The sequence below is a fragment of the Corvus moneduloides genome, chromosome 4 (assembly GCF_009650955.1).
Source record: "Corvus moneduloides isolate bCorMon1 chromosome 4, bCorMon1.pri, whole genome shotgun sequence".
Lineage (NCBI taxonomy): Eukaryota > Metazoa > Chordata > Aves > Passeriformes > Corvidae > Corvus > Corvus moneduloides.
The window spans coordinates 71467436-71586643 of NC_045479.1; the positions used below are offsets into that span (position 1 = coordinate 71467436).

Consider the following 119208-nt stretch of genomic DNA (forward strand, 5'->3'; position numbering starts at 1 on the left):
AAGTTCCTTCCAACCCAAACCATTCTGTGATCCTGTAACTTCATGTCATTGTGGTGTTTCAAACAGGAGCTGAAAGGCTCAGAACTCTCTGGGGCAGAATGAAGTGAAACAAGCCAAGACAAAGGGGTTTATTTCTCATCAATGCACCTTTCAATTGTGCTGTTCCCAACTTTCTCTGTACTGTCTGAAATATACTGATCCCTTTCGTAATCCAAGCCTTGGAAAAGTCAGTAACCTCTACTCCTGTAGTAGCTTCCTGCACCTGCCCCTACAGGTAATAAAGGATTACACGGATGAGAACTGCAGTGTTTATGAAACTTTGTTTTTTCTGCTCAGCAAGCAGCTCATTTATTCTTAAAATGAAAGGAGTGGCTGTGTTAGGGGGGAAAAAAAAAAAAGGGAAGAAAAACAACATAATGAAAAGGAAGAACACACCCATATGGAAAAAAATGGCCAAAGACAAAGCAGGCTTATTGCAAATGCTGTGCAAATGCTGTCAATGACAAAAACAAACTACTAATTAACCAGAAGAAAAACTTCAAGGTTCTCATTCCTGTGTACACTCAGAATCTGTCCACACTTCCACAGAAGTCTCATGCTGCTCTTATGATTGTTGTGGTAAGTTTTCATATCAAGCAGAACAATAAACATACTTCTAGTTAGGCCTGCCACTGTAAATATTTTAACTGTGTCTGTGCAGACCCACAGGTGGCAATTGGGAGCAGTGTTTTTTGACAAAGCAGTTCAATTCCTGCAGTTCCTAAAGCACGTGTAAACACCACCCAGGATCCCTGCTTATGTAAGGAATGCAAATTTGGGGCTTTGACAGATCTACAACCCAACAGGCTTGTATTAAACATACCCCCACGTTCCTCTGGATTTTATTCTGCGCAGTTACTACAGCACTTGAACATCAGCAAGAGATTTGGGCTTTTTTAATGGTAAGAAACATCTGCTTAAGTACAGCAAATTGTTTCTGGATTTGTCTAGGATTAAAAAATTGAGTAAACACTGACTACTGTACAAGCTGTCTTGGCTGCAGTTCCAAGCTTTATAGGAAACTTACTTCGCAACAGGTGACCCTGTTCAAGATGAGGAAGATTTCACTAAAATGCTCCCAAGTCTGGAGCACATCTGATACAAGGAAAGGCCAAGGGAGTTGGGGTTGATCAGCCTGGAGAAGGCTCCAGGGAGACCACAGAGCCCCTTCCAGGGCCTAAAGGGGCTCCAAGAGAACTGGAGAGGGACCTTGGACAAGGGCCTGGGGTGACAGGACAAGGGGGAACGGCTTCACACTGCAGAGGGCAGGGTTAGATTTGGTATTAGGGAGAAATTCTTTCTAGGGAGGGTGGTAAGGCATCTCATCTGGCTACTGATGAAAACCTGCGGGGACTGATGTTTTCAGAACACAGCATATGAAGTTATTCCTTAGTAAATACCTTTCTGCCAGCTAAGACCAGTCACTTCCTGCAATCACTCACCTCTATTTGGGCTTCAAAAAGGATTTGCTCTAATACATTAAATATTGAGAATGTACTGTGTACAATTTAATATAACTTAACAGGACAGCAGACACCTTACCTTGGACAACAGCCTGACTGCACCTGACTAAAGAGTGGTCACAGCTGGGACAGTAACTCTGCCATAGTAATTAAGAACAGGTACAGATTAGTCACAGTGAACTACATCCAACCTTACAGCACTTATAGGAAAAGATCCTAATATAAAAACCTTGTCAGGCAGGGTCTGATAATGATTTAAAGTTACTTTACTTTCCCATCTCATTCATTAATATTAAAGGCAGTTCAAGTTAGGGAGGTGTCTTTATGCTGAGGCATTGCAGATTTGTAATTCCAGCATATCCCTCATCTTCACACCTTTTATTAGTCAGGTAACTCCTTCCCCCTGCAGCTCCCCAGTCATTTCAGCTCCTGGGAATGTCCACTACAAACTACAATGATCCAGACAGACTAAAAGTCTCTGTCTGTGACTTTGTTAGAGCCAAAAAAACCTGCAAATGCGTAATTATGGTCCTACACCTTTCTGCAGGAACAGCAGCAGCATGCAACCAGCTGACCAAGGTGAGGATTACTGTTTACTGCATGCCCAGACACAGTGAGGTTCAGGCAGAGTAAATCACAGAGTGCCACCCAAACCAGCTGGGAAGCAGCAGGAGGGTCTGTGGAGCTCTCCATCTTCTCTGTCTGTCTCGAGGAGCGTGGTTGTTCCCAAAATTTCAGGTATCCTCACAGAGCCAGCCCATAACGCTACTCCAACTTTTTGCTACCTCCCTCCCCAGGCACTCACCCCCTCTCCCACCTCCTCTCTCACTTGCCAGTCTCGTTCCCTGCCCACTCACACTTTCCCTTACTCACTCCATAACCCACCCATTTACACATTCCTCATTCATCTCCCCGTTCACTCACACAACCTGCGCCTCAAACACCTCCAATCCACTCAGGGAGAGGAACTTTGCCTCCCAAGACCCACCTGTCCACATCTCTCTCATCAACATTCCCACGCCCTGCATCCAGCTTCCCAGAGTTTGAGGGAAGATGGCTTACTGCTCCGTGCTTCGCGTGTCCATGAAGCTCCATAAATCAATCCCTCCACTCACATCACTGCTAACCTTCTCCTGCCATCCTTTCTGGATGAGCCAAACGCTTTCTTTGGACAGAGTGGGGATGGATGGTGGGATAAGGACTGGGCACTGCTGGCCCTGCCTCTGCCATGTCCATGCACGCTGTGCCTCCACAGCAGGCACCCAGCACACCCCCACCCTGCAAAAACCCCATTCCTGGAGGCTTCCAAGCCAACCCTCTCAACCTCTGGGATACTCTGGAAAGAAAAACAGAGGTAATGCTTCAGGAACGAGTCGAGGACTGGGGTAAAGGTGCTGGATCATGACCAGAGGGCAGCTCTGAAGGGACTGGCTGAAGCCAGCGTGGCCGTGTGCCAGCTCACACCAACCACCCTGTCTTTCTCTCATGGGGTTGACTGCAAAAAAAAGTCCATCTGTCCTTTTTATAGACACTGAATGTTTTTCTTTAAGGAAGGGATACTGATCTAGCTCTTAGTGGTCAAGAACAAAGGAAAACTTTTGAGACAACCCTCGTCAGGCACCCGAAGCTTCTGGTAGCGAAGAGCAAGCCCTGAGGAAGAAACAGCAAGTAAGCAAACCCCAAATTCCACAGAAACAAGTACAACTATAAAAAGAAACAATAGTTATGAAGAACTTGAATGGAAAGCTGGGATGGGGGGTTGGGGAAGACTCCAGTAACTACACTGCAACTTCCACTAATTCTGTCACTAACAGAAAACTAATTTTTTTGGTTTCCCTGCAATGCCCTCTGCAGACTTGCCTGCACACATAGCTTTCCCAGATTAAATGCCACAATGGAGTTAAAAATCACTTAAATTTTATCTCCTCCATACAAAAACATTTTCATTTCCAATTCAAATTGGCCTTTTCAGGTAATTTTCAACAATTTCTCAAATGACTCCAGAACAGACCACTCTTATACTGTAATAAAATATGTGTCTGATAAATTATACTATTAGCAGTTAAATTTAAAACCTATCTTCAATCAGTAGAATTTTCCCAAATCCTGAAAAACTGAACATGCAGCACTTAAGGTAAGTGATACATTTAATATTCAAGAGCACATAATATTATTCCACTCATATTTATGGGCTGTTAACACCAGAGAGAATTACTGAAAGATGAGAACGTAGACTTGAAATAATACGAAATATTACAAAAGAAACGGAAAAATTTAGGGCACATATTAGGCAAAGAAAAATCCTGCCATCAAACTTCGTGGGAAAGATTCCAGAGGATCAAAGTGGAAGGCTAAGTTCTTAGAGTATCTCTATCCATAAAGTGCAGGGAGATAAAAAAAAAAAGCAAAACCCAACAAAACAACCACCCAAAACCACGCAGCAGGAAACATGTACTGGCAAGACGACGGCCTGGATGATCTAATGCACCTTCCATCTCTAACATCTCTGATTCTGTAATTCCATAGAAGCTCTTAGCACAGGGCTGGCCAACTTCTGCAGCAATTCAATCATCTGATTGGTGTGTGATAATCACAGTGCTCCGTTAAAAGGAGGCCCTTGTAGCTGGATGTTGTAGCTACTCCCCATCAAAGCCGTGCCAGTAGGGATGTGACTGGCAGGGGCTCAGTAATGACAGGGTTGTGGGGAGCTCTCCTAAACAGGCACAACAGAATTTATGTCATTAAAGAGAAAATCATCATCTTCCTTGCAAAACGCCTGGGGTCAGCTTTTGACAGTGGATTTGATAATGCCGAGTTCAACTGTGTCAACATTTATGTATGCAAATAACTCCGCTCCTACGTGCGAGCGAGCCTTAGTGTGGCTGGATCTATATTAAACAGCATTTTTAACTATTTACTCTTGATTTGTGCACTGAGAAAATCTTCCCTTAGGGTAAAATACCAGCTTGTTTCTCAGATCATGTGCTTTGTTTGCTATTTTCAAGTTGTTAGGTAAGCACACATGCAGGAAGAAGACAGCGCAGAAGGACATACGGTACGAGCTCACCTCTGGTGTTTTAAAGAAGGTAGTAGGAGAAAAATGGATTATAGCAACAGCACTAAGATTCAATCAGGAGAATTGAGAGAAAAATGCAGAAGAAGAGAAAAAACTCCAAAGCAGAAGAGCAGAAAGCAGAGGCATGTAGAAAGATAATCCCTCCCGACACGCAGAACTGTGCTGTGCCTGCTGGAAGCTGACTGCCCCAACTATTGCTGCCCCAAAACCTCCTGCAGAGAGATGAGCCCAGGGGTATTTTGCCTTTTTTTTTTTTTTTTTTTTTACCCTGGCCAGTAGAAATTCTACCCCAGCTCTGATTACAACAGGATGTGATTTGTGGAGTAACAGACGATGGGAAGTTTTGAGAAAAGTGTGAACAGAAGAACAATTTGTGACACTGTTTGAAAAAATGCCAGTTTGATAAACGCCATGAGCCTATCAAGGCTATCTATAAAGTTTATTTCTATATATTTATTTATAACAGTAAGATTTAAGGTTGAGATTGGATATTGGGAAGAAATTCTTCCCTGTGAGGGTGAGGATCCTGGCACAGGTTGCCCAGAGAAGCTGTGGCTGCTCCTGGATCCCTGGAAGTGTCCAAGGCCAGGCTGGACAAGGCTTGGAGCAACCTGGGAGAGGGGGAGGTGTCCCTGCCCATGGCAGGGGTGTTGGAATTCGGTATCTTTAAGGTTCCTTTCAATCCAAACCATCTTTTGATTCTATGATCAATAACCAGAAATTTTAGCAAGGGATGGACTCCTCTCTGTCACTATACAGTATTATTATCCCTTTTCTTAGGTACTTCTGCTCTGAACAGATGCTTAAGCTAAAGGCAGACACCTAAAATCCAGACGCCAAAGGAACACAGGAAACAGTGTTCAACAGATTGCTTGTTTTGGAGAACAAGGTTAAATCAGCTCTACTTCGAGCTCCAGTGTGATGAACAGACAAGAGAGGTGAGGTTTCCTGAACACTCTGATAAACTTCATGCAGGTGCCACTGTAAGGGACAGTGTCACCTCTTCCTTTGCTTCTGCCCATGAATTCCTCCCACCTCCCCATCAGCACCAGCAGCCCTGCAGCCACGCCATGGCACGGAGCAGCTCGAACTTCCCTAGAGAAAAGAAACGCAGAAGAAAAATCTCTTTATCAACTCAGCAAATGGAGCTGTTCAGGTTGGTGCACTCCGAGGCCACGTGGCCATCAGGGATGGCCATGGAAAGGAGATGAGCTTGAAACCACATGTGAAACCTGCAGAGCAGGTACCCTCTGCTCACACTGACACACCAACAGCAGAACAACATCCAACCACCACTGCAACCCAAAGCCATGTCCACAGAGGACAATACTGTCCCCTTTAAACAGTATCCCGGCGGTCAAGAGCTCACCTGGGAGGCTGGGCACTTCTCCCAGGGCTGAGCATTTTGCCCCCTGCAGATCCCACCTCCTGCAAAGTCCCTGAACCAGCAGGCTTCAAGCAGAGCTTGGGCTGAGGCTGCCTTCTGCCCTCCCACTGGAGCCGGGCCAGCTCACAGAGGAATTCAAAACTCACAAAGCCATAAAGAGAAAGCCCTGCAGGGCAAGTATGACTCCATGAGAAAGAGACTCCCAGGAGTAGGGGCAGAGCCCTAGATTCTGGTCCCTTCTCCAGGAATTGCTCATGCCTACTGCACTGAAGATTAGATAAAATGTATACATAGCTCCTTTTATGCTAAAGCTTCAAAAATACATCCTATGAGCTATGTAAACACACCTAAGAGCCAGTGAGAGCTCTGCCCTAACAGGAGAATGGCATATTCCTACCTGTATTTTTGGAAATATTTTTATACTTGGTGGATAAAAGTAAATCAAAGAGCAAAGCTGAGATCTTCCCAGTTATGACTCACTTCTGCCAACCTCATGTTTTGGCAATAAAACTGCATATACAGTCTCACCTGAGCCTGTAATAACAGGTCATATAGGGAATTTCTGTAGCCACTTGGGTTCTTAAAGGTAAAATTCAGGAGCCCCAACTTTGGTGAGAAGTGAAAACTGCCTGTCAGTGTCCGTTTGCTGCACCAGGGAATGCCCAAAGTCCCAGCAGGGCATGGCAGCACTGCCTGGAGGTGGCCCAGTTTGGCAGCAGACACAAATCCAGTTCTGGATGCCCCATCCCTGGTAATGTTCCAGGGCAGACTGGACAGGGCTTCAAGCAACCTGGTCCAGTGGAAATTTTCCCTGCCCATGGCAGGGGGTTGGAATTGGATGGTTTTTAAGGTCTCTTCCAACCCAAACCATCCTGTGATTTTATGATGCGGGAAGGAAGTGAGGGGATGAGACACCAGAGATCATCACACACAACTCTACTCTGAAAATGCACCCATAGAAGTGGCTTCCATTCATACCTCATGCTTCTGGAAAACATGCACTTTTATTTGCCTCAATTACCTATTTTGGTTTAGATGTTGGTGTTACCATTCCAGTGGAGTGATGGAATAGGAAGACTCCTCACTCCTCTTTTCCAGGTCCAATTTTGAGCTCACTGTTTCCTATGCAAACTTTAGCTGCAAACTAAAGCTAAACGTAGCTGCCACGGGCCATAAAAAACCCTTGAAAATTTACAAAACAAACAACAGCCTGTGAACTTCCACATGGGAATCCCTCAGATATCAGTACAAATCAACACTATCAAAACACTACCCAGACCTAAAACATCAAGCACTGTGTTGGTACAAGACATCACACTACACACCTGTGCATCCAAGTTTGGACTCTGTTAAAGTGTTTTCCTTACATGCAATTTATGGCTTGTGTTTCAAAAGCTACTATTTATGATGAAGGCTTTTTTTTTGGTTAATTTTTGTTAGTTTGCCTGGTATTTTAAAAAATCCAGACTTTCATTAACTACTGCAATAAGCAATACTTTGCTTCTGAGACAAAGTGCTGTTCCACCCGCCTCCACGTGCTGCTTTTTGGCTCAAGGTAATAACCAAAGGCATGGAAAAACATCACCTTTGCAACATATAATTTAGATTCTTTCAATCATATTAGGTGACATTTTAAAAGCTGCCAATAAAAGTAGATACTGCTTGCATGACCAACTCTGCAAATTCTGTGATTCTATGACACTATGTAAAAAAATCACGTTTAAAATATTTTTTTTCCAATTATTCTGGGTGCAAACCATCCCTGTGCACCGCATCAGAGGTAAAAGCCAGTTTCCCAAAACAGGTGATTTTCAAGAGCAGTTTTGCTGTCCCACAGGTGGGTACACAGCAGTGAGCTCAAGATCTAAGACTCCTTCTCCTCAAACAGGGCCTGCTTGGGATTTTTAAGTAAATGGAACTGCTCCACTGTGATCCTGGGGAAATTCGATCCACTGCTTCAATACAGGTTTAACAGTTAACAATTCAGTGGCAATAAAAATCTGCAACTTCCTTTCTTTTCATCTGAAGTGATAAGAAAACAATGATTTTTTTTTTTTTCTTTTGGAAAAAAAAAAATCCCTCCTGAGAACATTCTGATAAGGTTACAGTTAAATAAATGATTTTCAGGAGATACGCAATTAATCCACAAAAATATTTGGCAAAAATCTATCTTTGAATATCTAATTCATGTAACGTTCTCATTTATTTGTTTAATTCAAGTAAAATATTTTCCTCCACCCTTTCCTTTTCATAGGCTTTTCACACCCACATAACAACCAAGTGACTCTTCCCTGACCCGGCCTCCCACGCCTTTTGGTACAACTGCTCCCCGCTCTTGAGCTCTTCTCCCAAGATCCAGAAGAAGCACTTAAGGAAGGGAGAGGAAACCCAGCACAATGCTGAACCTTCCTTTTTCTTTTCTTTCTTTCTTTTTTTTTTTATTAAACCACTGGGTTTATTTGCTGTTCCGCAGGGATGTGTGGTGCACGGACTGCCTCCTCTGTAGCTGTTTTGGAAAAAAGGGAAAAAAAATCCCTGAGTGCCTTCTACAAGTGCCAACATAAGTGGGTTTGGGAAAGCAAGGTGTCTTGGTGTCCCCATCCAGGGAAATAACAGCAGCAGTGAATCTCTCCCTTCGTGGAGAACCTGCAATTCCTACAGCTGCTGTTCGGAGAAGACATGTCACAGAGCAAGATAAATTCAATAATCACTATTCTGCTTTTCCCATTTTCTAATAATCTCAGCATTCCCAACAGTGCTCTGGAAATCCAAGAGCTCCAGTATCCCGTATCAGCATCCTCTCTAAATGGAAAACACAGCGATAATGCTGGTAAAGCAACGAAGGAAAGTTAAATATCACTGCCCTCATTTCAGCGACAACTAAAAAAAAACAACTTGCCCAAAAAGCTCCCCCCTCCAAAGAATTCCTCCCAAATACAGTGACAGTCGACAGCAGATTCATGGAGCACAACTTCCAGACCCAGCTCTGTCAGCCAATGTGATTCCTTTCAGCCAATAGTATGTTAATGATTTGGGGTTTTTTGAGAAACCACTAATTGATATCTTTTTTTCTTGGCATTTTTCAGAGCCACTTGAAAATAACATCGTTTCTATTCTAGGCATATTTTAGGGAAAGTATCATTAGATTTAATTCCAGGGATGAACATCTGATTTTCATGTGAAATTCTGGAAGACCAGAGCCTTGTTCATTAGTGTAACAGGGAAATTACAGCTTAGCCATGACTCTGGGATGATGTGATCCCAAAGCTGGAGCTCTGGCCCATTCCCTTTGCTCAGTACCAATGTCAGCAGAGGTTTGTAGGTGAAAGGTGGGAGGGAAAAGCAGTTTCAAACTGTTTCTGTCACCCTGATCAAAAAAGTTTCCCCCTCATTCACAGACTCCTAACCTGTGGCAGGGCAGACAGTGCTTTCTGTAAAAGCTCCAGCAAAAAAAAAAAAAATGAAAGCACCTCTTCAAAGAGCTGCTGACTTTCTCTCAATCACTTTTAGCAAGATACCATCTCAGCACTGAAAATAAGCACATAAACTTACCAATGCACTATCGGGAGAAGCATCAGAAATAAAGTTCAGGTGTTACTCAGCCCGTCAGCACCTCAGCTCCTCCCTGGCACCAAGTAAATCCCACAGCAGCAGGTACCAGAACTGCCTCTCCTCTGCTGCTCACACCCGAATGCTCACAGCTGGGCTCTGAATCTGCCACCAACAAAAGAAACCACAGGAAGACTGCTTCCCTAATGCTTCAGAACTGAGTCAGTGGGTCAACAATTCCTTCGGTTTAGGAGCCAGACCAATTCCCTTAAACACCCCCTTTTTTTTTCTGACGGAGAAGCCAACTGTCTCCTGCCAGTGGCAGCCCATTTGCTTCCAGAACAGAACCAAACCACTCCAAACCACCACCTCGTTTTGGCACAGGCATCCGTCCTGACGCAACTCCATTTTGTCTCCCACGTCTGGGAAAAGCCATGAGAAAATACTTACAATTAAAAAGGCAGCCGGGAGGGAAACTGCTCCGTGTGCACCTTGCACAGGCTGTGCCGGCTCGCAGCCCACGCTCCCATCTCCCATGCCTGGGATGGAGTGGCACGAAGGAGAGCACTCCACGTGACCCCAGACCTGTTGCCTGCGTGCCTCGTTCCGTGCAAGCACAGAATATCCCGGGTGTGCATTTCAGGAGCACTGCTTGAACAAAGAGAAAGCTCCGGAGCTGCTATCCCTCTTCCCCATCCATGACTCAAAACGTCTGGTTGAAAACTGGTTTCGTAATAACCCTTTAGTACCACCTACTCACATCACAGAGCGATTCTTGCAGCAAATGTACAGGAAATCACTAACGAGTGCCAATGGAGCTACTATTCCAAGAACCAGCTCTTTCGGTTATTCCTTCATCACTTGGAAACCAAGATGCTTTTACTTTCCCTATTGCACAGAGTGCAATTTTTTTTTAAGATGAGCCTTTAACTATGATCCTGTAAAATACTTTGTTGATAAATCACCAGCTGAAAACTTGCCCACTGTATTTAAAAAAAAAAAAAAGAAGAAGAAAAAAGAGAGACAGTAAGAATTTCACAATAGTCATTCCAGAAAATACAGTAACTCCTTTCTGGAAATAACTCACTGGACGAATCAAGCGGAGAGAATTAATTTTTGGACACAGTTTGCATCCTGCAGAGAACACAAAGGTGGTGTCGTCAGCCACGTGCCTTTGTGACCACCAACAGCAGACCCCTGACTCACCCAACCACAAGATGAGTCGCTATGAATGGTTTCCTCTTCTTCCACGCTCCCCCGGAGTGCTCTGTGCCACCGGCATATCCTGCGCCTAATCCCGATTTTGATGGAAATTCCAAAACTCATCTGGGAAGGCTGTGGCCACGAGCTAACGACGTGGCCATCTGCTCCCTCCTGCTTTGAGTCACCTGTCAGCAATACAAAAGGAAATTACTCAGCAGCAAGCACGTGGAAGCCTCTGCTACAGCCTCTGGCGTGCCCCTTACGGGAATACAACATTCTGGAGCACTCGGATCACCCTGAAAGGAAAGTGTTACGTCCTGTAGCACTCCCATTCAAAAAAGTGAAATTTGGTTTAAAATAAAGATAGAGATGAATGCCAGGAGTGCAGGGAGAGCACGTTTCAGCTGGGTTCTCAGTGCCAGCATCACTGAGGCTGCCATGGAAGGGGGGACAAAAATAAAAGAAGACATTTCACAAACACGAGACCTTCACTGTGCGTGACAAGAAAAATAATTAAAACAACTGAGAGAACTAATCTATGGCTGCTTAGGAAGTTAACTCTTCGAAGGAAGTGATTAAGAGAACAAAAGCAAAGTGTTATGTTTATCAAACAAGTGAACTTAACCCATGGAGAGGGCTTACTCCTGCGAGTAAAGGCGGAGTACTCCCACAGCCCTCCCTGCAGGCATCAGTTCACACCAGGCTGGGATCTTAGTGAATATTAAAAAATAATTATTTCAAAGAAATAAATCTTATTAGAAATACGAAGCACAGCTTTGCCAAAACACCAAATACTAGCAGAAAGGCAGCCACAATGTCCTGTGGCTCTCTACAAAATTCCCTTGATCTAATGCCTATTCAGGACAAAATTCACAAGTATTTTCCTGGGAAGACCTGATTAACCACTTACAACATTCACAAATTCAGTCCCAGCCACAGACATTTTTTGTTTCATCACACATTACGCAGCACACGAATTCAGCCCTCTGAAACGAGGCTCCCAACTTCTCCCCAAAAGAACAACCCACAAATACAAGACAGTTACTACAAACGCTGCTTTGAATCTTCAGGAATTTCACAAAAATTAATTAAGACTAAAGATCTAATTGTCTAACCTGCTTCTGCATGCAGAAAGAGCCAGACCTGGTGCCTCTATAGGGGGGGAGGGAAGCGTTTCTTGTTCCTGTTTCGTACTTGACTTTTTTCCTGCGCAGGAGATGATCTAATTATCCAACGTGTCAGTATATTGCTTCACCCTTCCTCGTGTGTCTCCTTACATTAACATATTTTAACAATTCAGCTCATTAGGAAGGAGGCGAGGAACAAAATGGCAAATTATCCTTAAAAATCAATCACAAAGGCAGAAGCCTTTCCATGTTTTGTCCTGTATCTCTCCAAAACTCTACCGGAGCACACAACCAACAATGCTGAATGTAAACAGGTCACAAATCTCCCCCAAATCCCACATCCTCACGCTGCTCAGATGGAAGCGTACCTGTTGAAGACAGGAGCCTGATGGGTGAGCTGTGCAAGGGAGTAATTTTGGGTCCTGCCCAATTAGAAGGGAAAGAAACTCCCAAATGCCAGCCCCTTATTGTTCCCAACCGTGCTGATGCTCAGCTGCAGGCACTGTGGCTGCGAGGGGGCTGGTGGATCTCATGTATAATAATTGGGGATGGGTGATGAAAGCGAGCCATCAAACCACATAAGGCTGCTACCCATCGCCTTGAAATGGATCTGAAAAACCCTGAAATCCAAATATAACATGGACAGCACCTGCATTTGCATATGTAGGATGCCAGCCGAAGTTTCCGAGCCTTTTTATCGAATGCCTTTTTTTACAGCCAAGAGCCATTCAACACCCAGCCCTGTCTGCAGACGTGGATTTGAGACATGATCTTGTGTTTTAAACCTTCCCCTGAGCTCCTACAAGAGGTTTAGCCTGAGCAGAGTCCCCATGGCACACAGTAAAACCACGGGATCTCAGGAAACATTTCTTCAGCAAGTTTTGTGTATAATAGCAGTGTCTATATATAAACGTGTTTACGGCTATTCCCGAAGAAGAGCCTGTTCTGAAGCAGCTCCTTTATTGTGATCGAACACGCTGGATTCATTCCCAGTTTTAAGCCTTATATAAGGCCTTCAAGGAAACAGAAACTTATTTTGTACAAAATCATGCCAGTATAGTAGTAGGTGCAACGGAATTATTCTGTTACACATTAAGTTTTACTAATAAAAGACCTGCCTTGCCGTCATAAAGTCAAATGCTGCTTCCCACTAGTACAAACAAATATTTCCTGCCAGGTACGTCCACTCTGACTAATAAATAACACAGCTTTCTGAACCGTGGGCTGCAGCATAAACCTGTTAGATTATCCCTGTGGCCTGTTACGAGGGAGCACAGCTCAGCATGCTTACAGGGATGGCTCACTCCAAAAACCCTCAAGGATGCAGCGCAGGTCAGGCCATCCCAGGTTTCATTCCCACATCACCATGCAGGCTTCTGGCACTGCTCCAGCAGAGTCTACAGTTCCCAGGACCACCAGGGAGTCAAATCACTCCAAATTCAAATTGTCATTAGGACCAAAAAGCTGGGTATGTGACCAGGTCTTAAAACTCAAGCTCTTGTACTCATAATAAAACCACTAAATTGGTAATTAGCATCAGAAGCTTTAAAATGAAAAATACCACCAAAACCCAACAAACCAACAAAAAAAAACCCACTTGACAGAAATGACAGGTTATGATTAACATCTTATGGTGGTCTCCATGCTGTGTTGCTGCAGAGGAATCTGCCTGGGCAGAACACAGCCATGCCTTACGTGGCCTGGGAGGACAGCGCAGCTCCGAGTGGTACAGGCAGCACAGACACAGCCAGTGAGACAAAACCACCCACCTCAGTGTCATTTAGGTGTCTACATCCAAATAAATGAATCAGTCTACACTGGATTAGCACATGCACTTTGCACAGCACTTCATCGATAGCACCAAGGCTTTTTTCCCTGCGGCCATGTCCCATTTTGTGTTATCACGCAGAGGCAGCTCAAGGACTAAACCAGATCAAAACTAAACCTCCTCTTGCTTAAGATTAAATTATTACAGGACTGACCTTGCAGATACCTTGGCTCAGCCTTTCAGAGGGGTTCACAAGCCAGCACTAAGGTTCAGCACAAAGCACAACACTAACATTTTCTTTGGGAAGGAGACGCTACTCACTCTTCTGCATCCTCCCATTGCAAAGTCTCTTCCCCGGGACGTGGGAGACTCGTAGTCTGTTTTTCCCTCCTATGCCCACAGCCTGGCACTGTGCTGTAATTCCGATACTACACATTTATGAGCTCAGTAGTGACCTCTCACCCCTCCTTCTGAAACACACCACTGCTCCCAAATCACATAAAAGATTTAGAAAGAGACAATATGCAAGCACAGCTTGACCCTTACCCTACAGAGAAAAGGACTGCTCTGGACATTTGGAAGTCTACATTTTGATTTCTCTTCTTAATTCTCTTTCTGTTTAAGCAGACCCCAAGTCAGGACACCATTTAATATTGCCACACCCTTTTCTTCCCACTTCACTTGCTGGCAAGTCTTAGATGCTTAACTCTTCTTATTCACTCTACAGGCATCTGCTGTATTATTTTATGTCTGCAATTCCAGGGTTGGCTGTTTATTAGATTTCATTTCATGGGCCTGCACACAACCCATGTTCACAAATACATTCTGGAGCTGTAGAAGCTGACAGGAATGGCTGAATTCTGACCCTGGCATGGAAAGGATGACGTGAGGGGTAGGCGAGGCAGGACGGAATTGCTCTCCTGACTTACTCTGGTAGCTACAACAGATGGATCACATAACCCAATGCAAACAGCGAGCAAGTTTCTTGGTAATGAGAGAAAAGGACACGATGACCTCTAGGTAAAAATCCTGGGAACAGCAAGCACATATAAACATCAACCTGAGCAACTTTAATTCTGTGCCAGAGCCTGAACTGAAGATAACAGCAAAGACAAACACCCAAGACAGATTTAATTCAGGCTGTAATTCACTGCATGAACATGCCAAATTGTGGTACAAACCTCATGCCTTTTAACACTCCTCATTGTAAGGCCTATTCTTATCTTGGTGATGAATGTAGGATTTTAGAAAGATTTTTTTTTTTTTTTGAGCCGTTTGCAATTTTGGTGCTCCCTGCTTTAGCTGGGAGGAAGCTGGAAGTACTTCAGGTTATGAGCTGGGGTGCAATATGTCCTAGTACTGATCTACAAACACAGGGCATCTCATGACAGAGCGCTGATAATGAATTGTTGCATGGATACAGACAAGCGCATTACTGTTACCCCCCTCTCCCCTCCTCCCCAGAAAAGCGTGTTTTAATTTAAGATTTATTTTGTTTTGCAAAGTTGATTCAGCTCCTCCAATGGGAGACAACAGCAGCATGAACTGTTTTCTTGGTATGAAGGTACAGATCTCTTAGCATATGCTTTAAATAACAGACTAAAAACTCCCTGTTCCTTCTTCTGATTAAGAAATCCTTGAACAGCTCAGTTCCCCAACATGCAGAAAACCCAACAGGGCAGCAAGGGCCATGAACACTCATTTTCTGCCCCAAACACGGGAACACTTCAGAAATAACGAGCATTTGGAGGAGGGTGGATTTTTGGGGGGGATTTCCTTTATTTTGAGTGCTCCAAGCTCATACCACTAGATGGCACGTTTGAAACTCCTGGCATCTCAGTGAAATCACAAGTCTCTGCTCGGCATCGCACCATGTTTATCCTCTCCTGGGATGGAAAAGTACAGGTAAAATGATACCTCAGGAGCCAAAGAACCGGGACAGGCGGACAATGGCACGGAAAAATGCGCCTGCATGCAAAGGCAGCGTCTGCCAGCGAGCTGAGGGAGGGACTGCTGTGCAGAGCTGAGCTCCAGCACTTCCAGCTCTCATCTTGCTGTGGCCTTGGTAAATCTCTTCATGTCTTGGGAGAGTATCTGAATGTGTGTGCCAGAGGGAGCTGAGACAAGCGGAATATGGCAAAGGAAGGTGAGAGTTGAGCCTTTGGATTCACAACACCACGTTCCACTGTGAGCTGAGCAATGCTCTGCTCTCTGCATGTCCCTGAGAGCTCAACAGACCAAAAACCATCCACAGCCTCTCCAACACATCACTAGCCTGAACTGACAGGAGAGAGACATTCAGGGCACCACCAAACAACAGGGGAAGATGTAGCCAACTCACAGCATCCCATGCAAGACGTGACTTTTCCAGAAGTGTCAAGCACTTCCCGCCCCACAGACCACCACAACAGATAAGCAAACACACGGCAGCCCACGACACTGAGTCACAGCCTCATGGGCAAGTCACCTCTTGTGCAGGACACGTTTTGGAGTGTACCTGGATGTGCCCCAGTGTACTGGCCTTGGCAGGGATGCTAGAGCCTGGCAGCACCACTTCCTTAAGGCTTCTGGCTCGTTCTTGCTGCCAGTTCCTTAATTTAACTCAACCCACTTAGAAAGTGCATTAGCACAAGCATGTACCAACATTCCAACCAAGCAAGTAACATTCCCTCAAAGAAGAACAAGTCGGTTCAGCGCCACTGTAACGATCGCGGGCACTCGGAGCTGGTACTTGTCATGGCATTGCACCCCACATTCCCTCCATGGGCAACTTCAATAGACGGGGATTAACAATCTACTATGAGCACTTCAACATCTGACTCAGTCCTTGGAATGGGCACTCGTGTCAATGGAAAAAAAAAACCTGTCAATTTGAGCTGGAGAAGGAGAGAGATGTTGTTGATAGACCCCCAAGGGCACTGGCAGAGAGTGCTTCTTCTCTGGGTGGAAGAAGAAATACCATCTTCCTTCTTCCAAGAAAGAACAGCTCAGGCCCAGAACTGCAGCAAAAAAAAAAAAAAAATTCCTTATGTAGGATTTAGCTCTGCCCTCACCATCATCATCCTCAATGAAGGACTAAAATACACTCCCGAGGCAGCACAAGAAAGCTCTGCTGTAGCACCATCCATCCTACCCGGGTCTTTGGGAATTCTGCTCTTTCCTGATCCATCAGTTTGGCACTATTTTGTGTATTTACATGCTCCTGTTTACACAGTATGGACCCGCTGGGAAAATACTCCTCAAAACACACCAGAGTACATTTTTGTGCTGATGTCTGCAGGCTCTGCCAGCAAGTCTGTAGACATCAACATGTGGCTGTAGCATCCTGCTGAAATATTCCAGCAGTGCCTCTAATTTCAATGGACAAACAACTCGAGAGAATTCAATTTCAAACATAATGATGCAGTAATCTCATCTTAATCTTTCCAGTCCCCTTGGGCCTGCACTTTGGATGCAGCTCTGTCCCTCTAATCATCCCTCTCTCTCTAATGGTGGATGATGCTGAACCTCTTCCAAACAGGAATATACCATGATGTGTCTTGACTGCTTTTAAATGAAAACCACAAGTACTCCAACAGACAGGTAAATTCCTCAGTGTAACTACAAACCCCACTGCAAACTTTTGTGGGGGAAAAAAATGGTGGATCATCTATAAATGAAAAACCTTGGAATGCTGGTTCAGATTTTCCTCCTAAGGCAATGAAACACTCAGTACACTGCATCCCAACTGAAAGTGAGGAAAATACTTCAGGAGTGGGATTATTCTCACTTCTATTTAAATACCTGCAGCACAGATGTTGATATCTGGGTTAGTCACAGGGAACTCCTTTAAAGTCAGCGCAAAGAAACTGTCACTTGCATGACATTATTCAGCTGACTTATTCCAAGCAGTTACTTGGGATGTTTTCCCTCTCAGAAGGGAAGCCAGGAACGTCACAGCCCTGTCAGATGAGTTACAGTGACACCAATTCTCAAATGCTGCTTTAAGCTACTGTAAAAAAATGGGAACTTTTAGATAATGACTTGTGGCATAAACTTTTATGTACTTATTTAAGTGGAAAACCACAAGGAAGAATGGTGCCCCTTACGAGTTTTTATTCCAAGAATCTTCTTCCTCAAATTTGCAAACTAAATTTTGCAGTGCTGGCGCAGTGCACAGAGATGGACAAAGAACTTTGGGCAATGTGAAAGTAACTGATCCATTTCCCTCTTCAAAGAATTAATTTGAAAGCAAACACAGTAACCTAAAGAGCAGACAGTGGATTTCATCACGCAATACCCTTTTACGTTAATAAAAGGATGTTTATGAGGAAGGAGGAGTAATCTTATGGTTAAGGGCAAGATGTTCAAAGTGCACTGCTAGCCCTGGACTGCATTTTTCACCACTCAGTCTCCACCTCAGTGTCACACACATTATGTTTATTGCCTCAGATTTACATTTTTGGAGAGGACACAGTCAGGGAAGGAGGTCTTGGGAGGAAGATGAGGCTGTTTTTTCTCTAGCACAGTATCAAGAGCTGAGCCCCCCTTGTATGGAAAAGCTGACTGAGAAGAGGATGGGTCTCACGGACAGTCACAAGGACATGGCTATTAATGAGCAGAGCTGAAACTCATGACTTTGCTCTGACCTCTGCAGCATGGCTGCATTTGATATATCTTATCTGGAAACTCCCTGGCCACTCAGCCTTGTTCTCAGCGTAAGGAGAATGAGCACCAGCATTTCCTTAGCCTCTCTGCCCTTGCTGCTCTCCTCCTCAGCAGACAACCACATGTATATAAACAGCTTTCTGAAGAAACTGGAGAGACCGCAGGGGTCACTTCTGCGGAAGCGACGCGAGCTCGCAGCGCTTGAGCGCGTGTCCCGGGGAGGTGGCACCGGCCTGGCCATGCCCTCTGCGCTCTGTCCGAGCTCCCCGTGCCAGGACTGACCTCTGAGGCACCCCACTCACTGGGAACGCAGCAGACAGTTGTGTCATTTCTGAGCTCTCTCCTGCTGGTGCAGAATCAGAAATTCTGCATTCTGTGTAAGTAACTGAGACAATCACAGAATGGTTTGGGTTGGAAGGGACCTTAAAGCTCACCTCATTCAAACCCCCTGCCACGGGCAGGGACACCTTCCACTATCCCAGGTTGATCCAATCCTTGTCCAACCTTACTTTGAACATTTCCAGGGATGGGGCAGCCACAGCTTCTCTGGGCAACCTGTGCCAGGGCCTCACCAGCCTAATAGTAAAGAATTTCTTCCTAATATCTAATTTAACCCTGCCCTCTTGTCAGTTTAAAGCCAACCCCCCTTTCAATACCTGCCCTTGTCAGAAGTCTCTCTCCAGCTTTTCAGTTCTCTTTTTACTTATCTCCTATCCAGAAAAACAGACCCACTCCACTCTCACCAACCCTCGTAACTGAACTACTGTATTACGGTAGATTACCAGCTTCTTCTGGAAAACCTGCCTGCCTGCCAGGGAGAGTCAACATCCTCGGTCAAAGAGCATCCAACAATTAATAAACTTCATTTAGCTGCTACCAAATGATGTCACCAAGAGCAAAGTACAACAACAGAAGTGACAGCCAGGCGGGACATGAGCTTTTCCCAAGTATTGTTCAGGCATCAGCCGAACAAACCCCTCATTGTTGGTGTGCCTGTGGAAGCGGATGGCACACACACAGCTACCTACGTGTCTCCCAACACATACTGGGAGATGCTTGGGCAAATTTATCACTGGGAGAGAACATCACCTCCAACAGACTGCAAGCTGAATCATGTAAATTTGGGTAAAGAGAATCCCATTAAAGAAGCAAAATTAACACTAAGTGTATCAGATGAAAGACTTCACTTCTAAAGCCAGCGCCTGAGCGCAAATTCAAGCTACTTCGAAGATATTCAGGTCATTCAGACAATTATTTTAAAATGGCAGAGAAAGACAGCCTGATGATCCATGTATGGCAACAGGAGCCAGAAGCTCTGAATCATTCATAACAACACTTAGCAGCTCTATCATCTGCAGATCTCAAAGCCACTCCACAAAATGGATATGAATCGCTGGCACCCAGCTGTGGCTCCTCTGCAGTGGGTTGGCATCGCAGGGCTGCACTGGGAGGCCTGGAGAGCACCAGGGTGCTTTCCAAACAGCAGGCAGTAATTACAGCTCTGTCCCTGTTTATCCACCTACCTACCTGCAATTCTCATTTAGCATTCTGACAGCTGACAGCTATGGCTATACCCAATCTCTTTCCACAGGAACCCCAGAGAAAGAGAAGTCGTCATTTAATTCTGTGAAATTTCTGACAATCTCCCTTTAGGATTAAAAAAAAAACAAACCACACTTGTTTTTTGTTCCCACCCTAAACAGCTGCATGGATTCAGTGGATTCCTCAGCACCTGTTCTATCTGAGAATGATCTTTCATGCTATCTTTGTATTGATGAGCAACAAAGAGCTGAGCCAAACCCGCCTCTCCCATCCCTACCACGTGTTACCACATGTTTTTCCTCAATTACATTGATAGCCTGAAACCTTTCCATTTACTTTGCAAAAATCAGGAGGCTAATGCATGGAGAAAGTAAGTGGAGTGCTGAAATAACAGGATGACTCTCCAAGATAAAAGCAGGCTCCACATCACCTGAGTCCTGGCCTCCCACCTGATCCAGTCAGGGCTGCTACACCCAGTTTGAACATTTACTTTGAGGTTGTGTAAGACTCCTATAAACTGTGCCCCAACATCCCTCTGTTAATGGCAACAGCTGTTTCCCTGGGCAGAAGTGGAGGTCTGAAAGGGTACTTGCCTTTTAACTGAAGAACATTTCGTTAACAACACTGCACTGCCATTACCCATCACAATTTCAGTGGCTCTGTTACAGGTTAGAAACAGGTTCCTGCTTCCACACTGCCTTTATCCACCCTGTTCCTGCTCCATCTGTGTGCCAAATAACAGGGCCATCAGCTGCTGCAATCTCCTGTCCATGGAAGATCTGAAATACAGCACGCTGGAACCTTAAGCAGATGTAAAGCACACCGTCCTGCAGATGAAACTCTATGATAGGACACATTTCCAAGAGCAAGAGATGCAATTAAATGGAAAAAAGAAAGAAAAAAGCTGCTACCAAAACCCTGTGAATTTCTGCTGGCTATGAAAGACTCAAGACACCACAAGTCTCTTCTGCACTGTTCGTCCCTCAATCAGTTTTCCTACACATTAGAGGCCCAACTTAAACCAACAGCTGAGAATATTATTTAATGAAACCTTCATTCTACAGCCCAATTTTACTCACTACTACTACAATTAGTGTAGGATTAAAACTTACATTCTCTCAGATGCTCCCTTTTACCTCTAAAACCCTGGCAACTAAGTCATAATTCAGTTTTAGATACTCTCTTTCTTTCCTTTCCAGTGATGGGTTGATGGGAAGAGAAGCAAAATTCCTCTGCAGGTTGAGCCTGAATTAGGAGAGACAAAGATTTTACTAGAATTGGGAAATGACTGAGGTTGCACAGGAAAACATGGACTAAACCCACTGGGATGAGATTTTTATCATGTAAATCCGCTTTGGGGAGCAGGGTCCTGATTTTTATATAAAGCTTTGTGTCACACCTTCTGGGAGCTTTCTGTAACATAGAAGTTGCCTCGTAAATGTGTTTGAGGTACTTCTCCCACCACTGCAAACATCATATAATGGAACTACAGGAACTTCAAAGGAAGTGGCTGCTCAGGGCAAAGCTGAAAACATTTATTGTCACCCAGACACGTTTTTATCAACTTGCTCAGGCACAGTCACTTGTGATACACCTTCCCCAGACGTGCCTTCAAAGAGAAGCGAAGCTGCTTCCCCTCAACACTAAGCTCCAGAGAAAGTAATTTCCTGGTCAAGCCCAGCTCGTGCCAAAATATGCCTTGGACGAGCTATAGTGCCAAGCAGTGCCAAGACCTGCAGCTCACAGCAAGGACTGATTTTAACAAGCACAGCTTCCTGCTTTTCAAAGGGGCTTATCTGAACTCCTCTTCTTCCAAATGTGCTGGATATTTCTAAGATTTGTCATATAATTCCTTCCCTCAGTACATGTACCCATGTCCCTCCACTGGCCTCAGCTGGTACCCAGGAATTAACTCTCTCCTTAGCTCCATCAGTTACCAAAAAAACCCAGCCTTCCACTTCTTTCCAGGTCCAACATTTGTGTCACATTATTTCCACTTCAAGCATCATTTAAAATCAGCAATGGTCACTGGTCTTCACTGGGAATACTCAAGACTCTGAAGTCAATCCCCTATGTCTAATTATGAAGTCAGGAAATCCCATTTTTTAAAAGACCTATCAAATTTTGATAATTATTTTATTGTTGTTCTTTCAGCTCACAGAGGAATTTCAGAAGTAACTGTTATTAAAAATAAAGGCCTCGGTGCACAAGATCCTAATTTCATGTGGATTACTGATAGGCATAAAGCACTTTGCTAGATAAGGACCTATCAGGAGATCTCCAGTTCTTCTAGAAATTCCAGTGCAGCTCAGTATGAAACACAGCTCTGCTGAAACAGGGGAACTCACGTGTCCTGCTGCCATTCACACTCTCCCAATTCTGCACCAACTCCACCTCTGTTTGCAGCCATCCCACTGCACAAATCCTGCACCAGAGCAGGGTCCAAGCCTGGATTAAAGATAAAGACAGGGCAATGGGTCCCAATACTGACATCACTTACAGGTTAGTTAAACACATATTTGGTAATTGTTGAAAATCAGTACAGGGATGATCAGTTAGAGTAAGTTCGTTATTGCTATGTCTGATCTTCTCTTTATCCTCTTTGCCTGCATCTCCCAAAACCACCTGCTTTTTGGAAATTATTTTTTTCCACAGCATTGACCAGTGGCCTTTATTCTGCCAGGTATTTTTTCACTACAAAGACTAAATAATCACAACTACTTCTAAAATTTCATTTGCAGCAACATTACCAGGTAAATTCCAGAGAAAGCTTATCCTACTCTGAGTAGGAGGTTGGACTGGAGACCTCATGAAGTCCCTTCCAACTTAAATTATTCTGTGATCCCATGATGTGAGTATCATGTTATAAAAATCCATGCAGGCTTGTTCATGTTTTTTGAGTCTCGTGGAGAAAAAAACAAAATAAAACAAAACCCATCTCCGCTGCCAAAAGGTAGGGAATTGGGTGGCAGCAAAAAAAAAAAAAAAGGACCTACCAACTTTCACTTCTACTGGTAATGCTTCAAACTTGTCTATACTTCTCCAAAATTATTTTCATCCTGGGATTCGAAAATTCCCTACGCCCGACTTCCATTTCGTAACACCATGCTCACATGTCTATAAGCAAATTCACTCTGGCACAGTCAGTGATACCTTATTTATTTCCCTGTGAGTTCCTCTTTGGAAAAAGCAAGGATATGGAGCAACCAGACGAGTACGACTGAAGAAAGGTCACCAAAAGAGACAGTATGTCCTCATTTACTATCCACAGTTGAGGGTCTGAGGGAAAATTTGACTGTGTACTTCCACCCAACCATGCTGCCCTCAGGACATCGTTCTATTCCCCAGAGTTTGAGGGCAGACTTTGGGTCAGCCCTAATTCTGTTCTCACCCAACTTCAGCTCAGCCTCCCTTGAGCCTCCCCCAGCCCACGCACGTACACGTAACACGTTAAAGGTCACAGCATTGCACACGTGAACAAATCTGCTTTATGTCTTCTAAAACCTTGAGAACTTAATCCTTTGACAACCAGTCCCCTTTCACGTCTTCCTCTGCAAGAAATGACATGGATCTGGAGCTCTGGGGCTAAATTTTAGTCGAGCCCAGGGATTTCACTCCCAGTACAGCGAGCGTGCATTGGCCATCGCATCCCGAACTCTCCACCAGTGCTTTGGTAGGTGTTGGCTGCTCTCCATGGCAAGTAAAGGTTAAGGTTACAGAAGGTCTCTCCCAGGTTTCAACATGCAAGCAGCCAAGAACGAAGATTTAGGACTTGGTGTGCAAGTGAAAAGGAAAGGATCATCAGCAGAATTTAGGGGACAAAGGTACTGCGCTCTGCAAGAAGGATGAAATTTCACTCTGGAAAGACTGACAACAAAATGCATTTTGTGTAATCTCTTTCCTTTGCAGAGTCAGTGTAATCCAGATTATTCTACAGCTATAACAGGACCTTTGAGCAGTATTCCACACGAGAAACTTCCAACTGGGCTCAGGTAGGAGCTTCAAATTTAAAAATTGTCAATACATTTGTCAGCCAAACTGTGGAAGTCAAATGCATGAGTAACTACAAGATTATACAAATTCCCCATACTAAAAGCCCCCTGGATGCTCTTTTCATCATAAAAAAGGATTAGTAGCATATAAACAATTTATGTAAGCAGACTTGAACGATTTTATTATGATGTGCTATTTAGCATTTGCAGAGGCTCCAATTATAAAACTTTTACTTAATTTTCCACAAGTCACCCAGTGAAATAGCATGTTTTGATTTACTTAACAGCAAGAACTCTTGGTACGAGACTGTTTTACTAAATGTGGTCATGCAGCCCTATCATCACATTGCTGCTGGATGCAAGTTCTGTACAGAAAAAGGAAATTTTGCTCACTGAACATTAAGCAATTGTTCAATCTCACCCAGCTCTGAAGAAGCTCATACAGTGACCGCAGTGATACTGAAGATCTGTCTCTCAAAACAATCCAGCCATGTTTGGATCACAAGTGATACTGAATAAACAGCTTAATGCTATCTCAAAAGAAAAGGCGAACTTCTGGACCATGAAGCAGGAGAAAGGAACTCTGATACAATACAGCACAGTCAACTCTCAAATATGCCTGATAACAGGAAGCTGGAGTAACCTAGTTAATGAAAAACCATCAATAACAATACTATTCTTTGCAAAGGCAGCTCCTGGCATCTTTGGGCGGTTTTATTGCCTTGGCCATGGCATTTCCGAGAGGCACAGATCCAGCCTGGATCCCAGAGCTACGTGGCCCTGTCACTCTAACGCAGCACCTGAGCCTCGAGGGCTTGCACGCAGCAGTTGGTGTCTTTGCACAAAGCCTGCACCACCAGAGTCCAGAGTCAACACGGCTGCTCTGGTGTTTGGCCACCCCAAGGTCTGCACACAAGACATCACCGACCTGACTGCGCACCCCAGAGCGTTCCAGCTCTAACAGCAGAGAACTATGGGCATCCTGGGGGCTGGGGTTGTTCCTGCAGTCCATCAGCTTTAGATCTTCTTCAGAGAGACAAGCAAGAAGCCACCTTCATCCTTGGGAGAGCGATGTCCTCCCCAGAGTGCAGGTCCCAGCACACAGCTCCATCAGGACAAAATATGTAACCACACGTGCCCCAGGCAAACTGCAGCCCCAAAACAACCAAAGCACTCATGCCCATTCTCCTGAAGGGGCAACACAGGTGGAATTTACACCAATTTCCATTTTTTCCATGACCAACAACTTGCACAACACGAGCAGCAAATCCCAGGCTGTTGACAAAGGTGGACTATACAACAACACAGTGATACTCTGGAGGGTGGAAAGTCAGTAAACAAAACAAAAATAAAATGCAGATGGTATGTAGCTAAAACAAACTGTATGGTTCGCTGCATACCTAGCAGGCCAAGAAGGAAGGGAAATTCCTTCTCAGCGTTTATGTGAACAATGAGTTTCCCTGAAAACTCCAGGAGGTCGTTCCCAGCATCTCCACTGGCACCATTACTAGGAAAAGCAAATGCTGGAAAGGTTGTTTCAGTTCATTACTGACCTCAGCTGAAGTCTGAGGACCAGTGAACTCCAGTGTGAATCAATGTGACCTCTTGCTTCAGAGTGTTATTGTTGTTACAGCGTGTACAGCACACAGTGCTGCTTTTTAAAGAAAATACAGCCGTGGCTGTGCCACCACACTCAAATCCACATTCCAGCAGTCACATAGGTCTGATCAAACCCTGTTCCATGTGCTGCTGCCCAGTCCCATGCTTAGGATACAGCCAAATTCTCCTCCATTTTAAGACAAATCATGAAAACAACGTAACGGGTGACTGTAGGTAAGGGGTAAACCCTTGAAAGGAGCAACCCAGATATTCCACATAAAATCAGCAAGATCTGTAGCCATCCTTATCAGACTTGTGTATAAAATCCACATTTTGGGCTATGTCTGTCTCTCTATTTGTTAGCAAGCTTTGGACAACTGAGCATGGAAATACAAATGAATGGGCCTCTGAAATTCTTCAGTAAAATATGCTCAAAAATCCATCAAGATACCCTTTAAATCTTCTCCAAGCAGTAAGATGGCACCAATGTATCTGATGGCTATTTTCAAAAGAACTGCGGCTCCTCTGCTGCATTGTTTCTATTGCATGAAAATGTCAGAAATGGTTGAAATGTGAAAAATAGGAAAGCCTCATCAATTCAGACCAAACCGCAAACCACTTTGTAAGATCATGGAATTCTACAAGTGAAGAGACAAATGAACAAACATGCACACCAATAAAACTGCACAAGAAGAAACATGCCAGCTTCTATTTATTTTCATTTGCTCTGTTCTGCAGATTAGGAAAAAAAGGGCTGTAGCAGTGAAGTGTTGCTGAAGCTGGAGGTAAATTTTGGAAGTTTTCGTTAGAGAATGCAAAATCATTTTCTTTTTCAACATGGCTTCAATTCAAGGCAGGGATGTGAATGGAAAAAGTTACGAAAGCGTTTCAGAACCTCAAAATAAGGAAGACTGGAACAAGCACAAAGTCATCTATGGATAATGCTCTACAAATATGAATTCCTACGCTCAGTTTTTTTGGTCACATATTGATGTGTGCTGTGGTTAAGCAGAGGGTTGAAAGAAAGGACAAAGAAGAGGCAGGTTCTTCAGTTGCCATGTAGGTGCAAACTCATTGCAAAGTTTTGGTTCTAAAAGCCAGTTAAAAACACTGGCACAAATTATTATGGAAGTTTCCATCTCTTGTTTTCATAGGGGCTTAGAATCACTGAAGAATTTCTGAACCTGTGAACAACTCCATCTATTACCCTCATTTTACTGACAACAGGAACACCAAGTCCGTGTCCCAGGCATGACCCAGCAAGCCAGGGAGTGGAAAACTCTGCTCCTCTCATGTCCATTTTTCAGCATAAATGAGGAAAACCTTTCCTCCCTTAACAACTTGGGAATCAATGGCAAAAATACAAATATGTTAAAACCAATTCATTGATTTACCACTTTAAACCCCAGCTGAAATAGAGCAAGAAGAAACAGTATCACCTTGCTTACCTCCTGTACACTGCATTTCTACTTAGTCAGCTTCTTACATGCAGTAAATGTATGTTAGCACATTCACAGCTTTTGAGCAAAGAGGCTGAAATCCAAACTTCCAATAGCTGAGTTATTTTTTAAGTCTGGAGAAATACATATTAAAAAGAATTTTTAAAGAACTACATGCAGTTAATCATTGAACACAACTGCCACAACAGCAAATCCATTTGTGAGAATTTTGTTATCTTGGCTTGGTCACTGAAGGTGTCAGGATGGAAGGGACTTCAAGATCATCTAGTTCCAACCTCCCTGCCATGTATTACTGCACAATTTTAATTTAAATAAAATCTTATTTAGCTGATGGTAATGACTACCCTTCATGTAAACTCTTCTTGCTCCTCAACAAACCTAATTTTAGGCTCTAATCAGCTTGCAACTCAACAGAAGCAATCAGAGTACTAGCATGAGCTGCTACAGGAATAGAGTTTAACCATCAATTGTAACTTATCGTGTCTTCTTTGTCAAACCTTTACCGTCACTTGGAAGAGCTCCTGACTGTAGCAATTCTTGATTCTTACAGATTATACTGAGACAACAACAATAATGGATTCATTCAGTTTCCTTCATATAAGGAAAGAGAATGATTAAGGTTGGAAAAGCCCTCTAAGATCATTAAGTCAACCATTAACCCAGCACTGCCAGGTCCACCAGTAAACCATGTCCCTAAGCACCACATCTACCAGTAGGTATTATTAATCCTAATTTTCCAGATAGGAAACTGCAACACAGAAGAATGCAATCACATGCCCAAGATCTCAGGCAGAGAACTCTAATTTTAACCTTTAACTTAAGGGTCCTGATGTACATTTTCCCTGCTCAATACAGTTGGCTGCTGTTCTTCCAACTCCTTGGACTGACAAACACAGATTTCACCGAGCACTTCAGAAAATCTACATTTTCAGAGACAAACTGACCTGTACTGCAACCGTGAAAATTAACGCAAACATCAGAAGCCACGCTTACACATATCATTAAGCACTTGGCAATATTTTTTTAAAACGAGGGCACATAACCAGAGGGTCCTTCTCTTTTTGAACTTGTCGTCTTGCCCTTTCCCATACAGCCACCACTTCCCCTCGCACACACGCTCACAATCATCATGTTTGTTGGTGCTACACAAGCAAGAAGACCCAAGACTTTCCAGGATTAATGTTCAGGGAAATGTTTCATGTGAAGAACACAGAAATACACCCAGTAATATATCTGGAATAGCTCCAGAAGTGGCTATCTGAGGTAATATTAGCAGAATTGAAAGGATTTCCGTTTGTCCTTCCTTCCTTCCCCCATTAAAAAACCTTGCAAAGGCGTTAAGGAGCACAAAATTACCCGGCGATATTTAAGAGGCTTTTCTGCCAGTGCTGCTTCAGCCACCAGCCAAACCAAACTTTTCTTTGGTCGTTAACATACCTCTGGTCTCATAACTCTAACAACCTGCACTTGCAGCCAGGGACCAGGAACACTTCCCTTGCCTCGGGAGAGCGATCCTCTAGGAATTTAAACGCTGCCAGTCCCGCGTTTTCAGTTCGAAGCGAATTCACAAGAAAGTATCAGGAAGTTCTACACTTCTGAAACGACTTTCTAAAAATATCCTACCCCGCCAGAGCAAACAGCAACGAGAACTTGCTCATCAGTTTACAGTAATGTATTTTCCCTAACACGAAAGTGCTGGCAACACCAACAGCACAGAGAGATGTTCACCGTGGTAGATGTGGATGAATAAAACAAAAACCCACTACAGACTAAATTTTGGCTGTTGATGTCTGCTGGAAGCTGCTTTGCAACCTCCAGTGGAGAGAGCTGGGATTTCCACCTGTAAAACATGGATCTGAGTCTAAACCCTCCCGTTTCTTTACTCAAAAAAGCCATAAAACTTACTGGAAAAGGAGCTCGCTGAGATTGACAGAATATGCCCAGGCAGCTGTATCCACATATTTAAAGCAGTTAAAATAACAGATAATCATAAAGATATAAATAACTTTTCTGGTAAAATTAAAGCACTATTAAAAGGAAAGAGACACACGAAGAATTACCTCTGCTCTTGCTGACAGACAAGCAGTCAGAACAAGACAGGCTGCACGCTTCGAGCCGCTAATAAAAAGAGGAGCAAGCGAATGAACAGCTTTCGGATGAATCCAAATAGTTTTTGTTTCTCTGCTGCAGTTTCACCACTCCCACAGGGTAATTTCTACGTTTGCTTTATAACGAAAGCACAGTACAGGTCAGAATAAGAAAGGGAGGAGACCAAAAAACTCCGCTTTATTAGTCAAAGTTTGTCATTCTTGCTGTCTTCTTTTCAAATGGGGGGAAAGCAGGGCTGGTGTGACCAAAGGGGATTTAGAGGGGGTGTTCTGCTTATGCTTAATAAACCAGAAGCTGGGCTCGTCTGCATTTTACATGATCTGATTTGTAAAAGCAGGAAGTAAGAAAACCTTTCAAGTACATGATTTATGGAAAGATTATCACATGACTAAAAAGCACAGAACAAGAAGGACCAAATTCGGCTTTCACTTACAGAAATGTGGGTCTGTTCTAACTCTGTCGCCTTTGGCAGATTTATCACGTTCAAAACGAGATAAAATATTTGGTCTCTGTGAGAACATAAAGCCATTCTAAAATCAGATTTCAAACAGCATAATTGTTTCAGGTCTGCTCGGTGAGGAACTTCTGTCTGCACAAAAACCACATGAACTATTCGGAGGGTATTTTCAAATATATTTCTGCCATCTCTACCACTCTGCCTCCAAATAATCCAACTCATACTGGTGTGCTACACACTCTTGCACACCCCATGAATGTTTCAAAATCTACTCGAAAATATTAAAAGGCAGGACAGCCCACAAGTGCACTGGAAATTCTCTCTTGCATTTCATAAAGGAAGTTAAAGGGTTCACTCACTTTATTATCTGGGGACAAAATATTAGGATGATTTTATGATGTAGCATCCAGCAAGGTATGGAAATTTTTGTACCAATGACAATTAAGAAACAGTAACGATCTGGTTTTTTGCTCTGCTGCCAGCAATTAAGTCTACATTTCCACGAAAAGCTGGTAAATTATACAAGCTACAAACCCCTTTCTTTTCCTCTATCTCACACACGGATTTCTATACTAAAAGGGGAAAGTGTTAGAGGTGAAAGAATAAGTAAAGAGGAATGTTTACCAGGATGCCACTTGAGTGCTGAGGAAAAACAGAGAGTAACAAAGGGCTAAGAACTAAAAGCAAACACTGTGAGACAGTGAAACAGAGCTCTCCCAGCAGAGGCATTTTTTTTCAGTGATGGCCTCACAGCTCTGCTGTCCCCTGAGCAGCTCACTCAGATGGCAAAAGGTTAAAAGCACTGAGGAAAACCTGAATCATCTGACCCAAAAGTGGAAAAAAAGGAGAGAGAAAAAAGACACTGTGGTACGAGCTCAGTTTTAATGCGATGCCCTCTTTTAAATACTGAAGGACTCTACTCCCTTTTGACAAACAATTGGTGAAACACAGACTTTATGTGTGCAGACAACAAAACCATAATGGCAATTCATCTTCTTAGGGGTCAGAAACCTCAACTCTATTTCACACACTGTAGCAACAAAATATGAATCAACTGGGTGAATTTTATACATGGGGTTAGTGATACAGTCCAGTGTTTCAGTACAATGTGATTTTATTGCTGTGTTTAAAAATGACACACAGATTCACTGAAGACAGATTTTTCTGTGCTGTCTGAAGAGACATGGCACATGTCTCATGTAAAGAGCTGAGCAATAATGTAGGTGGTTGAAAATACAACTGGTACTCCCTAAAGTGTTTTTTCATAGTCTTTAAACACCAGATCCTCAGGTATTTTCCTGTACATCACAACAGCCAGATCTGTCTCCAGCATGTGGGGCAGCAACCCCAAGAAAGATTCCAAACAAGATAGGAAGATTTCCTTTTTTTGAAGTAACTGTTTATCATCCTGTCCAGGAAGTGGTTCTTTTTCAGAAATCCTGAATAAAAATGAGTGCTGATGATAAACCTGTCTTCTCTGGAGTCACTCCAGCACCCCTAACCATCTGCAGTGAATAGGATACAGCACTCATGTACACAAAACACCTTCTGGGAGACTCTACACCCATACAACAGTGACTAGATTACTGGTGTGGATCAAGATTGGGTTTATCTTACTCAGCTACAGGTGCCAAAAAATTACAGGCTTACTTTAAACTACATCCTTGAGCAGCTGTCAGAGAGAGGCAACTGCCGGTGGTGAATCTTGTTAAATTCCTTAGAAATAAAAATTTACATGAGCATCAGAGAGAGAAACAGCTTTGCAGGTCAGCATGACAGGGAAGCAGACTTCTGAATTCCCTCAGGCAAAAGATACTTTCTCCAATTGGAACATAGAGTTTCCCAAAAAGAAATCTTAGCATGACAAAATCTCAAACCTGTTGCTCTCAGCTTCTTGCTAATTAACTCAGAAATTACTGGCAGATTGGAGATGAAGGAAGGTAATGGAATCACAAACTCACAGAGATGGAACAAGTCAGGAACTAGACAGAAAAGGAGTAAAAAAAGTACAGAACACCTTTTAAACACTGTGTTTCACAAAACTTTGCCAGAATTAAACTAGAGAAAAAAAAACAAAACCAAAAAAGTGACAGGATTGCTGCTGGAATCCTGAATTCCACTCTTCTACAATCATCATCTTATAAATCAAAACCTTTTAGAAAAGATAATGAAGATCTGAATGATCTAAACCCAATAAATTTCAAAAACATGACGTTCTTCATTGAGAGTGAAGACAACTCTGTGCTGGTTTGAGTTATACAAGAATTAGAACCATCCAGGGACCTACAAAGGATTGTGAATATCATGTATCTGATGCTGCCAACCCATCTTTGTATCACAAGTAAGTAATGGCAGAAATCTTTCAACTGCTACATTTGAATTCCATCACTCATTTCCTCTGGGTCCCCACCAAAAACTGCGGAAAAAAAAGCAAGTTTCAAAAATTCCTTCTAGATTGATAGCACACAGGAATAGGAAAAATAAATGCATGCCTGTCTACCAGTTCATTCAACACAGGAGGGATTAGTCACTTTTCTGAGCACAATATTAGGATGTTTGTTGACTCGGCCAGTCAAAGAGCAGCACTTCAGAATGGAGCCATCGAACTCATTTCCTGGTGAAAAAGTCAGAATCCAATGAGAGATTTCTCAGAGTGAGGGTTAAACACCGGAACAGAGGAGAAGAAACTGGGACTTGGAAAGTGCCTGTGGCTCGAGGTTTAATGGTCATGTAGTTCCTTCCGAGGAAAGGGAGGGTTCCTGCATGACACAGCCAGCAAACCATGCGGGAGTCACATCCTGCTGCAGGGTGGCAGCTCCAGACACTTGACCTGGGAGGACAGCTTTATGCACACAAATGTTGGCATAAGGAATGCAAAGCGTGGGGAAAGGCATTCATTTCAGGAAGGCATTAGGAGAATATTGCTCTTGCTGTGAGAGTTGTGTCTGGAAGCCCAACACGGCTCCCAAGGGATGAGCAGAGTGGGGTTTTGCCACCTTTTCAATCCCAGGGACACTGCTCATCCTCGTATCCCTGGGGCTGTCCAGGAGGAAGGCAGAGCTGAGCAGCATCACCCAGGATGAGCACACTCACACGAACCCTCTCTCAGGCCCTGGATGACTCCCACAGGAGCAATGAACTAAAGGGAACCTGTGTCCACTCTCCATGCTGAGGATGATTCCCTGCCCCTCCTGGGCACCCAGGCAAACCTGAGCTGCCACACTGCCCCATCACCTCTGTCCACCCTGTCCCCCCTGGCACTCAAAGGGACACTGCAAACTAAATCAGCTTCAGAAGCCTTTTCTGTGCACAGTAATAATACTGGTCTAATTTATACATCCATTAGACTGTCTTCAAACGAATCCGAGGACAGGTTTGACTCATTTAGCAAAATCTGACTCACGCTTCTTGGGTATGGAAAAAAACAGTTTGCAGAGTTGACTCCTGCAGGCTCTGAACTCCTGAATCTCAGTGTAGTTTTACTTAACAACAGCCACATTATGAGACCTCAATTTCCCAGTGCACCTTGAGCACTGGAGCAGAGTACAGGGAGAACACAGAAAGCACAAAGGGAGTTAAAAGAGTCACTGTTTGCTAAGGCAGGAGCTCATGGCACACACACTTTTTTGGGGAAGAAGATGAATATATTTTTTTTACAAGAGGCATGTTTCATTTCAGTAGATACTTTTCAAACCCAAAGCCAGACTAAGAAATCAAGTCAATATCCGATGTTTGCTTAACCAGCTTAGCCTCTGAATACAAAGGCCACACTTTCCTACTACGAAAGTTTTCTAAGATTAAACCTCCTTTGATTTCTGAGGAACTACTTATGTGTTGTGTCCCTGGATGGGATCCTATGAAGTTAACACTCCATGTACACAAGAACCACCAAACCTATTCAAACTGATCACACAACAGGAGAGTTTTCCTATTCATTTTGGTTTTACTGTTGCTCTTGGTTATCATCTGGGTTCTCCTCCAATGGGATTTACACACTCACCTTTCACACAGCGACTGTACAAATACCGGAGCTCCAACAGCCAACAACAAAATCCAAACATATTAAGTCTTTTGTACTTTCAAATATATCCTTCCCTGGTGGATGGCATTTCATTTAAGAGAGGCTCAGCAAAATTGTACAGATGATTATTTATGTCTGTGTAAACATCAGATCCATTCTAAGGAATACTCAAAGGCCACAACAACATGAGCTGTTTCGGAGAATCCAGGTCACATTCATGTTTCCTCTGAAAGCAGCAACAACTTAAGCAAAGACCAGTTTTACTTGACATTATTTTCAGAGAACTGCTAATTTGTGATTCACTGTAAACTCAGAGGCTCAAAATGCTTCATAATCTAAAGAACCTTCCATTGAGGCAGATTCATTTATTGAAGAGAACCAAGAGAGAAAATACACTCACGATCAGCCTGATCTGTCTCAAGTGCTGGATGGATGTTCTGCTGTGCCAATGGGTTTGCGGGGTTTTACAGCAGATGCTGAAGAAGTCCAGAAAATGCCAACATCATTCAACATTCAACTTCGGGAATGCAAGTTGGCTTCCTCCCAGCACTTCCATGACCCAAAGGCCAGAGTCCCATGACTCCTGACAGAGCACCAGGCATGGCTGTGCAGATGGAGTGCAGCCACACACTGTCCTCCAGACCCAAAGGCTTCTGCTGCTTCTCCCAGGTTGTGTTTCCCCACTGATTGCTCTTACTCTGCCCTACCAAAAGAGGTGGGAGGAAGATCCAGGTCCTACATGGTGTGGATTTCCATTCTAAGAAAGAACAGTGGCCAGCAGTTTGATCAGAAATAGTTGTCATGCAAGAGTTGTGGATGGGGAGTGTAAGGTCGCTGCCAGCCAACTCACCTACCTGAATGTGTCATGCATCAGGCAATCCCTCTACCAGCTAAACAACATCCTTCCAAGAGGATTTTCTTCCATAGAAACACCTCCTCTCTTCTCCCAGAATCATCTCTAGTAATTATTAAAATTAGTCAACCATTTCCCAAAGTCACAAGCTGCAGTCTAAAACCAGAGCTGCCCAAAAACCTCCCAAACACAACAAATTTGCACTGCAAAGCACCGATTGCGTGGAAATGTGCTGATTTCACCAAAAAGCTCTATAAAAGGCAACAAGATTGGCCGGCAGGCCAGTCTGTCCAGCTTCCTGCCAGGCTGCCTGCCAGCCCCAGGGTGGGTACTCCCAGCTCCCTAATTCAAAAAATATACATCAGCCATGAGAAGGCTTCCAAGGGATGCGGATTTTGCTTCCTGTAGTTCTCTGATTAAAATAAATGTTGCACAGGTATGTGTGTGTCAGGAAGGCAGGGATAGCTCTGCTACACACGGTAAGAATGGCTTCTCAACAACAGAAAAATTTAAGAAAAATTGTATTTTGAAAGACAGATGCCATTGCTAACAGCACAGGAGGGAAAGGATGAGACATCCCTGCATAAATCTGTGAGTGGGAAGACAATGGCAAAGAAATCCAAACAGCAAGACGATAAATCAGAGGTGGGGAATCCCTGTCTTATCCCTTCTGCAGCGTGCATGCAGCTATTGTATTTAATTAAAATAAATTACAGCTCGCTTGTGTACAGCCTGCAGGGCTTTTAACACCCCTGAACGGAAGCACAGGGATGAGCAGCCATCCTTCAGGAGTTCACTCTCCGTGTCTCCAGACGCAGAATGCAGATGCTCTGTCACAGCACAGTCGCAGCAAGGCTGACGGATCAAGGCAGAACAAAAAGCCCAAAGAGTTCTGCTTTTATACCATCCACTTCCTCAGCTCCGTCCCTGGGATCCTTGCCAGGATGCTGGTAATGTTTTAATGGAGAATGCAAAGCTGCCCAGCAGTGTGGCAGCTGCTTCTGAGCACACAGATTTCACTGGAGAGGGGTTTCTTCTAATGGCAGTGATTGAACTCCATAAACTAAATTTCTAGAACACTTGGCTGAGCAGGATCGATGCATTTTCCTGGTTAGCCACTGCATCCACACCCTCTAATTCCTGCTTGAATTCACTTCACGTATTTGCAGCAGCAGCAGCAGCACCTGAGGTCAAGAATGTCTCCCTGCACTGAGGTTCACACTCACTCTGCCCCAGTTTGGCACAGGAACATCAGTCCTGCACCTCTGAGGACCAGGAGGTAAGGAGAAGCACAGGTGCTGAAGCGCTGTGCCACACACCCAAGGATGCTGCAGAGAACACTGATACCCTGGCAGTGCTTTTGGGAGATGCAAACTGAGTTTCCAGCATCACCCAGGACAGCCACCCACACACGATGCTCCAGGCTCTGGCTGATTTCTGTGGAAGATCAGCCTGTGAAGGTCTCTTACACCAGGATGTTGGGAAACTCCAGGCTGCTGATTACAATGAGGAAGGAAACACCTCTTGGCAGACCATGGCCCTAAGAGAATTAGAGACACTATGTACCCAACAGGGCTCTGGATTTGGAGCTGCTCAGTGGATGCTCAGACATCAGGAAGGACCAGTTAAATCCTGCCATGAGCAGCTGCAGAATATCAGTCAACCCATAGCATTTAGAAAAAAAAAAGAAAAAGAAATTTCCATTTATTCTTGTCTTTAGGAGGGCATAAGTGAGGAGGAAATGGATTTAAAGTAAGCTTAGAGAAGTCCATGATAATACTAACTCAAGATTTTGAAGTGCTTTGCCATCAGCAAGTGAAACACACAGATCTCTGAGAGGAGAAACGAAGCAGGAAAATGCAAAGCAGCTTGTCCAAGCTTATGCAACAGATGAGAAGCACAAACAACACACAGATCTCCAGGCTCCATCTCTGTGTCCTACCATTCTTTCATTTTAAAAACCTAAATCCATTTTGCACTCCAACACTCCAACAAGGTCTTCCACATACATTTAAGTGTTAATTCTGGTCTGCGTAGATTTTTTTTTTTTCCTTGATGTGGTATCTCACCCATTATCTCCTCCTCTCTACACATACTATATAAAAGGATTTAGTATTTCAGAACCAAGGAAACAGGAAAAAAAAGAAAGTCCTAAATTTTTATCTAAAGGCAAATTCTTTTTCATATGGGCACAGTGAATTGAACTAGCACTCCTTCATCTTATGACGAGAGAAAACATTGCTTGGAAACTATGAAAATTGAAATTGCTAAGATGCTACTAAATAGATATATTTATGATGCCTCTATTTCCTGCATTAATGTAATGTATAATGCATTTTAAGTATTCTCTGTTCAGATGCAGATTTACTTCACTGCAGGCAGAGATGAGGCAATTACCCAAAACACTGACAAACCATCCTTTAGCCCCATGAAGTGCAGTGGGTAACACAGATCACTCCAGCACACAGCTCATGTGGCACAAGGACTACCCCTACAAAAGGCACATAAAAGGTTCTCAGTGACCACTGGTGGTGCCAGGGTTTTCTGTGTGAAGCCACCTCACCACAGAGGCAAGGCACAAAAAGGAAATCTAAGAACTCATCTTAGCAAGCTCCTCACTTTTTGCAGAGCACACATTAAACCCACAGGTACTTTCACATCTGACATAAATTAAAAGCCCTCTTTCAAAACCAAGTTGTGTTTTTATGTTTCTAAGTCTTCTAGAAGACAGCACTGTCAAATGGAGAGTTTCTCTTTGAATACCCACTGCCTGTGTGAATGGCTACTCCCCTCACTTCCAACAACACTGACCTCTTCAGGGTTTGTCTCCCTTACTGCCATCCAAGCCTGTGGACCTTCTCAGAAAAAAAGGGACACCTGAAGAGGGAAATAGCTTCCTCTTTACCCTTGCTGTCTGTAATTTTCTTTTCATACCCTCCTTCTCATTCAGAATAAAGGGGAATATGCTCCAAGACACCAACTTGCTCACAGATGAGCCAGGAGTGAGCTCCTCCTGAGGTCAGATATTGGGCTTTTACTGCTAAAGAGTACTGCTAAAATATTAATATTTATTGTTGTGCCTGAGATCTGAAGCAGTCCTGGTGCCCTCACTTCACAAGTGACAAACACGACTGACAAAGCCACTCTGTGGAAGGTACATGAGTTAGCAGAACGCTCCCTCAGCCAATAAAGGGCTTCTTATCATCTGGCCCTTTCTTAAGACCAGCCTCACACAACCAACCAACCATTTGAACAGGGCTATGACAGAAAACACTTCTACCAACCCTAGATGTGTCTGTGTGCATGGTACTACCAGTTTTTCTGTAAGACATAAACTGGAGTGAATACACTGACATGACACAACATATTCTTGCCTAGATCCTGCAGGGCAGATGGAATTTTGGAGTCCATCTTTTAAATGCAGAGGTTGTTCTCTATCGTGACTGTAACAGAAGTTATTTTGGATCATTTTAAAGGACATCTTTGAAAAAACTAAGGTTTATGCCTTGCAGTAAAAGCACCTGATTAAAATGCACAGCTTAAATGGAATTATCTCTGTTTGGCAGGTGAGGCCTGTAGGAATACAAGGTTCCCTTTTCCAAAACAAATGTAAGAGATTTAATCTAATTTAATACATTAATCTGCTCTAAACCTTGGGGTAACTGCAAAGCTTTACTTCCTGTTCTGAGGTAGGAAAGAGAATCAAGAATCCCAGATCCTAAAGCCTGATTATTTTAAGGAAATGCTCATGTGAAGAACTAACCCCAGAACTTACTGCTTCCCTCAGCATGAAACCTGAAGGACGATTCAAGCATCATAAAAAGGCTTGGATTTGAAAGGACTTTAAAGATCATCTCATTCCAACCTCCTGCCATGGGCTGGGACACGTTCCACTATCCCAGTTTGCTCCAAGCCCTGTCCAACCTGGCCTGGAACACTTCCAGACAGAGCAGCCACAGCTTCTCTGGGCAATCCTAGAGGTTGTAACCATATCTGATGTTCAACTTGGAAAACATCACAGGAAGAAAACAGCAGAAATGCACAAAGATACAAATTTTAAAATCAAGGGATGCCATTTCTCCTTGAATCCCTCTCTAACCTGCTCGTTTTTCACCTGGAACTCCAGATGTGCAGAGTTTTCACCAAAAACCCATCTCCTTTTTTCTTTGCTCGCATCATGTTCTAGATGAGCTACTTACTACACAGAACTCCTCATGGGCTCTTGGTTGAATTCCTTCCCTGCCTGCCCCCAGTAACTAAAGACCAATTTAAACAGCCTTTTCCAGGTGTCAGAAAGCCACAAGGGGTTACATAATGCATGACCACCCTCCAGAGATTGACAGATCAGGTATGAGAAGTCAACCACCCTCACACGCCTGGTAATTTATTAAATCAACCTCTACCCCAAGGACTGCACCATCCCCACCCTCATGTGCAAAGGGATGAGGAAATTAAGGAAGTCTTGGGTAATTTCATTGGTACTTTCATATGAATTTTGAGACAGACCTTTTCTAAAATGAGAAGTTGCATCACACCATGACAAATCTTTTATTCTGCATCTGGATCAGCATTTCTCAGTGTAATTTAGCACCTCTTAACAGAAAACTCATTGTGAATCCGCAAGGGATGAGCAGGGAGCACTGGACAAGTGAAGTTCACCAGAACAAATGTTGGCAAAATCATTATCACTTCCAGCACTGACCACATGTATTGCAGGGAAAAAAGTGACCAGGTTAAGGACTTTTCCATTTCTGTCTATGATCTCTCAGGGAATGTGCTAAGGAAACAATTGTCCTACTGAATCATTTCAAGAATTTTACAGCAAAGAGGATTTATTACCATAAAATAGGTCTTGGAAGCAAAGATACTTGAGGAGACTCATTAGCTATTAAATCATCGTGGAAAACATGATGCTGAAGGAATTGCAGATGCCTGACACATGTTCTACCACTTTTTTTTTTTTTTTAATATTGAGCATCTATAAAAAGCAGCTCTGCAGAATTACTTAGAACTTTTCCAACAGAAAAAATTTAAAAAGAGAGACATGGGTATAAATTAAAATGGCATTCATATAAGTAAAAAAAAAAATTACAACTATAACACCCTGCAAACACTGTTGGAAAAACTGGAGTCACCAATAATTTCAAAACCTATGCATTAAGAATATACTTCTCGCTTAGTAAACAAGCTGAGACACATTCTGCAGAGTTATAGAAATTTTAGAGTTGAGTCAACAATACATAGAAAACCTCACATCATCTTATAATGAGTCCACTTGTTAGCTGGTGTGAAACCAGATTCAGAATCACCTTAGGTTTTGTTATTACAATTGCAATGTAGATGTTGTTATCACACAGAACATGCTCTGTTCAAGACAGCTGGAAGCATCTCTCTTTAAAATTTGCCATTGTCTACTACAAGTGAATCAAAGAGATGGTCTATCAGGCTTGCTATGCAAAATACCACTGAAGAACATGCTGCTCTCTTGACCAAAATGGAAAAACTCTTGTGCTAAACCTTCCACTAGACCAGGCTGCTCCAAACCATGGAGCCACATCAAACCATGAACACTTACGGTACTCAAGTAAATGTTTTAAGTATATTCCAAAATACTCAGCCAATATACAGCAGCCTTAAAGTAAGGTCCAAGCTTTTCTTACACCAGCTGGTATTACAAACAATACTAACAAGTTTTGGAGGCCAAAATCTCTTTCCAGCCCTTCTTTCCTTCCAACCTCTCTTCTCTACATCCCTGGACCACCACAGCTGCAACAGCAATAATTAAGACACAACCCAACCTTGAATTCCTTTGTGCCTTGACACAGTGATGACAAAGGGAGAGAGAAGATCCACCTCGTGCCACTCACCCTGAGCCATGTGGCTCCAAACCAGGGAACCCAGGCAGTTCCACAAACTGCACTGACGGTCCAGGAAATGAGGAAAACTAATGGCCTTTTTAATTAAATGGATGTCTTATAGAACAGCTGACCAATAGTCTTATAAAATAGGAAAACAAGTATTCCTTTTGACTTACATTTTGTGTCATCCTGGTTCACTTGTGCAACTCAGCCACCGCTTCTTTTTCTGCAACACAACAAAGAAAACAAATTCTGTTTAAAAAAAAAAAGTATTTGCTTGAACTGACATTTCTCATCACATTGTTAAGTAATGCTTCAAGTTTACTGCTTGCTTTTAGTCAACACTGGAAAATATTTCCATCCTTCTTGTCTCTCTGATTTTGATTGCCAGAGTATTCCTGTTACATGAAACTGCTCTATAAAAATGAACCTTGGAGACTGCCAGGTGACTTGAGCATAACACTGAAGAACTAGAAATAAATTCCAAGACCTACTGCAGAGTTGACCAAAGAAATTCCTCGCATCCACAGAGAAAGTGAATAAACATTTTTAAAAATCATCTAATTGCTCAAAAATATCTTTTTAGATATGTCTTCTTAGATCTGTGAGTGTTCCTTGTTGGCCTCCAGCACCTAACTGAGAGAGGTGATGACCTGCCCTTGGTGTGGGATCATACCTGGGCAGCCCTGTGTTTCAGGCACTCTAAGTAACTTCTGCAGGAATTGAATATTGAAAGGGTTGTCCCTTATGTCCTGCTGTGTGCTTTGGATTCAAATACGTAGAAAAGGAGAAAGTATATCCATACCTTACTGGGAACTGAAGCAAAAGAAAAGCAAGCAACCAGAAAAACAAACAGAAAAATCTACTAAGCAGAGTTATGAGAGTATTGTCCTGAAAAAGAATGCTCTGATGCTACATTCTCTATTTAACCACATAATTAGTAAACTTCCAGAAGAAGTAGCAAAAAAAATTCCTCATTCCCTTACTAGGCTAAGTAGCGACCTGGAAGAACTTCTCAAACCTCCATGAAGAAAAACTGGTATGCTCCAGATAATGGAATAACTAAATAACTGGGGACAGAGTGGAAAATGAAGCACAGAGACATCTCATCGCTCAAGGTCAGGGCTGCTCTTGCTCTGCTGAAAATGGTAATTTGCAAGGAAAAAAAAGAAAAAAAAGAGTATTAAAAAAAAAAAAAAAAGAGAGAGATGGAAGGAGGAGGACACCAGCCAGAAAGAATCCTGACTCTGGCTATGGTTTGCAGCCAGGAAGGGATAACAAAGCAACAAGTAAATGCCGGCGTGGATTTGTCCAACAGCTTCCCTTCCCCTTCCAACAAGTTGGAAAGCCCCAGGATGCAGGAACAGTGCAGTGATCACCAGAGTCACCTGAGCATGGCGTTTTTCATGCCATGTCATTCTCCCAAATCAATAAAGGATCAGGGATTTGGATAGAAAGACACATCCAAAGAATAAACTTAACTGCTCACAAGTGATCACCCAAGTCTTAAGACATGGCATCCAACCTTCAGCACCAGCAGAACCCCAAAACATTCAGAAAGAAGCTGAGTATCTCATTAATTCATCAGACAACTACGCAGGAGAAGTGTTTTCTTAATCCTAAATTCTAAAATCACAACATGAAATAAATACATGTATCATTAGGGGGTATGAAATCATCAAACTCCTTTATAAGGGGCAGAGTTAAACTTCAAGCTATTTAATTTAGCAGAACAATACAGCTTTATGAAGTGTGTTTCTCACTAATGACCTGGACACTATTTTTGTTATTTCAGCCTCTAAAATGCACAGCCAATATTTGTGGCTTTTTAAAAAAATGGCATTTCTTTCTCAAAATGTTGTTGTGCAGGAAAAAAAAAACAATCAAGAAAAAAATTACACTCGGAATACAATCAAATATACAAAGGAAAACCACACAAGTACAGATTTCATCATACTCCTCCAGATTTTAAATAGATCAACATATTTTGGAGATGGGTGTGATTTTACACGAGCTGTGCCCCTTTAAAATTGGCAACTACATTTAATTCAGTGCTGCCTTATTCCAAGTCCCAAACTCCAGTTGAAAATAGATCTCACAATGGAATCCTACAGCTGAATATACTCTGGGAGAAAATTAATACTTTAATTTATTCCAAATTCATTTGCATGACAGTATATCATTAGTATATACAAAAAAAAAATGTATTATACCAACAGAGGAAAAATTCTGTGCAAACAGTGAAAGAAACTCACATCCCACCAGTGAGATGAGCTTGGAACTTAAAGCACAAAGCTGTTTTATTTCTCTGAGAAACAAACACACAAAAAAAAAAAAAAACCAGAAAGAGCTGTTAATAGTCCAGATTGTCATTTTTTAAAATACCATGTGACCTTAAAAAAAACCTATGAAGCTAAAATGATTTCTTGCATGCCAGGTATCTCCTAAATAGCTAAAAAGAGCCACATGGACAATCAAGTGCAGACTAAAAATAACTGATGTAACACAGCTCACGTACAAAGCAAAGTTTTCCTACCTCACTGATTAATAAGCTGAAGAGGAAAGAAAACTCTCACTTTGTAATTCCATCAACCTTGTCGTCCTGGAAACAATCCCTCTAACAAGAGAAGTCTTTAACTGCCAAAACATCTTCTGCTACTACTTTTCAGTTTTTTTCTTCCCTCACTTCCCTCTCTGCAGTGCTCTCAGTGTTTGATAAGCAGCCAGTACCAAACCTATCCCATCAAATGGCACAGAAATTGGATCTCCTGCTCTTAAAAGGAAATATGTAATTCCATTTGAGTATGCAGCACTTAGGGAACCCCAGGTGTGCACAAAGGCTATGGAACGGACCCTGTAATTTTGTTGTTGCTGTTGTTGTTAAAATATCTTACTAACTGAACCTTTCATTTTAGGAAATGGCCTCAAGTTGTGCCAGGGGAGGTTCAGATTAGATATTAGAAAGAATTTGTTCATGGAAAGGGTGGTCAAGCACTGGAACAGGCTGCCCAAGGCAGTGGTGGAGACACCATCCCTGGAAATGTTAAAAAAAAATATGGATAGAGCACTTGAGGACATGGTTTTGGTGGTGAACATGACGGTGCTGGTAAGTTGATGGTTGGATTTAAGTGACCTTTAAAGGTCTTCTCCAACCCAAACAACTCCATGATTCCATATAAATCAGCAAACCTACAGGGTGAACTCAGCCTTCCTTATTCACATGCCCAAGTACCTGGGGCAAGAATCCTTTCTCGACACTCAGTAGCTCTGTGGGAGTGCAACAAGGTCATAAACCACAAAAAAAAATTATCTTTTTTGGGTTTTATGGTTACTGTAAGTGTTTGGAAGGGAACAGAGCTTTCAAACCCAGGTCTTGGCAATTTGCGCCACATTGCTGCCCACAAACAAATTAAAAAAAACACTTCCATGTCCCAGTCCTGGAAACACTTGTGCCCTCCCTTTCTTAGTTTAGAATAGTTTTTGAAACAGGTCTGTGCTTTTACTAGAAATCTGAATTTTAACCTTTATATGAAATAAAAACTGGTTTTAGAAACCAGATTTGTCTAGGAAACACCAGGTTTGTTTTAGACCACAACTTCACTCTGCACATCTCTCCATACATTGCTCTTTTTGCCACACAGCCTGTTTGGGCACATACAGCAATTTGGCCTTACCTAAATCAGTCCAATCCACTGCAACAAATATACTTATTTAAACACCTGTAAATTCCTAATTTCTAAACTAACAGTGTTCAGAAAAATTTGGCATCTGAGTCTCTCAGTCAGCCTGCCTATACACACTGCCCACACCTGTTTTCTGGTAAAATGCCAGAGTCTGCACCGGTCTCAGATGGGAAAAATCACAATACACTGTCTTCAAATGAGACCTGTTAATTACCAAAATTATTCCCACAGCAAGTCCAAAGGGATTTTAGTTCCTTCAGAAGATCCATGATTTAACACAGTTACGCTCAGCAGTTTTACTCAGTGTAGTATCTCTGATTTATTATCTTCACTCTGGTAAGGAGACCTGCATTATCCCTTGACTTCCTCCAGTTTCCAGTGTATTTACAAGGTTTTTTACATGTTACTTGTCAATGCTGGTTATCCATCTTTCTGTCCCTTAGATTTTTATACAAACCCTATCTAACTGTTGTCCAGAGAGGCTGTGGCTGCCCCTGGATCCCTGGAGGTATCCAAGGCCAGGCTGGGTTGGGCTTGGAGCAACCTGAGATAGTGGAAGGCATCCCAGCCCATGGTAAGGAGGTGGATCAACATGGTCTTTAAAGTCTTTTCCAACCTAAACCATTCTGTGCTTCTAATGAGCTTTTACATTGATTTTAAATTGTATCCTTGTATTTACTTTTCAAATGACTTAAATTTAATATATCAACATGACACACACAACTTTGTTTTCCCTTTTCTCTTGCGATTTTATTCTAGACACTGTTAACCTTCGCCTCTGTATTTCTTTAAGTATTTTCTGGAGAGACCACAGATTCATGAAATGTTTGGGGTAGGAAGGGACGTTCAAGATCCTCTACCTCCTACCCCTGCCATGGGCAGGGACACTTTCCACTAGACGAGGACCTTCCCCTAGACCAGGTTATATGTTTAGCTGGCAAAATTAGCTGCAATGCCAATTAATCAGGATCTGGAGTAGCTACCAATAAACTACCACTAAGAGATCCAAAATCTCAACCTCACAGTCTTGAGCTGCCTCTGCAAAATGCCTCAGTCGGGGATTAAAATTTCTCATCTCCTCCACTACGGATCCAGTTCCCTCGGCAGCATTTTACTGCACAGGCTCAATAAACATTCCATGTGTCATCAAGCAGGCAGTGAACATCCACACAAGTCTGTCTTAAGACGTCAAAAAATCCAGGGATTTTCAGCATCCCATCCCTCACACCATGCATGAGAAAATTCAACGGCAGAGACAGAGAGGAGGAAGGTATTTGGAAACTTGGTACATATGAGCACATTAAGATTATGAAAACTGTGGTGCCTTACAGTAGCAGCACTGTTGCACATGTTACAAACATCGAATTTTGTCAAACTATTTCCAGTAAATGCATTTTTTTTTTCCCCACCTCAGCACTAGAAATTCCCAACGCATAGTATAAATCATTATATTCTGCACTTTCTAGCTCAAAAGAGGACCACGTTTTACCAGCCAGCCTTTAGGAGTGTTTAGACCCTCCCTCTCTGGTACAGAAGCACACTAATCTCAGGCTGGAAAAACATTTCTTATGCTGATTTTTTCCTTCTTATTTCAGGCAAAAATTCCAAACCATAGCGAAGCTTTTGCCTTCTGCTGCTGCTGAATACCAGTTGCTGCAAAAGTAAAACAGAAAAAGGCTGAAGTTATTTTAAAACAGCTACTTTTCTCTATTTAAGTGTTTAGTTTTCAGAAGTTGAGTATGTTATGGGTGGGAAATTAATGCCCAAAGTAATGCAACCACCAACACCCTTGAGTAGGGAAGGGGCAACAACTGAAGGAAAAAAACTTGCAGGATAATGTAAAAACATAATATGGAGGATAGAACAGCATTGTTAACTGGGGAATAAAACCCATAAAACAAACAGAACAAAACAACACCCTCTGACGATTCATTTTAGACTCAGGCAGTATTACTACAAAATACCTAATAAAGGTGACACAAAGAACTTCTAAACCGTTTATTAATTACTTGAGGCTGTTTTTCATTTTACTGCTTCACTGCAATTTCCATTAGCATGTGAAATGGTATCATTTTTTTCCAGAGAGATATTTCCAGTGAAGTCAGCACGGATTCAACAAGGCCAGGACCACCATATAAATAGAAATCAGAAAATAGTATTTCCATAAGAAACCGCTCAGATTTATTGGATTAACAGGCACTTACAAGTGACTCACGCTGACACAGCCTATAGTAATCCAATCTATGTGAGATAAGAATAAATTCAAAGGAAACCTTAAATTTAGAAAATCACCTCTGTGGCTGCTCACATAGTTGGCTTTATTACATGAAATCACATTAAGTGTTCTCTCCAAATGGGAGGACAAATAAATTAAAAGCTGAATTCTAGCAATTTTTTATTCCGTGAGTGCAGCATGCCCTTAACAGCAGCAGCTGCCACACCGATCATAATTAGAGCGGGATAAGAGAGTCCTGTGTGGAAGTGCCTTGTGGAACACAGCAGCTTTCCTGTCCTACAATCCCACAGGAATATGCTGGGCTAAAAGGAGTGGGAAGAAGAAAAGCTAGCAAGCCACCTCACCACCCTTGTCTCAGAAGAATTAAGGTAGATTGTTACATCCGCAGTGGCAACCACCATTTCCCTGCTGTACACTGGTTTTGGTTTCCATCTGGGATTTCTTGGGGAACTCTGACTTATCTCTGGGGGATGTTATCATGAACTAAATCCTAACAAACACTGAGGTGCTCTGGCTCAGCACACTGAAACATCAATGCTTTCCTGAAACCCTGAAGGATGCATTCACAGCTCTCACACCTCCTCTAAAACATGGCAGCAAGCAGGGAGCTGGGATGGAGCTTTATTTCTATAAATACTCCTCTGCGGCAATAAAAGAATTTTTACCTCTTGATATTGCCATGAATAGCAACAGTCTGAAAAAATGTATTATTAAGTATTACAGAGTCATAGAATGGCTTGGGTTGGAAGGGACTTTAAAGATTATCTAGTTCAGACCCCCTGCCATGGGCAGGGACACCTTCCACTATCCCAGGTTGCTCCAAGCCCTGTCCAACCTGGCCTTGGACACTTCCAGGGATCCAGGGGCAGCCACAGCTTCTCTGGGCACCCTGTGCCAGGGCCTCACCACCCTCACAGGGAAGAATTTCTTCCTAATATCCCATCTAAACCTGCCCTCTTTTCATATGAAAAGGAAAAAGCCAGCGTAAGGAAAGGTGACACTGGCTAGAGCAAGGGGTCATGCACTGAGGACCTGGACTTTTATCTTTATCACCAATTACTGTTAAGACAGAATTAAATACCACCTGTGTGTAAAGGTATTTGAAAGCCACGTATCTTCTGCCATCCATAAAGCAAAGACACTTCACTGTGTGCAGGGCTGTAAATCACTGAGTACACAAATTAAAACTCATTTTTAAGAACCAGCTGCACACTACTGAGGCCAACAAAATCTTATCAAATGCAGATTTCAAGGCTAAAGTAACTTATTTAGAGAACTGCTGTGCTGCTCTCACCTGTAGTACCCAGTTAAGTTAGATCAAGGACAACAGCACACACCAACTACACCATAAGCATGAGGCTTTTAATTTTTTATGCGCACTCTCCTTCAGGCATACACACCCACTCTCAGCAAATTCCCATTAATGGCCATTCTACAATCCTGAAAAGCAGTATGTTATAGCCTTGAGCTAACTAAATTAGAGTGAGCTATGCTGAAGCTGCAATCAGAGTGAAAACCTGAAGTATGACTTTCACCACAATAAAGATACTCCCTCAGAGAGCCACTTCACAGTGTAATATTTTCAAAAAACCTCACCATAGCCTGCACCTCCTGCGAACTTGGTCATGACACCCTGGGGCCTTGGCCAAGGACACTCAGAATAAAGATCAAAAATTAACCAGCAGTCAAAAAATGTTGATTATACACAAGATTTTTAATGTACTTCAACTGGGGATGCAGATTTTGGCTTGAAGGAGTGAAGAACAGATGAGAACTCAAATGGCAAAGTGCAAGGGGACAAGGCACAATTTGTTCTGACTGAAAGACAAGGTTAGAAATCTCATTTTCTGTCACAATTAATTGGGTTTTCAAAGCGAGACCTCCCAGCCCTTGTGCATTTTTCAGGTTTGATTTTCAGAGAAATTCTAGCCTTTACATTACAGTAAAACGCTGTAAAATTTTCAAATAGCTAGATTTTGTGCTAACCCTAATTCATAATCATTCTGGCCTTGCAACCGTGGTGTGAAATTCACTGAGCTAGACAGCTGGGAAGGGGGGGGTGTGAAGAGTGGGGGTGGTGTTGTGGTTTTTTATTATTATTGCACTTCTGGTGTTCAACCCTTCTACTCTATACGAAATCCATATTCAGAAGTCTGTAAGGATGAAGATGCTTTTACGTACAAGGATTTGGTCAGACTCTAAAAGCATCTGCACCTTCATTTGCAATGAATGAATCTCCCTTCAAGTTTACTTTGGTGACCAAAATGTGTGTTTCTAGCCTGTAGCCCTGACTTATGTAAAAAGTGGTGCTGCTCAAAAAATTGTTTTGTCCATGTAATGCTCTCCAAAATAATTTTTATCCCTTCAAAACCCTCTAGAAGACACCTACTGAGAAGTGCTTTCCAGTGAGACCTAAAGAAAACTGCCTGAGCTCACAGTACTGGAACAAAACTAAACCTCAAATAAAATTCTAGGAAAGAACCACCAGCTTTTCACGTAAACTTGTGGTGAGTTTTCACTGAAGCCCTCAACTCTGCCTACCCATGGCTAAATGTCATACTTCATTTCCTATCCTAAATCAGCCATAACAGCAAGATGGTTTTGCTCCGTCATTTTCAGACCTCATTAAAATCCAAAACTAAGCATAATTCTGGATAGTGGAACTTGGCTGTGGACTGGATAAAAAAATCCCCAACATTGAGACAATCTAAGAAATTTAGCCTCTTTTTTTCTTCCTAAATGGGCCTTGGGCGCAGCTCTTCACCAAAAACATGGTTTTATTTTTTCACATGCTCTTGATCTATGCTGGATCAACATCATGAGGTGTGCAAATTTTAAACAGAATTATTTAGGTTGGAAAACCCCTCTAAAATCACCAAGTCCAACCATTAACCCAGCACTGCCAAGGCCACCATTAACCCATGTCCCCAAGTGCCACATCTTTTAAATCCCTCCAGGGATAGCGACTCCACCACTGCCACTGGCAGCCTGTGCCAGGGCCTGGCAATCCTTTTGGTGAACAAGTTTTTACTAAAATCCAAATTGAACCTCTGCTGATGAAACTTGAGGCCACTTCCTCCTGTCCTATCACCGGGAAAAGACAAACACAACCCACCTACAACTGCTTTGTAAGACAAGTACATCAGAAAGTCAAACTCTGGATCAGTTTCTTATGCAACTATCAGTCAACTTTTAATTATTTCCCCCCACCAAAATCTTCTATTCTTAACAATTCTTTAAAGGCCACTACCCCCCACGCACGCCATGAACTATGAAAAGCAACACTGGGCTGTTTCATGGATCACCTCCCAAGGTATCATGCTCCAAAGCACACGACGTCATTGTATTTCTGCCTCTGTAATATTGTCTTTAGGCAGCTACAAGTTGTCTCAGTGAGAAAACACTATCTTGTGCATGTCCTATTAAGAGGGATTAATCTGTTCAACACCTGATGATTCACTCACCCACACATTAGAAGTCCACACAAAAATGACTCATTCTGTCTGTAAGAATATTCACCTGGGATACCCAAGTCCCCTCATCTTTTCCAGAGCTGGTAACAGCTTTTTCATGCAAAGGTGGTAGATGGCAGCTTCCCTATTAAAGCACAGGTGACATGAGGAGCAACAGACGTGGGACTGGGCCCTAGAAATTTTATAAACAATCCACATAATAAAAATACTTGAGAGTTAAGTTTTTAGATAACTGAAGCATTGGCAGAGGAAACAGTAACACTCCATAGCGAGACAGTGGTTGAAGGCAACAACTGATTTTAATCCTAACAAATCAACGTCACCCAGATGTGAAGGAATTCAGGCTACTCCTCCATGACTTGGACACTTTCTCCCAGAACAGGGCTCGGGAGCAGCCGTACTGAATCACCCTGGTAGGGATGGCCAGTGCAGGGCAAAACCACATGAAGGGCTTGGCTGATGACATCAGCTCAGTGTTCGTGCAACAAATCAAGCTGAGTTCTAGGCTAGAACTTCATGTCCAGTTCTGATACCCATGCTGCGGAGACGCCAAAGGACTGGCAAGTGTTCAGGGAAGAGCTCGGAAAACAGTGGGTCTGGCTGGGATACAGACTCCGTGATGCCAGGCCAAACCTCTCCTTCATTAGGGAGATGAGTCCCTGACCTTGTTTTCATAGGTACTTTGTGAATACAACAAATAACAAACAGCCCTGTGATCCTTGCAGAGAACGGCACAGCAAGATATTACAGCTGGAAGCCAAACAAGCTCGACGTTGAACTAACGTGTCACTTTCTAGCAACAGCACTGCTAAATATTTATCAGGACTTGGTGCTTTAGGATGGCAGAGCTTCTAACAGCACTCCTAGATGCTCTTCTGAGGAAGAATTCTCATCTTCTTTCACAGCAAACCAGAGAGGCTTGATAGAGAGACATGAATCTAGAAGTTCCATGGAATCACAGAATAGTTTGGGATGGACGGGACCTTAAAGACCATCCAGTTCCAACCCCCTGCCACAGGCAGGCACACCTTCCACTAGACCAGGTTGCTCTAAGCCCCACCCAACGTGATCCTGAAAAACTCCAGGGATGGGGCAGCCACAGCTTCTCTGGGCAACCTGCTCCAGTGCCTCACTACCCTCACAGCCAAGAATTTCTGCCTAATATCCAAACTAAATCTACTCTCTTTCAGCTTTAATCCGTTCCTCTTCTCCTAACGCTGCCTGCCTTTTATTAAAAACCAGATATGAAATCCCTGAGTTAGTACTGAAGTTAATTTTCATGTTTAATTTTGTTACTGCTATGTAATGCCTACTGCTTTATATTTGTCTCAAGATCAAATTGTGTTCCTTTGTCTGGAAATAAGCATTTCTAAGATAGTTTCTCCTTGGTAAAATTATCTGCAAAAATACAGGCATGGAAAATACCTGATTTACTATTTTTCTTGCACCTCATTACTTCAAGAAATAACACGGAAAACCAAGAGAGAAAAGCAAGAGAATATAGGACCTTAATTTAGAGGAGAAGTAAATGGTAACTCTGATTGTGTATTATTAGAATATGATGAGAATTTATGCAAGAGGACACTAGTTTAGCCAGAAAAGCACTTAACAGAAGTGACTAAAGACATGCTTGCTGCTTGCATGACACAGCTCCCACTTTCCAGCCCTTATATCATCCAAACACATTTTATTGCCACCCCTCCTGCAACTCCTGAACCTGAATTTTTGACTGAAGTTTAGACAGTACTTGGAGGCACCAAAGTGCACAGCACACCCAGTTCAGTAACCCAGGAGAAGATAAGACTTTTAAATGTACTTGTTCTTCCAACACCTTGAATTTTGAGAGGAAAGGGGAACGAAGAGAACAAACTGGCCAACACCACAAATGAGCCCTGAGAAATGAGAAACACAAAAATAAAGGAAGGAATATTGTTTCCTGACACAAGAAATGAAGTACACATATTCTGTACTCTTACTTACTTCTAATTCTGTATTAAAAAAAAAAAAAAAAAATTAAACCGAATAAGGAATAATTGACTCATTTTTAATCCTGAAAATTCCCAAATCAGTGGATTCCTGTGTCAGACTATCTGTGTCCTCAAGAAGATAATGGAATATGCCAATTTCTAACCCACTTAAGAATCAGGAAATTCACACAGCAGGTAACACTAACAAGCCACCATTTTCACTTTATACTGGGGGGGGGGGGGTGGAAATCAATCAAGCCCTCTCTATTGAATATAGTTAAGAGTTCTGAAAAGAGTGGATAAGATAAGCCACACTGCTCTAAAAGAAAAAAGCAGGTCAAGTCCTTCCCTGGCTTGCCCCACTAGAATTACAGACCTTGAACGTGGAGAAAACAAATAATAAACCTCTTGACAGCAGTAAGAAATCAGGGCAACCTCCTCCACACCGCCCTGTGCTGGGGGCTGCACACACAAACCACATCCTAAACAGCACCAGCTCTGCTCCTGATGCCACGAGGCAACAGCTCCTCACCTTCTCCTCACACTTCCACTGTATTGCAATTTAATATTCTGCAAAAGCAAATACACTGCGTTTGTGTAATAATTGCCATTCACTCCATGGGATGTGGAGTTTTAACTCCTTAAGGACGGAATCCTAGCAAAATCAACGTATTCCAGGAGCTTGGAACACTAGTATTTCTGGGGAATTTATCACTGAAGTATTTAGCACAGTGGTTTTAAATCTTCTAATTTTACGAGGAGATTCGAACTGCTCAGCATTTTTCTTAAAATTCTTGTTCCCAGAATTACCAAGTTACATAAGAATCTCAGATGCCAATAATGAAACTTTTTCTAGTCTCCAAGGTAGCACAGAAACGCCAGAAATTTGTCTGACATTCCTCCCTCTTCCAAAAAAAACCCAGCAAGCACGTAAAAAGAACTCAAAGTGTTATTTATGAAGTCTCATTAATTATCAATTATTGAAATACTAGTAGCCCAATTGTTCCTGAATACTTGGTCAGGAATGTTGTTGATAATTTCCATGATTTCCTGTCCGGTCTTCTTTATCCAGGGAAAGAAAGAGAAGAAAGAAAAAGAGAAGAAGAAGAAAGAAAAAGAAGAAAAAAGAAAAAGAAGAAGAAAAAAGAAAAAGAACTGGTTTGCATCACAGTTTTCCAGCCTTTTTTAGATTACAAGTACCTGATGTTTTTATTAAAATAAATATCTATGGCTTTAATAAAACACATGAATTAAACTAAGTTGTTTCCTCCCAGTATCACGGCATCAACCACTATGGGATCAGCATTTGGAATAAAATCAGCAGGAGCACTTCCCCATCAATGACAGCAACATACAGCTCTCTTAATTTATTTCTCATTATTATTCATCATTACTCTGGCTCAAAACAACTTTCAGGAGAGGAGTAGCTGGGAAACTTTGCATTTTTCCTTAGCAAATATCTATGTAAAACATAAAAATGCATCTAAACTATCTGTTCCCAATTAGGAAGCCTGTTTATATGGTCCACAAATTCTCCTAAAATACACAAGTAGATTTTAGAAGATTAACACACACATTAAGAAGTCCAAATCCTAGCTAACACTTAAATATCAGTGCCTTAAAGCTATTTTAAGTAAAGAGCAGCAGTAGAGACAAGTGTGAAACTATTGCTACAGGTCTGGAAGCTACCAAATATCTGGATTAGTCCCACGGAGCAGGGTAGCTGGATGTCCAATGCAGTATCCAAGCTTCTTGAGCTGCTTACAAAATTTCCCTTATGTCTTTATTTGCTACAGGTGGAGCACTGGCACCAAGTCACCTGTGCCTGCCCCTAGATCAGGACAAGAAATTGGAAAAATTTATTTTCTCTCCCTCTCAAACTCTTCATCCCTGTTTCAGACCCAAAGCCTCCAAAATGTTTTGCACAGGCATGTTGTAAAACTAACTTTAGGTGTTTAATAGAGTGAAAAAGGGAACCATTTTGGATCCCTCTGCAGAACGAAAGCCTCAAACTGCAGCTCTGTTCATTTGTATTTTAATCCAGTCCGTGTGCTGGTATTCCAGCAGCATATGGCAGTGTGTATTTCAGTTGGAAGAGCTTCAAGGAGGAGAAGCAGCATCATTCTAAAAAACTGCTTATATACCAAATCAAGTCTTTTTTTTTTTTCAAGTGAGTTTCACTTCAATCTTTAGGATGCTCATCCTCTTCTACCAACACAAAAACCCTCCACATCCAGCACCAAGTTTCCTTTGCCCAATTATCTTTAGACCGTTCTCTGCTTTTTATGGCAGAACACCAAGAAATAACAACTATGAAGGAAGCTTAAGTTCCCTCTTTAGAACCACGATGATAGAAAGAAGATAAGATCTTACTACTTGCTGTTTGGAATTATTCCAGCAATTAGGAGACTCTGGATAAATCTCATCTCACTTTAAAAAAAAGCAGACACCCAGGTGAGATTAATCTTAATCCAACAGGATTACATGGTGAAACCCTCAGTTCCAGGGGAACCAGGGCTCTGAAAACCTGCAGAAGAGATGGTATTTGCATTACAAATCTGAGCAGGAGTTACCGTAAACCAGTCACATGTTGTACCACTGCCAACACCTCAGCAGAGTTTGAAATCCCACATCAAGTGTCTAAAATAGACAACACCAGAAACATCATGCCTGAAGTAGCCTTAGGACCTTACAGAAGGTGAAAATAGACAACTTGAAGGAAACAAACGCTCTGAAGAAACACCAACCTGATTATTCACTGATTCCTGAGGAGTCCTGCCCACCCTTAAGGCAGTGCAGAGGTTTCTTCAGGCCTTGCTACCAACAAATCAGTGATTTCATCAAGATTTCTGCCTGTTCAAGGACTGTGGGGTCCTTTCCTTTAGAAGTGCTCAGCAACTGAACTACAAGGTACTATATCCCAAAGAAGCTGAATCATCCCCCTGCAAACTGGATGTGAACCCTTGTTTCAAACCAGTTATCCCAAGTACTCCGTACAGCCCCCATCTGTGGAGCAGACAACTCCTCCAGTGAGTATTCTCCCAAACCACAAGAATTTTGTGTTAATTTTCCTTAATTCTTGGCAGACATTAACCGAAAACACCCCTCATCCTCTCCGTCCTGACACCATTCCTGAACATTTGCATTCAATCCACACTTATTTGATGGGAAAAAACAAACACCAAGCTCTTGAAGCATCCTTCTGTCCTCCAAAAAAATATTGTCTTTACCCAAATTAACATAACAAGGGATCAGCAAATGCCACTGGTGAAGCAAGCACCTGCTCCAAGGTTTGGTGGGCAGAAGAGCTTTTCAAACCTGCTAGAAACTGAGATCAGCTACCACTCAGCTGGAAGAAACCCCAGCCCTACATTATGTAATCTACATAGTTTTTAGACCAGTCTGCATTCTTGCAGAGCCCAAAACTGAGGAAGCTACAGACAGAACAAAAGAGAACAGAAAAAGTTCATTAACCTCAGCCCAGAGGCTGCTGAAGAGTCTGTATTTGCACACTGAGGCAGGACTGCCCACTCACCCACACAAACCTTAGCACTGCAATCTCATAATATCAAGGGTAAAGCACCACAAAATTTCCAGCGAGTCAGATCAGTCCTTTATTTGGATGAACAGCCACTAACAACTAATATGCTAAAAGATCCTCTTCAGGGCTGGCTTTGGGTTTTTCTTTTCTTGGTAGTGTGTGAATAAGTGCAGACACAAACTCATCTTAAAAATTCAAAAACAGCTCAACTGGTGCTGCCACTGACCATATGGAACGAACAGAAAGTGGTAACACCCAAATACAATCTGACCTTTAAAGACAGATTCATCTCACCCAGTTTCTTCTGTTGAGTATGTTGGGGTTTTCCTCATTTCACAGAATCACAGAATGGTTTCAGTTGGAAGGGACCTTAAAGCCCATCCAGTTCCAACCCTCTGCCATGGGCAGGGACACCTTCCACTATCCCAGGTTCCATCCAACCAGGGATCCAGGAGTAGCCACAACTTCTCTGGGCAACCTGTGCCAGGGCCTCCTCACTCTCACAGGGAAGAATTTCTTCCCAATATCTAATCTAAACCTGCTCTCTTTCAGTTTGAAGCCATTCCCCCTTTTCCTGTCACCGTATGCTTTTGTAAATAGTCTCTGAAATGGAATTTATACTGCTGGAAATACAGTCTCTGAGTACATCTCCAAGTTGCAAACTTTTCACTTATTTATCTAAGAATGAGGAGAAACAGGTGAAATTATCAAGCTCCCAAGTCAAACCAAGCTGTTCCTTGCAATCAGCATAATTTTATTACATCCTTGTATTTGATTTAAAATTCCACTCTCATTTCATCCCTTTAGGTCACCCACCAAACTGTAACTTCTTTTCACCCAGAGAGACTCTGCAAGCCTTCTCCTTGCTTTTAATCAAGCATCAAATTGCTCTTTCTTAACCATCATAGTGACAGAAAAAACTTTCTAAATGGGAAAACATTCACCAGTTCAAAACACTGAAATAACAGGGTGGGATTTTATTCACTGAATTTCAAATGCCTGCACTCACTAGAGCTCAGGGAACGCGGACAGCAGCTCATCTGACCACACAGAGATGCTGGCAGGATAAATCAAACTGCTCATTCCACTTCACTGGCTGGGGCAGCATCCTCCAATTATTCCAGCAGGATGAGAACCACAACAAGGACAAATTTTCTGGTAAAAACTTTCTCATGTTGTTTTGTCTGACATGAGTATCTCAAAGTGCATGGACGCCCATGAAGCTCAAAACTTCTTCCTTCCAAAAAGAGCACATTAAGGGAGAAAAGACACAAACCCAAGTTCAGCAGGATAGAGAGACTTCCCAGTTCCAGACAATGCCCCATGCCTGGAAGTGTCCAAGGCCAGGCTTGGAGCAACCAGGTCTAGTGGAAAGTGGCCCCGCCTATGTCGGGCCTGGAACTGGATGGGCTTTAAGGTCCCTTCCAACCAAAACCACTCTGTGGGTCTGAAACTTCCCAGCCCCATGAAGGTACCCGACAGTTGTCAGCATCAAACATCACCTCTTGAAATTAAAGTGGCCAAACTGTAGGATTTTGGAGACAGATGAATTCTAGGTATAGTCACTGTGATGCAAACACTGCCTTTTTAAGACACCATTAATTAGCACTCCTTCAAACAACTCTGAAAACACAGCAGAGGCAAGACTTGACCCAGTCCTGACCTGTGTACAGGATCTTCACTGCTGAAGAGTGGCTGCATTACTGATTACAAAGCACTCAAGTTCAGTACTTGAAACAGTAGTTTTCTCTATTTTTAGCTGTGCAACTAAAAAAAAAAATCCCCACTTGAGCATGAGGGTTGGACCAGATGACCTTAGTCAGGTCCTCAATAACCTCAAGCATTCTGTCATGAAAAAACACGGAAACTACTTTAAAGAAAACTAAAATGAACAGGCAAAAAGGTGAAGCTATTAAGGAGGTGACAGCTTGCTAAAGACCCCATACTGCATACGGAAGAACAGAGTAAGTGCAACTTAAAACAAAACAAAGAACAAGATTAAGAAAGTGTTCAAAAGCATGTCCTTCAGAAAGAGAAGTCATACTGTGATTCCAGGAAAGAAATGAACACTTTAACAAACTAAATGCAAAATTCTAAGATTAAAAAAAAAAAAAAAGCCACTGAGAACTGATGTGCTAAGAGGAAATTTTATCAAATAGACCAGAAGGGTGAAGCTTATAAGAAAGTCTGCTCGGCCAGTAGGCGACAAAAGACAAAAGGCTCAACAGGACAAAGCTGTGGGGAAGGGGAAAAAACCTCAGAAATACTTGTTTGCCACACGAAAACCCAAATGAACTCACTGTTCAGTATGTAACAGTTATGGGAACTTCCACCTCTGGCGCCTGCCTGCAGAGAGAACCAGGAAAGAGAATCCTCTCCGGGAAGCTGAGCATTGCTCACTGCCAAAGCCTACCAGGAATTACACAGCCAGGAGCACGTGGACGCAGCCAGATTTCTAAGGAAACCAAATTATTAAAAATACCAACTGATGGACTGCAATCTGCAGGTCACAGACAGCAGGGCTCTGAAAGAGCTCCGTGGATATTGGGAGCCCCTAAAAATTACCAACTTCTCCAGAAGATCCTGAAGAAAACTCTGGTGTAGGAAGGAGGAAGGTCTCATTAATCAACAGTTAATTTACATGCAGAGAACATACCCCTTACACACGCACATAAAATCCTACACAGGTCTGGAGTTAGACCTCTCTCATTTAACTGAACAATAAATTATGCTGAAAAGGACACACTGTGAGGTCACAGGTCTAATACAGATAAACCAGTAAGTGCATCAAAGCAGTTATCCTCAATCTTTTCTTCCAGCTAGTTATTATACAGTGTGACTGGGAGAGAAAACAGAAGATGAAATTCAAGTAGATTAATTCCAAGGCCCTGTATATAGAAAAAGCAGCCAACTACACACAGAAAATGAGGGGTTCTAAATTAGTTTTTTTCCTGATTAGGAGAGACCTTGAAGTCACTGTAGATAGCTTCGTGAAAATACAGTTTTCACAGGGGTTGGTAACAGGAGCAGTGAAAAGCAAACAGAATTTCAGGAATAATTAGGAAGAAACAGAGGTGGTAAGAGGAAGCAGCAGTGGGACACTGGGACACTGCACTCATGGGCAACACATTCATGTCCTCAACTCTCCACTTCCCTAAGCTGCAGCTGCAGGACACCACTGGAAAAATTAGACGTCCTTTAGATCTGGCCCAGTTTTATATTAGATGTTTGCTATGTTAATGTCAGAAAACAAGAGCAAGTAACAGTTCTACTGCTCAGGCAACTTCCTACACTTAATCATCTACCACAAGCATGTATTTATGATTGTGGAGATCTATTCTGTAGCCTAATTTCCCTTACTTAATCGAATTTTCTGTTTACTGGTAATGCAGAGAGTGAAAAACCAGCACGTTCCAACCAAGCTGGTTTTCAGACTGAAAACTCAGAAGATGAAAAAAGTTGTGAACAAAGCAGGTGTGGACCTTTTAAACATTAAACATCATCCTCAGTCATCCAGAAAGGTGAATCCCTTGCCCACCCTATCTTTCGAAGGTGAAATTACAAACAGGCAGCACTGGAACACGCTGCCCAGGGAAGTGGTGGAGTCAAAAAATGCGTGGATATGGCACGTGAGGATATGGTTTAGTGGTGAACATGGTGGTGGTTGAGGGCAGAACTTGGTGACCTTAGAGGTCTTTTCCAAACGGTTCTGTGATGAAGAATGACATTGTATCTTACCTATTATTATCCATTCCTATAAAGTATTTTACAGTGACTCCACATTTGCAAGTGTACCAAAACAGCACAGTGATTTTACCACAAATTCAGCTGTGCCACGTGCAGAAGCGGGCAAACCCACTCTGCTTTTGGCAGGACTTGGTGCCATTTCAGCTCTTCTTTCCACAGGGATCTGAGCTGGGATCTGTTCCCAGCACTGTTCAATGAATTCATAAATGACATTAAAGGGGCTCAACAGTGAGATGACAACATCTGCTGATGATAGTAAAGTTATTCACAGTAGCAAAGGCAGTAAATAAGTAGGAAAAACCAAAAAGAAATGTGTGCAGATTACTCACTGGACATTAAAATGCATAAATGAAATTCAGGAGTGAAATTCATGAGGAATCTCAATCAAATTAAGTGTGAAGTAGGATGACTGGAGGTGGGGAAAGCGGCCCTACTTCACGTGCAGGTCAGCAGGCTTTGAACTGACTCAACACCTGTAGCAGGCTGAGCTCTAGCTGAATTATGATTGTAATGAAAATAGTTACGTATGAATTATTTAAGTCTTTTCCAGTGCAAGAAGTGGATTTTAAATGAAGCTCAGGCTCAACAGTTAACAATAGAATATGGTTCCTCACTGAACAGGCTGACGTGTTAGTTAAGCTGGAGAACCACAGAGCTTTAGACTTCCGAGTACTTCTCATTAATGAATTCCAAAAGCCAAGTCCAGTAAACACTGCAAAAAAAAAGACATCCAGCTCAGTCAATCCACATACTACAGACGTCTGGAGAATGAACAGTGTGCAGAAGGAGGATCCTATGCTCATTCTGTTGCTGTGCTCCTCAATAACCCACCTGGGGCCACTGCTGAAGACAAATCACTGCTCTAGATGAGTGTGTTACAAGAGCTCCTTTTCTACCCTAACCCTCACTGCCTCTCTGCAAGCTGTCAGACCTTCTTATTCTATTCTGGACTTTTTGTGTTGTCTATCAGGGAAAATCATCTGAACTATGCTGGAAAAGCATATCCAAAATGCCCAGCAGGAGCAGGTGGAGGGGAGAAAGGCATCTGGTGCCTAAGCATAAGGTCTGTCACCTTGTAGATAATTCTGTTTGCATTAAAGTTGTGATGCAGCTTTGCTCCCCATAAAGCATCCATCCATCGAAGTGCAGCAGAACAGTTCCCTCCTTCTGAAAGCAAAAGCAAGCCTAGGCAAAAGGGTCCATTCATTATTTGAGTTCCCTTTTCCACAAAAGTGACTTGAGCTTATTGCTCTTATCCTGAATTTCCCCTGTATTTCCACTGTAAGCACTTCTTTCTAGAAGGAAAAACTCCCTTTGAAAAATCCCAACCTGAAAAATCACCTGAATTTCCAAGCAACAAGATGAAAGTCCTACCTATTCTAGGAAACAGTCCCAATTCATTTAACAAAATTAATGGGTATTTTAATGACACTTTTAGACTACCACACAGTAACTGACTCTTGATACAGTTGTTCTGACGGTATAAAAACAGGAGAATATTAACCACTGTATCAAAATAATCTTTGAAACAATTACCATATCACTATTTCCCATTTTTTTCCTCTCAAAAAGACATCAAGTTACCCCAACATGGAGCATAACATCAATCTTCTGCCACAGAAAGAGAATTAGAAAGATAATTTTACTCTTCTGGGTGCATATAGCACTAATACTAATTAGCCAAGGCTAATTCTAATAGCCAAGGCTACAGGAACAACTTGTATGTCGACAGGTACTGAATCACTTTAAGAGATTAAAATTACTGAACCAATCAATACTTCTAGCCTTTTACTCCCTTCAGTTCTGTAAAACTTCCCAGAGATAAAGATTATTAAAACATAACCTATATTCAGAACATCAAAAATCAATTCTGCCTGTATTTTCTTTCACACAGCCCAGCTGCCTAAATTTAGCATGGATGTTTTTATTTCTACTACAAACTATGTTAACAAACTCCATGGGGCTCTTCACTACCCTGGATACTGAACCACAGGCTTGCAGATGAAGGTTGGAAAAACTGACAGGGCCAAATGTACAAGTTGGGAAGAGGAGGATGAGCAAGGGGGTTGTACCAGTAATCAAATGCAACTCCACTTAGCTCTGGAAGGTCTGGAGTAGGAATGGAATACAGAGAAACAAGCACGGATGAATGAATTTGATATACAAATGTATCTAACTGCACACTTGAAGTTCCTGAAAGGTCTGCCACCTAGGCTAAATCAGCTGTCCAGGCTGAACTCTCCATGGAAAAGATGGATTCCTTTCTAGAGGCACCTTTTTAGAGACAAGTCATCCCCTTCAAGGGGGTGTGGAATAGGAACTTACAGGAAGTTGTTCATCCTACCTGCTGTTCACCACCAGCTTCAGCACTACCTGGACATGTAAGCTTCATGAGAAAAACCTCACCCACAGCATTTGAGATAGAACAGAAAAATGGAGGTATTTGTATGTATTTGGGATGTTTTGTAGGAGCATCCAAGCTGACGCTTCTCTGTGTACACTCCTGGGAATCCTGAGTTACTGTACCTGATTGCTATTATATTAGGTTTCCACAAATACACCCATACACTCATTTACAAGCATCCAATTCCATCTCTGAGAGTTATTTATGCTGCTTGGAAAGATCAAGGATCTGGATCCCCACACACCAACTACCTTCACTCTACTTGCAGAGTGTCTCAATTCCATATCCCCCTCACTGTGCCTGGCGCAGACACTTTGCCAGCACACCCCTTCCACATGTGAAAACAGCATTTGCCTGAAAACCCCACTTTCCTCAGCTCCACACTGAAAGGAATGAACAGGCTGAAGAATTACTTCACAAAGAAAACCACTTTGGCATTTAAGATGTGGTGACAACAAACCAATGAACAGGAAATCAAGTATTAGGGTGAAAAACTGCAGCTGTGCTCAGTTGGTACCTGCAAGTATTTGCTGCTGAAATGAGGTAACATCTGTAACAGGTGACAGCAGTTACAGGATAGATTCTATTTGTATTCCCTCAGATCACAGAGCTGCCACCACACAATTCTTATTTCTCCTTGGACCCACCGTATCTAAAAAATAATGATCCTCTTGTGCTGTGGAAGGGATGGAATGTGAAATCCCATCCACATCCCAACAGAATCCCACAAACATTTTGGCAGGAAAAATTTATTATGTAAAGCCCAGATGGCATCCCAAATATTTCTACTTCAAAATTTAGAACTCCTTTTTTTTTTTTTTCCTTAAAATAAATTACACAAAAGCATCACGCCTAAAATTAACTGTACAAGAGCATCAGGCAAGGTAACCAGACTTAACTGAGCAGTTATTTGGACTATGGGAAGAATGGGAATGTGGTTTTTCTCCATTTAACTCCATTGTCAGAAATGAATAATATTTCTCTATTCAACTATATTTGAATGACTGGCAGAGAAGGAAGATATAATAAGCAGATACATCCAGTAACATATAATACTTGGAGAAGAATTTTTCCAGTTATCCGAAGCCTAACACCTTTGCCCTCAACTTCTGCAGCGACATTTCAAACTTTCAGAATGAAAGTTGCCACTTTTTGTTATTCTAACAGGGCTATTTTGCTTAATATTTGTTTTCTTCCACCATGCAATTTCAGCTCTGAATCTGGGAATATGTGACTTCAAAATGGTTTTAGCTGCTGCTTCACCGAAGCAGCTAAACCTGATTATCAGTTTGGTTCAGCATGGACCTAGTCACTGCCCACCCTTTAAGCTCTGGGATAAAGATCAATCCTTGATTCCGACTGTCATTTTGCAGTGAGCCCACTCCTACATTCCTTTTATATCTATCACTTCACTGAACGCCAAAGAAATCTCAGTGTACTTGGCATGAAGGCTGCACTTCCTATATTTATGCTCTAACTAATGTATGCTCCATTTTAGTCCTTCCCAGCTTAAAATCATCCGAGGGAAGACGGCATAAAGTACAAAACAGTCCATGCAACTGTTTTACTAATACAAAATACTGATCACCCACACTGCCGTTCCATCACCACTTTTCTCGTGCATTTTCTGTTTAAATATATCCAAAATATTAACCCAGAAGGAACCATGGTCACTTCTGTATAGCATACAGTCATATCAGGTTTGTTGCTCCACCTCAAACTTCCAGAAAATAAACCATTGCTTTTTAATTGTACTACCTTAACTTTGCTGGCAGAAGCACGTTTGATTCTTCAAGACAGATGAAAGTGAAACGCTCTCTCGAGGCAGGAATCCCTTATATCTGGCACGCTAGCACTTCATCCTTTTTAATTATTCCACAGGTGGTTGCCTTGGAAACTGCCAAGTAGCTCTTGGATTTGAGGGACCCAGCATGAGACAGTAACAAGCCTTTGTAGCCACGGCATTTGGACCCACGTTGGCTGCAGCAGCAGGACATGAAACAGTCACAGAAAACCTGGAAGAGATGGTTAAAATTAACAGGCATTAATTATATTGCTCCGTTCTTCAAATATAAAATACAAGGAATGCTGATAGCCCCTGAACTGTGGATAAAAACTACATTTTAAAGGCATCTGCTCCTGCAACTCCCCAGCACAGCCCCGGATTTCACCTTCAGAGGACGGCACTGAAACGGAGATGCCGGCAGAGCTCACGAGCTCAGCTCTCAAGACCCAGCAAGATGATATTTTTTTCCCTCAGCTTCAAGAGGGACCTTCCTGAGCGTCTGGTCCAACTGCCTGAAATTCAGTGCTATTGTTTTGCTTTGAATAAAAATAGAGTAACTATAAATAGCTGCCATCGAGAATGCTGATTCACTGTATTCCGTATCATACAGCAAATTGCTCCCAACTTCACTCAGCCTGAAAAATTGGGAAAATTCTCCTTGCTTAAAACACAGCTAGAAGCCCAGCAAAGCACCCAATTCTGCATTCGTGTCGCTAGTCTAAAAGTACAAAACATTTTCCTTTCTCTCTCTGATTTCTCGTCATTTCAAAAGCTGATGATTTGCACATAAATATATAAATAAAACCATCACAAAACCAAACCAAAGCAAAACCTTATTACGCTTTCTGTCACTGGTCAAAACTATAAATTTCTATTATTCAAGAATCTTTTTTTGTTTCCTCGTTTTCACTTTTTTAAACAAAAAGACAGGTTAACATAAGCCTTAAAAACATCATTTTCATTAAAACTATCCATGATGCAAATGGTCACTCCTGCACTCAGAGGTCTCCCTGTCTTTGATGATAAGATTAATATGTCCAAGTCAGTGATCTCAAGATATCACAACATATAAGTGCTTGGATTTGTGGTATTACAAACTGCCTGGCAGGACCTCAAAAGTGAGAGGTGGATTTACTTTCACCCTTCCATGATGAGACACCCAAAAGAGCCAAGAGTGTATTTGTTAATTCTACAGCTGAGTTTTACTAGAACCAACTAGATTAAATATACATTTATTGCACAGAAAAAAATCACAGTGAAATAAGAGAAATGAAACTGTTTCTAAACTATCTCCTCAGTGCTCACTTTGCCCTTCCAGGGCAGGTCCTTCTCTCTTTCTTGTCTTCTTCTATCACTTGCTTGATTAAAAATTAGAACGTGAAACCAGTTTTTTTCTCTCTGTCACCGAATCCCACCAAAGACAAAGCACATCTGAGCAGTCCTTCACAGGCTGCCTCCTTCCTGGTGGGTTCCACAGTTTTTCATTCCTTGCTTCCCCCTGCACATCCCTTTCAGTCACCTAATTTTCCCATTTATGAACAAGGTTTCTGAAAGATGATGTGACAAAACCAACCATTTCCTTTCCTTCATTCCCAGCATTTTCAGAAGTGAGACCTGTTTAATCCTCTCTGGATTCAGTTTAGGATGAACTAGAGTTTTGCCAATTCCCTCATCCCACCAGCCCAGGGCACACTTGCCATCCAGCTATCCACCTCCATACTCTGGGAGGTAAAACATGCCTCCTTTTCAGCCCATGGGGTTTAGTTTGTTAAGCTTCTTTCGGGGATTTTCCCCTGCAGAAGTGGCATTCTAAAATACTGTGGAAAATCCAGAGCATTTTCTCTGTTCCTCCTCTTCCCAATTACAGCTATAACCTCCTGCATGTCCTGCTAATGCAGGAGAAAACCTCTTCTCTGCCCCAGTTACCTCTAGTGTCTCTGACAAACCAAGTCTCCAAAGCCTCAAAATGACCCTTTTATCACAGATGATTCTTTCCTCTGAGGAAAGGTGGATTTTTCATCCCTGCCTCAGGCATCTTAACACTACTCCCAAGCACGTCCTCACTCTGCACTCATGATCCCAATTTTGTTGCTTCTCACAGGGCAGACAGGTGAACTTGATCTGCAGCGTTCACTCAGATCAATATGGTGCTTGACCAATTTCTCAGTCTAAGTCCTTTTAACCCACTGAGATGTTTTCAAAACCAGGGCACCCAGTTCTCAACAGGCACTAAACGCCTCCCATTTTCATTTGCCTTATTCTCAGAGCACCCTGAGATTAATTCCAAAGTTGTGTTGCAAGTCATCTTCTAACCTGACTTAAATCCTACACTGTTCCAAAGGAATGTCTCAACAAGCTGATTTCTGAAGTCTACACCTACAGGAGGTGATGAAACTACTGCATCTTTTCCCTATCCTCACCATCTCAGAGTAAGTAAATAACTTTAAAGACTGTAAGACAGTTCTTGCTAGCTTTTCTCCTTTTTTTTAATATGCATTTTGGAACCCCCTGTACGATGTATTTATGTTAAATATGCTCATTTTAACATATACTCTTCAGATACTCTGTTTCTGTGAGTGGCCCCACCTGGGCAGCGGTTTATCTCTGCCATGTTCCTCCTGCTCAAGCTTCTTAATCCCAGTTTAATCTCTGCCTATCTTGTGATCTGACTGGATTATTGGGCTCTTATACTTCATCTCTTCTTCATATGAAGGTCATGCATGGGAGCCATGGGATGAACTCAATAAATCACTTTGATTTCTTTTGTTTTCTGTAACATTCATTTGTATCAGGTGCTACAAACACACCTGGATCAACACAGAGCTCCACCAGCTGAGTTTCTGAACAAGGCTTTGAAGAAAGGGATGTCACACACTGCAATTCCTTCCCTGACTTGGAAGAGTGCTACTGACTCTTTAAAATACAAATAAAACCTTCTGTCTCAGCCTTCAGAGCACACAGGTCTTTGCTCATTTCCAGCCCTCAAGCCCAAGGCTGCCTCAAGGTTCACATTTTGCCTCTGCCAGCCCTGCTCTGGGACCCTGAGTCACTGAGTGATGGAGGAGCTCTGCTTCCTCCTTCGGAATGAGCATCATGAAACACTAAAAGCACTGTAAACTGCAGAGCTCCATGTTATTAGTAAAATACATAAAACATGGCACTCGTGAATAGTAAAACTAAAAGCAAGATGAATAAAAGACTTTTAAGTAACTGGTCCATTGTGGTTTCTTTTTTTTTTTTTTCAGGCTTGTTCTCAATCCATTAACAACCTAATTTCCCAAATCCCTATGCATCCCTGAAGTAAGTCTTTGTTTCCCTGTTTGAACATTTCCAGAGACTGCTGGTTTTCCCCTCCTCAGTCTGCATTCCTATCAAAGGCTCCTTTCTGACCAGTCTCTATCCCACCCTCCAAAAAGCTGCTTCCTAAAAATACGCTCAGATACTCTCAGGGAATGCTCCATCTCCCTCCTATCAGAGACCTGCACCTGATGACAAACACAGCACAACAAGGAACTTTTCCCCCCCACCATGGTCAGCAGAGACACAAGAAATTCAAACACCAGACACGACGAAAAACAGGGTTTTCAAAAAGGCCCAAAAGGTCAGCTTGCCAAAACCTTCATTAACAAGATCCGAGTTCTTACTTCCCTTTTTTCTCTGCAGAATTTCCTGTTTGGTTCATGGAAGGTACACTGAAGCCATGATCAGGCTTCTTAGTGGAAAGTTCTTTGTCCTGTTGTTGGTTTCAGCCACAGTTCAATGAATAGATGACCATCATTGTTAAAATTTTGGTTTCTCTAGTTACAATTTTTTTTAAAAAAGAAGCTCTTCAGAACTCTCTATGCATAGAAGTGATAAACAACCACCTTCTTTAGCCAACCAGAAAACTGATGTTTCCTTGATAACTGTACTTCTAGCATCTGCAGGAGGCACACAGACAGCTTGAACCAAGTACAAAACTTCGTTTTATTTAATGTTTTGAACATTTTACATACATACATATATATAGATATAGATATATAAAGTAAGTACATAGGGAAAGAGAGAGAAAGTCATAGATACAATAGCAGATTGGGACTCTATTGAGACTGAGCCCCACTGCCCTCCTTGAAAAATTCCAAAGCCACTGGATTATTAAGGTTCCAGAAGCAATTAATCATTTGAGATTCTTTCTAAAAAAACCAAAACAAAAAACCTCCGACTTCCATTTCAGCACTGTTTACTAATTTTCTCTTCTAATATCCATTATTTTCCACCTGAAAAGAAGTTAAATGGTATTTTATAAAAGGTGTCAAACCTGGACACCATTTTTTTTTGAAAAAGCTTGTCAACAATTTTTTATCTTTTACTATTTGACACATATTAAGAAGAAAATAGGAGAAATCTTTTGAAAACTTTGATGGCTGGCAAGAATCCCATCTCTTCACAGAAAAAAAGAAAATACCCTGTGTTGTAAAGAAAATTATTTACTATTTGCTGTGATGGGTTTTTAAGGTTTACTTGCAAATGCCTGGTAAACAAAAAGGCACCTTTTTCTTAAATTATTTTCAAGTATAAACAACTAAAGCAGACCACAAAACCTTCTTTAAACTATTCCACCTCCACTGAAGATCATCACAACTTGGCTACTTTACAGCTTTACCAGGGTAATACACATCTGCACAATGAATACTGAAACAAAGACAAAAAATAGAAGCAGAAAAGACACCCTTTTCTGTCTTCAATAAAAACCTAAAGTAAGAATTTTAAATGAGAAATATGGGAATTTCCCCTATAAAAACTGCAGGTGGCCAGAAAAATTTTAGACAAGCAAGCTTACCCACAGATTCAATGACAAGATTTTACAAAATAGATGTAAAAAGAATAATCAGGACACAAGGCACTGCCTCAGACAGGACTACTCAAGATCAGATGCCAACCAGAAACGAAGTACAAAGGGAAGTAAAAAATGTAAGAAAGGTATCAAAGTTTGGAGGCTCAGTCAGTAGAAACAAAGACACCTGAGGAAGAGAACATCAAAATTATTTAGGTTGGAAAAAGACCTCCAGGATCATTTTAGTCCAACCATGAACCCAATGCTGCCAAGGTGCAGCAGTAGAAGATCCTTGGGCCAAGTGTGGCCAGGCAACTTTGAGAAGCTTCAATTGAGGCAGCCCAAATCAGATGGTCACTTTAAAGATGTTTATGAGTTGAACGAACACTCAGTCAGATCTCAAGGGAAAGAGGGTTTCCACCTAAGTGGTGGCAACAGCTCTGATGACCTGGGCTGTCAGGAGCCCCTAAACAAAAACGAAGGAGAAAGAAGATTCCTCTTGCAAAACAAGCCTGTACAGCTGAGTTCATCAGTTCCCATGCTTAAAAATGAGATCTGTACCAGCTAACACTTGTGAAGGTGAACTCTTGCTGAAGTAATTCACAATCAGATTATCCAAACCCAAATCCATCTCAAAAGAACATGGAGTATTTTTCAGTCTGAAATACAAGAAGGTTTTGCTCTGTGCTGCCAGAAGAGACGTGAAATCAGGGTGCTGAACAGTGACTTTTTGCTTCAACTGTTCAGCACCATTGTTTGAACAGTACTGGAGTCTTTTGGTAAGAAAAGACAGGCCAATTTTATGTAACAACTTTCACTACATTAAGAGTTACTGGTAAACTGAAATGCAAACAACAAAAATTATTTTGACAGTAGTAAAAAAACAATCAGTCAACACTTTCAGCAGTATCTGGAAAAAGTCATCTCCCATCTATGGAGAACAACATCAGCATGTGATGCTCCAGGAGATGGGTATATCCTGAATTTCTAGCTCCTAACTCCACAGGGACAAACTCCACAGTGCTTTGTGGTGATAGAGCCATTCCTTTGCCCAGACTGCACAATCCTTTGGTGCCAGGGTTGACTTGTCCTTGGATCTTGCTCTTTACAGCTTCAGCTCCTTCTTCCTCTATCTCAGAAAACCTCGCCCTTCCTCAGACTACAGAGGAAGCACATTAAACTAATACAATGTTAGTATGATGTACATCTCAGACTTTTACAGGCTGAAGATGCTCTCCTCTTACTACAAAGCACGATAAAGTATTAAAAACACGAGAGCTGGCACAGGGACTTCTTACCGAATGCTCTCCTAAGAGAAATAAACGTTCAGTTGAGAGAAAAAAATTATTTAGTGTGAAGTTCACCTGGTCTAGCACTAAATATTGTTCAACAGCTGGTCTTAAGATAAATACCAATTTGTGTCTTTAAAGTAGAGTTTATTTTTTGAAAAAATGTTTACTGAAAACAGTCATCACATACTGAGAATTTCCACATTCAACCTAATACTCAGACTAATTTGCCTCATATAAGCCCTCCAGTAAATCCAAAGCCCTTTTCCCTTGTGTATTAGCTACCAATTACTACAACACAGATACTAAGATCTCAGAAACAAAATAAATGCTAATACCTAGATAACACTTCCATCTGAACAGCTTTTGCTACATCAAACGACTGTATTTTTTTCATTCCAGGGTTCTGATGCACACCTGGCTGTGAAGTTTTCGTGTTTAACACCATGAGGATGAACCCATAGACTCACAGACACTGCTGGCTGCACAGCAACCCAAACCACCACTATTCCTATCAGAAAAGGGCCAAGAACCAACATCAATCCCACCAGGAAAATGCCAAGAACGAAGAGCTGAAAGCAACTCTATGGTTTTACCACCTGCTGCTAAAACCACCTTTACCCATTTCTCATCCCTGACTGTTCATTCCCCCTTCATACAGCTGTGCCATGAACTAGATCTTGGTACTGACCCTGGACAAATCTGATTTTGCTGCTTTTGTTGCTGGTTCTGCAGTGGGTTCACCCACAGCTTTAGGAGCACCAGGCCAGGACCAGGGGCCAGCTGGCATCCAGGAAGTAACTGGGGGATGCTGACTGCTTCTTTCAGCAGTTCTGCCAGTTTATGCCAGCTTAAAATTCCCAAGAAACTACGTAGAATTAGGCATATTCAAGCTAGAAATGCAGCAAAACACAGCAACAACAAAAAAAAAAATAAGAAGCAAGCACAGACTGTTTGTCCCATAGAACAAATTACTAGGAGAGATGTTGAAATCCTCATTTCTAAGTAGCTCCCAACTAAGCCAGCCTGCCCTTCTGAGAAACATTTTCAGCAGATGCCTGTTAATTTTTCAAATTTTCAGTCAAACATAAGCTACTGAGCTCCAAACAGAGAGTAACAGTTACACATAATGACCTGCAACACCCTAAATGTCAGACTAAATTACCCAACAGCTCCTTCTGCCTCCCATCTTTGAAACGCAGATATATTTTAGTTCCATCCCTGGCTGCGTCAGATCAGCAGGCTTTAACAGTTCGAAACACAAGAGTCAAATTTAATGATATCCCTGCCTGGAACAAGTCCAGGGGTTGAATCTGATTTCTGCACGTAGAAACAAGCAGCTCTTAACATTTGATCTGGAACTCGTACCTCATTAGGAGGGAAGCAGAAGTCTCACCCATTCCCGGTTTCAAGCTGGCGATGAGGGAGAAGGAGAGGTAGAAGGAAAATGAGAAGGAGCTGTGCTGTGCTAGAGCTGGTCACCAACCCCGTCAAAACCCTCAGCTGTGAGTGCAAGGAATAATAATTTTGCCTGCCACGAGCAGACAGCTTCTGTGAGTCGGGAATCTTCACGTTCAGAAGCACTAAGGAGGAGGGTCAAATCAGAAACCTTGGCTTTCAGCATCGTTCTTCGTGCCTCAGTATGTCAGGGTGAAGGAAGATGTCTTCTCTCTGCTTCAGTGACTGTGTAGTATTTCATCCTTTGCAAAAAAGAAAAAAAAAGAAAAACAAAACTCTAAATTTACAAGACGTGTAGCACTTGGCAGGATTTTGTAACTGCTGAGTGACTGAGATGAGCTCATTTAACACAATTTTGAAATAAATGTATTATTTTATATAGCTGAGCCTATAAAATTCTGCAAGGCAATGAGAGACGGGAGGGATGATACAGAGCATGGCCTGAAGAGTGTGGCCTGTTGCCAGTGCCCACACACACTTATCCCTCTCTTTTCCAGCCTTTGTCACATACACACACTTCCTGGAAAGAAACAATCCGCTCAGGGCAAGTAGGAGCATTTTTCCAGTGCTGCCAACTTCTGCCAAAATTCTATTTTCACTTTAAAATAAAGACCGTGTTCGTTTAACTACAAGATCCTTGACTTACATAGCAACACCTGTCAGAGAAGTAGAAATAAAACAAGCAGGGCAGGGAATGAGGATTTTTCCCAATTCTCTTCTGCTTTCTGTGTGACCAGGGAAAGTGCAATTCATCACCACCACGGGCAAACTGCACTTTTAAATCCATCATGCAGAGACAGACTGTGGACTGGAGAAGAGTGGTCAGGAACAGTCACGGATACACAGGATGGGAACCAAGTGCTGGGAGAGCCAAGCCCACCACTTCTCACACCTGATGCTTCTGGCTTTACACACCTTAAAAACCAACTGTAAAGGAGCACACTACACAGAAATATCTTCAGCAACACGAGGCTTTAAAGTCCTTTTATACTTTCTGCAAATTCACAGCCTCTGTTTAGACCTGCTGCTTTAAGTAGCGCAGGTGTGGGATTTAAGACAAGCGCCTCAGCTGAATGAGCTGCATGTAGCTGACACTGACAGAGTCAGCATCAAAATCCATTGCTAGAGATTCTTTATCCTGTTATTTACATTAGTCAATAATATTCAGTAGGTTTTACAAAAACAAAACAACTTTCAGTGTTGTTTCTAATAACCCAAAACAAAAAAAAAAAGCATTTCAATCTTTCAGAAAATTAATACCTGAGATTATCATCCTCCAAGTACATGTACAAAAACACCCAGTTAAGAGATACCAGCAACCTAAGGATGACTGAGAAATAATATTTTCTGCACTTTCATTCCAACACCGACTGCCAGACTGTCTAAGAACAAGATTGAGCAAGCCAGGGGGACAAGCGGCAGCCTACTCATGTACCAGGCAATGCAGCAAGGACTGGAAACAGGACAAATTAACCCATTTTCAGCTTGGGCTGATCTGGTTATATCACCAACGTGAGCTAAAACCAGCTTGGGAATCAGAGCAGAGACACTGCTGTCGCTGAGTAAGCACATAAAGGAGGCCAGAGGCATCAATCAAATTCAGGAGGGAACTGCGTAAGTAATAATCACATAAATATGTATGTTTAGGGGTAAACTAAATGGACATGTTTTTAAAAACCCAAGAAAATTCCTTCTCTTTTTTTAAAAGCCAGATCTGAGCTGTTCACTGTGGAAGGATCCCTGTTTGACCAATGCTGACAACATACAGGGAGCACTGGAATTCTCTCCCTGCACTATCATGTTTATGGTCCAAGTAATGCAAAGGTCAAGAATGAACACACCCAGAACACAAAAGACACCCACTCTTATGTATTAGAGAAATATTTACTCAATTAGTCATAAAGAAGTTAATTTACCCCTTGAATGACTGAAAATACCTTAAAAGTGCATCAGTTTTCCCTTTGCTATAAAATAATTAAAGGCCTGAATCAGTTCCACAAGAGAAACTCATTCCTAACCACAACTAAGGCATGAGCACTCCAAGATCTCCTCATGGAAAAATAATTATATTGATTTAAATAAAACAATGAAATTACTGTTAGTAGCTGAAAGCTTGCAGAAATTTACTAGTTCAAGCAAAAATTACCAGCATTTTAAAAAATGTCTCGAGAAATTCTACATAAAACCACTCGATTTGAAACAATCATGCTCTTTTGTGAGCACCACAGTAAGTTATACTCAACTATTACATGAGTATTAAACTAACCCAGTTCTCCTTTATGTAAGTTGCCAAGAGAATGCTCCTTCTTTTTACCCTTTTCTGATTTCCAGAAAAAATGTCGTGAAAAACTGCTTCTGCTAGAATTACTGGAGTCTGAAGTATGACCAGTAATTTACAATCAGCAAAGGACATTTCTTATCCCTAAAAAATTTAGAGATAAAAATATTTTTAAATCGAAGTACAAAAATTAAAAAAAAAAAAAAAAATCACAGTAGTCATGACAACCCCATTCCCTTTCCTTCTGCTCACCCATGTCATCAATATGATACCTAAAATAATCCACGGTAATTAAACTATCTGCAAGAGACATCAACTTGTGCAGAAAATAATTCTAGAAGAACTTACACCAAAAACTGTCAGGGTTTAATGCCAGCCAGGAACCAAGTTCGACGCAGCCCCTCGCTCCCAGCACAGGGGGATGGGGAGAACTGGGAAAACTTAAAACCCATGGGTTGAGATAAGGGCAGTTTAGTAATTTAAATTAAGTAAAATATCACTGTAATAACAGTAACGAGAAGAGAGATGATAAAAAGAGAGAAAACAAGTGATGTGCAAGTCACCAGTCACTGACTGATGCCCAGCCCATCCCAAAATACCACTGACTCCTTCTGGGTAACATCTCCCAGTTTACATACTGGGCATAATGTCCCATGGTATGGACTATCCCTCTGGCCAGTTCAGGGCTGTTGTCCCAGCCACGTCTTCATCAGCAGAGCCTGGGAAATTGAAGTCCTTGACTAGGAATAACCACTCCTTAGCAGCAACCAAAACATCAGTGTGTTATCAACGCTATTCTCACACTGAATCCAAAACACAGCATTGCACCAGCTACTAGGGAAAATTAACTCTATCCCAGCTAAAAACACGACAGACTTGTTAGCCTGACCTCAGCTCCTGAAAAAAATACGGAGAGCATTATACTGGGTGCTGCTCAGAGTCTTTCGAAGACGACAACCATCAGGCACAGTCAACACACGGTTAATTAATTTGATATGCAGCTATGATAAGGTCAGCTGCCCAGGGGAGGAAGGGGATTTAGTTCTTCTGGATTTTAGTAAGGCTTTTGGTACTGCCAGCATCCTTCTGGACAAGTTGTCCCACTGTGGGAAGAGCAGGTTCACAGTGCTCTGGGTGAAGAACTAGCTGAAGAGCAGAGCTCACAGAGGCTCCCCAGCAGCCTGGGAACTGTCCCCAGCGGTGCTCCTCAGAGATCAGCCCTAGGGCAGTCCTGTTCAATGGCTTTATCAATGACCTGGATGTTTTAATCCTTTAGCAAGCCCTGAATTGCTCAGGTAGATGGACTAGATGATCACTGTAGGTCCCTTCCAACTGAAATATTCTATTCTATGCTAACATCTACCATCTACACCTGGGTGTAAAGCAAGCACCAAGTGGGAAAGATTGCACCTAATCATTTCAGCAGGGTACTTAGTGCCCACCTAAACCTTCCAATAAAATCTCTCATTTCACCAATATGATTCAATTTTTACTTTTCCTCCCATTATTTCAACGGCAGGTGACACGTCCAGAGATGGTGAAATCATTTGGGAACATTAGAGCAGAGCCCTGTAATTCTGCACCTCTTTAATCAATCCATACAGGTATTTTAAGACTACAGTTAACTGCACTGCAGAGTCTGATTACAAGAACAGAATAAAACTCATCAGGACTATTTCTGGGAATTTAATGACAGAGTGGCCAAGGTAGCACCATGGTGTCTATTATGTATCTACATTTGACAGACTAATTTTATTCTAAGCCAGTACATTCCCCTCCAACTGCCTGACTCAATTCTTACAACTCAAGAAAGATTCTACACATCAACACATATGTTAAAAAAAAGGAAAGTGCAACGCTAATAATTCCCCATTGTGCCTTCAAAAGCCTATTTTGGCATATATTGAAGACAAAAGACCTGGATTCTACAGATTTCCACAGAAAAACAGCACATCTGTAATAAAACCGTATTTCTTACAAAGCACAGTAATCAAATCATGGATTATTGGGATTTATCTCAGTTGTCCACACCACATACCAGCCATCCAGGTATGCCTGTAGGTAAAGGAGATCTACTTAAACTACCAGAGCTTTTAGTATGGTTCATTTCACTAAATCCAGTCTCTCCATGAGAAAATGAGGAATCACATCCTAAACTTCTTAAGGTAGCCCTCCACTGACTGTAAAGTCCAGAGTAACCTGCTCAGATCAGTCATTCCCTGACACCGCTGGTTCCTGGAGCCTGGAGGGATTAATCTTGTTGGCAATTTTAAGTTTCTCCTAGGTGGTTTCAAGGCCACGCTCCTGTCCAAAAAAATTAAACACTTGGCAAAAGGAAGATTTGTACTTCTGGTATCAAAAATTACATACGCAAGCCCAGAATATTAATTAAAGACACAGTGACCCTGTGGTCACCAGCCAAGGAAATGACGCTGAGGACAAAGACATTCTGCCCTCCTGCTCTGACCACAACTCCCCCTGTTGACATGATGATATTTCATCTTTCTATGAGAGAAATGAACCATCACATCTATTTCCTGAAACTGCTGAGTCTTTTGTACCTAGAGAGGATACAACAGATAGACAAGACCTTCAGACAGAAGAAAACAGAAATTAAATGGAGGTAGCAAAGCACAATTTCTCTTCTGCACAATACAGAGCAGCTCCCCTCATCTGATCTTTACATCAGTCAGTGACCTATGCCTTATAATTAGACAATATTGTTACCCACCTAACACAACATGCAAGATTGAAATACCTAATACTACTAATTTACTTAGCATTTGGTTATAAAAACAAAACACAACACAAAAAAAAAAAAAAAAAACCCAAAACCAAACCAATCATAAAAAAAACCCAACCCCAAAACCAGAAAAAACCAAACAAACTCAGTGTTTTCTATTAAAAAAAAAAAAAAAATTAATCAACTCTGAAGTTTTCTAACCAAAAAAGAAAATTACCTATTACTGAGTATTCGTCCCACTGAGATCCAGAAAAGCTCCTGGGCTGTCTTAACATGCACTTCACTGACTTGGACCTGGTTTCAGCAAGGGTTTTGACTCCTTAAGCAAGCACTATCAGGTCTGATCACTGCAATCCCTTCCAAACTTCCCAGTTTGTCATTCCTGTTCATGATTCAACTGTATTCCACAGAAGAGAAAAACACCCTGAGCAATACCAAGAATAACATGCTTCCTTTCCTGTTCGGATACATTTATGTCAGTCATCTTCCTCTCCCAATAAATTTCAAGGCATCCTTTGAAACACAGAGCCATAATTCCATTGGAACTTATCAGTCCTGTGGTTGAAGCAAGCTGAGCAAGCTTCACCCTTAGTGGCCCACAGATCTGAGATAACTGAGAATAAATGGACTTGGGAAACTCTCTCTGGATATGAATTTCCACTGTTTCTGCTGGAAAAAAAACCCACTGGACCAGCCTTCATGCACCAAGCAGACTCCCGCCCATTTGTACACAAGAACTGATTTATTTCTTTACTTCTATTCTGTTCACATCATACAGGGTGAATCCTCTGGGCCTTTCCTTCATTCTCCTTCTTTGTTGAGCCACTCTCTGTTTCAATTCAAACTTGAAGAACATGCTATCAAATAACATCAAATAATGTTATCAATTTTAACAAACTGACTAAAGCAAATGAAGGGAACAACCGAAGGCCCTGGAAATGGTGTCTGGAGAAACCGACTGCCAAATGGCCACGGACACACTCTGTACTTTTCCACTGTTTGGTTAAAAGCTGTTAAGACGGGTCACATGGAGAGATGGAAAAGCCTTATTTAATCCCATGTTGGTTCAATTACCTTTCATCTTCAAAAAGCCAACTCCACTGGGCTGCAGCATCTATTTCCCGTAAGACAGTTAAAAAAAACAAGTGTAAAAACACTCCTCTGCCACCCAAGGCACTCCGTGCGACTGCTGCAGCCTGGATCTCCCCTCCTGCACCCTGGATCTACTTAAAAACTGCACAACAGATGGATTCAGGTAAAGCCTCTGAACATGAACTTCTCTGCTCCAGCTCCCAGAACTATTTACAACATGACAATACAGACACGAAAGACACAGAAATTGCTTTCCTGTTAAAACAGATCTTTCAGGTCAAAACAAAAGATTATATTCTAACACTGACACCTACACAATGTATACTTCTTTTTCATTCCCAGACTAACCCAGTACCCCAATACTGCTCCCACCTGTGGCACTTTAAATCAGAAAATCCACTTAGCAACTAAAACCATTTTTAGTTTAAAAAAAAGTCTAAAGGGTGCAAACAAAAAAGAGGACAAAAAGATTTTAATGTAAAGCAGGAGAAAAAAATTATCAAATATTGAGTACAGAAAAATGAAGATACATTTACTACTGGAAAATAGTTGATATAACCCTTTGGTTGTTTGCTATGATGGTAAAATCAATTCCAGAATTTCTGCTTTATCCTTAGAATTTCCAAAAAGCCAAATGCAGATGATTCTTTGAAAGTTTTGTTAGTTATGCAAAACTGGTTTCTTACTTTTAGGCTTACACTGAGAAATTATTAGAGAAAAAATTGACAATTACTAGAGAAACTACACCGAAACCTACATCACTCTACAATAACAAGATCCTATTCTGTCCACCTTTACCGTGTAAAAGATGCCAATTTTGGCAATACAGTGTTACAATGACAGAGTTTTCCACCAGTGCTAATGCAGTTCTACACCGGGGAAACAAGTACCAAATCTGATTATTCACTGAAACGACAGCATAAAAATCCTGAAGAGTCATGGAGATAAGGAAAGCCTTCTCCCTTGCTGTTTTTTTTTTTTTTTAATTTGGTCTTCTGATTAGAGCAAAACAATCCTGGGAATATTCTGGAAGTAAACCTACAGCTTCTTGGGAGAAGCACTGCAGTTCTGGCAACCAGCTGAGAAAAGCTGATCTATAACAACCTCCTATTTCAGCACGTCTGAACTTCCTCAGCCCTTGCCTCTGTTCAGCAATTCCTTTTTCCCACCTCAAATTATCCACCTGGGAAGCTGAAGGCAGAAAGCTGCTTCGTCCCTGATCGGCTCTTTGCAACACCTCATAGGGCTGCAAAACGCCAAGTCTGGCAAATCTGTCGTAACAGAGCCTAAACGCTGCAGAAATTAGGACTTCACGTGTGAGTACACTCCTAGTGGTAAATGCACACAGGATCCTCATGTGCTACGTTACAAATACCACTACTCACAGTAGTGCTGGCATCTGCACTGCTCCTTTTGAAGTGTCTGCCCATCAGAGGGTCCGCCTGCTGTAACCTCCTGCCTCCCTCCGTCCTGCCCTGACCCGCTCCTGCTTCCGAGTGTGTCCCAGCTGTCCATCCCTGAGTCTCACAGCTGAGTTTATGAGGCATTATTTAATTTGATATTATTCACAGAACAAGAACCCAGTATTGATCAGTTTTCACTGCTCTCAAAATCTGAATGATTATCTCAATGCGCCGCCTTGAACGACTTCCAGAGGACTCGCTTTTAGTAGGTTAAAAATCTCTGTTGTAAAACAAAAACCTGATCAAATTAATGTGTGTAATTGAATATAACTTACAAAGCAATTTTTAATTTAAAGGGTCTGAAAAATCAAAAATCTACTTCCCTACAACACTGCAAATATTCCATGGTATTATAGTTAGTCTATGTGTTAACACCCTGACAGTAGCATCAACTATTCCCTAGTATGAACAAGAAATGTACTTCAATATTTATTCATGCTGAGAGCAACTTCTCTTATTCCAGTAATCCAGCGTAACTCCTCAGCACGCAGCAGTTCACCCAGCTTCTGGGGAAAAAAAACCAAAACAAACCAGCAAACCCCCCCCCCCAACAAAACCCAACCCTTATTTTTAGCATTCTACAATTCAGTGTTGCAGCCCCACCCTCATTTTCCCCATTAAATTAAAAAAGATCCTCATCTTTCCTCTGGGTAGTAATACGAGGTCTCATCTCTCCCTTCCACGCTCACAATTTTCCAAAATTCAAATCAGATCATTCACAAAACCAGTGCAGACCTCTAGTGACATTATACAGCGTTTCTGCTCATACATCAATCACTGCTTAGCGTATTCCAGGCTATTTTTAGGACGAGTGATTAAAAGGTCTTTTTAAAAATCATAAAGACAGACTGAGAAGCCTCAGTCATTAAAACTTATGCAGTAATTAAAAAGAACTTGAAGTACTTTGCTGAGTCAGGTCCTACTCCAGACTTCTAGAAAGTTCTGCAAAATACAGAAAATCTCTGCAGGGTCAGAAAATAAAATGTTGCCCTGACAAACCTTGACAGTTTAGCCCAAATGATGAAGAATTAATTGGCCCAAGAGACTGAAGCCCAAGATCTGAAGAGTGCCCAGTCTTGTCCACAGAGTCAGCACAGATACTCAACTCAAGAGTTTGGAACCAGGCTGGATCCTTGTTTTCCAACCACTGAGGGCCTCACACAGAACACCAAGTTTCTGTTACAAAGCAGAGACTGATTCTCACTAAAAATAATGATAAAGTCAACAGAACTAATGGGAATACAAATGGATGGACAGGAACTCTAGTCTGCGGGAAAATTAAAACGCAGGATTTGCTGCAAAGATGAAAGAAATGTGCGAACAATTAAATTGTGTTAGACACAGACACTGAGGGGAAGGTGAACAAGCGTGTTCCAACACAGAAATTTTGACAAAGCAACTATGCAACAGTTCCAGACCACGGGTTTTATCAAAGGGAGATTCAGTGGTTTGTTTTTTAGTCTGACAAAATGAACTACAGAAACAAGTTTCAGTACTGAGGAAAATGTCTCCCAATGAAGTAAATTTATGAAGCCAGAGATGTAAAATCACATTGATCCCACAAGTATTATTTTTCATAAAGATAGAGTTCAATCTTGACCACATCTACCACGGCAAAACAGTTAGTATGTTTTCAAAACTATGTTTTCAAAAGTGACTTAGAACTGGGTTGTGCTCCTTTTTGTATCCTCAGGGACTATTACTTTGGAGGAGTGAAATGATGCATTTTCACTTTTACAGATGACAGGGACTATTACCAAAGTAACAACATTTATACACTGAAAGCCTGCAGGATTCTATTCTATACAACAGCAACGCATCACGCTTATTAATAATCTCTGTCTTAGTTTCTCTTTCTCTCCATCTGGTGTTATTTCTGTGCATCCTTCAGTAACTTCAAATTTGAAACCATTTTTCATTTTCTTGTGTCATTTTATTTGAAACATATGCTTCAGTTATCATCTTTGTCTGCATGTGTGATATCAATAATGATTCTATACAGAAAGAGTCAGATTCCAAAGTCTTTATTAGGTAACAGCTTGCCTGAGCAACATGGGCAGTCTACAAACTATTTAAATCAATTAGACTAATTTCCATATTACTCAACCTGACACAGACACTGTACATCAGAATCTAAGTAAACACATATAGACAAGTAAAAGAAAAGCTATTTGCAAACACTGTGAAAGATCACAAACAGATTAAATCAAGATTACAGTGAACGCCGCATCAAACTCCAGCCGCTGATCCACCTCACGTGGTGTCCTGCCCAGCAGGAAACTCCACAAACATTTCACAGAAAGGTGTAAAGAATTCCTGCAACACAAAGCTGTAAAGTAAATGGTAAAAAAAGGGATCACTTCTACCTAAATGTCACCTATTTCTGGCAGGCAAACACCCCTGAGAATCTATGTTCTGCTTCACCAACAAATAATTGCCGGGAGATTTCCTCAAATCATCACACTCTGGGTTTTGTCCATTACACAACTCTTTCCTTTAATTCCTAGTAAAATAAAGTATCTTAATTAACACATTACTATATGGCACCCACTCAAGACAAAATTTTCCAGTACCAAACCAGTTAATAGGAGAAGGTAAACAATTAGTTCCTTAATATCACGGTCTGTGTGTCCTCCTAGTGATAACTATCTGAAACTGCACTGATCCGCTGCTACGAGCTCGGTCCTTGCTTTAACTCTTCATTTCCTTCATTCCACTTTGATTTTGGGAAATTCCAGCTGTCAAGCCACATACTGCTCACGGTTACTCACCCAAATAAAGCCCCCACAAGCTCAGCACTAGGTATTTGCTGGGAATAAAATCAAGATGCAAAGATAACTATTAACTACTGCACAGCAAATGTAAAACCAATAAAGCAATTTAAGGTTTCAGAAGAACAAACAAAGTGCAAAGTACTTCAAGGCTTAGGTTTTTAAGCAACACAGAAAACTAAGTGACTTCAACATGATTTTCAGCCAAGTCTACGTGCCAGTTTCACCCAAAGACAAAACACTTTAAATCCGAATAAACATGAATGCTCCTCCAATGTGATCATTACTGAAGATTCAATTTCATTTCTACAAAGCAGCTGGACCACAGCTCTGCAGGCCAAAGGCTTTAGGTCACTTTATCTGAACCCTTTTCTATCACAGGTTATTGCATTTTGTCCAAAACAGAACAAAGAAGAATCTGACTTTTTTTTCCACCTGTCAGGTGACCACGCACTGACCAGAGAACTGACAAAAAAACAAATCAAGAGATATTCCCAGATTATCTCAGATGAATGACAACACCAACCTATAGAGGAATGCAAAAATCATCGACAGCTCTACCAGACTGAACTGAAAGTTCACCTGGCCCTCAAACAAGTACAACTTTTTGGGATTACCTGCAATTCTTATGACCACACTGCATTCTCCCCAATACCCAGGATAAAAGGAAATACACGCCAGAAGACGAGGATACTGGTGCCACAGCTACGAGTTTAAAACCCAGACAATGAGAGGTAAAAACGAAAGTAGTATCAACAGAACACAGGAACCTCAAGGGGTTTATACCCCTGGTTCTTCCTACGGGGTGACAAAAGCCACAAAGTTGAGTTTTAGGAATCTCATTGCTATACAGGCAGAAGAGGTTTGAGATATGTAAGGGTTATGACAGACAAGCTATTGACAAATGCTAATTACCAATAAAATTACCATGGAAATTCACAGGAATGTTGCCAACTTTAGGTTGACAGGCAGCATGTCTTTCTGGAAATAGAGTTTTTAGCTGTTATAAAACAGCACGATGACTGGCTAAACCCACAGTATTATTAGAAGTGCTTGTAAATTTAAGAACTACTTATACTTAAGAATTTCCCATTGTTATTACTTCTGTGAAGCCTGGCAAGTTTCAGTATATTGTGAATGGTCATCAAACAAAGTAAGACCTGATTTGAAATGAATGAGTATATTACTAACCCCAAAAATTCACATTTATCTTCGACCTTCAAACTGACACATGATGTTCAAACACTCATTTTCACAGCAGAATCTCTGTATTTTCATATCCTGCAATACTTAGATCATTTATAAATCAAAGCACTCTTTTAAAGGTGTTCTAGCTAGTCTTTACTCTGCTAGGTTAGGTATTAGCCTTAAGTCGTATTTTAGCCAATTAATACGAAGAAAAAAAACCCCACAAAGAAAAAATATTCAACTCAAACATGTCATCCAGGCATTTTTGGATTATACTGTTATTTTAGAAATATGCATGCACTTTTGAATTATTTCAGTTCATCTAATCTGGTTAAAAAAATTTTAAAAACCCAGACATAACTCTATTAAAACTGCTTTAGAATTCTAACTTTTCCTTCAGACATGCTTTTCATCTTTCCTGGTTCCCACACAAGCTGACCTGCCACAGTTTAGTTAATTTATGTTTCTCTATGAGGACCATATTTCACTTCAAATAACACGTTTTGGTTGGAATCATCTCTTTTACATTATAAATGTCATACAATCCAAAACTATGTTCTCCGTGATGAGTAATAAAGCTTGGCTGCCTGTTTCCTTTATCACACACACACATATATATGCTTGGGGTTCTTTTATTATTGCCAAATCCTTCATGTCTTACAAAAATTTGATGGCTACTTCCATCTCCTGAGCAACAAGAGACAGGACAAGAGGAAACTACCTCAAGTGGCACCAGGGGAGGTTTAGGTTGGATAATAGGGAGAATTTCTTTACCAAAAGAGTTGTTAAGCATTAGAACAGGCTGCCCAGGGTAGGGTTAGAGTTCCCATGCTTGCAGGGATTTAAAGAACACAAAGATGTCATCTTTGGGAACCCAATTTTTGCCAGTGCTGTGGGAATGGTTGGGCTCCATGATCTTAGAGGTCCTTTCCAAGTCTCATGATTCCATGATTCCAAAACCTACGAGTTCAGAAGCCACTGACAGCATGAGAACTTTGCACTAAAAAAAAAAAATTATTTCATTTCAACACGTTTTGCAAGTAACTGTTTTTTACACACTTGAAACTCAGCAGGAAAATAAGAACATGGAGCAATTTTGCTGATGCTGGTTTTACCTTGTTATTTCAAACCTAACTGCATCACTTGTCAAAGTATGACTCAGAGTTTGCTAAAGCCTGAGACTATCAATACTTTCTACGTGTCAGACTATGTGTTTAAGTTGTTCCCATGCTCCCACTGCCTGCTTTGGGTTTTGTGTATTCCTCCAGTACATCCAGTGCCCCCTGCAGCATCACCCTCCATCCCAAGGATCATTATACTGCAGTGCTATACAAGCTCTGGAGTAGAAACAAACGTCAGGTGGTCCAGCAGCAGCACGAGAAGGAAAAACAAAAATCAGCTGAGTTTTTCTAAGAAGTACATTTTTAGACATACCATGTAGAACAAGGTTTTAAGGAAGTGGCTCATACCGGAAGCCAGTGACCTCACAGCTTCATGTAAACACCACACAATTACAACATGAAAAAGAGCAATATTCTCTCACTGCCCTTTCTTTTAGCGTGTTCACTGTTCACTCAACGCTTCTCAATTACGAAAACTGCAGATCAAAGGAATCGGGTTTTTACAGGTCTAAAAATACAGATTAATGTGTGCTTGTGGCTTGTGCCATATCCAATATGAAACACCATTAAATCTCTCTAATATCACCACCTTTCAATGATTTCCTTGTATTTTGACTATTAACTTCATTGTGCCAAGCCCCAACAGGCAGAGGATGGGACCCCTCACAGCCATGCCAACCACCAAAAATCCCTATATTCTCTACTCCTTCCTTCCACTTCCAAAACTACCTGTCCCTACCTCTTATCCACCTTCTAAACCATCACGTCCATTAATTATCTGGCCTTTCCTCATCCTTACAAAGAAAGGACTGAACCAACTGTTAAATGCCATCACCTGCAATGAGAGCTGTGCTTCCCCATTCTATTTCTGATTTGAATTGACTGAAGACTCTGATATTTATTTATCGTTGTTTGACATGTGTTAGAGTGGCTTTCAGGTTCTACTTATCTTCTCATTTTTTAAGGCAGGTTTAATCCTTTCTCCATTCTTTATGTTGTTTCTTCTTTAATGAACTTAGCCAAGTATTTGGATTTGAAGCATTCATTATCTCTATCCAAATAACACAAGAATGGAACCACTCTCTTACGAGCTCTTACACCACTGACTGGAAGAAATTCCCACGTTTCTCCATTCTCAAATCTCCAGGATCTCTGTCTGGTTTACCTCACTGAGCAGAGTATTTCCAAGTGAGCTGCAACACCTCCAAGAAGAACTGGACCTCACCATCTGCTTTTTAAATCCACTCATATATCCTGGGACATGTTTAAAACCTTAGTAAAAGGGAACATGCAAAAATCCAACTCTTTTCAGTGCCTGGACTGCACTAAGTTCTCCACTGGTAACTAGTCATGGTCTTGGCTGATGGATACATAGAAGCTTAGAATTACAAATTTGTCAGGTTTGGAGATAAGTTTTTGGGGTTTTTTTTCCACTAGTAATCCTGACTTTTGCTTATGGTTTTTGATGAAACTGAGTTAGGAAAGGAGAACTAGGAGAATGTACAAAAAGAACTTAGATAATAAACTTAAATAATAGAAGTGGGATGAATTTCAACAGCAGCAGATGTGCAGTCATATATCTGGGTAAAATGCATATTCCCACCAGGTAAACACCTCCTTAATTTGGAAACTATGAAGGAGGAAAAATCCTAGCCCATTACTAAGTGACGGTCGGCCATCAGAGTGACACACCTGCTAAATAAAGCAACTGTGAGCCTAATTTATGACTGCCTGGAAAATTCACCTAATTACTGTGCATGCCCTGCTTAAGGGAGCAGGATTCACCCTGGAACATGGAAAGAAAGGTGGATTTAGGTAGCAGGAATGGCAGCAGATGGTTAAGCTTTGCCTTGCAACTGCGAGTTCTGCACTTGGCAGATTGACCTGGCCCACTTCACTGCAAGTTTAAAATGACAAAAAAGCAAAGAAAAAAGGACATTGACCACTAGCCATGGCCTTAGACCTGAAATTCTGATTTCTCAGCCAAGATCAGTGTCAGCAGTCACAGGACAGTGGTTGCTGGTTCTCGCTGCCTCCCAGAACCGATGAATCCTTGCCTGGACAAGCTCCTGCTCTGCCGTCCTCTGCTCCATCAGTGGTTTGTGTCCAACTGCAGGCATCAGCTGAGGGCAGCGATCAGAAGCAGCACCTGCAGCCTCCACCCCGGGAAACAACACGGGAGCCCCAGCTCCAAAATGAAAGGCAGGACCATGAGGTTTGTGAGGCAGGAAATGGAGGGCGAGCCGAGCACTCATTTTGTGCAGCCTCAGCTGCAGCAAACAACAGCAACATGATTAAGAATAGTTCCTTGAATCATGTTTGTGCTTTGATGAACGATTCCAACTGCACGTCAGAGCCCAGCACAGCGAGCTAAACTCACCACAGACGTTCTAGAGGAATACAGAGATCCTCAGGGACACAGTGTCCCATGCTGGTTTAACTGTGCTGGCTGCAGGCAAACCAAGGTGCAACGCCAGCTCCAAGCTGAGCCAAGAATGCAGAGCAGGCACAGTCTGGGGCAGTCAGGAAAACGGAAAATTCAATACTGAGCACAGACTACAGGCCTTGTTTGCTTACCTGACTGAAGAGGTAGTAACTGATATAATTCCTGGTCATAAAAGCATTAGAGTAATAAACACAAGCTAAGAGGTATAAGGCAAACTCTACAATTATCATTAACAAGTGAGCATGAAATGGCTCTTCAAGATGTTAGGCTGGCAATTTGAAGACTTGCAAGATCCTGGATGCTCTGAAAGTTGGAATCTTTCTTCTAATTCCAATAATGGAAAGAAAAAAACCTGTCCTTAAGATGGAGTTTGATTATTTTAAAGAACAAATTGTATAGCAATTATACAACATCAGGCTTCCTATATCAAGTGACAAGACTTGGAATCCTAGGAAACCATTTCCAGTTCAACATTCTTACTAGCAGTTAGCATTAATTCTGCAGGAATATCACAAACACCATCAGCAATAAGTATATTAGACAGGAAACGAAGGTAAGAAAGAGAATTACCCAATACTGAAGAAATAAAGAAGAAAACTGACCCAATCCAAAGTTCTGCTATCTAAAATAACCCCTTCAGGAATAAAAATAACGAATAGAAACTGCAAAATCATCTTCCAGAAAGCAAACAAAAACAATACTCTAAATCTCTGACTGTAAAAAAAAGATCTTCGAGAAACCAGAAGAACATACCTAGTAATGCAAGGAGAAAGGGAAATGGTCACTAGCTATTAATGGAATACCTCAGTGAGAATAGAAATACATGGACAATGTTTCTTCATGATTTTTTCAAGTCCAAATGATCAGTAATAACATCTGCCATGATAGCTCACTCGCTATTTCATCAGTACAAACACACACCACTGCTACTGAGCAAGTGAGAGCACCTCTAGCAGCTAAACTCCCCCAAACACATCAAAAGCAACACTTTTGACACCCTAAGTAAGTTGTAAGATTCACACATGCACCAGGGCAACATAACTGAAGCGCTAATTTTGACTAACGGAGAAGTAATAAGACGACTGCTAATTTTATGGGCAAGCAGCCTAAAACATTTTTTTGGAAGCTAGCAGTCGCTGGAGGAATTTCTACATTGGTAGTAAGTCAAACCTGAATGCCCCAAAACATGATAATTAAAGGGAAGAACAAATCCTTTAAGAGAAAATAACCATAGTTACAAATGCATGGTAATGAGTCATGTTAAAAGAAAAACAAAATATTTCCAGTATGTGAGCCAGATGACTGCTGGACCACATCAGTTTATGGTAAAACACAAGAACAGATTTTTAAACATCTGAAGATAAGCTCTTCAAAAGCCAGCATTATCCTGGGCCAACACATTAATCTAGCAGTAACACAAAGACGTATCTTTCCATGAAATCTAAATTTAAGATCCCTGCATTATTCCTGAACTAACTTCTGCGCCACAGCTCCAGGCACTTGACAACCCTGAAGTTAATTCCTCCATAAATTCCAAGTTTCTTTCAATAAAAGGCACCAAACCCTTCTGTGTTTACACAACCAGGTCGAACACCAGCACTCATTAGGAAGAGCAATAAGCATATCAACAGGAAGCACAGCCAGTTGGAAGGATTATGGAAGATCCCAGCAAAAATCTGACATGTGGCAACATGGGACAGCAAAGTTGGGAGCCTTTGAACTGCTGCCTTGGAGCCGAGCACAGGATAACATCTTCCCAGCTGAATACATGGCTGTCTTCCCCACCAAAAAGTAAGTAATATAATATAATATAACAAACAGTTTATGAAAGTCAATAATTGACAGGCCCCTAAAGTTAGCCAAAATGCCTAATAATAGGTACTAGGAACATGAATTAGTAATAAGCAGATGTAATATAGAGAAGTTCAATGAACTCTTCAAATTTGATTTTTGTGTACAGAGGAAACAGTTTTGTTTGACTTTTACATTAAGCTGTGGACTTGGCAGTGCTGGATTAATGGCTGAACTCAATCTTAAAGGTCTTTTCCAATCTGAATGATTTTACGATTCTATTCTGGTCTCCCTATGTTAGCCATTTGTCTTTTCTTCACAGTCTCTGATTTTTAAATCTTACCCAGTCTGGATTTCTGTGCTTCTACACTTTCAGAACTGATGCTCACAGACAGAATCCCCTCCCCAGCTCCTCTGATCTGCCCTCAGTGCTGGTGATGCTGACCCACATGCACCAGATTCCACAGGAGGAAAGGTGGCTGTGCATGCATCTCAGGACATCCCCTTTCCCTGCAGGGCTGGGGAATCCCAGCCCCTGCTGCCCAGGCCTCCTTCTCTGCAGCTCCAAATCTTATTTACAACACTCACAGGAGATGAGGGACTTTGCAGCAGAACTGCAAATACAAACAGCTCGAATTTTGAGCTACCAGTGAAGCTGGTTAACATAATGTAATACTTAAATATGCTCTTATAAACCACAGGAGGGATTCAGCAGTAGATGGTACTATTAATATAAATATTATTTAACAGAACCCTTGAGAGACACAGAATGTAGAAGGGTCAGCTGAATAAGATTAGTTGAAAAAACATGTATTTATGATCTTCATCCATTTTAAACTAAATGCTAGCAGGGAATTCATTCTGAAGTCAGTTATGCAAGAAAGGCTGCTACAAAATCAGTCTTAAAAGCGAGCATCCTGAAAACCTTCATCCATCTAGTACACACAGTGAAGATGCCAAGAAAATATACCTTACAACCACAGCATGCAAAGTCAGTTACCTACAGGCCCTGGTCTAGAAAAAAAAAACTGGCTGGAATGATTCTTTTATAGGAAGAAATTACTCCCTGTGAGGGTGGGGAGGCCCTGGCACAGGTTGCCCAGAGAAGTTGTGGCTGCCCTTGGATCCCTGGAAGTGTCCAAGGCCAGGCTGGACAGGGCTTGGAGCAACCTGGGGTAGTGGAAGGCGTCCCTGCCCATGGCAGGGGGTGGCACTGGATGTTTGAGGTCCCTTCCAACCAAAACCATTCCATGATCCCATTCCTCACTCCAGAAACCTCTAAGCTATGAACTGCTACAATCCACGGGAACATTGCCTCGAGCCCTGGTAAGAGCCTAAGATGGATTTTGCCCATCCCCATGCTTTAGGTGCCTGGTGGCAGTGATGGGCAGAAGGGAACAAAACACACGTCAGGATGGAAGGCTGATCTGAGGAGTCTGACTGTGACTGGATGAAGAGAACCTCCCTACCGCTGCCCTTCCCTGCTGGAATTTCTGCTCTTGCAGATTCTTTCTTTGCATTTCCAGAAACAACAAATCACAAAGATAACCCGGCACTCAGCAAAGAGGCAAAGTCTCCTTTTGCTGCAGGAAAAAGCAGAAAAACAACTCAAGAAAACAGACAAGTCATGAATGCCATTCACAAGAGGAGGATAGATTTAGACACCTTATTTTAGTTTCCAGCAGCAGCCTGAAGACAAGACCGAGGACGGACACTTACTGCAGGCACAACCATGAGGGAGCATTTCAGTGGAAAAGTCGTGAAGTGGGAAAGAATCACTGCAATGTCTTTCAAAAACATGATGCATTTCTGTCCATGTTACCAGAAAGAACAACGAACAGCTGAACAACGTTGTTTAAGATCTTTGCAAAGATTTAAGGATCAAGTATGAAAATTAAATAAGCCAAGCATAGTTTACCCAGGAGAAACGTCGAAAGCCAGAAGAGGTGTCACTTTATACAGTAACATTAGAGCTATACAATAATTAATGTTGACACAGCTACTAAAGAGACTGCATCCGAAAGTCTCAGAGCTGACTTCCAGGTTTCATCTAGCCAGGGAGATTTTTCTAAAGTAGCAGAATTAGAAAAAAATAAATTACATTCCTTGTCTACCAGGAATTGTATGCACATCACAAGCCTGTGCTTCAAAGCAGACTTTACTTTGGGTAAATACAATTTTTTCATGGTAACTGATCTCACAAGAAACTGCCAGAAAATGCATTAGCACTTTATCAGCCCACAGCATCTGGAACAGAATTAAACCTGTTCATGATATAGGAGCACTTTGTAATTGCAAAAGCGAACATCAACAAAAGGGATAAATACAACCAGATACATCCTACAGAGAACTTGATCAGGAAAACATTAGACATGACAAACTGTGTTTATAGTATTTACCTGATCCAAGCAACCAGGAGAATAATCTTACCTAAACCTTCTCAGAGTAACTTTACCCACAGGAATACAACGTTTACTTTACAGGAAAAGGCTACCAGGGCTTGTTTTTGAAACCAGTGGTCTTTAAACGACCAGGGACTGCAATATATCCTGGAAAGGGGGAAGGGCATGAAAAAGCTGAAAAACGGAGCAGTGAGGGTTCCAATTTGGAGCCTGAAATCTGTTGCAGGAATCATACTGCACATTTACTTGCAGTAGTGAAGGGCTGGATCTTGCCATCCAGGCTGCACCATGAGGATCTGTTTTCCATGTTTCTGTAATTGGAAGAGTGCTCTGACAAATGCTGCTCTCCCATCACAATGCTGGAGGCCTGAGTTAACCTATCAAACGTCCCTACCAGCATTTTTCGCCCACTGTATTACAGAGTTTTGGTCTCCAGTACAAATTATTGCTGCTTATAGATGTGACTCATTCACTGCTGAAGTAATACTGCTTTTGAGGAATTCAGTTTTATTCAATAAATAACATTTCAGCTCACAATTCCTGCTTACTTCTACACAGTCACCATCTCTGACTTTTTTCTCTCCAATATTCAGCAAGGACTTCCCTGTGAATGCCAGCAATTCCATTAATAAGGACTGGGAGCACAGAGGTCGCCACTCAACTCCCACTGAAATAGTACAGCTGAGCTCTGCCCTGCTTAACTCCTTTTAACATCAACAGCAATACATGAAACCTGCAGTTTCTTGAAAACCAAAAAGGCAGCCGTTTCCTAAGTCACAAAAACACAAGGAAAATAAAATTTCACACCCCTCCCCCCAAAACAATAATTATTTTATTTTTAGTAAAATAATAATAATCCAAATAAAAAAAACCCCAAGAACAACAAAAAAAAAACAACACAAAACAACACAAAACCACAAAAAACCCACACAAATAACAAAAACTAAACAGAAAAAAACCCAACAAACCTCAAAACAAAGAAAACCCACAACATATAGCTGTGCTATAGTACAGGCTGATCAGAACAGCAGATACAGTCACTGTTAGTGAAATCTTGTACATTTAATTGCTCCAATCTTATTCTTGTTTCACATTGTGTCAACACCAAACAAATTTAAACCAAATTTCAATGCATTTACATTCAAAATACTGATTTTTACATCAATATTGTTTTAAAACCATCTGGATTACCAAAGCCATACAGGGCTAATAATCCAAAGACTAAAGTTGTTTTATGGGAAAGGTGCAGAACCCCCTGCCAGAATTAGTCGTGGTTCCAGGACAATAACCTTTGGAGAAGCAGCTGATCCCATAATGCTGGATCCCCTGTTTGGCTTTCAGTTTATCCAAACAACCACCGGCTTCCCTGAACAGATGCCCATGGACACAGAGAAGAAGGGAAGAGCAGGAATCAGACGCTCTGGCTGGAACAGGGGCCCCTGCTGCAGCTCCGGGAAGAAGGTGGGCTCTTGGAACAAGAGCTGCCAAGGACGTGCCAAGTGACAGGGACTCCATCCAGGAGCCCACACAGCAATCCCTGGCGCTGCTGGTCTCCTCCGGCAGAGGGCAACGCTGGAAAAACCGCCTGGAAAGGAGCGGAGTATTCCATGGAACCGAGACACCGCCGACATCTGCCTCGGAGCACACGCAGCACTGCACGCTGCGGGGCTTGAACGCTGCTGCTCCGCCGAGCCTTCTCCTCCAGATGTATTTCCTGCACTTGCGTTTTACAGAGCGGAAAAATATACCTGCTGCTTTCCAGATTTGGAATCCTGTTCTCTATCAATGGGATAAACGTAATCCTGATTGCTCCAGGGTCCTGGAGCACTGCCACGAAGCCAGAGAAATTAGGATGTAAGGATCTCCCAAGAGCTACAGATGATCCATCAATACCCAGCAGATGTTGACAGATGAACACTGAAGTTACACTAAAATAAGAAAAAGCGGTGGAGAACGACACTGCAGAATGATACAGCAACTACACCCTGCTCGGGAACATGAACGGTGCTTTCAGTTTACAAAACACATCCAGATAATAGCCAGAAATGTCCTTTTCCTCCTCCTGCGGGAAGTAAACACGGTGGCTGGAGGCTTCGTCTCCCTCCCAGGAGACCTGACAGCTGCTCACATGAGCTGCTGCGTAGCAAGAAACCTCCCAAGTTCCAATAATCCAAACACAAGGATCCCTCCTGCTTCAGACACGTCTCACCAGCATCTGATCTCTGGCAAACACCTTCCTGTGTTGATGTAAATAATCATCAGGATAAAACCCAGGCAAATGCTTGTTTTCTATCCGAACCTCTGTTTGATTTTTCTTGTTTCTTCAGCACACTGGAATTTATTCAAGGCCAGTACCTGCCTTCATTTTACAACTCTTATTTTTGCAGAAGCTCCTGGAGAAGCTACTACAGTTGTGTTAAAATTCAGCAACCTGAGCATAATGCAGGTATTATTCAAAACAGCACATTTTGGGGGCATTCCACATACAATGCTATTAAATGACCACAAAAATCATCTTGCTTTTCTGAAAATCTGAAAGCTACCAAAAAAAATATACGTGATGACAACACAGATGAAAAAGAATTAGCCCAGATGCAAGGTATATTTTCCAGAGAGATACAAACTTGCTCCACCTGTAACAGAAGAAGTTCCATGGATGATGTCCAACACAAGTTAATAATCACTACAAAAAAACCCAAGGATTACTTCAGGCTCAGCACTGAAATTGGTACATTTTAGTGTAGCACACAGGTAAACTGGGGCAGAAATAGCTATATTTTGTAACAACAGAGAATGATGTTTACCGGTTTCTCTCTCCCCATTCTGCTCACCTCATCTTCCCCCCCCCCCCCAACAATTAATTGCTGCTTCTGATAACTGGCAAGAGAACACAAATGAAAAAAAAAAAATAAAATAAAGGAAAATAAATAATATCATGCCACTATTACTGGCAGGCTGACTTTGTAAGATTTTGTTTAGATGAGACTAATGTTCAGCACTATGCACATATAAGCACACCATGGGCTTGGCTGCAGAGAGCAAGGATCCGAAATATAGGACAGAAAAAACAGGATGACTGCTTCAGAATTTACCAACTCTGCTGATTTTCTACACAATTGCACAATTTACGTTCCCTAATAGGACCTGCTGCTTACACAAGACACATTCAGAGGAGTGTTTGTAAAATCACGGCTTACAAATGGTGTTATAAACGCCCTTTAAACCATTTGTTTCTCAATTTCTTTTGCTTGTGTTTTAGTAAGACATTTCTAGCCTAGTAAGAATTTTTAAAAAATCCCTCACCATCAGCTCACTAATACTTCATAATTATGAAAAAATAATTCTCAGGTAACAGTACACTGAAACTCAGCCCACTGAAACAGAGTAGGACCATCTCCCCTAATTCAAATTACTTCCCACAAGTCATAAACCACTGTCAAAAGCAAAACTTCAATGCCCATATTGACCAAAACTATTTAAAACAAGAATATTATTACAATTATTGCTTTTTTTTGTCCTGCCAATTAAATCAGTTCTATGTAAGAAATAAGATTTTCAGCTTGACTGTTTTATTACCATCATGAGTATTTCTGCCACACAGATGTCACGATTTCAGGCATTTCCAAACGTACGTTTGGAAAGAAGCACAACACGGGGGCATTTAAATTCATTCCAGAGCTCAAGGTATCTCATGAAAATTCCTAAATCAGGACCCACTGCAAGTGTTAAATTCCCAGATCAGGAATCTATGGCAGGATGAAATCTCTGACCTTGGTAAGGGTAAAACTCAGCACAAACAACTCCCATTTCCAGCCTCGCTGTTAGACAACAATGCTACGTCTGCTGGCTGAGGTGCAGCATCCTGAGGGACTGGGAAAGGACGGGGGATTTTTCACTGCATTTGCATGAAATTCAAAGCCGAAAGAAAAATACTGTTTATGCTGAAATTCATGACAAGGAGCTGCAGCCCCATTAATTCCATCTCCAGCCATTTAGAAAACCACGAGTCAGGATCCAAAATTATCATCAAACTGACTTGAAAGAACTGCTGGGGAGAGGTTTTTTGGTTTTTAACTTTGTATTTCAGCGTTCCTGTTTGCAAGAGCTCTAAGCCTTTATGTGACAGTATTTTTGAGCTCATATTCTGGTGCTACCAATAACTTCAGAAGCAAGATATTTATGGAAAAACACCGTGCAAATATGGCATGAACTACAGCCAGTCATGCTATACACGAGGTCAAAAACCATGACTCTGTGTTTTCATTTATAAATACAAAAGAAATATAGTAAATGCATGATCACAGCAATTAAAATCTAGCCTGGATTGAAGAAATCCTCTTAATTTTAACAATATAACAGACTAATAGAGCACAATCAAACATGTTTTTAAAGTAAGTTCACAATTTCCCTATTCGTTAAAACTGAAAAAAGGTTTTACTACTTCCTACTGCAAAATCAATACAAACACTAATTTAAATATTTGGTTTTCAGCTGCTTTTCGAATACTTACGAAGACTAAAACAGCAACCTTTTTCCCACCAAAATTTGGCAAGGCATAAGACCCTAATATGACACTTTTTGAGTACTTCAGAGCAAAATGGGGATTGTTTATATAAAAAGTGGAGACAACTGGCACAATACCTATTTTTCATAGCCCTTTTTTCATATACATTTTATTCGTCACCAAAACAGCTCAGTGGAACACAGTGTGCAGCACACATTGTGCCTTGTCATGAGCTGACAGCAAATGAAGAGAAGGTGAACCAAGTTACAAAACAAAGTATTTTTTTTTTTTTTTCCTTCTTGCTGCCTGAGAAGATAAATGATCTTAGTTATATTAAAGAGAAATGGGATACGGGATCCAAAGGGCTCGTTTTACGTTAACTGCATCTCACCAACAAAAATAGAGAAAGCAATTTCCTGGTGCATCAATTCCACGCCAGCACCTCCACGTACGCTCCGAATTCCGAGGCGCTGGTGCGCTGTGCCACTGCGCAGCTCCGGGTATCCTCACATCTCCAGCACGTCATCTGCTCCCCAGCAATTTCCTCTATTAAGGCAGGGTTCTTTTTTCCCCCCCAAAATACAAAGATAACACGGATATGCCTGCGCGAACCAAGTGCACCACCCCGGCTGAATAAACATCTTTCTGTAGGTAACACCGTGTCAAATTACTCCTGTAACCAACACAAAGCACCAGCTCTCTCCCAGGATGTGTATCATCGCCCCAGTTCTCTCACCACTACAGTGCCACTCACTCCTTTCTATAATTTCTTGTTATTTTAATGCCAGCTTTCCTTCCTCAACCACAGTGGTCAATATCTGGAAATTCCCATAATTTCTGATTGCAAAAAACTCTACTGAAAAAGTCAAGATGGAAGAGAAGCTGAAGAATGTGAAATATCATAAAGTATTCCTGATCCATTTACCGGACTAGACCAGTATAAAACTGCAAACTTCATCTCCCCATCCTCCTTCTCATGTTCTGTATTTATAAGGTATTAAAATCCTCCTCCTCCTAAGCAAAGACTCCTTTCTAGTGCAACACCAAAGCAGTTTTAAATATCTACGTACAGTCCTCACCATTATAAAACCCTCTCCTCCTCTTCTCGACCCAGTCTCGTTGATCTGCTGTTATTTAACTCTTGAAGGCTACTTGAAACACATCACGTTACTAAAGGTTATGTAACTCTTAAAAATACACTGAATTTTAAATTTTTAAGCTGTATAATAGAAACACACCCAACAAAACACACAGCTGAGGATTTTTCTCCCCACCCCTCCTCTACTTATTCTAAACCAAAACATTTCAGTGATCTAGAATAGTGGACTTCCATATTTTTTTTCAGCTTGTCGGCCACAAAATCTTTAGCAGTGCAGAAAACAGTATAATGAGCATAAGCCTACAGAAAACACGATGTCCTTTCCTCTGTGGCTTCCCACTGACCCTGCCTGAGTTGTCCACTGCCTGCAAAGCTGAAAGCTGCTGATCTAGAACCGAGTATCCCCTTACTGTTTGCTCTGCCACCCGAGAAGTCGCATTAAAATGGCATCACGTTCCTTAACTCCAAACTGACTCGCCTTTCTCCATATAACCTACTAACAACCCATGCTCCAGAGCATTTCATAAAACCCTATCCCCAGGAACAACCACCGAAAACAAAACACCATCATTTAAGACGCCTCTCTTTGCCACGGATTCGGACGTGGCATGAGTCCTTCACACTGAACACTGCCCAACCCACCTATAAATAGGCTCAAAGCTCCAGGCTCAGGAGACTGATAGCTCCACACAATCCTTGCAGTGTTCCCTGGCTTCACCTACATAAGAGCCATGCCGTAACACTGTCGGGCTGGGCAGACACCGAGCTGCTGCTGTGGCTTACGCAGGAGAGCACGGAGGGAGGGGAAAGAAATAAAAAAAATAGAAGAAAAAAAAAAAAAAAATCACTGGGCATAAACAGCTCTCCTCGGGAGAGAAACACCTCCCTCTCCGGAGGCCAGAGCCAGCCACGGACAGGCTGTCATGGCTCGGCCATGACAGGAACAACAGCCATGGACAGGCCCTTGAGGGGAGGTTTAATGGGGCTGGGGCTGAGTGGACACTCATGGTGAGCAAGGGCCTGGGGACAATGGCAAGAGGGTCCTGGCCACATTCCCTGGACAGGGGGGCTTCAGGTTCCCTGGGCCTGCTCAGGTTCCCTGGGCTGGTAGCCACACCCAGGCCCGGTCAGACACCCTTGGCCAGGGGGGCTTCAGGCTCCTCCCAATCTGGCAGGCAGTTCTGTTCCCCATCAGACCCCATAGATAGGACAGCTCCAGACACCCCTGTTTCCCACCAGAAACACCCTGGACAGGAGGGCTCCAAGACCCCCAGTGTCACCCTATCAGATCCCATAGGCAGGACGTCTCCAGGCCCCCATGGTCCCATCAGACCCCCACGAACAAGAGAGCTCCAGACCCCCATGGTTCCCGTCAGACCCCACGGACAGGAGGGCTCCAGACCCCCGTGGTCCCAGTCAGACCCCACGGACGGAAGGGCTCCAGACCCCCGTGGTCCCAGTCAGACCCCACGGACGGGAGGGCTCCAGACCCCCGTGGTCCCAGCCAGGCCCCACGGACGGGAGGGCTCCAGACCCCCGTGGTCCCAGCCAGGCCCCACGGACGGGAGGGCTCCAGACCCCCGTGGTCCCAGCCAGGCCCCACGGACGGGAGGGCTCCAGACCCCCGTGGTCCCAGTCAGGCCCCACGGACGGGAGGGCTCCAGACCCCCGTGGTCCCAGTCAGGCCCCACGGACGGGAGGGCTCCAGACCCCCGTGGTCCCAGTCAGGCCCCACGGACGGGAGGGCTCCAGACCCCCGTGGTCCCAGTCAGGCCCCACGGACGGGAGGGCTCCAGACCCCCGTGGTCCCAGTCAGGCCCCACGGACGGGAGGGCTCCAGACCCCCGTGGTCCCAGTCAGGCCCCACGGACGGGAGGGCTCCAGACCCCCGTGGTCCCAGTCAGAACCCCCGGCCCCGGGGGCCACGTGACCGGCCCGAGGCGCCGGCACGTGGCCCAGACCGTAACAAACAGGCGGGTGGGCGAAGGGGGGCGATGCAGGGGGGGCCGGGGTGCGCTGCGATTGGTCGGGAGGGCGCGCCGCGCGCCGGGGGGGCGTGTCCCCGCCGCACCGCCCCCGGCGATTGGCCGGCGGGGGGGCGCGGTGGGCGTGGCCGCCACCTCCCCCCCCTGCGACCCCCCCCCCCCCCCCGCCCCGCTGCCTTGGTGCAGTGCTGAGGAGGCGCCAGGCGGGGGCCGCGCGCGCTTTTCCCGCCCTCAGCGGAGCCGCCGGGACCCCCCTGAGGGCGCCGCTCCCTCGCACCCGCCATGGCGGCACCGCCGTCACCCCCGCACCGCTCGCGGCACCCGGAGCTGCGCCACTCAGCAACCCGCGGCTGCCAGGTCCTGCTCCCGCACCCCGCTTCACTCTCAGCCCCGGCAGCGCCTCCCGCCGCGAGTCCGCAGAGTGCGGGACCGCTCTGACGCTCCCCACACGACCAGCGCTTCGGCCCCCTCTCCCCGCACGCACCCACCTGTGGGGCTCCCCCGGCCGCCTCCATCATCAGCCCGCAGGCAAATGCTTAAATAACCCCGCGGAGGCAGCGCCTGTGTCACGGACCAGGGCTGCGAGCGGCAGTGCGGCCCTCCCCGCCTCCCCCCCCGGCCCGCCCCGCTCCGCATCTTGTTTTCTCCATACGCACTTGGAAATGCGTACTGGAGAAAAGCGGGACTGGGGTGGGGGGGGGTACCGCTGTTATTCCCGCTGTTATTCCCGCTCTGTACAGGATACCCACGCAGCACCGAGGAAAACAACGCGGCGCAGCCCCGTCCTTTCACCCCCCCCCCCACCACTCCGCGCTGTCACTTGGTTGCTTCCCCCATGTCGCGACGCGCACACACACTCCCCCCCCGCCATGTCGCGACAGCGCTCCGCGCACCTGCCGCGCCGCGTTCCCCCCCCAGCCCCCGACCCGCCGTGTCCTACCGGGGGTGCGGCGAAACGGACGCTCGGTTCTCCCTCGCCGGGGAAAGCAGCGCGGTGCCGGCGCTCCCCCAGGTGCGCGGGGGCTCCGCGGGTGCGGAGCGGGGGGAGCGGCGGGGAGGGGGCGGCAGGAGCCTGGATGGAACCGGGATGGAACCGGGATGGAGCGAGCCTCCCTCCCCCCCAGTTCTCCGTCCGCCCCCCCCCCGCCGCTTGTGTTTACCTCAAGTTTGAATTTTATCTGCGCAACATGAGCTGGAATGCGGACATGGAGGGCGGGAGGGCGCGCACACGCCCGGCGCTCCGCGGGGACACCGCGGACACCCCGCACACACACACCCCGCATCCTTTCCCCGCACACACCGCGCCCGCGCCCCGCGCCCCCCGCCCCGGTCCCGCCGGTAACTTACCTCCGCCACTGGCTCGCCTCCTTCTCCTCCTCCTCCTCCTTCTCCTCCTCCCCCGGGGAAGGTGCCGCCCGCAAGTCCCATCAGCGGGGCGGACACCGCGCTCCCGGCGCGCCGAGACAGGTGCAGCCGGGGCGGGCGGGTCGGGGGGCGCCGCCACCTCCCCGGGTTCCCCCACTGCTTCCCTCCGTCCCTCCCCACGATGTTGTTTCGTTATATCATGTCCATCATGTGACACCCGGAGGCCTCTCTATGGAAACTTAAAGGGGACTTTCACGTCCGCCGCCGCCGGACCCGCCGGTACCCCCGGGGGGCTGCGAGCCCCGCCGGTGCCCGCCTGCCTTCCCTCCGCTCCCTCCCTTCCTTCCCCGGGGGGCTGCGCTCTCGCCTTCTACCGCCCTCTGCTTAAAGCAAGTTGCTGCGCTTGCTTCTTCTTCCATTATTATTATTATTATTATTATTATTTATTGTTTATTAGGGTTGCTTTGGTGTTTGGGTTTGGCTTTTTTTTTTCCTTTTTCCCCTTCTCTTTCCGCAGAAGGGAATAACCGGGGAATAACCGGCCGGGCGGGCACCGTGCGGGAGGATGGACCCCGCTCCTGGAGGCTTAGGGATCCGGTGCTCGTCTGCGGCCGCGGTGGGTCTCGGGTGCTGGAAGCGGCAGAAAAAACAAACAAAAAAAAAAAAAAATCCAAAACAACCAAAAGAAAAAAAAAAAGAAAAACGGGGGGAAAACCCTTGTTTGTGTCGGACTGAGGAGGAGCAGCTGTGAGCGGTGCTGCCCGTGCGGGGTCGATGCGGTGGTCGCGACCAGTTTAACTCTGCCAGTCGGTAGCGAAGCGATTTCACCGTCCCGACCCGTCGCACCGTCGGCTCCCGACAGCCGGCTCTGTGCCGAGCTGCTGGAAGGAGCCGCTCCAAGGGATGTGTGCTGGCCACTGCAACACTACCAGCAAGCAGCCAGCCTTTACAGAAGGGAAAGGGGAAGATGCCGACAATTCCCCGTGGTTCGGGCAGCCCCCGGTTCCCCGCGCATCCCGCCGCCCGGCCGCAGCCGCCGGGGGTGCGGGGCCGGCCAGCGGCAGCGCCGCGCTCCTCCGGCTGCTGTTCCGCCTGCGGTGCTGAAGTGGGTTTTATTCCCTGCTCTCCACCAGCCCCCAGGATTTGAGATCAGGGAGCTGAAGCCTACCCGCTCCACGGTCCCACCACCGGGCTGACAGTGCGCTGGAGGCTCTCGGGGTTTTCCCCCTGGAAGGTTCATGCGAAGGCCCCCAAATTCTGCTCCCGATCCGGTGGCATCACGTCGGTGTTGGTGGTCAAGTGCAAGGCTTTAGGGGCTAGATTGAGAGGGGCAATGAATTTGGTGTTAAAAACTGAAGGAGGAAAAGCAATCCCACATTCACTCCTTCTTTACAGCTTCCAGCAGCCCTTCAGCAGATTAAAAAAACATGACCCACAGATGCAGTAAATTTTAAATTGGGGATTTAATTTCTTTGGTGTCCCACCAAGTTTTCTTGAAAGGAGTCATGTAAACGACTTTTTTTTCTGATTCCCGGGTTGGTGCTGATGCCTGTCGGCCACAGGAGGGGACCAGAGCCTCCCGGCCACCCCGGCACAGGCCCAATCCTGCAGTGACAGTGGATCGTGTCCCTCCGCTCTCCCATTTGTGCTTTGCACTTGAAGTACCTGTTCTCTGCCCCGCTCATTTCTAGGTGCCCATGCAATGAGCTGTATATCTAACAGATCAGTATTCCAGATACCTCTACTATTTTTTTTAAAATTTTTTTTTTAGTTTTGTAAAAATTACTAATGATTTTAGCTGGAAAGAGTTAACAGAGTGAGGAGCAGTTCATCCTCCTTTCCTTCCTTCTCATATTCTTCCCTCCATCCCCCCTACACCCTGTTTATGTTTCTCTCTCCTTCTCATCTAATTTTGGGGGAATTTCCTCTCTGGGCTCCTTTCTGCTGTTTATCCAGGCTCTCCCACTGCTGTGGAGCCTAACTACAACATGCCTTGCTTCCCATATCTCTGGGCCTCATTTCCCTGCCTCACTAAGCTTCTTTTTAGTCCGTATTCCCTTCTTCAGATCATCCTTAAAGGAGGAAGAGAGTGGAGCTGCGATTTGAAGTAGTCTTTTAGGAGTACTGCCAGAACCGATCTGTTTTACTCTGCTGCTGCTGCTGCTGCTGCTGTTGCTGTTCTGCTGTGTCATAGGAAGAGTTTCCTCTCCACACCAACCCTTGGAAGCGGCACCTCGGGCAGAGCCACTCGCTGCAAACCCCAGCCGTGTTTTACAAAGCCCTGGGTAAGTTTGTCTGGTGCAGGATTGAGCCTGGAAGGAGAAGGCACCGCTCCCTTCCCAGGCTCTGACCTGGAGAGCTGTGCACGATTTTGGGAGATTTGCAGGAGGCAGAGTGGCGGCAGCAGCAGTGACAGCGCATCATCGCTCAGCTTTATTTCATTTTCTCGAGCCAAGACGCTTTAGGTTATAGCCCAGCAGAAAAGGAAAATGAAGCATTTCTGTCAAAAGGGAGCTTTTTTCCAAATTTGCTTTAAATTATTGCAAGATCTTGCACTAAAAAAGAGCAGAGATTCTGCCTCCTCTTAAAAAATGTTGTTAGTTATAAAATCTTTACGATCTTGGCTCCCTCCACCTCAGCCTGTCTCCTTCAAAAACTTTCAAAAATGTGAGGTTTAAAGATGACTCTTTGCTCTCTCTGTCCCTCCCCCCAAATTTATGTTCCTTGGAAAGACCTGAAGAAGCCTGAGGCTTTGTCTGCCCACGAATAAACACTGATGTGCACGTACACGTACATATCCACACAAACACAGAGGATTTAAAGCGTCCCATTGAAGTCCACATAGAGGAAAATCCTTCATCATGTGATAGGCTTTAATATCTGCCTTAAAATTAATCCCTAACTGATGGACTCTGTCTTCGTGTGGTGGCAGATCACAGGAGGCTCAGTAGCCGAGGCTTCTGTGCAGGTTTTTAAAAACTGCCAAATAAAATCCCCTGTTTGCTGTTGGATTAATTTGTTTTTTCACAGCCGCTAGCTGGGAAATGCTCGTCTTGTGAAACCAAGTAAGAAAACTTTATAGGGCTCTGATCTTGTTTTTCCACAGTTAAAAAAAAAATGACCTTGTCATGGGGTCAGGACAAGATCTGATGTTATTGCACAAAGAAATGGCTAAAGGGCCCTGCAGAGTTCTTCAGGTGCTCTGTTGGCGATAACACTCCTGGATTTTACTGGAGCTTGAGTTTTGGAGATGGTCCTGCTTAATTGTCAAAGTTGTCTTTGCTTCTTTTTGATTCATTTTTGTTGTTGACACTAAATTTTCTTGTTTCACTTCTCTTTAGAATTCATTTCAGTCTTTAGTTCCCATATGTTAGAAAGTGCAGTTTCATTTAGACTCGTGAGAAGAGAAGAAAATCTGATTCCAGAGAGCAATTTGCTGCAATATATTTTCCTTGCCACTCACACAAAACATCACTACTCCAACAGATCTGGGTATAAACAATGCTGACAGGCCCTCAAAACCAAAATCAAATTGTGAAATTGAGGCAAATAGCCCAGAGAACCCAAAATGTTCTGGTTTCTAGAACGCTGGCTGCTGTCAAAAATAGGGTAAAATAAAGCTTTGTTTACGTGTAGAGCAGAGTGTTTGTTGATAGAGTTTCTAAGGTGATGTAGCAGGAAATACTGTTCTTGGGGAAAATGACATGAACAAAGCATGAAACTAATTCAGCAGCTATTTGTCAACTGATAACAGAAGAAAAGAAGGGTATTTATAAAGCAGTGAGAGGTTTTCATTGAACTTTTTCTCTCCCTTGCTGGCATATATGAAGGCAGCTTCTCACCTGCTCTGCTCCTGTGTATAACTACTCGCAAGAGCAGAGCTAAATCATTTATCAGAAGGAAGGTTTCCATCAAATCCAAATATCTACACTGGCTGCTGTTTCTACGTCACGTCACGGATGAGATTGATGCTCAAGCAAGGTTATAATATACCTGCATTTTCTCCAGATCGGTGCCAAGCTTGCTGAGTCATTTTCCCTGTTCCCATTCTGCAGCCGGCTGCTCGCTTGCTATTCCGTTATTTGTGTGGGTCGTAAGCTCAGCAACAGATGAGAATAAATGCTAATATTTCTTTAGGCTGCCTCCCTAAGGAAATAAAGGTTCTGCTGCGCTGCTTTTCTGTACATGTATGTGTCCATCCCCCTCTCCCAAAAGCTTCTGAACCCATTAATGACTTTCAGATGAATTTGGGAGGAAGCAGATATTTCAAACTCAGTTATATTCCTGTGAGGTGCACACGGGCAGGAGGGAGAGACTCAGATCAGGAACTGAAGCAGAACTCGGCCCTAACGCCTCTGGGTTGGCATCCACCTTCCAGCCAACCAACCCACCCGTAGCAGGCAATTAATCTCTGTGCAGTGACTGAGCCACAGTGCTGCCCTATCCTGCCTAGTACAGTTTTCTCTGGCTGGCAAGGGTTATCATGGAGAAGCAGAGGAACTGGACTAACTCAGGGAATGAGCTGTTTTCAAAGCAAAACAGTAGAGGAACTTAAGGAGTATCACTAAAAGCAACGAAAAGTTAATACCTGGGAATGGCTGTACATTGTTTTGGGGAATGATTTAGCTTTTGTGTCAGTCCCAAAACAAACCATGGCAGAGGAGCCAGGTCGGGCTGTTCCTAGAGCCAGCACGACTGTCAGTCTGGTGCCATGTTGTTCTTGGCATAAAGCTAAAGGCCAAGATCCCCCAGCTGCACCTCTTCCAGACACAGATGCATTTCGTCTGCAATGGCAACATCAGGTGAAGAGTAGCCTCAACCACGGGCTTCAGGCTGCTGCATCTGACAGCCCCACTCTCCCATCCTCCTTTCTGGCATCGCCTCGCTGTAGCTGAGGCTCAGAATTGGTTTGTGTTTGAGAAGAGCCAAGCCCGGGGTGTCTCCTCATGGATAGTGCTGGGTCTCTACCTTGGCTGGAGCCCTCCTGGCTGCCTAACGGAGATGGGAGAGCTCCAGCCTTGCATCTCCGCCTCAGGGAATGCTGGTCAGGTCAGGACTGTGGACAGGATCAGATCTATTCTCACCTGAGAGCAAAGAATTAATTTATGTGTCCTTTCTCTACCAGCTGCACCTCGCAGGGAGCAGCCACCGGAGGGGGGACACCCTGACGCTGCGCGTACCATACGCGCTCATCTCCATTGCAATTAGTTTGATGCAACAGCTCCAGCATGACAAACTCCAGGCTAAAAAAAGCCAGGACTTCATCTGCATAAACTGGGTGCACAAAATATGTATTGTGTGTCACCTCCCTTATGTCCCCCATTTGTTCCTGCAGCAAATGGCATATGCTCCAGCAGTACCACATGGTCTGAACGGACTCCTGGAAACACAGCAGGGATCTGATGCTGATAGTCTTTGAAAATAAGACATTAGTTGTGATCCTGCTTATGGACCTCTTCTGGAAGGAAGGTTTTTGCATATAAATTTAAGATTTGTTAACCTCTGATGCATAATCTATCAAATCAGAGCCAGCCTCTCCATCAATGAGCAAGTTATTATTTCTGGTTTAGCTGTTAGACGCCAACTGAGACCAGGGGCCTCATTCTCCTGGCCACTGTGTAGTCACACCCAAGGAGATAACTTCTGCCTTGAAGGGCTTACAAAGCAGAACAACAAAAGAGTGAGCAATATAACACTCAGGCAGAGCAAACACGGTGACCTTTTGCAAATGTCAAGTTAATACCATGATCTGGAAGTGGAAGGGGCTTATCAGACGGTGGGTGGGTCAACGAGGATGGGACACACTTCAGGGTGGGAGGATGAGATGAAGGAAAAGCCACAGCAGAAGCTGCGTGCTGTGAGATGCAGAGGAAGAGCATGCAGAGCATTCTGTGGTCAATTGGCGCATCCAGGTTAAAAAACTGGGGGGAAGAGTCTGATGACCCTGGCCATAGCTCACAGAATAACCACCTCCCCAAAGTCTCACAGCCTGGAGAGGGGAGGTGGAGAGGGCAGGGGTGAACGGAGTAGTTCCTCCTACACGCTGGTTCCGCACAGGCGGCTGGAGGTGTCATAACCCTGTTTTGGGGCTGTTTCTCTCCGTGGCTCAGCCTCCTGCAGCTGTGTTTGCTGCAGCTGAGCCTCGAGGCTGGAGTGAGACGTAGTTCAGCTCTAAGCTGCTCTAAGTCCAGGGCAGCACATAATTGAATATTAACAGGAACAGCTCCAGGAGCTACTGGGACTCGGGAAGTCACAATTCCTTCTCTGCTGCTCCTTCGCCTTCGTGGGAGGTGATTGCTGGAGGCCTTAATGGATGTGAGACATAATATGCTTCCCTCACATTAGCCCCAGTTAGCAAACCGAGGCTTTAACCACATCCTACCCTCTCTGATCATTTCCTCATCCACCTCTTCAGCAACATGAGAAATGCAGTAGCTGCAGCCGCCCCAGCGACCAAGCAGAGAGGTACAGAGACCGTATGAACATTGATTTCACACCTCATCTCTCCAGGGAACGAAGGGATCTCACTTTCAAGGTGTATAAAAATTTGCCAAATATACATTTTTGAATTCCTGGTCTCTGTATCATCCTCCTGGGAACAGGAATTATTTAGTTGCTGGACGGGGATGCCATGAGCATCATACGAGATCCGTAAAGTGATTTTTAAGTTAAAAACCTTGGGTACCATGCCTTTGTTAAATATTCGAGGTAAAATACAGCAGCAAATTCATAGGCACTAGGGTCTCTCCATGCTGCCTGACCAGCTGAACTGACCAGTTGCCCTCTGCTCAGTTGCCCTCTCCAAAAATATGGATGGACATCGTTCCCTCCTCAAATCCATGCTGCACATCTACACTGAGAAGTTCAGTCTGCAGTCATGCTACTTGTATGGAATAAGCAAAGTGCTTTGCAAGAAAAAAGATGCCCACAGAAACCCATCCCTGCCATCTGATCATTCAGAACTTGGTGTTAGTCTACGAAGGAAGAAGGCAACATGTTCAGAGTACCAAAAAATTCCCAAAGACCCTGAGGGCTGTGCTGAACAGCAGTCAAAATCTGAAATTCCTCCTCTTGTCTTTTTAGTCTCTTTTCCTTTTTTTCCCTCTCTTTTTTCTCACTTTAACATTCACAATATCTTTGATGTATCATTTTCTTTCAGGTCCACCAGCACTTGTTCATTACATAATTGCTTTCTTTTTCAAAAAACATGCTCCTCTAGCTCCTTTTTTTCCATTAGTTGAAGTACAATGGACTCTACCATGAGACTGCTCCTGGGTTTTTTTTATTTCTCTTTTCCTTTATCACTACCCAGAGACATCCAGCAGATTGTTTCATAATCTTCCTAGAGTTCAGAGAAAGTATATTTCTTCCAGATAGGAATATAGCCTGCAAACGTCCTCCTCCTTTTTCCTCACCACCTGCTCCTCTTGAACAACACTTCTGGCAAACTTTATCTGTGTATTATTCCTTTATTCACAAATTAGATGTTCCTTGTTAGGGAAAAGTGAGGAACACTGTTTCCCTGGCATGCAATACGTGTTTTTGCATGGCTACTTTGCCCTCCAGCATGCTCCCTAATTTTTGGAGCCATCAGGAGCGAGGACCTCAGCACCACATTCATCCCCAGCAGCCACACGCTGTCTGTGGGAGGTCTGCAGAAGGGGAGGCTCTTCATTCTGCTTGTGGTGCATTAGGGAAGAGAATTGGTGGAGCTCTGCAATGCACAGGAGGAAGGAGTGCTTGTGTTATTGGTCAGGGAAGCTCTGTGCTTCGTTCGGTGTCACTGGCTTCCTGCTGTTTTTGGATAATTAACACCAACAGAGTGTTTGAAGCTCTGCTAAAGTGCAAACACAGGATTTGCATCGATATTTCACATTCTGGCCAGGCATGGGGAAGATGGCATTGGCACACCTTGAGGAGACAGTCATGGAACAGGCGAGATGAAGAAAGACCACGAATCCTCCTCAGTGCCCTGAGCAAGATCCAAACATCCCTGAGAGAAACTAATCAACTTCCAGGGCGGAATACTTACAAATTAATTTAGAAATTTTAATTCAAAGATATTTGCTTTGAATTAGAAAGCTTTTGGGTTTAATTTTTGGAGTTTTCTTCTTTCCCAGATACCTACTAACAACGATCTTTGCCAATTTATTTCTGTGGGACCCTGAACAACTGTCAATATCCTTTTTGTAAGTCTCCTCTGCCTTAGAAGGCACTTTTCATCTTCTCACACCTTTTGTTCCTTCTGGAAAAAGCAAAGAAAATCCTCCAAATTTTTTTAACCACTCATAATTCCCATTGCTTTCCTCCATCCCCTCTACAATTTGTCTATGACATTCTTCTGCTTTCTTCTAGCACAGCATCCAAACCCACACCTGGTATTTCAACGGAGCCCTCGTTAGAGCCGAATCATTGCTTCTGATGTTTCACTCTTGTTCATATGCCCCAGAATAAGATTTGCCTTATTTTGCAGCAGCTGTGTCCTCTCCAGTGCCTCTTTCACAGCTCTTTTTCCACTGAACGCCTGCTTGACCAGTGTTTTGCCACTTTGTATTGATATATTTGTTGCTTATGACCTTACTGAACCAAATCTGGTTGATTTTATACTGTTACTCTGATTTCCCAGGCCACATTTTGGAACACATCCTCTGGAGTATTTATATAGTTTTTATTTTGTCATCCAAATAACTAATGAAAATATTAGAATCAGGTCCAGGAGCAAACCCTGAGGGAGCCCTTTTGGAAAACCCTCTAAATCCAAAGGAAAGGAATTAGTAATTCTTATGTGAATACATTTTTTTTCTGTCGAGTATGTCTTAAGATGATTTCACAGAGATCATAGTTCCTGGTCAGCTTATGGAAATGTCATGTGAAATGGTGTTAAAAACCCTGCTTATTTCAAGATACATGACATATGCTCCCGCTTCCTTATTCTACAACACAGTTGTTGGGCTCAAAGATGGAAACTGGATGGTTTTAACATCACTCCTCTGTGACAAATCCAGTGTGACTGACTGTGTGGTTTTTTTATTGTCAGTCAAATGCTCATAAAGAGACCGTTGCACACTTTATTGTATTACAGTTTTTGCATTACATGCTGAACTGGCTGCTGTGTAATTCCCTAAGTTCTTCTTGCCCTTCTTTAAAGACAGGCACTGTGTTTGCCCTTCTCCCCTCCTCAGGGATTTCCTCCCTTCTCCATGAGCTCTCCCGGATAATTACTAATGAGTCAGATTGCTCTGGCCAGTGCCTGAAGTGCTCTAGGGGGAACTTCATCCAGTCCTGCTGACTTGAATTTGTCCAACTTCTCTGAATGATTTAAACTCTGTTTATTTGCTAGTTTGGATTGTCTTGCCCTCTGCAGTAAAAGTGATCCCGATAAATACCAGTTCATAATTTTTTTAAAAATATTTTATTTCCCTCCATGGCTAAAGTGTAAAAACTAATGAATGTTCCAGTCTTTTCTCTGTTGTTATTTCTTTTCTCTCTATTACCATTAATTCAGTTATGTACAATTTCCATTGCCTTCTTCTTATTTCAATACCTTTGCAGAGCATCCTTTTATCGCCCTTTATATCCCTTCCTAATTGAAACTCATTTTGCCCCTGGTCTTTCACATTTTAGTCCTTCATAGTAACACTATTCCTTTACAGACATAATTTTCCTAGTCTTGTTTCCCATCTTTGTACATCTTGATGTCCATCCTCCTTTTTCTGCTTTCCTCTCACTTTCCTCTCCTTGGAGGAAGATGCTCCATCATTTTGTTATCTCTTTCAACTTAATTAACCCCCACCTTCCCATCCTCAGCAGTCTCCTCCCCGTTAGTCAGTCCAATCCCAGAGAGCTCCAGTGTTTCTGTCCCACAGGAACTTTGCTCCATCATTTGCACTTCTGTTCCCTCCAGACACAGTTTCACACCCTCCTGCTGGGCTTGCAAGGCAGTTTTTGTACAGTCCCTCTTTCCAGAGCACCTTTGGCTCATTTGCCAGATAGGAAACCATTATTCATTTTACTCTATTATTGCAGATATAATTAACAATGAGTTTGTCTCTTAAACCCATGCTCACCTCCGCAATACGCCAGTCCTTGCCCTGTCTTTTTTCTCCATCTAGAAGGATGGAAGAGGACATTTCCCACCCCCTCATCTCTTTCCCTCTTCTTCCCAGGGCCTGGATTTAGAGCTAGGAGGCTTCATTAAAACTCTTGTTAGGGTGGTGGGTTAAGATGATGCTCCCATAAGCACTACAGAGATCACCTGCCTGCTGAGGCTCCCCTCTTCAGCCTGGTGTGAGAGCAAGTAGGCTTCTAGGAAAGGCAATTAAGGGGTCTGAGTGTACCATGCACTGAAACATCCCTTTACCAATTCAGATTTATACTGTCCAGCACACAGGTGGCTTTTTTTTCCACCAAAAATTGTGCTGCTATCTTTTAATAAATCAGAAAACAAACCCAGGCCTATATGAGATGTATTAAATTAAGTCCCCAGCTCTCTGGGTCACTGTTCCTCATAAAATGATTACATCTCTGAACAAGGAAGAACACAAACCTGCAAGGTCACGGAGACCTGCAGTTCCACGTACATCCACCTGCCTCTTCTTTCTCATTAACTGCACTCAGATGACTCTTGCTCAAGGCTTTCTTTAGGCTCTCCAGGCTCATGGGCACTCTCCACTGAGCAGGTCCAAGAACTGAGGTTGCATTTAAGCTGGTTCAATATATCTGCCCACTTTTATTTTGGTGGAGCGCATTAAACAAGCAGCTCTCAGTATCTGAGCAGTCTGTTCCCCATCAGTGGGGCTGCTGGTGAAGCTGGATATTTCTCCACCCTGGAGGCAGCCCTGGGCCCACAGAGAACACATGGTGGGACCCAGAAGGCTGGAGGTAATTGAGATAACAAGGCTTATTGCTGTCATTAACTACCTATAGGAGATTAATGAAAAGAAAACACCAGATTTTTCTTGAAGGTGCACAGTGATAGGACGAGAGAAAATCAGCCCAAGTTGGAGCAAATGATGTTAAAACTAGATATTAGGAGGGAAAAAAAGTACAACTAAAGTAGTTAACTGCTGGAACACCAGTCCAGAGAGCTTTGGGGGTCTCCATCCTTGCAAAACTCCCCTGAAAGGCTCTGGGAAATCTGATGAAAGGGTGTGAGAGAGGAGCCTGGAGATCCCTGAAGGTCTTTCCCTCCCCAAATCTCTGTGATGCTGAAATCCTGTATGGGTGGGTCTGGGGCAGGCCTATTGCTGTCCTGCTCATTGCAGCTGAGTGCCAACAAAATTACAAAGCTGCCCAAGCATGTTGGTTCTGTTTTGCATAAATTTGTGAGGATACTCTGTGCAGAATCCAAAGACTGTATAATAGGAAAATCCCAGGTAATTACAAATTCATTGGTTTAAACCTGATCCCAAACAGTATCAAAGAAAATCTGATATAGGCTGTGATTAGTAATGAATTAAAGGATGCTAACCTGATTGATATGCCTGAGCAGTTTTATGGGAAGTCTGTCATGTCAAACAAATGAATGTTTTTTTAATGAGAATGTAAGTTTGGTTAATAAAGATAAGCCTGTTATGAATTACTTAGATTTCTGCAAGTTATTGAACAGTTCCTGAACACAGTCCCAATTAAAGGAAAACGGTACAAAACCTAATCTGGGATACTAAATGGATTAAAAACTATTTCAGCAAGAGATCTTATAATGCAATTTGAAATTCAATTAGACTAGAGATATTGAAGTCTTCCATTTATTTATTTTGGACCCTGGGTTGTTCAGTGTCTTTGGGATTGACCCAGAGGAAATGATAATAATCATCACTGATAAACTTGAAGATGACGTGGAAGTTCCAGACTCATGGTAGGAGAAAGGCAAGGAAATAAGGTGAATTTAAATACAACAAAGTGCAGCATCACTGTTGTTAAATGTATGGATCATGTTGGCAAGAAGAAATACAATGGCCCGGAGTGTGGGAACAATGAAACAGCCCAAATAATCCACTAAATGGGAACATGCTGAGAAAATTTTACAGCAACCCCAATTCAACTAACAGCAATGAAAGCTTTTTCTTTTTCCCCCAGGAAAAAGACTTCAGGATGTTCTTGAAGCTGAAGAAGAGATTGATTTGCCACCCAGGATGGCATTTGAAGAGCTGTTGCAAGGAGGTACATTCACCACCATGCAGGGATTTATATCAAGACACAAGGAGGATATTGCTGCTACCCACCTACTCTGCACCTTGCAGGCTCTTGGGACACCACGGCAGGGATCCAGGGTGCCAGCCAGCAGCTCCAGAAGGGAGCAAACCTCCATGGCACCCTCCAGATTTCTCTTCATCCTCCCCTTTCCTCACTCGCCAGCGCTGGGCACCAACTGGTTTGTTGGTACAAGGAAGGCTGCAGCCTCCTTCAGCTGTCACATCCTGAATCCCTGCCAGATTTGTGTTGCAAGAACTGATGCCAGTGTTTTTAACCCAGAGTGTATTTGGCCCCTAGTGTTCTCCATGACATAGAATAAACATTAGGGAGGAGATTCAGGCTTCAATGAGAAATGCTTTCCCATGATACGTTTTCATTTTGGCATGCACACTGTTTATGATGAAAGGATCCTAAAATAATTGTATTAGATGAACCGTCTGTTCTTCTTGCTTTGAGGCCAGTACAGCATGACATTTCAGAGATAAAATGTTGTGGAACAGCCTCTGACTTTCAGCCCAATGGAACTTTTCTGAAGCCATCCTTCTCTCTCTTTTTATTTGCTTGAAGTTTATAACCTGAAAACGTCAAGCTTGCATCACACTGTTGCCAAAAGATAGTCCTGTGCATTAGCTAAATCTTAAATTATCACCAAATTAAATTTTTCTTCAGAAGTTTGATTCACAAGCAGTCAGTTTCCCTGTGGAAAAAACCCCACCCTTCCAATTCAAAGGAATTCCAGGATTCACAAGAAGTACTAGGTTTCCAAGAGGAGACTGTCTGTCCTTAGAAGAACTTATTTCTACCTGCAAGTTCAAGTGAGTCTACGGGACCTTAAATCAAAGGAGCCCAATGCCAGGTCATTTGCTGAGTAACTGATACTGACCATCACATTTTGACCAGCTGGATGAATGACAGCAACAATTTCTTGGGATTGTGTCTGGAGCCTTCTGCATTTTCTTTCCTGCAATTAACTCATGACTGCAACCTTAACGAGGGGAAATTATTTTGAGTTGCAGATAGGCGGGTTTGTGCCATGTCCTTTCCACAAAGGTATGTAATGATAAAACCTCTGAATCATTATGTGCATTGCTGAAATTACTGCAATTACAGGAAAGTGAGGGGAGCCCCTTGCCAAATGTTTTGAGATCCACAGGTGAAAAGGGATAGCCAAAAGCCACATCATTCATGCTGGGCCAGATCCTGCCTGGCTTCTTTGGAAAGTGCTCTGTAGCTGGAAACCAAAGGGGAAAAGGTTTAGCAGGTCCTTGCTGCTCTTTTCTTTTATAGAATGGTTTGGATTGGAAGGAACTTTAAAGATCACCCAGTTCCAACCCCCTGCCACGGGCAGGGACAGCTTCCACTATTCAAGGTTGATCCAAGCCCTCTCCAGCTGGCCTTGGACCCTTCCAGGGATATGGCAACCACAACCTATTGTAGACTGTACTTTGTGGTCAGAGGTGGTATTCCCATCACACTGTTCTTGGCGGATGGACATGGTGCTCCTTGAAGGAATTCAAGGCCACCTCATTACCTTCACCAGGCCACTCAATAGCAGTGCTGGGGGACACAAGCTGTCCCCAACATGTGCTGTGGCCTTTGATCCACCAGGGAGAAGTCTCCCCTGCACGTCTGCAGCTCTTTGGCTGTAGACAGTGACGACGCAGGGCACAAGCTGAGCCTTTACCAGCACAACTATTTCTGTTGCATTCACTTGGGATAGTTGCTTCATAGCTGAGATTTTTGAAAACCACCAGGGACAGTGATGAATGGAGGATGTTGGATGTCTCAGCCTAAAACATGACAACTCCTGGCCCTAAGAGCTTGGGACTGGCACTCCTGCTTGCACCTTAGCGAGGAAACGGGACACGCCGAGCAAGGCATTTTTGTTGGATCATTTATTTATTGTTCTGTGCAAAGCACAGGGTGTAACTATCACCAGTCATTTTTGGCTATTGAGCTAGCACCAGACAGTGTTACTATTAGAGCAAAACATATTAGCTAATCATGAATTTACTTTTAGCCACGGTGACTGCACGGCTTTCCTGTTTTTGCGCAATGCTGCAAGACGTGAGACAGATCCTACAGTCACAAATTCCTCCTGGGTGGAGACTTGCTAATTGCAAACAGCCCCACGGGTGTGGGGGCATCGCAGGAGGTCGTCTGTTGGACTGCTTGTTCCTTGGTCTGATCCCACAGTGACATGGATACCAGTGGGATCAGGGCACAGGGGCAAGCGTTGCCCACATTGTTAAATTTTTTGTGTGGTCCCTGGTCTAGTTTTTGCCAAGGCTGATGAATGCTCTCCCAGATCATGTTGGGGCATGAGTCTGAGTTCTCCTGATGGGTGGTTGGACTATAAGGTCCCTGTTTTGGGGGGTGAAAGAGTTTATCCTGGTGGCCAGGTGCTGCCAGTTGGGCTCAGGGCCAGGGATCATGGCCAGTATCCCTGTTACTCCTCTGTTCTTTCATAGTAGAGTACACCATTACCCAGGTGTGCTCCAGGCCTTTGGTTTGTCACAGGCTTTTAATGCAATTAACACATCTATTTCCTAATGGTTTAATACTTCATAGCTAATTTTCCCCAAAACACATGGAAGTGCATTAAATAGTCCTAAAAACCTCTTGCTCTTCACTTCATCCTATTTTCCTAGCATCCCTTTTTCTGCTCTCATATGACTTCTCTAGATAAACACCTCAGAGAGAGGTGCTAGGAAATACTCAGTAGTTGGGGTTGTCCCAAAGCAGAGCACCTGGCAGCACAGCCAGCATGTACAAACCACGGCTGGGACACAGCCCTGGGCACTTGCCTGCTCTTTCTTGGGGATTTTTGATGTGATTTGCATGAGAACATCCAAAACTGTCCTCTGCATACCAGGAGTAGGCTTTACAGGTGTATGTTCTGAACTGATCCCTCTATCTCTCCATCCACCGTATGGGATGAGGCTCAGCCTGGCATACTCTGGTGCCTAAAAGGGACATTAGCAGTGCCCATACTGAGAAAACAGCTCCCTGGTTCCTGGGCCTGGGCCTTCTTTGTGTGTCCAGAGCTGAGCAACAGAGCTGGGGTAGGGTCTGGAGCACCAGGAGTGGCTGAGGGAGCTGGGGGGGCTCAGCCTGGAGAAAAGGAGGCTCAGAGGGGACCTTCTGGCTCTGCACAACTCCCTGACAGGAGGGGCCAAGCAGGGATTGGGTTGTGCTCCTGGAGAACAGGGACAGGATGAGAGGGAACAGCCTCAAGCTGTGCCAGGGGAGATTTAGATTGGCTATTAGGAAAAATTTGTTCATGGAAAGGGTGGTCAAGCATTGGAACAGGCTGTCCAGGGGACTGGTGAAGTCACCATCCCTGAAGAGATTTAAAAGATGTGTGGATGTGGCAGTTGAGGACATGGATTAGTGATGGGCTTGGCAGTGTTGGGTTAATGACTGGACTGGATGACCTTAAAGGTGTTTTCCAACCTTAATGATTCTGTGATTCTATGGCCATGTCCTACATCTGTATCCAAGAAAGACCAACGTGCACCAGCCTGTTCTCTGTGCAAAGGACACCCAAGCCCCCAGGAGAGCACTGGGTCCATACCACAAGCCCTGGAACAAGAGGACCAGGGCTACCACAGGAAGCCCCCTGAGGCAGCACCCATGGGACCCTACCCATGCTCTCCTACCTGGCTCTTCCTGTGACTCCCAGGCTGGCTCCTTGCTCTTGAAGCCACTAATCACAGAATCACAGAATGGTTTGCATGGGAAGGGACCTTCCAGATCATCCCATTCCACCCCCTGCCATGGGCAGGGACACCTTCCACTATCCCAGGTTGTTCCAAGTCCTGTCCAACCTGGCTTTGAACACTTCCATGGGGAAGGAGCTACTCAACCCTGCAGATCTTTCCTGACCCATCCTGGAAGTCATGGGACTGTGCAGCCTCAATGGGGATATTACACATGCTTATCTTCTGTTGACACTTCAATTTTCATGAATTTTGGGTAAACAAGCTCCCTCCAGCAGAATAAGCTGTCTTTTGCATTATGCTGACTTTTTGCTGCTATAATATAAAAAGCACATGGGCTTCTGCTGACGCAGTTATTCCAGCAAAATGTTTAAGTACGGGTTTAGCCTAATTCTTTGACAATATTCCCAGATTTATTACATGCAATGAGCAAGCACAGAACAAGTATTTCACTGACAACCTCTGGATTGGAAACAGACACAAAGAAATCGTTTCTCTTCTCTGCAACATCCTAATTGCCCCTTTTACTCTCTGATGGACTGAAAGATTGCCAGTTTCCTTCCAGGTTTCCTTATTCTGTCTCATGCATTTAAAAAATTCTATTTTTTCTAATGCCCTTTCTTGTTTGCAGTTTGATTGTCCCTTAGTCTTTTCAATATCCAGGTGATACCAGACCTTCCAAGGTTTAAAGCCCACAATTTCAATATGTTCTAAGTGATTTTAACATCACTTTGCTTTCCATATGTATCCGTGAATATTTTATGCAATTTTTCTGCCATGCTACCGTTTTTTTAGTACTATCGAGTAGTACATTTTAATAAATACTAAAATAGCTGAAAGACAGTCCACTTGCAAATGAAAATCAACTGCAATTTTAATGTTACATAATATATCTTTATGGGGAAAAAATCTTGTAGAACTGGGTAAGGAAAGAAAGCAGTGTGAGTCAATAGAAATGTAACTCAGTTTTATGGAAGTTATTTTAAAAATCTGTAGAGTTAAACAGAGAATAATTTAATTTTTACAGAGTTTTTAATAATCTCTAAAATTCTATTGCACTGATTTAATATCAGCTAAGAGCTCAACAGAAAGGTATAATTTCCTGCTAAATTCTATAGGGTCGTAACGTAGGTTTGTAACCTAAAAATAATTTTGTGCCCAAGAGAGCATCATCTCTAGCAGGAGACTGCCTCCCCCCAGCTGCATCTCTGTAAGATGTTTTAGCTCCAGAACCCTTGCTTGCATTTTGTTTCTAATATTTCATCTCTACGCTGTTGGGAGGAAAAGAAGAAAAAGGCTGCCTATTTCTTGTCTGCTTAATAAACTCAATGTCTTCCCCCGTTTGCGCAAATCTCTGCTTCTGGAAGCTCCATATCATGTCATAAATGTTACTTGTTTGAACAAACAGGATTTATTTACGGCGCTGAAAGAACTTTTTGTGCTCCCTGCATCATTTGCAACATTATTCCCAATTGATTTCTGCCATACCTATTATTGACTTGCCAGCAATATTCCAGAGTAAGGTTGGGTCTATGTCAGAAAAATTTGTTGCCTCACACTGAGCCTTTTTCAGCACCTTTTACTCAATATTGTTCCTCTACCCAGCTACTGCTCCAATAAACCAAAACAGCTCGCTGTTGCCTGAAATGAAGAATAATTGGAAACACCATGCCTGCTTCTTTCAGCACGAGTAACAATTCAGCCATTTAGGGCTCCTCTAACACTCCTGAGCACTGAACAACTCAAACCTTGGCTTCCTGCTAGTCAGGAATATTCAAACTCACAAACTCCTGGCAGCGTTTGCCTCCGCACCGCACAAGGATAGAGTGGTCGGGATAAAGCCACACAAGGGATCTGAATCACCATGTGAAAAAGCTGATGGGCAGAGCTGCAGCATCTTACCTGAGCACTTCCCAGCCCAGGGCTTGCCTGGCATGTGGGAAGTAAGGAAGTCTTGAAAATGTTCTCCAGGAAATAGTTGCAGAGGGTCTGCTGGTGAGATCTCCAGGGTTCTCTTTGGTTCGCTGGGTTCAGGCAGATCCCTGTGGGTCTTCTGGGCTCTCAGTGTGAGAATGGAGAAAACCACCCATGTTTCACCTGGGATGCTGAAGCTCTCAGTGGATTGGATGTGGGACCCTGGAGGATACACAGGGTAGCAGAGGTAAGACTGGGACAAATCCCACCAGGGCTGGATGGCAGCCTCCTGCTCCAAGTACTCAAGTCCATCCCCCAGAGGGAATATTCCAGGACCTCACTGGGTGATTATGCTGAGCTATAAACCCGAGCAAGGCAATCCTCTGCCTGAGACAGCAAAGGAGATGTAGACCCAGCACAAAGCACACCAGTGTTGTCTCCTTCCCAGCAGCTGGCTCTGACTCATCCCTTGGTTTCCCCTCCTACCCATGACTTGTATCTGCAGAGTGATGCACCTGTGATGTCACCTTCTTCTTGGCTTTGACCCCCCCATGACACATCCAGTGGCAAAAGTGCCTCCCCCCACTTCTCCCTCTTTCAAGCCCTCTCCCGTTGTCTCGGGATCACAGGGATGCTGTGTCAGGAGTTCTCTTTTCCTAAGGAAAAGAAATTTCAGTTTTAAAAACAAATATCTCCTGCCTTCTCAGGAAGACATGGGCATGACACGCTGACCAGGAACTGGGTCACCCTTCCTCATCCAATGAGAAGGGGCAGGACAACCCACCATGCTTTGATCCTTTCAGTCAAAGGTTGGACTCAATGATCTTGAGGTCTTTTCCAACCTTATGATTCTATGATTCTGTGACTTGAAGGGATTTTCAACCGCCACGAGTTTCACTCAGGAACTCAATCATCTGGCAATGGTTCTTTCCATCTAAGTTCACCTTAACCCATTGGCAATGAAGATCTGTGAAGCTTTCCCTGAGGAACTCCTCCCACCCCCTCCCAGCACAGTCTAAGCTCTGGTTTTGTTGCTTTTTTTAGGGATATAAACGCAGGGTCCAGGAGGAACATAGAGCAATAGGGACTTGTACGGTGAAAGTATCTAGAAAAACACATGGAGCTTGTGCTTTACTTTTGGACCAGAAAATGTAGAGCAGAAGAATCCATGAGTTGTCCAGAGGGATGGACGGATGGACAGATGGATCCCTATGTGACAGTGGCATAATGTTGGTCCAGCTTCCAGCCCAAGCATCCCACTGGGCTGGACTTCACCTGTGCCCCAGGGAGGAAAGAGGAAACGCCAGGAAAACACACCTTTGATCCCATTATTGATATTAATTGGCTGTAGCTTAAAGCCTGTAATGAGAGATGAAACAAAAAGATGGGGACAGGGATCAGAACTCCGTCAACAAACTTCGCATCTGAAGGCACAGCACAGACTGCGAGCATGAATCTGCTCCTACCCTTCAGCACAGGCAGAAATTCAGGCAATAAAGACAATAATGAGGTCATTTTGACCCTTCCAAAAGGTAATTCCCACCCACCATGCAAAACTAGGTGAGTTAAATTGCCCAACAGCCCCGTGAGTAAAATGGGCTCCTGTGTCCTTTGTACTGGTAACAGCAAAGAAAAAGTTGGAGATGGACACACAGCCCAGCAGAGCCAGCAGGGATTCTCAGGGGAGATGTCCTGGCTCTGCTGAAATGGATGGAAATCCTGCCACCAGATTTTCTGGGATTTCAGCCCAGGACTTTTGGATACTTTCTGCACACTTCTCTTGCTGTCTCTGCATGATATAGTGAAGCTGCAAGAAGCATCAGATTGCATCATTGCTTGGGCATCCCATGAAAAAAGCCTTGGCAATGCATCTTTTGGGCTACTGGAGTAATTTTTGCCATCTCATGTGGCACATCTCTGACTCTCTTTTAAAAGTATAACTGGCTGTCACAAAGGCATCCTATATTATATCATATTTATTATATTAGTCCCTGGAAGTCTGGAGTGGTATGAGGAGAGCAGTAGGGCCCATCTGGAAAATGTGTTACAGTCCATAAAACACTGTCCTTTGAGTGTGAAAGGTTAGACTGAATTATTCAGCGATCTTTTCATTATTTACAGGGGTTAATTATGGGATTAAATTGGTGCACCCTCCACAGTGCGGGGTGGTGCCTCCAATGAGACAACACAAAACCTGTCTGAATGGGGCAGGGGGAAAATCCCCTTACCTTCATTGTGGAGGATGAGGAGAAATTCCACCTGGGTGGCCAAGTATCCAAAGGTGGCTCAGTGACCCCAACACAAAGGATGCCTGAAAAAATCTCAGAATTGTTTGGGCTGGAAGGAACCTTAAAGACCATCTAGTTCCAACCCCCTGCCATGGGCAGGGACACCTTCCACTATCCCAGGTTGCTCCAAGCCCCGTCCAACCTGGCCTTTAAAACTTCCAGGAATGGGGCAGCCACAGCTTCTCTGGGCAACCTGTGCCAGGGCCTCATCACCCTCACAGGGAAGAATTTTTAAAGAAAATTAGCAGGTTCAGCCAAGAAGAAGATTTGGAAGAACAAGGCCTTCTGCAGTCC

The 119208-nt window shown here is 43.2% G+C and overlaps 1 long non-coding RNA gene across 1 annotated transcript; it reads right to left on the reverse strand.

Annotated features, from left to right (window-relative positions):
• Positions 1 to 21589: 21589 nt before the first annotated feature.
• On the reverse strand, positions 21590 to 98509 carry LOC116443372. The gene is made up of 5 exons (XR_004239844.1): positions 98371 to 98509; positions 70458 to 70789; positions 62960 to 63216; positions 40327 to 40376; positions 21590 to 22249 (listed from the first exon to the last, which is right to left on the reverse strand). It is a non-coding gene; the product is annotated as an uncharacterized LOC116443372 (long non-coding RNA).
• Between the last annotated feature and the right edge of the window lie 20699 nt (positions 98510 to 119208).